This window comes from Polypterus senegalus, chromosome 12 (genome assembly GCF_016835505.1).
Source record: "Polypterus senegalus isolate Bchr_013 chromosome 12, ASM1683550v1, whole genome shotgun sequence".
NCBI lineage: Eukaryota > Metazoa > Chordata > Cladistia > Polypteriformes > Polypteridae > Polypterus > Polypterus senegalus.
In genome coordinates, this window is record NC_053165.1 from 2,197,459 (window position 1) to 2,319,354 (window position 121,896).

The window sequence follows — 121,896 nt, forward strand, 5'->3', positions numbered from 1 at the left end:
GCTGGTCAGTAGTTGATGTTACTGTACACTTTTTGGAATGAACAAAAGTAGAAACTGGCAACAATCACCATTTCAGACAAGAAAAGAATTCTACAAATGCTAATCAGATCACAAAAGAATTTGCATTATGAAATACTTGATTAATGACATTAAAGCTGAACTCGAGAACACTAAGAAAAAGCAAGGGGCATATTCTTGTTGTTTGGTGTCTAATGATGGAGTCCAACAATACATCTAGCCAGAGTTCAGGCCTCATAGGTCTATAAACTGAACTCATTTTTAACGAAGATGACGACTTCTAGAAACTTCTGAATTTTGAAAGTCCATTTTATTTACAGGATTACATGAAAATGATTCACAAAAGGCCCTTCACATCAAACTGAGACAACAGAAAGCAAACAATTGTAAAATACAATGAGCAGGATGGAGAAATTCTGCATCACAGCAGTCCGCATCAACAAAAAACAAAATAAAATAAAGTGCGACTTAACTTTAAGGGGACAACTGAAGCAAAAAACAAGTTAAAATGGAAATGCATATATAAAAATCAGAACTAAAGGCCTGTTGACAACATGCAGTACTAAGTTGAAAAACGAATTACCAGGATGCAATTCATGTGTGAATGTTCCAGGTGGCACAATGGGAATGAGCAGCTCTATGAAGTGCAGGTGTGCACAGCGCTCTAAACATACAACTCCGTCAAGTAAAATCCTTCCCTTAAAACCAAGAGAGCTTCTACTACCTGTGACAGGCGCCAAGGACACCTTTGACATTAAAGTTACATGGCATTATCATTAGTGGTCAAAATGTGGAAATACTGCAGGAAAGGTCAAAGTGCCAAACGTCACAGTTGACTTTAATCAAATTACTAATTTATATTGTGCTCCTCACAAGTGCTATCAGCCAGGAAAGACTCCTGCGGTTCAGCTCTCATGGCCCTGTAAGAAAGAAAATGGCTATAAAAATCAGTTTATTACTACGCAGTCCCATTTTATTAAAGTACTCATTAATAAATGAGCAGAGAACCACTACTCCTCAATCACTAACGTACCAATTGCTTTTCCAAAATGCTCCATTCCTGACTTCAAAGCAGTGCTTACTGTCTCACTGAAGGTTATGATGCTTTAAATAAAAATTTACAATGAAGATTTGAGGAAAACCAAACACTGGAAGCTAAGACCCTTTGAGCAGGTGGCAATACTACTGTCGTCGCAGGACTCTGCCATGCCGCTCTACGCCACCTTGTGGATGGAAAGGGCATTGCAGCGCAAGCTGACAGTAAGAGCTCAAGTGGATGACACTCGGCCCATTGCAAATGCTATCTATTGTAAATACAGACACCGGGGGTTGTTTTCAGTGTTAAGTTTTTAATTTAATAACATTCCTAACAAGCAACAAAAATATATTCATTCACCTCACCTCCAGTAACAAGAGAATATGTGAAAGTTTAAGGGCTATTATTGACACGTACCAACAACAGTGAAATTCTTACATGTGCTAAACAACAAGTATAACTTGAATGCCAGGATGTATAGCCAGTTGTGCTGGGCCTCAGGTGGCATCCTTTCAACGCTTTGCCTGGTTAAGGGGTACTGGCTTACAGTTTTACACTTAGAATTCAAAGCAGATGCCACGAATAACAACAGCATTTAGTAATTTCTTTGCAACCACCCCTGGCAAATAATGAGAAAATTTTCAATCCATCATCATCTGAAACTTAAAGCAACACTGATCCTAAACACAAAGGCAAAGACCTAAAGCAAGTCAATATTTTACGACTAGGGATGGCCAAGTGATGTGTATATAAGACTTCATAGGCGGTGGGTGTGAGGAGTCCCAACGTAAAACCACCCACTGAACACATCTTTTCTGCTTTTGTAGGAAACGGCTCTAGGGTTAGGAAACTACTGCCACACATGCACAGTCTGAAAATTCTAGTCAATTCACGGGACAGAAAAAGAACATTAAATTACAGTTCAGTTGTTCAGCTGCTCACCTACCTTTGCAAGGTTTTAATGACTGGAACTGCTGCTACGTCTGTAGGGTCGTCTCTCTGCATAATGTGGATTTACTTACGCGCTCGGGGAGTTTCAAAGGTTAATAAACAAAAGCTTTCTCCTCATGGTCTAAGTGACTATCAAAAGTGGTCTTACCGTCACATAAACCATTGGGGCCATTACAGGCTGCTGTCTGGCTATGCTGACTACTGTTGCAGGTGGCCGTCTCAACAGGGCCCCGTCTGCAGGGCACGGACTCCGCTGGCTGGAATTTCGACGCTGCCAGTTCCGTTGCCTGGCTGGGTCCTGCAGCCGACTCTGCCGTCTGACTCGAGCTGCTCCGACTGCTGCTACTCCCCGGGTTGAAGGCAGAGGCTTTTACATCACAGCCCATAAATGGTGGTCTTTTCACATAGCGCCTGAAAATGACACAAAAGTTGAGTATTCGGCCATTATTTGGTATAAATACAAGTTTTAAGACAAAAGCACCTAACGGCTGCACAATTTTAAGATAATCAATCAGTACGTTAGACTGGGCAGCCTAGTGTAAGTAAACATGAACTATTAATTTAGATGAAATGCCACATGAAAATAATTCATTCAAATCATTTGCATTTTTCATTGTAAATATAGTGTAACCCTTAATGTTGTTTTTTTTTTTTTAACGTTTACTTTCAATAAGGAAATCATGATTAAAAATCTTGCACATTTATGAGAATTTTACAAATAAAACCAAAACCATTATGCTTCTGTTTGGAAATGCAATTAAGACAAAAAAGATCACTGACAAGAGAAAGGCAAGTCAAGATCTCAAGCGCTGGACACTGCACGGCCTTTTGTGCTCCTTTTATTGTCTGATTTTTTTATTGTTAAATCCTTTCTGTTGGTGTGAAGTTTGTATTAATGTGTTACCAGCAAGTCACTGTGTGTGTCAAACTAGGATGACAAGTGATCTTGTTAAATTATAGATAAAGCAATAATCCATGGCAGCCAAACCATAAACCTAACAGAAATTTGAAGGAAAAAAACAAGAACACCACAGCAGAGTCTCTTTTGAAATGTACTATGCTTGGACGTGCCAGGGTGACATTCATGTTTGGAAAGGAGTGTGCAGTCGGCCAAGGCTCGTTTCTCTGTAGCTACACCCAAATGGGCCACTATTAACAATCTGTGTATACTCGCTCTCGCAACATGTGGCTTACGATCCACCATGGCCACTCAAAGTGAGAATGTGTCTCATCTGTCAAGTGTGTGGAAACATTTCACTCAGTTGTAGAATTGTGTTGCCTTATAGTGTTCATCAATAAAGCGTTAATAATGCAGGTTTCATGTGCAGTGTGGCTGTGTTTGATAGAACGCCTATTTTATTTTAAAGAAGATTTACTCATCTGCAGAGGAATTCCCTCCAACTTGGATGAACTCCACATCGTAAAGTAGGGTGGGATGGTGAGAGTACAGGTAATGAAAGAATGAAGAAATAAGCCAAGTGGAAGAGGAATAGGCGGAGGTGGAATGTAGAGAATCTGAATAAAGAGTACAAAACTTCAAGCAAGAAGGGAAACTGACTTGAATTACATAACAGAATAAATGTTAAATGGAGAAACAAAACCAAAAATGTAAACTAAGAAAACAGTTCTTGTGCGTACCTTTCACTCACAATGCTCTAACAAACACACAAACTCAAGTCACCTCATGCACAGCCTTGTTATTATTTATCAGCAAATGAAAACTCCTTCCAAGTGCTGTAATGCTGAAGAGCTGACATGGACTACCAGAAAGTGATCACGACTGCCCATTCAGAGCAAACAGATGCAAGGTCTGCCCAGTTTCCCACCTTACCTAATCCTTTCCAAAACTCTGTCATAGAGAATATCAACATCCAGGTTCTGCCTGTTGACAGAGATGATAAGTGGCTGTCCATACAAGACTGTTCCAGTTGAAGATCCCGTGTGTTTCAGGCGCCTTTCTCTAAAGTAAATGGGCAAGATGATCCGTTCTCCTTCAGTCTCCTCAAGTTCATAGCTAGAGAAATTACAAGAATATATGAAATATCCACAAAACAAAGTGTTTAAAATACACTCCAAAAAACATCTGTGCAGCCTATCCTCAAAAGAGACGAACGGACGGCTCCTGGGAGTTCTCGTCTGAGCGTTCTGTACGTCTCGTGTCATTAACACACAGTAAATGTGTCTACACATACAAACACACCGTGATCTTTGATCACTTCAGCTTTTCACGTGAGATGCCAATAAGCCACCAAGCAGAGGGGAGTCTGTTGTTCCTTAACTGAAATGGAGGCTCTGTAGAGTTGAGGAGAAAAACGTGTGCCATGAGGCAAGTGTGCACGTCTGATCATGTTTTACAGCTGCTTTTCCTTTGGCAATTTAATTTTTTAACGTGTTACTCATCCATTGACAAACTGACAGATGTGGCACAGCTTCTGCACTTTGCAATAAAGCTTTAAAAATGGATCTAATGACTCCTCCACCATCTCCACTCCCGAGTCACTTTTAGACTTTGCTACATCTGCTGAATAAACCCTAATCAAAGTACATTTTCCATATAAACTGGTTGCAGTAATAGCCATACTCGGTTTGCACTGTTATAAAAGTTACTAAGAGTGCCACATAAACCCACCACTGAACCAAAAATGAACATCGCACACATTCAAGGTGGAGAAAACCAAGGGAATGAATTGCGCACAACTAATAGTAAAACTCCTCTTTCTATCATAAGACACTTTAGAGCCACTGTGGATGATCAGTAGTAACAAACCAAAAGGAATACTCACACAAAGATATCATCCCTGTCCATAATGTGATTTAATCCCTCATCACTGCGATAAATCTTATGGCATCTGTGGTTATACACGTCTGCCACAACCATCTGAAATGAACAAATAGATTAGAGTTTAAAAAAATAAAGTCCGCTTTTCCAAAAAGCTTAAATTATTTAAAGTCAAAGTGAACTTTATTGTCATCTGAAGCATACACAAGTATACAGATAGACGAAATTGTGTAGCTCAGTGTCCACAGTGTAACATGAAGTGCAAATAATAAATTAAAAATAGATTTAAAATATAAAATTAAAACACAAACAAGACAAAGAAGTAGCAGCAATTTTGACATGTAGTTAGCAATATGAACATTGATGCAATGCATGGTATCTGTAATCTAGATACATAATATAATAAATAAATAATACAGAAATTATTCAAGGGTGTGAAGGGGTGAAGATTTAAGACAGACAGCACAAGTAAAAGTGGCACCGTCCAAGGACAAAAGAATCATTTTTTAGGTTTATTAATTGCATGTTTTACTTTTACATTTCAAGCGTAACGGCGCTCTGTGCGCATTTCTTCAGCCACTAGTAAAATAACACAATACAAACTTTACTAATGAGAGCTCGTAACGCTTTAAGTGAGCATGCGGCGGGTGACCAGTGCTGTCAGTTTGTGCCCCACCATGTAGCTCTGTGTTAACATAAGCTTTACAGAGCTCCAATAATTGAAAGTAGCAAACCATCACATGACTTCACAAAACAGTTCACGTTTGAAAAGGAGCAGCTGACCGATCAAAAATCCAAACGAGCTGCTCCTGGAAGTGATGTGCAAATACAAGATGGCCAACAGCTTCATTAAACGCAAATATGTAGAGACGTGCGTAAATAGCCAAGAAACTTGCAAATATGGCACACAATTCATTCTAGTACATTTCAAATATGGTTGACATTAACAGTTTTAATGAATTCCAAAAAAACGATCTTACATTTTCAGCTGAAACACCAGATAGTTTAGCCAAGGCAGAACACAGGTCGGCCACAGAGCCCAGCTTGGGGACTACAACTCTGTACTGAAACAAAAACAGTGAAACAAGAAACTATTAGAAAAGATGTCAGGAAAACACACAGTTCTGATTCAAAGGAAGTAAGGACAAATATGAGCTTTACATGATATGCCCATTCCAGAGTGGTCAGGAACGTACCAGTGCCATTCTCCAAGGCAAACAGCTTAAATATGTGCTTCCACCAAGGCCAAGCCATTCGGAGGCCAAACTGCACTCAACATTTTGTATGCATTGTGCAAGTTGTTATGGCTGAAGTTTGCTACATATTAGAACAATGACATCCCAGGCATTAAAACAAAAGTCTTACAAGTTTTATTCTTGAGACATGACAGTCATCTTCTAGCCAGCTCCCCACTTTGCTCTGATGGATTGCTTTGTTAATTAATTAAGATGAAACAGTAACTAGACATCTAGAAAAAGAAATCTGAACCACTACAATGTTTTCTTCTTAACTCCCAGTAGAGACCAGCACAAGTTACACCCAACAATGACAACTAAAGTAGCCAATGCTGAAGTGATTTGTCCTGCACTGATCTGTTGTTAGGTACCAAACAAGAACACTCGAAGTGCGTTTATATGGACAAGCGATGCAACATTTAAGGTTCGCAATATTCAACCCAATCCTCTTTTTCCTAAACATCGCATTACTATAGAAAAATGTAAATTTTACTGGATAAATGGTAAGGTTACAATGATGTTTTCATACTCACCCGGGGGAAAAAATTAACACCTAGGAAAGATTTTCTTCTATTGAAAATACCGAATTCAATTTGCTTCTGTGTTCTCATTCATTTTTTGTCATATTTTGCAGGTTTGATGAAGCAGCTTCTCTCTCATGCTGTTCTCAGACGGGCCGAGAAATGCTGACTCACTCCGTGAATGTAGTCCGGCAGTGGAACAAACACACACTACGAGGTGCTCCTGAATCCTACGGACATGCCCTCTGTGAAGAGGCAGGGCCAGAATCTGATGGGGGAACGACATTCATTTTCCTGAGGTAGTTAAGCAAATCCAGTGTCAAGGCCCTGTGGGTGGACGAGATTCACCTAGAAATGCTGAAGACTCTGGACACTGTTGGGCTGTCATGGCTGACGCGCCTTTTCAATGCTGCGTGATTGCTGAGAGGACAGCCTCTGGAGTGGCAGATCACAGTGATGGTCTCCTTTTTTAAAATGGGGGATTGGAGGACGTGATCACATTCCTCAGCCTCCCTGGAAAAATGGCTCCGCCCTCTCATAGAATCTCATGTCCAGGAGGAGCGATGTGGATTCCATTCAGGCTGTGGAACAGTGGACCAGCTCTTTACCCTAACAAGAAACCAGGATGGGGGCATCGGAGTACGACCTACCAGTTTACTCTCGAGTCTAGTTCATGAATGAGGGGAAAGGAACAGTGAGATTGAGAGATGTACTGGAGCAGTGAGTGCGGGTTTGAGGTCCCTATACTGATCCATAGTGGTGAAGAAGTAGCTGAGCCAGAAGGCAATCTCTTGATTTACCAAGCAATCTACGTCCCTACCCTTGGCTACGGTCTCAAGTTTTGGATTATGACCGAATGGACGAGATCATAGGTAAAAGCTGCCAAAATGAGCTTTCTTTGCCGTTTGGCTGGGCTGTCCCTTAGACTTAGGGAGAGGGGTGTAGACACCTAGGACAGGCTAGGAATAGAGCCATTGACTGTCTGCATTGAGAGAAGCCAAGAGGTGGTTCAGGTATCTGAGGCAGCGGCATCTTAGACGCCTGCCTGGAGAGTTTATACAGTCATGACCAGCTGGGAGAAGACGCAGGGCTCACTGGGAAGATTATTTATCCTGAGAAATGCCTTGGCACATGTAGCTGGGGAAAGAGACATATGGGCCCCATTGACCCATAGATGGATATGCGGTGGATTATTAATAAGCACGCCTCTCTCTCTCGCTCTCTCCGTCTCCCCCATTTTATCGCTGCAACCCTCAACTGTTGATTTAAATCAATGGAAACAAGTTATATTACACAGACATTTAATAACAGTCTTCCATTCTTACCTGCATAGGCCTTGACAGTGGATCTGTACGAACCAAGAACACCTCCATTGTACGATCCTTCTTCATAGGCAGTGGGAGAGTGAGGTAGCAGAATGGATCAAAAGTTACAGATACTTTCGAACACTCAGGGCACACCAGAGTAGACTTGAAAAGCCCATGGAAAATGTCAACAATAATGGAGTTGTTGCGTAGACGATGGTTTGTCCAAGCTTCTTTTGCCACAATCTGTCAACAGTCAAAATATAAATTAAAAATCCCACTTTAATATTAGAAAATATTCACATATCACCAATACACAAAACCAGTGTGTCAAAAGAAAGAAAAAAGCATTTGTTCATTTTAACATTGAAAACCTCCATACAAAGCAGACCACTGATCTGACAGTATCACGTACATGCTACATCTACAAAACCATTCATCATTCACATGTATGTAAATAATTTACCAAACACACACATTTTAAACATATGTTTCATAATACGGCCTACAGAAAGTGTCACTCTCTCCACAGAAGACCCAAAGTAATGCAAATGCAATAAAAATGTGAAAACCTGTAGTCTTCTCTACCCTAATAACAGTAAACTGCAACAGAATGGCATCTTGAGGCAGCATATTGACAATTATAATACCTCATCTGGCCGACCCTCTGCATCCTTCAAAGCTAGGTAAGGTTTCTTTTTAACCCGGTTAAGATCCTCATGAAGTCCATCTAATAAGAATGCCAGCAGTTCTTGGGAATCCTGCTGTTGGTAACCTGAGAATTGAGGAGCAAAGCGTCCCACTTGGGTCTGATGAAAAGAATGGGGAGGGAAAAAAAAATGACTTTAAATACAATCCTGAAAACGTTTAGCTTTAAAAGCTATGAACAATGTATTAAGTACAGTACATAACATAGAAGGCCATTATGGGTTAGGGAATGGAATTCTGGTTCATGATGGGGCCCATGGACTTTGAAGTTTAGTGCAGTCTACTTAAATAAAAAATACAAATACCAATTAGTTATATTATATCCATCAACTAGAATTGGCACTCCAGCCACCATAAAACACCTCACACTGCTCCATTCCATCTGAACTGGTGTGGTGCTGAGGTGTCACCCACTGCATGGCTGCCCTTGGGTCCTAATCTGGGGATCCCGAGTTGACTTGTCACGTGGTGGGTGCAGCAATGCGCTGTATGCTCCTAACCTCTCTCATCAGCTAATCAGTTTTACAAGTCACCAGAATCCTCTCCAGCTCATCATATGTTCTCTTAAACACATACTTTATACACACTTTTTACAAAAATGTGCAAATGAAACCCACAATAATCAATCAATGTCACCGTAAAAATATCCGTGCATACAATGCACAACTGCACAATTTTTTCTTGGCCCATTTCAAGATTGGCTCAAATTACAAATGGCTAAAATAATCCAGTAAGAAAACGGATTGATTGCACCGATGCTTGCATTTTCATCTCCTTTGGAGGTAACTGTATTAGTTAATAAAGTCTTTACCCAATTAAGCTTGCATTTTTCATAATCTCTTTCATACCTTGAAGGTCTTGGGTGCCACGTAACTGTGGCGCCCTGACCACATCTGCTTAACAAGGTCTGCATAGGCCTCAGCTATTTCTCCACGCATGCCTAAAGGGTTTTCCCGGTTTATTTCTGCCTCATATTTGTCTTCCAAAAAGTACTCAGTCAGCGGAGGCGCATTACTTAGGCACTACAACAGAATAAATAAATAAATACAAATCATTCAAGGTGTTCACCTTAGTGTAAAAATATCTGCAATTAAAGACAGACCAAGAAAGGCAACGAGAAAGTCCAGCAGCAAGATACTCTGATGGTTAACATTCCAGGGTCAAAACAATAAATTAATTTTAGCAAATTTGATTAACCAGCTGAGAGATATATACTAATACATTATGTAAACTATTAATATATTAAAAAAAAAAAAAAAGTATTGTTTCAATTCAAGAACAGAAATCAATAACAACCATCAAGCTATAAAGAGAGACTCCCTCCAGACCTGAAGAGCAGAGTTCATGAAGCAAGTATTGCCAAGGTTGCTGAGTCCACAAAGGCCAGGCTGTGTCTGGGGTTCTCTGTAACTGTAGGAAGAACTATAGCAGCTATACTCTCCCAACCTGAAAAGATTCATAAATGAGTCATTTGATTAAATACTTTCAACAAGTGCATTACAAACACAGAAACAGATTACACATAATTTACACCTTGATAAGTCTTTCACCTGCCAGCCATCATTTATCTCGCCACTTATTACAGATCTTCTCATTCTGTGCAGGAATTGTTTTTTCACAGCTGGGTTTCTGCCTACTGCCTGAGCCTTTACTGGGGCTATACTGGTATTGAAGCTCAAGTTCAGTAATTCAACTTAGCCCATTCTTTCTTAGCACACTACAGAGTGCTGACCCAGGGATTAAATGGCAACTCTGAATGTTATGACCAAAAGCCTGTCCAGCCTTCTTTGTGTGAGAGGGAGACTGCATTTGAACTGTTAGAATAAAAAGCATGTGGTAGCTGGCTTTAGTTTAGCTGACATTTACTGGTCTGCAACAGCTGTGGTCCACAGAGTTAACCTTTTCTCCCAGGCTTCCATAATGCTAGTGCACCTGACCCAGTTGTAAACTACTTGTACATGCTATACAGAGAGATAGAGAGATAGATAGATAGAGATAGAGATAGAGAGATAGATCCCAAGGGGAAGTTCACATAATCTAGCAGCAGTATACTGATACAAAAAACAATATTAAATGAAATAGTAATAAAAATGCATGTAAAAGCAGACAATAACTGAGTAATGTTAGCATTTCCTCCCCCGGGTGGGACTGAAGAGTCGCATAGTGTGGGGTCTCCTCAGTCTGTCAGTGGAGCAGGACGGTGACAAAAGTATTTGTATTTGGCTTAATGTACTGATTGGTGGTCTTATAATTTTGGGGTGCTTACGGCGGGTTCTAATCAGGTATGCAGCCAAGCTGAAAATATATCAGAGTGCATGCTGCAGTAAATCATAAAACGTGGAATATTTCTTAGCAGTACAATATACAGTAAGACCAAATGTCACCATTTAACACTTTCTGATAACCATCTCATATTTGCACATCATTTCTAAACGGCTATTAGCATCATCATTGAAATCAACAGCATTCTGTCTAATGTGAAAGTACAGCCTTGTTCTTTTCAAATTCAAGTTGCTTGGCTGGACACCATTAAGGTTTAACTCAACATCGGTCAGCCAAAGGAGCCCGGCGGCACAATGATCAATAACCTCTAAAGTCTACAATATGGGGAAGGGAGAGCTTGATGGCCGATAGATACTTAATGAAAAGATGAATTTTAGATTCCTGCTATGTGGACCATAAATGGACAGTGGGGATTGAGACACTTAACCCTATGGGTCTCTAAATGTTGCAGAATTGTAGGAATCGGGAACTGAACAAACCCTGGTGAAAACACACGGCAGGACAGAGGGTCCTTATTTAACCAACTGCACTGAAACATGGCCCTACAAGCCCGTGTGTGTGTGTGTGTGTGTGTGTCTCACAAATGGAACAAGGCCAGTGAGTAGTTCATTATCATAATCATTAATTAATATACACACATATATACAGCTTGTCCATAAAGTCTGTGTGCAATCTAAAATACTTGTAACTTTGTAAGTACATGTGATAGAAAGAATTTGTAAAAAGGGTTAGAAAGCTAGATTATTTAGCTTTTTTTGCCTTTAGAAGTTTTATTTTTGCTGTATTTGGGGAACTGGAAATCCATAGGAGTCTGTTGTACATGAAAGAGAGAGAAAATCAGCTTGAAAATGTTTTCCTGAGAACTCCAGACTCGTATTACCCTTTGTATTAGTAATGATGGTGGACATATTGAAAATTAACAAGAACAATAAACAATGTAAGCGTTTCTTCTTTCTAATCCTTTTTACAGATTCTTTCTATCACATATACAATTGCACACGGACTTTATGGACACCCTGTGTGTGTGTGTGTGTGTGTATTAGATAGACAGATAGACAGACAGAGAGAGAGAGAAATGGTAGGAAAGCTCAACTCTTCACTTGATAAAACTCTAAATGTTTTAAGAGTGAATTTTAAGTAATTATGTCTTAGTAGTAAATATGGAGTGAATGATACAGGAAAATAACGCAAGATAAGAGAGAAGCCTCCGTTTAGAACACCAAGTAACAAAGCTACATCTTATTAAATTTCAATACGCTGTGCCAGATAACATGAGACTCCCCACCTGTTACTGGAACTGATGCTGTTATTCAGTGTGTAGCTCGAATTATTGCTTTCCCCATTTGTTACAGTAGATGAAATCGTGGCTGTGGAGTTGGACGACAGCTTCGGGGAGGTAGTAAAATTTCTGGAGCTGGCTGTGCTGCACCTATGAGCACAGACAAAATAAGCAGAACAGCAAAACACTCGTCTGTCCTTTCAAAAAAAAAAACCCAAAATACTTTAAAATGGAAAAATAGTGGAAATGAATTAATAGTTTAGCGCAGCCACTAAATATATTGATACTAAAGAAAGAAAAGACAGATGTAGGAATGCAATATAATAAAAGAAAAGCTGTGAACTTAAAAAAAAAAAACAAAAAAAAGTTTAAATGCTTAAAGTTAAGCAGGCATCACAAATGTCACACGTCTGGGATAAAATCCACACAAAGAAAAAAGGTTCTCTCAAGGTGTTCTAGTTTTTAAAGCTTTTCCAGGATATGCAGTCAAGGAAAATATCAGGATTAACTGCCAAGAACATAAGCACAACATTTATATCAAAACTTCAATGACAGCTACTGACTTTGCATGGCTTGCTTGCCGAGGCCATGTCCCATCATCATTCTTTTGCTCGATTACCAACACCTGAAGAGAAAAGGGACAAAGTCAAGAAGACACCATGGATAATAGTGCACAGATATTACATGTGAAGAAAACCAGCTCACCCAGAATGTTGTTCTACATCAGATTCTCTCTCTAGACACAACATAATGCTTTGCTTTGAAACATTCTAGAGATGCTAATGCGATCACAGATTCCACTTCTAATCTCATTCTCTGGGCTACCCAGAGCTCAAGACCCCTGATGAAGATAGAGAGGTGGACTGACTGTTACACTGACTTGGCTTTACCATCATGGCCTGATGTAAAATTCCTGAAACTGCTGCTGCACTCTGATCCAACAGTCATTCGTGCCACCATTGTCTCTGATAAACAAGCCTTTAATGCTTTAACTGAATAGGATCACCGTACTTTCTCACCAAAAATGAACATCAAAGCAAATGTAGGGAGAGACTTTAGACCACTTTTAGTCATTACATTTTTCACAACAAAAAAGTATGAATAAAACCATCCTGATCAGACTGAACAAGCTTGTCTATTACAGTTGGAAGATTTGCATCCTCAATTTTGACTATCAATTTGACATTGGAGTTAATCAAACAAAGGTCTGTGACTAAAAAGATGTTAGCTCTTTACCAGGTTTAAGGAGCAAGGAGACAACAGCGTAAATTTTGGGGGTGGATTTGGAGGGTTGAGGACTTCAACACTTACAAGGTATTGTTTGACACTTTTCTCATTTGATTGATCCCATTGTTTTTCTATAAAATATTTTTTTTACAACATGCTAGTTGTCTACAACTGCCTGCATGTTCCCTATTAAAGCAACATCAAGAGTTAAATGTCATTCTTTCCTTTAAGATCTGAGAGTGTTTTCTTCTATTGTCCACTTTCGAAGCAGGTGGATTTTTTTGGACTAGCATTACGTTCAAGTTAAATGAACCTGCCTTTCTGTTAGAGTGGGCTTCTGCAAAATTATCTTCTCTTATGCAGAGAACAATAAAAAGACAAACAACAAAACTGGAGGTGAAAATGTGCAATCACCTGTCCCTGAAATAGTCCAGCATCCTGCACTGTGCTGTCAGGCTTGTTTAGTTGTTCATATGTGGTGCTAATGTATTTGTTCCAGAGTCGGGTCTCCTTTTCATCTGGGATTGAGAAGATGGTCCTCATCTCCTTTTCAATAGTACCTGGACATGAAACAAAAAACAAGATTTTAAACACACTAAAAATATACATAATTAAATAAATAAATATCATAAATGTGTAATTTGTAGCACCAAAAATGTTGGGTCAAAAAAAATCCCATAAATGTAGGTCCTAGACATACTGGGGGCAAACAACTAACATCTGTATTCTTAGGGTAGAAAACCAAAGAACTCCAAATGAAACAAAGTAAAGCTCAATTAACAACGCGGACTACTGCAACTCTTTATCCAGTTAAGGACTGGCCAGATCAGGTTCCATCCCAACATGAATCAGTCGTCCGCGGGGCAATCTCAGGGCAAATTCATACACAGTGGGCAGATTCAGAGCCGCCAGCAAATACAGAGGTGGGGTTTGTAAATGGCACACAACAAGTGCCCAGTATGGGGTTTTGAATCTGGAACTCTGGAGCTGTAGTGCCAGTTCAAACTGCTGGTACTTAAGAAAATTAGAAAAGCTGGAAAGAAACATGTGCAAGAGGAAGACTTTCCACAATCCTCCATATTACGAGATTTTGTAAACTGACTTTTTTTCTGCATCTAGAGCAGGGGTGGGCAAAGTCAGTCCTGGAGGGCCGCAGTGGCTGCAGGTTTTTGTTCCAACCCTGTTACTTAATCAGAAGCACTGATTGCTCAAGTAACACTTCTCCATTTTAATAAGATTTTGAACCCTTATTGCCTATTTTAGACTTAAACAGCTGTATTCTTGGTTTTTAGTTGCTCCTTATTAGCAATAAGATGCAAATGACAGAAGAAAGTAGCATTTCTCCATTTAACTTGCTTCCATTTTACACCTGTGTGTATTTAATGTGCACTATTTGGTTTAATGAAATACTTAGAAGGAAAGTGAAGAGAAAAAGTAAAGGGCTAAGAATTATTCCTCAATTTTAGACTACAAATAATTTGAACGATATCCTTAGAAAGGAAAAAAAGTCTAGGGTATGAGAATGACTTGACATGGCAGATTTAAAGCATTAACAAGTCATGAAATTAAATTATTGGCAAGGATTATTTTCTAATTAAGCAACTGGGTTGGAACAAAAACCTGCAGCCACTGCGGCCCCCCAGGACTGACTTTGCCCACTCCTGATCTAGAACAATGTCCGGACAAGCAAATAGGACTACTTTAAAATGATAGTTCTAATTTACTGATGTAAATCACTAAACTAAAGCATAGCTTAAGGTCCAACACTTACAATAATATGTGGCTTCGCACTTTCAGGTGGGAGCATTTGGTGTAGCAAAGCAAAATATATTTATATAGCACATTTCATACCATTGGGCAATTCAAAGTGGTTTACATGATAAAGAGAAAATGCAAAAAAGAAGTAAAATACATCCAAATAATAGTGAGATAGTAAATTGACAGAATGTTAAAACAATTTATAAAATGATGAAAATCAAATGGTGGAACAGGAGCATTCCAGTTCAGTAACAGTTTGTAATGACATTTGCCTTTTCTCCAAATCTGTAAATGAATGAAATATCAAAGCAAAGCAATTCTGACACATTTCAAACCAAATGTATTTTTCTGTTCAGGTTCCCCTCCGTCACAAACAGACCACACCTCACAAAGGATTTTCATGACGTAGACCGCCGTATCTAAAGCTCCTCTACTCACCTATCGTGTCAGCTTTACTGAAGTGTCTTGTAACCACGTACTCCATGTTACTGTTCTCACACAGGCTGAGTTCCAGAAGGTACACTTCAACCTTGCAGTGCTTAACAAACATCCCATGTTCGACAACCTGAGAGGGAGCAAACACAGAACAAGATACAAATGATTACCCCCAAGAGCACACAAAGATGTCATGCACTTCTCATTGTTGGTGCAACACTATATGGTTATGCAGATTTCAAATAAAGCACATTTCAGAAGACACAGTCAAGCACTTAAACAAACAGTACTCAGAAGGTAAATGCATCAGCGAAGATGAAGATCAACCAAGTGTGGGAAAACACAAAATTTAATAAGTAAGCACTTGCCAATGCGACCTCCTCTGGCTCTCTATAAAGCCGAGGTGATGAGGATAAAACGCCTTGCTCAAAATACCAATGAACAGAGGAAAAACAGGCCCAAGAAAACGGAGTAGAATATGTAGAGAACTTGGGACGTTCACATGTCAAGAACCAAAGTCAACTGTCAGGGAACTGGCATTACTCCATTGTGTACACCAAGGCAAAAAGTGACACAAATCCTACTCATTACCATCACTGTGCGAATAAACAAGATGGCTCCCTCATCTCTTCTAACAGACCTGCCCTTTACCTCTCTTAAAGGCAGGATCAACACTTTTCATTCGTTCCTATTCAGTGTATATGACAAACCTGGCCCAACTGGATTCTCTCCTTGGCCCCCCATTTCTTTTCTTACTACCTCTGCTCTTGAAAATCATGGCAGGCCCATCACCAGCACATATTCTGCTCACCCTAACCCTTGACTCTTGCTCTTCTAGTGCTGCTTTGTTCATTTTGCAGCATCAACCTGCCTCATTTCCTCCAGCACTTCAGCTTATACTTTTGCTGAAGAGCTCAAACTACAACAATCAGTTATCTTCTCCTTATTTTTCATCATCAAGCTTCCTCTTCTTTCAAAATCCTTAGGCTCCTAGTTTCAATCATGGCAAATTAATGAGTGTCTGTCTATCAATTCTTTGAATATTTCCAGTGCAGATTTCAGCTCCACGCTCACACCTGGATTAGAGGGGAAGCTGTGGTGATTGGCAGCAGCTTTCTGTTTCTTTGACTCGCCATCGATGTCTGCAGCTAAACATCAGCAAAATCTAGAAGCTACTTTTTGACTCTCTCAGCATCAAAGAGCCTCCTGTCCTAGGCACAATTCAGAGCGCGCAAGTGGAGGTGATGCACTGCGACAAGTTCTTGGGGTTCCACATCACCCACAAGCTGGACTTGTCTAAGCAGCAGTGAGGAACTACATTATATAAGAAACAGCAAATCAGACTTTTATTAGGAGGCTGTGCTCCTTTAAGGTAAGAAGTGACATCCTTTATAAATTCTACAACTCTTCAGTGTGCTGGGCTGGTAACATTAATTCCAGAGAGTCCAACCAAATCAACAAGCCAATTATGACAGCGGGCCGAATTGAGAGATACATTCAGGAACCTGCTGGAGGCAGTAGCAGAGGTGGGGCTAAAGACCAAGCCGTTGGTCATTAAGAACAATGCTGTGCCATTCAGTACTTGTAACAACAGAAGTGTGCCAAGACACAGAACTGGGGCAATTCTAGAACAATATGCCTTAATAGGGCCTAAAAATATTATGAATATAAACAATAATATCGGTGGAGTTTGAAAAAGGAAGACTACAAGGCTGAGTTTAGGGTGAAGATGGGACAGGCACTGGGTGGCAGCGAAGACTTACCAGACTGTTGGGAAACTATAGCACAAGTAGTAAAGATGACAGCAAGAAGAGTGCTTGGCGTGACATCGGGACAGAGGAAGGAGGAAAGGGAAACCGGATGGTGGAATGGGGAGAGCATACAGAGGAAGAGGATGGCAAACAAGAAGTGGGATAGTCAGATAGAGAGATGCAGAAGCTAAGAAGGGAGTTTTTCTTGTCTTTTCTGTAATTCTTGTGTTTCTTTCAGGGGAGATCATTATGTTATATTTCTATAATTCCTGATATTCTACAAAGCTAAATTCTTGGGACAAATAAACTGTCTATCATGACTGACATGAAGTTGGTACCAAGAAAGTTCACCAACACCTTTACTTTCTCACATATCGGAGGAAAGCCCTGATATGCTCTTTTCGCTCACTAACGTCTATTGCCACTATTTGATGAACTTCCTGATAAAGTTCTGGCCAGCCTTGGGACGCAGGGTGCTACCGAGGGAGGCGAATTCAACTCAGAATATGGCTTGCTCCCTCCTCATCAAGGCCACCAACTGTTGTGTTAAAGAAGTCTCACAGTCACCGGACTCCCTCCTCCAGTCAGGACTATTAGCACTCATCCAACTGGATTCAGGGGCAGTTTTACACACTGACTACTCAGCAGCTATGTATAATGACAACCCAATACGTAAACCTGACGTGTGTTCTTCTATATAGTGCCCGATGACACCATTTAAAATCACACAAGAAGTGCCGAAATGACAGCCCCCAGCCTTGACTCTCTAAGACAAGGAAAACTCCCAAAAAAACTCTTGTAGGGAAAAAATGGAAGAAACCTCCGGAAAGGCAGTTCAAAGAGAGCCCTTACCAGGTAGGTTGGGCGTGCAGTGGGTGTCAAAAAGAAGGGGGTCAATACAATACAATCCACAGAACAGAACAAATCCTCAATACAGTATAAAAATAAAAGTTTTATAAGTACGGAGCAGAATTTAAAAGTAGATGATATCACATAATATGATTTATTGTGTTATATTAGGAGACATGCAAGGAAGAATTTCAATGTACTAGACGCATAAGCACCAATAATTTGAAAATAACCTGGAATTCCCCATGAAATGGCTTTTCTGCATAATGAATGACTTCCTCCTAATTGTTGGAAGTTTATATCCTTTCTGAGATTTTCTTTGTGTGTCTGGGTATAAACTACATCACAATGCAGCACTCTAATACGCACTGCCACCAGAGTAAAATATCTGTCAACAGCGTCACTCCCAAAAGGAATTGTAGAAACATATCTGTGAATTTAGCAAAGACTACACAATTCAGCTTACCTTTAAAATGTATAACTTGCTGCCCAGCTCACCAGGGCAGAAACATTAAAAATGCACCATCAAAGCAGTACTCTGTGCCAGTAAACCCGAGACGTCAATATGAAGCAGCATCAGATAAATAAACATGGGGTAAAATCAAAAAACAAAATTCAGGTCCTGCGTCTACAAATCGACTTGAGGGAGATATCTGAATGTTTTTATAAATTCAAACAAAGATCATCAGGGACTGCCCAGTATATACAGTGGCTTGCAAAAGTATTCGCCCCCCTTGAACTTTTCCACATTTTGTCACATTACAGCCACAAACATGAATCAATTTCATTGGAATTCCACGTGAAAGACCAACACAAAGTGGTGTACACTTGAGAAGTGGAATGAAAATCATACATAATTCCAAACACTTTTTACAAATAAATCCCTATCCAAATTATATTTACAAAGTAAAGTATTTTTTGCATGTTTAATTACTATTTTGTTTATCCATACAGTACTTGAAAGACTTTACAAGTTTCAAAGTGCTGCATTTTAAACATCCCCTAACAAATTAATTGTTAATTTTGTAACAAATGAATGACTTGTCATTTTCAAGCATGTTGCTTTACTCTGTATGGTGTCAATAGAAGGAAATGAAATGACTTTTGCTTGTACCAATGTGATCTTGTGTATTAAATGTTCGTGTCGCAAGCCTCCTTGTTCTGCCCTATTATGGCGTTCAGCAGGTTTCACAGACTTACTTCAGCATGCTGTTTATTTTACCTTTCTGACGATCGGTTGCTGGTTCTCCACACATCCATACCAATTCACTAAATTCTGCCAAGCCTCCGTTGGAACAAGGACATAATCCAGCTCATCTATAAGGTGCTCTTTCAGAGTCTGCGTTTCAGGGTCTGTAAGTAACATGAAAACAAAATGGAGGTAAGTCACCATCCTAGAAAACATTAGGCTTTTATGATTGAGGCACCATGTGTGTGTCGGTGTGTATAAATGATCTGGCCCTAAAGTGCACCTTCACAGCAAAGCTACCTTAAAATTCATAAATATGTCATTTAAATTATACTAGAAATGCATGAAAACAGAAAAATAAGCTCAAGCACACACATGGAAGGATAAAGAGGGAGAACACACCGTACAAAAGAAGTAAACCTAAAAGCAAACTCAGCTGCCCACTGCACCTCTCACTCTGTCTATCAGGTGGCGGCAAAACTTCCCACAAGCCCACATCCCAAGTACCAGAAAAAAAACATTCCTTATCACCCCCTCCCCCCAGTCCCCAATTTACTGGCACCCTGAAAGTCCACAGCAGCTGCCCATCTGGATTGGGCACAAGATTCCCACAAATCCCACTTATTACCCATCTGCTGTCTTTCAGTCTCACAGAATCAAGCAACAGCCCTACCACAATGCTTGTGTGATTTCATTTCAAAGTAAAATGACCTCATGGGCATAAAAGTAAACAAGAAAGCAATTTTGAAAAATCTGTTTAATATAAAAAGGAGAAGAATCAATATTTTGTAAATGACCATTAATAGTGTGAACCTGGAAACAAAAGAGAGAACATAAAAAGTTTCAGGGTTAGGCTTAGGGTTCATCATCACTGCTCAGTTAAAGAGTCCGACAAACCGCTGACTCTCTGCAAACCTACGGCCAAATTACTGAACCTGGCGAATCGCTTATTGCAGGAGACTTATGAGGCTAACCTTTATCATGTCTGTACTACTGAAGGCACATGGCATCCACAAAGTGACTAGAGCAGGTACACGTGATGCACACTACTGACAAGAACTGCTCTGGAGACCAAGCACAAGCAACGTTTAGGTGGGACCAAAGCCAGCTCAAGTGTTTTGGTGCAAACCTTAATGTGTTTGTGCTCCGATCACCTCCCCATACTCGGTAACCTCACTGACAACTTTAACGGACACATCTTTGGAAGCAAAAGGAAACGTCCACTGCCTCAACTGACCAGCCTCACAGCAACAGGATGATGAAGCACCTTGTATCACTGCCCGTTTTTTTTCATTTAGTAACGCAGTGTGTTCATATGCACACTAGAACTTACCACAGTCTCAATTAGAAACCCTTACCTAATCATTCAACATTTCTTAGGAGTTCATCATCAACTCCTCCACTACGCCAGATCAAGACAACAACCAACAGCCAAGACAGGAATGGATGGTGATGAATGAAAGAGTGCAGACAAAATGGTCATCGAGCAAAAAGCAGCCACTGGCAAAACCACGCTAGTCCTCCGTAAAGGGAAGCAGTTCTTGGTACCAAACAACGTTGGCCTTCCCAAAAGTACCATGTAAATGTTGCCATATATTTTGGTAAAAAAAAAAAAGCAGACACTTGATTACATTTCATACTGTGAACATGGCTTATCAAGAAGTGTTAAAAAATAATTATAGATTCTTCACTCATGTGTACTGGAACCAGGAGAAAACAGCCGATATACACTTGACTACACCAAAAACTAACATCTGCATCAATTGCGTCCTCTGCCAGGAGACGAGGCCTGGTGAAGTCAGGTGATCTGCCCAATTCCTTATTGGGCTCTATGCCTGACAGTCTGCTGTGCCCTGGCAGCCCCTGCTTACCCCTCTCAGTGTGCCCCTCTCAGTGTGCCCCTCTCATGCTCGCTCGCTCACTCCCTTGAGGTTTCCCATGTGACTTTTCTCCAGGCCACTGCTGCACTATTCACCACCGCATAGCAGAGACGGCAAGCTGCTGCTTTTAATGACATGCAGTTTCTTAATCAGAGAGGATTTACATTTCAAAAGCTTTTTTTTTTTTTTTTTTCAGTACTCAATACAGGAGGAAATGTTTACCTATTTTGCACATTTTCATGCCAAGTAACATACTAAAATAAATCTGCATGATTTTAGCCTTTTTGTAAATCTAAAATGCCTTTTATAAAGGTGTTTCTTTAGACAATTGATCTTTGCCTTCAAGACAGCCTGATCTGCACCAGCACCTGTTCAGCATAATTAAGCCAAACTTTTCATAGGCTTTTGTGAAATTCAGAGTATTCAGCAGGAAAAGGGAAGACTAACAACAAAGTCTTGGAAATAAAAACATCTAACATTCTGGTGAGGGCAATCTCCCTGCCGCAACGTCAATTTAAACTTACCTGCGCCCCAACTCAGAACCAAGAACTACATTAGAGCAGATTGTCAGGAAGGAGACACAGGAAACACGCTCTAACTAAAAACTCCAAACATTCCTCACACAAACCAGCGCTAAGCCACGGCCATTGTCTTGAGGCTTTCTGAGGAAGGTCAGAACTTAAAAATAGTAAAGGCCTTTGCCAATGACTGAGCTCCAAACACCAAATGCACTCCATCCCTTGCACAGTCTTGAGGAGTTGGAGCCTTCCCGTGCAGCTTCAAAGGGCATTAATTAAAACCTGGGTTTAGGTCCAGATTGCGAGGCACATTTTCAGACACAAACTTGGCCAGTTTTATAGTTGACAACCTTGGCTGGACTGAAGGAGGAAGCTTCGATATTTTGAGAAAACAGGAAAAACAAAATATTTACCTGAAAACAGTCCCGAGTTATCTATGGGTCCAGGATACAATCCATGCTCCCCTACGTTGTACATGTCCCAGCTGTCAAACCCCACATACTTCTTCCACTGCTTAAACCAACGGCTGTCAATCAGAAACCTGTGCAGGGCGAAAAAAGGTCTTAAAGGAAAATATAAAGAAGTGGTTTCCTCATTTCAATGACAAATGGAGCCGAGTACTTTATGAAAGTAGGACTTTAATGGTCTCATTTTAATTCAAACATCAGTCAAAGTCAATCACTAAAGGCAATTAGCTTAGAAATGCTGTGTATTACCAGCAGAAAAAAAACTTCATTCAGGTTTACTGCGGAGCACAGAATTGGCACTGCCATCTTGGCAAATTGTCTTCTTTAGAAATGAAGGAGATGACATAACTGAGCAGTCATCTCCCAAATCTAGTGCAGCAGATCACGTCAAGTCACTTCCTAAATAAATGTAAATACACACTGATGATGGGAGATTGTGCCTTTGAAGTCCATTATTACACCTACTTGCCTGTACTTTAGGCTAAATTCCAAAATGTCTGTTGAAGACTTAATTTAAAATTAGTAAATCATTAAATGGCACTGCCAATAATCCCTTCAAAGTACGCATTCTCAAAAGCAGATTCTCCGGTACTGAAAGTTGTTTTTTGGGTTATGATGAAGACCAAAACTGCACACACTGATCCAGATGAGGCCTGAGAAGAGGACTGTTTAATGTAAGAATGGCCTCTCTTGACTTGCACTAAACACGGAGCGCAACACAACCCCACGTCCTATTAAATCCTGTAATTACCTTCAGAAACAGCACTGGGTTTTTAGTTCTATTTTCATAGATCCTCCATTCGGTAATTCTATCCTACATATTGACATTATTTGTGTTACACATTACACTTTATTTAAATTAGCTTCTCGTATGTACACACTGGTGGTGGAAGAGAGAAACATTCTCTGTAATGCAAGAGCGATACTTTGAGCTTGTGTACTTTCACAAAAAGGTGTCCATTTATTTGAGGCCCTCCAATGGACAATGCTCTGGCCATCACATAAACTATTCATAAAACTGCGTTACAATTTGTCAAATACCATAACACAAAAGTCGATGTGTGATTATAATGTGAAGACTACAAAGTAAACTGCATAACCTTGTGTCTGGAAACTTTGTGCCGAATTTTAAGACGACAATTTATGACTTCAAACTAGAAGCGACTGTACACCTATTGAAAGCGGGTACAAATCTCGCTGTACTAAAGTCTGCAAAGCTAAAAACTGCTGTTTGCACCCCCAAGTGCTCGGCTTCATACATTTTACAGCCCTGTTTTCAAAAGTTCATCAAGTTAACTGGGCACCTTACCGTTTCCTTAACTTCAGGATTTTCTCTGTCACATTCAGAAATGGAGTTACTGCTCGTATTGTATTGAACATAAAATTCATTTACAAAAACTAGTCATTTCTATATTTCTTTGTCTTTTTTTAATTCACCTAGATACCACCACCGGTGCTGGGTTAGATCCCAAGGAAACTGAAAGGATGTTTGGCTTACATCAGTGAAGAGCACAGGGATATCGATGACTTATTCCTAGCAGTCTAGAAGCCGACAGCAACAGAGCACTGCAATGTAAACCGGGTGCTCAGATCCACCGCCGAGAAACTCATTTAGGGACTAACAAAAGCAGGGATTTCCTAAACACAGAATGCTTCCCAAAAGTCTCTAACCCTTCTCTTCAGTACTTGACACAGGCAGCCATGTCACAGTCTTCACAACTGCAAGCTACACAACGCAATTTTAGTTACTTTTCAGTGACAGTAAATACTTCTCTCACAGTCCAGTCCCTAAATTAAAAAGGTTTAAAAGGGAGATAAGAAGTAGAACTTGTTTGTGTTCTAAATATTATAAAAGTTAGAACAGATAATTTGCCACGCTGTCTGTTTTGTTCACTGTCAATAGTTACTATTACAATTTAAGTAGGGAAACTCACTAGAAAATTGTGAATTAAGAAGGAAAAGGACAAGAATAAGAAAGTGAAACTATAGAAAAAAAACATCAATTTTTCTAAATTTCTTACAATTTTAAATCTCACAGTACTTCTCTTTAACAACTGAATAAAGACCAGCTAATTAATCAAGGAGACCAATTAGAAGGAAAACAACGACTGCAAAACTATCTGGAACAAAACACTGCAGACACTGGCATGAGAACAGAAAGCACTGCCTTCAAATGACTGTATATATCCAGACACAACACAAAACAGAAAGACCAAGGGTTCGCTTTGCAAACGTTTCCAAAACATTAACTTTAAATCAAAGACGCCTTAATCAATGACATCCCATGAATGAATGTGAACCTCAACTGGATATGAGAACAGACCCCATACTTTAACTGTTTAAACTGAAGCATCAGACTACGACACTTGGTTTCTTGGTGGTGTCCTGACAATTTGAATTACTTTATGAAATAAATAAATCTAAAATATGCACAACAAACGTGCAGCTGTTTACAGTGGACTCCCCACAACCGTGTGATGAGCCGTTAATTGAGCGTTCACGGGACAGCTGAACAGAAAACAATGTCTGAGCCTCTCTGGTGGAAAATGACTACATTTAAGTTCTTTTTTTAAATCCTCTCCCCACATACCCCTAGTATAAAATGAAACATCTACCTAAAGCCGATGATTTTTTTCACCTGGTTAAAATTTCAAATGGCAAAAATGATTTTAGCCAGAAGGCTGTGTGAGTGACACTCCATCTCCTCTCACAGAAAGTTCTGTTGGGCCTTCTCACGGCTACACACGTTGGTTCAGCTCTGAACTCTCTTTAAAATAGTTAGGAAACCAAGAATTGTATCAGTTATTTTCTAGATGCCTTCATTAATTTCTCCAATGGACACACAGTAGTACGTTACTTAGGAATATTTATTATTCCGCATCGTGCAGTCTTAAGGCCGAAAAAGGCTCACAAAAACGATGATAAACGCCATCAATATACGTGCACAGTACCGCTGTTAATATCGGCATTGGATTACAAGGTAGCTTTAACGGATCCTGTTTATTTCACCCTGGAGGTTCACATCGATTTCGAACTGAAGACGTCGTTGCTTTTTAATGGGCCATGTGATGTTCATTGCTGACGCTATATAAAACAAGAATCAACTAATAAAGCAAAAGCACCAAAGTTAGTAAAACATGGATGGCGTGTTAAGTTATGCCACCCTGTCTAGTTTTTGGCAGGCTGACTAACAGGGCGCACCTTTTCCTGCTCGAACTCTTCTTCACTTTTTTTCTCCGTCATGCAGGCTCACGGCCGGCTACATGCCAAAGCTCTACAGGCCGACAGGATTTACTGGAAGTTCCGCGGTAACTTTTACACTGAAGCCTGACTTAACAAAAAAAAAAACCACACCAACTCAACAGACGCGAATGGATAAACAAGGAGTAACAGTCGTTCGGCAGCCGGCCATTTAAGCACACCTGACAGGAGGGAACGCTGCGGCTGGAATTTCCAACTTCATCAGCATGGCTTGGGGAGGGGGGGCCTTCCCAAACCGGTGGATACTGCCGGGTGCACCTTAGTGAGTTGCCGTCAAGCGATCTCTCGCACTCTGTCTACAACTTCTGGACGATATCCAACATTCATGACAAAGCATTGCAAAGTGATTTTAACAGCCTCCGGTCTTCTGCGGTCTCGGCTCCGACACAGCGCCCCTGTGCGCCGGCTGAGGCCTGTCTATCCTCGAACTTTCCTGCTGCCTCATTAGCCGGCAACTGCAGGCCCCCGCCGAATTTTATCTCTGCTCCTGGCCTTAACCATAACCGCACTGCGCTCGCCCCGTCTGTCCCTTTTCCAGGAAAGACGCGGCCGTGTCCGGCTTCGCCCTTTTCCAACTGTTCCAGCAGCCGGGCCGCGCTCCAACCTGCCTTATCACGAGTGGACTCTTTCTCTTTGCCTCCGCGGTCTCTTACCATCTGTCACCCTTTCGTAGAGGAGTCTTCAGCAACGTCACCAGCGTTTGCTTCTGATTCTCTGTCGACGGGATAGACACCTCGACGGCAAGCACCGGCTCCGGTTCGGACTCGGCCCCACCGCCCGGTTCGGTACCGCCTCCTTCCGCCATCGTACTGCGATCTGTGGGTCGGGGCCGCGGGCGCGTGGATCAACTGCTCATGGGAGGCCGGCGTGCACGCACACCCTGGAGTGCGCGCACGCCTGTAGGACACGCCCATTCCGAGCGTGTGAAAACGCGCGGTGTCGCTACCCGATCTGCGTGCCTACCAGATTTGCGCGCGCAGGCGTATTGAAAGCCTAACATGCCGTAAAGTGTTCACGCATGCGTTAAACAGATTGGGCAGCACCGTAAAGTGTGTGATGACGTAGACTTTCACTACGCACGCGCATGCAGATCGGGTCGGCAACGGGAACCAGGTAGTGACACACACCGCATGCGCTTAATGAAAAAAACATTAAAAACAAAAAAAAATCACTTTACGGCACGACTCGATCGGAACTGTGCATACAGCACAATTTGACATTACGGTTTATTCATTTTAGTTCCACATTAGTTGACCATAATGAAAATATTTATCCTGCAAAATAAACGAAGCAGCCTTTGTGGCGTAACATTGATGTCCAATGTTTAATCGCCGTAAGAGGAAGCTTAGGTGTGCACACCTGATGAGCCCCAATTAGGGCGAACTATACACTGTGTACTGTTTGTATTATTTGGCAGGTACGAATATATATATATATATATATATATATATATACAGTATATATATATATATATTGTATATATATATATATATATATGTTATATAAAGCATGTAGTGTTTTTATTTTACCACTCACGTAATAAATTATATAAAGTTTCCTTTCCGTTTTGATCTATTGTTGCAATTTCCCTCTTATGTGCAAATTGTGTTTGTTTAAAAATATCTTTAGACATCAATTATTATTAATAAAATTGCCATTTGTCTTAAGCCATCAGGTTTACAAAACCTAATGTATCCAACCAGTTTTATAGAAATATATGGTCCTTTTTCAAAAAAAGAAAAGAATTAACACTGTGTTGCAGGGCATTGTGCTGACTGTCCCTGTCCTTAGTATTAACTGTGACAGTCCACTTGTTAAATTCTTTAATTCGTTCTCAGTTCTGCAGTCAGGTCAGAGGCTGAAGGAGTCGAGAGTATAAAGCCACCCACCGGTTCAAATCCTCATTTATTCCAATGGCTATTAATCTTACAGAGAAGTTTAACTTTATACCCACAGACTTAAATTAAGGAAGTGAGCTGTTATCATTTGAATCAATCTATTGGATCTATTTTTTTTAACAGTAAGTGCTTGTTGCTCTAGTTCATATTTGTAATTCATTTGTTCTTAATGATGTGTTTTTAATTTTATTTCAAGGCGTCTCTGTAAAACCTGCTGAGAAACCAACTTACCTATTAATATAATAAAACTGAACTGAATTTAACAGCTGTAAAATAAAATATTCTCCACTGATTAGAATTTAAACAGCATGAAGTAGTTCAGTTTATGATGAACAACATGTGGACGGAGGGCAGTGATACTCATTCTTACAAGATTAATTAACACAACGCACCGCTGTTGGTGTGCAGACTCCTCGTCTCATGTCAGTGATTTTATTCACCCATATTGACACAGAGCCAGTTCATTTTTACAACTTAAAAAAAGGAAATACAATACACTTATCATACATTTTATTGAAGGAATAAATGGTACATTTAAAAATAAAAGTGAAAGATCTGTGAACAATGTTTCTCAAAAACAAATTATATACACACCCATATTTATATGTACTGTATATATACTATATACTATACATACTATATATATATAATGAGTAGAAAATTCAGTAATCATAAAGATGTATAAATGGGAAATGCATTTAACTAGAACACAACTACAATGAAAATGTACAAGGAGAGGTGTTAAAAACTATTAGGGAAGGAGAACACAAATATATTTACAGATTTTTACCTTAGTATTTAAAAAATGTTAGTCAAGGTTTTGAACACAATAAAAGTGAATCATTAAATTTGTCAAAAAAGGAAAAATGCTATTTTAGGTTTATGAACAAGATGCTACTCAGAGTCAAAGAGTTGTTATCCAGTAATATTCCATAAAAATTCTGTTCTATTTAAACTGACATCTTTCCTGATCTGTCCTTTAATATTTGTTCACTAATAATATTTCTACATCACCTTTGCTTACAAGTGTAGCTCAAATTGCTCCACAAAAATATACAGTTACAAAGAAAACTGAAGGCATTATAAAAGTAAATGAGAAGCAGACGGAGGGGTCCTTGTCCTTTGTAATAAATACACTGCCTGGTGAAATGGCCGGGGACAAAGACAAACTTGCAGCCTTCAAGGACACTGGAGATAATAAACCTCTGGGGGTCCCAAGCCAAAGCCCACACAGCCCCCTCTGCACATCCCACCATACATGATTGTGGCCGTCTCAGTCCAATCACAATTCCATTTCAGGACATCTTGTGAACTTTTCTTCTATCACACACAGTTGGAGTTGATTTAACAGACGGTGGAGACGCAGGGGGGCACCACTGCAATACACTGGAAAAAAACAGAAAAACCGCAGAGGTTAGTGCCCAGTGCAGAGCTTACAAAGTGTACACAGCGCCATTTCTAATCTATTACTAACCAATGCAAGTAACTAAGAAAAGCCAAATTAGAAAAGTGGGCTTGTTGAAGTTTTTCGAGATGCTTGACATTTGTAGCCTGGCACTTCTCTATTGGCAAAGCACTCCAGATTTTGTTGCACGAGTATAGAAAGCTGCTGGTTTTTATGGTTGATCTTGGAATAAAAAGCAAAGCAACGTTTCAGAGAAGAGATGTTGGGAGAAGACACTCGAAAAAACAGGCAGGGTCTAAAATACTCAAAGCCTTCTAATTATTTAATAGAACCTTGACATCAATTCTATGTGAGACAGGCGGCCAGTGTAATGAGACGGAGACAAAAAGGCCAACACCTCGTGATCACTTGGCAAAGGCACAGCACATCAGAGCAGAGATTGAGATGGAGGATTCTAGAAGTGTCAGGAGGGCCAGCCGCTACTTCAACATGGCACACATCTCTCCGTCCTTCTTCTTCTTCTTTAACTGCTGCCCCATAACACGAGCGGACTCTTCTACTTCACTGTAACTGTTAAAAATATAAACACAGTAGATATTCACTCGTGGAGTTCAAACATTAATAAAGTGTACTCTCACTTCTTCTTCTGCCTCCTTTCTTGGTTCACCTGTAGATCAATTATTACCAAAGTAAACCATCACAATAGATAAAAGGTCTGCTTAGAGTCAAGTCTAACTAATAATATTTTTTTAAATTACTTTGGTTTTTTGTAGGATGTTGAAAGAACCCCAACTTAACTGTCATTGTATGTAACATCATTTTTTTCCTTTTACATCACACATACAGTAGACATTGTGTTACAATCTCTGTATATCTGAACTTCTAATGTGATGTGCTCAGGTGTTCATTACTTACATGAAGACATCTTTGTTTTGCACTCCTGCCTTAGTTTTGTATTAATTTAAAATCTCAGTCTCAGTTCTTTCAAAATCCAACAACAAAGCACAGTAACTTAAGAACATAAATGTTATTTTACAAAACAGAACAACATCCCTGTTTAGTGACTGCTGGTACTGATGCTCCTCAGTCTCTGTGTTTGTGAGGATTCACACTCTGAGGCTTTCTGTCTAAAGTTAAAAAGCCATGTTAGTTACTGGACAGAGTGAGCAGACATACAGTGCAGTATTCAAGGCAGCAAAATATTACAGATCAAGTAATAAATATGGGGAGGCTTTGTAGGAATTGTGCACACATTACTTTTGAAAGTGGAAGCCTCAGTAGTCATACCTGTAGAAATAGAAAATCTAACATGAACTGCACATCACCTTGAACTGGAAATCTTAAAAACAGAAGAAAAGAACATCCAGTTGTGTCTCAGAATTCGGGTACACTGGCATCTGTTCAGCCACATGGAAGGCTGGTTACCACCGGGCATCCTGTAGGGTCAATAAAAAAAAATACAATAAAGGGGCATTGTATTTCTAACTGCAACAATAAGAATTAAGTTACTTCTAAGGAGCAAGTCTCCTCCATTATATTCAGTTAATGTATGTATGTGAACTTCTATAAGATTATAACACATGACAACAGCAGGTGGCCAGCCTGTCACTGTGCCACATCAGACGCACACCACACTTCTCTGATGGCTTTGGATATAAATTTTAAAATTGCCTGTTTTCAAACATGGAATTTTTTTCTACTAAATAAGGTTAAAGTAATCCATTAACAATTTGTAATGCTATTATCCGCATCCTGCTTTCTTGTAATAACTTTGTTGTTGCTACTCTTGTATGTAATTTAGCCTTCATCATTATAATTTGTTAACGTTATTATGGAAAAACTACTGCATTGATGTAATCTGATATCAACATAATAAAAAATACCGACGGCTTTGGAGGGCACACTTTACACCCGTCGAGTGTCAGTCCTGCACTCCTAATTCTATTCCTAATTCGACACATCGATTACATTGTTTTACTTAATTATTAGGATGCCGTTCACTCTTTAAGATAAAAAAAAAATGTGGACAAATGTTAAAAGAAACACACCACCAAATGCTAATAGAATGCTACGAAATAAATGACATACATCTATTAATCCATTAACCCAAACACGGAAAATGCTGTGATTTTTACGATTAAACCACGAGATTACGAAGTGGTTTAACTAAAAGTGATGTACTTACAAAAATCTGTATATGGCCATTATAAAGTTCACAGACACACGTCGCATTTCATTTCGCTCCCTCTTCATTCGACTGGAGTAAAATTTTTCAGGCGACACATCTTCCATGACGTTCTAAAATTCAAAAGTTGCCATCTTCCAGTAACAAGTCCACTTACAGACGGAGTTAAAGGACAACGCAAAAATGACTCGCAACTACAAATCAAACCTGACGAGTGACGTGTGTCGTAAAACATTCGACATGCGCAGAACAAATCGGGCAGCGTCGTGAAATGAATTTTTAATTAAGCACAGAGCGCGTGCGCGAGACAAATCGGATGGGGACTCATGTCGCAAAGTAAAAAAACGCAGATCGGACAGGGTCGTAATAGTAAAGCTCTGCGCATGCGCGCGCAGATCGGGTAGGCACCGCAGATCGGGTAGCGACAAGCGACACGCGGCATCAGGTAGTGAGTGGCGCGCGTCTAAAGCGTCATCTATGGTGACGTTGTCGTGGAGCGCCTTATCTGAGCGTTTTAAAAGATGACTTCGCGTTTCGTGTATTTGATGGAGAATATGCACAGAGGCGCGGGGGCCGGACATCGCAGGGGCCAGCTTTGGAGTCGCCATTAATCCCAAATCACACTGTTTGGAGGTTGTGGGATTCGTGAGACTGTACGCTTTACACCAATCTCACGGTAAAGTGTGGTACTGGAATTAACGTTACGGTAGTACTGCATGATTGTTTTTTAATTGCTCATGTGTTCGGCATTCAGCATTACATACGCCTTATTACTTTTTAATTCGGGTTCATCTGCCTCACACCTTTGGTTAACACTGCACCTTGCAAAAAAATCGAGACGTTATAAATGCATTCAGATGTTAGAGGATTACAAATGACCGGTATTCTTATTGCAAACTCGTATGTCTAGGAAGGAGAAGAACGGTAAAGAAAAATGAGTTATTTATCAACAGAGATCTTCATGCAAACAAAACCTGAACTCCGTGTGTTTTCTACGTTCTCCGATTCCACACATTGCCATTTGCTTGAGACACCTTTTGATGCCGTAACCGCTTTAAGTGTCCTGTCAGTTTTGCATGGTGGTCAGGAGTGATTTTTGCGTGTTTGCTACAATTCCACTTAAAAATGTGCCACAGGTTCTCAGTGGTAACGCTGAAGGTAGTAAATTGTCTTACTGTCGAGTGAAAGGATTTTCAGCAACCTGAACCAAATGCTCTTGCAGTATTTTGAGTGTTCCCAGTAAATGATGAGCACCTCCAAGCTGCCGCCACCGTACTTGAACTGTCGATTGTATAGAAGGCGTTGCTTTTGCAATACAGGATGTTAAGAAAGGACCAACTTAGTGCTCACGTTTTGGCCACAATGTTTAATTGTACTTCTCTGTCCACTGATGCTTTCCGGCAAACACCAGCAGATCCTAACAGGACCCTTATGTCATTGAGTGATATGCCACCGATGGCTGGGGGCTCTTCAGGTGATTGGCAGCCTGTTTACTGCCCTCATTTGTGAGCCAGCGTCTTGTTTGGGCGAATGTCATTTTCTAGGGCATGTCTGAATGGTGTGATGCATCTTTCATGTATTTGTTATTGGGCTATAGTGTTCATGGGGATGCTTTGATCTAATTTTGTAGCCTTTTCTCAATCAATGCAGTTGTAACATTTTCCTCTGAGTTTCTCACCATTTGTGTTAATATTCCCCTCTTTATAGTCCCCTCTTTCCTTTAGATGTCACTGTATCAAAAATGATTCTTTAACTGTAAATGTGACTTCAGTGGCCCAAAGTGAAGGTACTTCAAGTGACCAGAGCATTGGGGGTCTAAATACTTCTGTAAAAAGTGGATCTCAGTGTTCCCACCCGCCAACTGTAACTGTCCTCCCACGTCCACCGTCGCTCTCGAGGCATGTGCCCGCACGCAACAACTCGCCAAACAGCCTCAGACGCTTTCATCTGTGCTACAGGCCACATGCACCTCTGAGCCACGTTGACGTTTCATTGGTCTTTTTGGTGCCGGCTGCTTTTCTATCAAACCCTCCCCATTTGGACAACTGTGTCTCTCAGGAAGTGTTCACCCATCAATAAATGATTAGGCAGCGTATGCTACGCCACGGGTTTAAAATATAATAAAATAATACAATTTAAATACCCTTGAATTTCAAATATTACTGAAGCAAAAGTAAACTTTTAGATGGTCTGAAGGGCTCTGCAAGGCAACGTAGCCAACACTAGTGGCGTTTTAAATGTGCTGCTTTATTTGGGATGTTTGTCTTATGTGTCCTAGCTGGCATCTGCAGGCTTATGTGTCACTGTTGTTTTCTCATCATGATTTTGCACAATTGTAGATGCATTGAGAGATGTCCTGTATCTGACTTTGGGTCTCCTTCCGGAGGATTATGCTCAGCAAGTCCTCCATTCCAGTTGGCCTAGTGACCTCTCTGAGATCTTCCCCATGCAGAAGAGCAGCATCTCTCCGGATTGTCAGATTCTGCACCCCGACATGCTGTAAGGAGTTCTTACTTTAGTGGTTTGTCATTGTCACCAGCCAGGACACATGACTGTCACTGAGGATGTGGGCCTTGATGGACAATAACATGCCCACTGTATTATGCCACTTCAGCAGTTTGGTGGACTGTCCCACTATTATTTCTGAGCAAGACATGGAGGTGGTTATGCACACTGACCTGGAGGAGCTGGGTGAGGAGCACGGTCTGGCCTCACATTTTGGACATGCCAATCTTGTCATTTTAAGGGTTTCACAGCGTGTGATATCTGGAGGTTGGAGTCTGGTGAAGTCATAAGTGCAACATCATCCCCTCACCTCAGGAAGCCAGACGGGTCCATTCCTGTCCTTTTCCCCCAATGGTGTTAGGACATAGACCGTGTTGGGTTAAGGAAGTTTCTGCATTATTTCAAACTGTCAAAGCGTTTTTCCAATATGTCTCATCACCCAAATAACTGCCATAATGCAGTCATTTGTGTTATCCTTGGCATTTCTAAAGTATTGCCATTGATATTCCTTGTTTTTTGTTTATGTAAGCCCCAGTGCTTCAGCATTCGAGAACAAGTGTGCAAATTTACCATCAGTTACTGAATTGAATATGAAGCCATTTATTAAGAGCTGTGCTACAAAAGGGATTTTGGGATTCACACAGCAGGCAGCCCTCCAGGGAGTCTCCACATTCAATAAATGAAGAGAGAAGATAAGACTCTCTTCTGTCTTGAATGACAAGAGCAAGTCTCCTGTGTGATAAACCGTTTGGCGGAGCACCACTTCATGCAGAGTCCCCCTTCTGGGCCCGTTTGTTACGCTCATGCAGAGCACGGGAACTGTTGGCAGTAAAGATGTGCCGCTGTGCGTTACTGCAGAGTATGGAAGGACGTTGAGGTTTTCATGAAGATCGTATACACAGGCCCTACATGCCATGGATTGTGTCAAACGTCAAAGCATCGTTTGGAATTCAAAAATACTCTTACCTCTAAAGCCATTTTTTTCACTATTTCATTCGAGGACAATTGCTGATGTTCTTGGCTTGGAGAAACCACCTTACGCTGCATAGCAGATCTCTTCAAAAGACCCCGTCAACCAAAACTGTCAAATGACTTTCCCTATTTGCAATCCCTTGCTTTAGCTTGACTAAATCTTAGCTTTGCAAGTCAGTGAAAACCAGGTGAGGTAGTCGCCTTTACATTTCTAAACTACAGAGCATGACAAGCGAAGTCATGAGTCGGAGGGGCCTAATGATAAAACAATTCCGTTTCTCTGCTCATTGCAAAGGCGAGGCCTCCTCCATCAAGGATTAAATAAGAGTGGCTCTCAAAACTATGGACCACTTTTTTTTTTTTTTTAACTTAAATGTGACAGAAATACTTTTTAAATCTTTGTAAAGCAAAAACATAAAGTGATGGTAAAATAAAATGAGCCTGTAGAACTCAACATTTGTTATAAAGAAAGTCATGTATTTGTAAAACGAAAAAGGTGACAAACACACAGGGAATAAATAATTAAAAAAATGAAACAATACAACATGGTAAACATTAACAAATTCTACATACGGTAAAAAAATAAAGTGAGCCACTGTGATGCTTTTAAGCTAATAAGTAGAAAAATGAGGCTTTCAAACACATGGAAATGAAATCATTAGGGGAAAAAGTTTTTGTATCTTTTTTTTTTATATAAACAATGTAACCCTAAAATCCGAGCCATCACTTCCACAAGAGTTAAACTGCAGGAAGGCTTAAGATTCAGGTGGTCAGAAGATGCCCGTCGGGAGCTCGCCACTGAACATCCCTTCCAGGTCGAGGTCTTTGCTCATCAGCTCCTCCTCAATGCCGTCCAAGGCCCACTGGTGGTCAGTCAGCTCAAGAGCTTCCCACTCTGCCTGTAAAACACAACGGCACGTCAAACATCATCTTGAGCACATTTTTAAGACACAGTAACAAAGAAATACATTTAAAAGAACTGAACCATAAATGGTCTTTAGATTACACGATGCCAAAGCACTAAGGAACACCGAGGACTCCTGGCACACACACACACACACACACACACACACACACAGAGGGCAGCATGCAGCAAAATGAGGAGAAAAGTGGAAGGAGAAACCCGAGTGCAGAAAGCCAGCGCTAGGAAGGTTCGAGATCCAATCCAAAAAGGACAGGATCATACAGTGAAGACCGCCAAACTGACTGTGCTGGGACGTTAAGGGAAATTCAGAACGTTTTTAAAGATCTTATGCCCGCACTACACAGGGGGTTCAGGAAAGGCTGATTAGCCAGTTAGGGAGTAAAGACCAGCAGTCGACATTCTCTATTTGAAGAAACCAAAAATATCATGCTTAGGGTTCCAACTACCTACAGTAAATGTAATGTATGGCAAGAAACTGATACACCAACAATTTACAATATCTGAACCTTGGTATTCAGGAAACTGGAAGAGAACATGACATAAAACCATCAAATCACATCATTTATAATCAGCACGTCATGTGAAATAACATTACAATCAACTTTACGGAGGTCCACACACCCATAATGTGGTTCCGTACTTGACTTCAGACTGGAAAAGCTCACCTCCCACAAAATACAATACAATACCATTTATTATTGTGTAGCCCAAAATCACACAAGTGCCATAATGGGCTTTAACAGGCCCTGCCTTGACTCTCGAAGAAGACAAAGGAAAACTCACAAAACAACAACCTTTGTAGGGTAAAAATGGAAGAAATCTCAGGAAAGGCAGCTCAGAGAGAGGTAGGTTGGGCGTCAATACAATACACAGAACGCAAGTCCTCCTCAGTACAGTATAACAATGAAATATTTACAGGTATGCAGCAGAATTTAACAGTAGATGATATCACATAATAATATGATTTGTTTAGAGTCCTGGAGACCTCAGCCATCAAGCTACCCCCTCCATTTGGCCAGTGCTGGGACATCCAATCCGATGAAAGGACACAGGCCACACCTGCCCACACAAGGCCAGCTTGGAGATGCCAGTTAACCAAATACCGAGGCCTTTGCCCAGAGGGGACTGGGCGGTCTCATGGTCTGGAATCCCTGCAGATTTTATTTTTTTTTTCTCCAGCCGTCTGGAGTTTTTTTTTTTGTTTTCCTGTCCAGCGGACCTCACTTATTCTATGTTAATTAATGTTGACTTATTTTTATTTTTTATTGTGTCTTCTATTTTTCTATTCTTCATTTTGTAAAGCGCTTTGAGCTACATTTTTTTTTCTTGTATGAAAATGTGATATATAAATAAATGTTGTTGTTTAATGTTCTCACTGGGCTAGGAAGGTATTCTCCGGCTACTCCCCGACTCCCCTCAGATTAGATAGCCAGACAAACATGACATTGTTACTCTCACAACTAAAGAGTAGTTTTTGGGAATTAAAACTGATACAAGTATAATGTTCAATTTACTTGACGTTTTTCAAGGATTTCTATTGTATCCAAGTATCATACACCCAGAATATCCATTTAAAATGCTCAGTTTATTTCTTTAAACCCTTAAAAGCCATCACACATTCTGTGGTCCCTTTATTCCAAGGTGAACACTCCTCATTTTCAGGACAATAGATAACAAAAAGATACAAGACAGGCTTCTTCCACTTTACAAGGCTAACTGTTCTTGGAAACCGCTCAACACTTTCTTCTCCGCCAGTCTCACAATCAAATGGAATGGGCTAACCACGTCTTTTGGGCTTTTTGAACTCTTTCACAACCTTTTTAGAGCCATAACACACTCGCACGCCTTACCTTAAAAGCCTTGTTAGTGTCTGCTGGCATCGCCATAGCCGCCCCACTCATTTGCTCCTGCATAATCCGAGACTGATCGGCTCCTGTGAAATTGCAGCAGACTTCAGTGAACTTTACTATGCACAGCCTTCAGAGATTCACAATCTGAGGGTCAGTTAAGTATTTATTTTTATTCTAAGCAAATGTACTATGTAGATTTTAGAATAAAAATATTTGTTACAGAATATGTATAAAAAAAACAAACAAACAAAAAAAAAAACCCACACAATCCACACGAGTGCTAAATTAAGACTCCCAAGCAAGTATATCAGGGGTTAATAATCGTCAGCAATGTGCTCTCTGTTAGCTTCAGTTATGACAGTTAATCACATGGGAGTACTGATGGTCGTCTTTAACGATGAACAAAGATTTACATTGGACATTACTGGCTCCTCAAAATGTATAAAGCATGGCATTAAAAAAATGCATTCCCTCTGGATCTTGGAGCTTGTTGATATCTGATCCTTTCTGGGAAAAAAGTGAGGTTGGAAGGCCTGAATCACTGCTGGTAGGCAGCAGGAAAGACATGTTGGACTGCATGGAGTTACACAATGAGTACAAGTACCACCAGGTGCCAGGCTTGCAGACTTAATATTTAGGAAGAATGCCTTTAGTTTTATTCACAGAGCCCACTGTTGCTATGTGGCATTCTTATGGCACCGGCTATCCTGAAAACTCTTTGTGCCTCCTATGCAGGACAGGTTGAGGGAACTGGTGACATCTGAAGGATCAAAACAAAACTTTGACAGCGTATAAAACACAGAATGACAAAGTCATGACATGTCCCGTCCTACCAGGAGGCCAGTGGGAGAGATTTAGGCAGACCCACCCCACAAGACTGAGCCTTGGGGTCTTAGATGGCACACATTAAAGGAGGCTGCAGTGCTCCACCAACACGCACTAGGGAGAGCTTGTTCAACGTGCCAACTTCACCACAGTGCAGCACTTTCACTAGCAATGGAAGTGCAGGACTACCGGTGAATGACCGACTCGGAGGTCGAGACCATATTGGATTGCGTTGGCCTCTCATTTCATTACTTTGCACACTACGCAAGACTCCGTGGAGCATCCATGCCATAAATACCCCTTTAGTAGCATATAAGTGAGCAAATGTAAAGCACAAGACAAAGTCTAATACCTTAACACATTTACAGACATCTACATGAAACACTAAGATCTAAAAAAGACAAATTTACCATTATCCTGTCCTAGGATGAGAGAGTACATGCTGCGAAGGCCAAACACGTTCAGAAAGTACCAAGATGCCGAACTGACCCTAAAGAGAACATTAAAAATAAAGGATTGTCCCAAAAGGTGATAATGCCAAAACAGACGTGCAGGATAATCACGGACAGTTTACTTGGATTAAGTATAACCTTACAGTTGAAACTTTATGGACATAAAAATAGATCCAAACATAACAAGTATACAAAGATAAGAACATCATGGCTCCTTCGAAAGTCCCGCAGTATCAAATTGAGAAAAGCAGTGCAGAAATGTTAGAAGTTAACAGTGTAGCGGAGTGCCGGCATACTGACCATGAGGCGTCAAGGGACAGCAGCTCAATCCCCTGTTGAAGCATGGGCTTGAAGCGCAGTGTGAGTGGGAATGGCACCTTAGCTGAAGAAGACAAGGGTTACAAAAGTTACATGCAGGTTTCTTGCATGATGTTCTGCAGGTCACTCATTTCACGTACTTCCATTTCTGTATTTAAATAGGAAAGACCTGCATGCACTGAACATGTGAATTTGTATCGGTCAAATCCGCACTTTGTCTACTAAATATGAAGGGTGCAGAGAACTTTTAGACGATCCCCACGGATATAAGGAGAAGGTGCTGGAGCCCAACACTCATAAGGTTTGAGGAGGCAATGCCAATGACTGTGCCACTCTAACATTTATTGCACATTACACTAACCAACAGCCTACCACTTTTGCCACCCACTACCACCAAAACCATATACAAAAAGACTGGTAAAATAGGTTCACCAATACCACCTCCATTATATACCCCACTGTGGAGTGGGCCACCTTTAGGGGCTCTCGGTGAAGAATGAGCACAGAGCAGCCATAGAACTCACTGGTGACAAATCCTGAGAAGGTCCAGTTGATCCAGCCGCCAATGAGAATCATAGGTAAGACATTTGTGACGTTGCCTTTCATCATGTCTGTCAGCATGCTTGGATCTGTTGGGGGAACAAAAAACAAAACTTTCCTTAGAACTTAGTTATGTGCAGGTGACGTAGGCTGACAGAAACTGGATTGGAAGCTGGGGTTTCTACACAGGAATGGTCAACCAAGTTATTTTATGATGCTTAAGGTCATGCAGGACAATGCAGGGCAGAGCCAGTCGCTCATCATGTGGTCTACTACAACTCAGTGATGGCCCACTGTCAGCACCAGGCAGAGGCAACTGTTGTAGAGACACAAAGAAAAGGCCAAGAAACTATTGCCATTTTGATTGCAACAGTCATAAAAGTCATGGCGTCGAGTTTTAAAAGAAGAGCAATCTATCAAAATAGCAGCAAAACATTAATTAGCCACAACGCTAAGCTATTTCACACACCTGAAACTACACCGTCCAAGGGAAACCGGTGAAAAGAACACAAGAAGAAGAAAAATCAAGTGGTCACTCAAGCCAACGTTCACCTGGCTTTCCTCCACCGCCAAGTAAGCCAGTCTCGTTTGCTATCGTGCTCTGCTGGCACTGCCCGCTGTAGTTCATGTTCACCAGTAAAGGAAAAGCAAATGCATAACCATTCATTTGAAGTGATAACAGCCATCCTAGCATGGTGGACTATACCTTCCTGATGGTAGTAGAATCTTATCACAACAATGACAGGTCAGCATATGGTGTGTAGACCCGGGACTTGGTGAAGCACAAGCAGTATGCCACGTTAGTGACCACATAATAATTAATAATAATACATTTTATTTATATTGCGCTTTATCAATCCCGAGTCAGCTCAAAATGATGGGATTTACCTGGAAACACGGCCTTGCATACCACCAGTAGATTCCCAGATACTTTTACCAAGGTGAACCAAAAGTGCTGACAGCACCTGGAGGCCCAACACCACATTTACTTTATTAGTTACCGTCTTGTTTTTAGCTTCTCCAAATCAATCTGCAATTACAAACATCTGAAAGCTTGAAGGATAGCACTTCAGCTGCACAAATGGTTGTGCTCGAAGGCCTCAAAGGCAAATGAGTTCTGGTCACACAGTGAAAGCAACACCTCTGTGCGTTTACACAAGTCCTGCTCAGCACCTTTACCTGTCATAGGAGATGGAGGAACTACTTTCCTCTTCGTTTTCTTAAAAAAACCATCTTCTTGGTTATTGAAGAAAAACTTTCGCATTAAGAAGGACTGCAAATAAGAGAGAAAAAAAGTACATCACAGATTGGCTTCCAAAAAATGTTTACATCCAATTTTTGGGTTACTACACACATACCCTATCAAACAGCCCAAACCCAAAGCTGAACAGTTGTGCGAGTCACAGCTCACGTCAAGTAAAACCTCACATCAGCCTCCAGGCAGAGGCACACGTCATTCAAAGTGGACAGACTCTCATGATACTCCGTACCTGCTTAGGGATGTACTTTCCATTCTCTCGGAGGATCCGGCTTCTGATGAGTACCTGGCTGAATGTAAAAATAAAAGCACAATCAATCAGATTTGCGGCTCCTGCCCTGCTTGAAACGATGGTTGGTAACGTGTGGGGTTATCCCAAATGTATTCCATTTGCTAACTGATTAAGTCACCATAAAGGTTACTGTTTGTCTCAGTGCACAGCCCCTTTGAATGATGACCACCACCTTAACAAGGCCAGATACCTTTTACAATCATTCATGGGTCTTACTTATTACGGCCGGAGCACACCAATGTCACGTGCCGTGCAGAGTGTCACACAGGTGCTCAGTGGCCTAAGGCGTTATATACAGCTTCTTACCCATAACACGCCACCGCCTGCCTCAATATAATGTGCAGCAAACCCCAATTAGCAGTAATAATCTCAGAGTTTACAAGCACAGGTCAATCCTGGCCCGGGCTCCTGACCCCTGACGCAGCAGCTTTAAGAAATGTATTCAAAACGGGACTCTGCAGGGGTTAGGGGTTATGGATGGAACAGCGAGCAGAAAGAACAAGACAACTTACAAACAAACTCACCTATCCGAGACCTGCTCAAGGGTCAGCTTCTTGTCACTCTGAAGCAGAATGGAGACATAGTGGCGGATCACTCCCACGAAAAACGTGATGAAAACAATCGGCAGGACGACCCATAATCGGATGTTTGAGTCCAAGAGCAGCTCCGGCTCCGCCATGAAGATGCAGTACAAAAAGTGGGTTGGGGCTCAAAAAATAAATGGACTTAGAACAAAAAAGGCCTGGGAAAAAAAAAAAAAAAAAAGAGTTTTATATTATGGCAGACAGAAAACAATACGTACACAAACGCGTCTACTACGGAATATGTAATGAAGCTGCACATCAGTCAATTACAGAAGAGCGGCTCCAAATTACACGATATTAACGGGTCAGAAATGGGATGAATTAATGGCCGTTTTCAAACGAATCCTATTCAGAGGACAATAAGTAACATGACTCAGCACCAACTTAAAAGCGGACAACACGGAGTCGAAGTGGAACTTGCTTTAAAAAGCAAACACCAGCAACTTTTCGGACGCACGACGTCATCCCCGTTCATTACCGGCACAACGAACGCTACACACGGCCATAAAGAGCCGTAGCGCCACTCGGGATTTGCTTCATATGTAACACCCACAACGCTCCAGAAGAGAGCGCCATCTAACGGTACGCAGCGGTTAGCAACGAGTGAATAATCGGCTCAAATAAAACGTTCGCACCGGCATAGGAAACGACGACGATGGCACAGCGGGGATAATAAAGCCTAAAGGACCCAAAAGAGCTTAAGATCAACCTTCGAGCCACAGCATCACGACCCGAGAGGCGACAAGGCGTTAAAGTGCGGACTATACATTCATTAGCAGAAACAGCCAAAAGGCCAACGACCGTCCAAATTAAGGAATGAATTCCCTCCTCGGTGAATACCAAGTACATTAAACCACTCTTAGGCACGGGCCGCTGGACCAAAAAAAAAAAGAACGAGCATTGAGCTCCCTGTCGCCGCCAACGGATGATGAAAAGGCCACGCAATTTCCCGGCAGTAGGAGGACCTGCCAATGACGGCGCGCAGACCAGGGTGGGGCCCCGCTGCCAGTCGGGCATACGCCGAAATGTAACCCTCCCTGTGCGGCCCTGCGCTCATCTACATTCTGGCTTCACAGTTACCTTTTGCAGTCCGCAGTTTGTCACACAACTACGTCGCCATGCCGACTCATAGCAAATCAGCCGCGCGTGTGGCGTCGGAGCTCGCTGAACAACAGCCGGACGCGCTATGGCGCTACACCCCTTCCTGCTTCTCCGCCAATCAGCGATCCCAGAAGGGATGTCGTCATTTCCGATCTGTTTCCGCGTCTCTTTCTCTCTCTCTTTTTGCTTTATTTAACAAAGCTGTTCTGCCAACCACAAAAAATCGGAGCAGAAGAAGAAGAAGACAGGCTCATAGGTGCTGAGCTTCTGCAACTTCCTTGTTGAATTTTACGGCTCTGTTTAGACGTTTAAAACTCGATCGCATTTCTGTCACACTCAGCTGCTAAAGGTTGGGCTTAGTGTTGTGGCTCCGTGCCTGAGGGCTAGTTGGATAGTTCGGAGGGTCCCAAAATGTGGGTGTCACAGTAGAGTAGCGGGCACGGACCTAGTGTCGAGTGCGCGTGTCTCAAGGACGAAAAGTGAGGTGTGAGCAGGCGGCATGTCGAGAGTTGTTCGGCACAGACCCGCTCATCCTGAACCCGAGAGGTGGGTGGGAACGGTCGGGAACACGCGTTCTGATACTTGTGAATGCTAAATTCGCCGTTCCTTAGCTTCTTTTGCCATTCCTTGACTTTCTGACCCTCGATGGTACGCTGAGAGCTGGTCATACATCTTTCTGTTTAAAATTAGCAGCAGCTTATTTCTTATTTCTCAGATTCATGGAGGATACGACTGGCAGATTTCGATAAGGTGTGACATGGAGGAGTTCAGACTTGGTAAATGAAAATGTCCGGAAGTGATCAGTATAAACAAACAGATTTTTTTTGGCTCAAGGCTGGAGTTTAGCTTTTTGTAGAAGCTCGGGAAATATTCAAACAACACATACCCCCCTTAAATATGCAAAAAATAATAAGATGAAAACTTCTGACTTGGCTAAAAGATAAGAGAGCAGTACCAAAGAGGTGCTATAATGGCGAATGTCCATAGGTGTGAAGGTGCACCTGTGTCGACTAAAAGCTCTCAATGGTGGATTGTCAGGGAGAATGTGTCACGTTGTTCATAATGGCTGTCTGTCTGGTCTTCATTCTCACACTGGCCGTGAGTGTGGCGGGGTCAACTGTGAACTTCTGCATATGGACATGAGTTTGTACTGTATGATGAAAAAATAAAGAGGCTGGAAGTAGCAGAGCCAAGCTCCAGTGTCACTACATTCACTTTTTACAGAGGTTTGCTTCTAAACTAGGTGGCACCCATCTTGTCACCACCCAATGCATAAACAATGATGATGTTGTAATGGAGGTGTCCCCAGGCACAAAACGTGACATGTAAATAAGGGTGTGAAAGCATTACATCAATAAATACAATTCATTTTCAAAGAATGCAAACATGAAACAAAATGGTTGAAAAGACCACAATATACAGATAAAAACATACCACTCCTTGTTGGCCATGACCATGGAGAGTTGGGCCAGTCCTGCTTGAACCCAAGGTGCTAATGGGCCTCTTGACTCCATCTTTGTCAATGTCACCCATTACTGATGACCTTGCCAGCCATTGCCTGGCACAGGGTATCATCTCTGGATGTTGGGCATCCCAAAGGTGCTGTATTGGGTTCAGGCCAGGGGAGAAGGCAGTTGTGAAATGCAAAGAAGTGCCAACTAATTGGCTTCATACAACATGCTTGTTTTATGTTGATTAAAAATGGAATGCAAAAAGTTTTAAGGTCTCCAGTCCAGAAAGTAACAGTCTATACTTGATCTTCACATCGTTCTGTATGCCCAAGAACTGGACGGACCAAGGCTGTAGGCAGGTTGTCTATGCTGGCATAGCGGTGACAACTTAATGGTGCGTTGTGTCTTCATGCAGATCTTACCTCTGAGTGTGTTATGCATCATCTGACATCCCAGCGCTGAGACATTCAGCTTCATTAGCATCTGTTAGGGACAAATCCAGACTACTTGACCTGGCAGACCCCCAGAATGGTGGTCATTGCTGCAGGGTCCAGGCTTGAAAGGCAGCCTAAGCACTTGCCGTGCAGTCTGCCTGTCTATAAACTGTCATGACCTGTGTGGTGTGCAGTGCATCGTCCACAGCTGCTTTCTGCCTTGAGGCTGATGTCGCTGGGAAAGACTGGACCACCCGCCAGTATCCGAGTTAAAGAGCTGCAGGCAACAGAGGAACAAATCAAGTGGCAGCAGCCTCAACTAATGGTGACAGGGTGCCCCTTTTGACACCACTCTGTGCTGCCCTACATGACAGGCTGGCCATGGAGCTGCGCACGTTCACTGGGATGAGGTCAGCTGTTGGACCGTCCGCAATGTAGGAGTCCATCAAATCCTTTGTAAATGACACCGTACTTTTAATTTCGTTTTGGGACAATAAAACAAAACAGGAAACGAGCGCACATTCATAGAATTCTGTTCTCTAGTGGGTGTCATCGGCCCAATAAGCGCCATACTCCTTCGCGGCTTCTTTTTGTAACCCTTTTAATTTAATTGAAAAGCCCTTTTCAATTCATGTTGAAATTTTTTTTTTAATTTTGTGTCGGGATGAGCTCCTCCTGGACACATTTATGACAATATTCCCCTGGCATTATGTTATTCTTTGAAGATTTTGTATTATATATACTGCAATAATATAATGTATAAATAGTAATAAAAAATCCTGCACTCCTTGCCTGCCAGCCCTAAGCCGCCTCATGTCCTCTGCTCACAAACGGCCTGATTTATACGTTAATATCAGACTTCGTCTCCTGGCGCGGGCGACCCCGACCCCCTGCACTCCGCACTATTTCAAACCCCGATGAGTCTGCGTGCACACTGTAGCGAGGTCACTCGAATTACAGTCATTTCCGCGCAGAAGCCCGAAATGCATTGACGCTCCCTAAGCCTGCGTCTTCGCTGACGTCATATCTGAAATTTGTCCGACGATCCCCGAGGATTTTGCGGGAACTTCGTGTTACAAACCAAACGAAGGCGCGCTTCTTGTCGGGCTCGTTTTGTTTCTGTGGACGTCTAGACGGAGGAGCCAAGTAACAGTGAACTTCTGTCCGAAGGTGAGTTGACCGGCGAGGAGGAGGAGGAGCAGCAGCACCGCCACCACCAGCACCAGCACCAGCATAGTGCGCGGAGCTGCGCCCAAGCTGCCTGACTCGCGGGCCTATTCTTGCAAAGGAGCCGAGCGGGTCGGTGTGGAGCCCCACTGGGTCTCTGGGGGACGAGACGTACCCTTTAGGATAACGAGGAGACGCTGCCTGTGGTGTTCTTTTGATTCGTTCATTAGAATGTCGTTCACTTTGTCAAGTACTAGAAAAAAACGAGCACGGAAGCTGACCTGAAGCCGACTGCGTGCTACCTTTATAGCGACTCCACAGAATACCGAGACCCGTGTGTCCTATTAGGCCTGTCAGTCAGTTGTAGAATACGAAAAGCACAGCAGCCCCGTAGTACCTACCGAGGGTGAACACCTCGGAGTATAGCAAAGTAAAGTGGGGCTGGGGGCGCGCTGGGTAGGTGTGATACCTCACTGAGCTCCGAATCCTGTGTCGGGGTCTCGCTGTGTGGCGACTTCAGATTGGCAGCACCCCGACCTGTTCTCTTTAGGACCCCCAGCCCTGAATAATGGCACCTTAGTCGTAGCTCCCTATTCTGCCGGCGGCGGTGTTCAGTTTGGGGTTTGGCAAAGAGTGGACATAAAGACCAGTAAACGTCTTCGAAAGCCTCCACCCGTCAAGCGGACAGAACCATTTGATTGTGTAAAATAATTCAGTTGGGGGGTTTAGCTCGCCCAAGTAATGGTAGTAATCAGTTCATCCATTTTCGGGTCTCCTCCGGTCATTGCAGGATTGCAGTTACCCAATGCTAGCCTTGGTCGGAAAGGAACATGATAGGCGGAGACGGTTGGCTTCATTTCTTACTTTTTCTTTTCATGAGGGAACCTGATAAGCATATAAGTAAATGTTTGAAGTGTTGCAACTTTATATACATAGAAAAATACTTGAAAGTTAATTCCATGTTGAAAATAAAGAGGATATTAAAAATCGTTTCCTTTTTATTTTGCAGGATGGGATTAACTTTAGTTTATTTCTTCATTTACAGCTAGCTACACAGTGAAACAACTCCATTGTCCTTTCTGCATGCTCCTTAATGTGGTTGTCAGCAAATTCCTCTGTCGGAGGTTGAGTCTGCCCTGTCAAGACTGGGCACCTGTACCAGTGCATCACATTCACCAGTTGACAGCCCAACTGTTTGGGAGGTGAACCTGAAGAGACAGGTGAAGAAAACTGAGAATCTCCGGTGACGTTGTGCCACCCGAGACTCAAATCCCGTGTCCTGGAGCTGGTATGCCACAGCGCTGATGTGGCCTATTCATTTTTTTAATAACTTTGTCAGACCCCCTTAATCCAATTCATAGTTGCCGGAGCTGATGATTCTGGTATTTATTTTTTTATTTTCGTTATGAGGCTTACTTCACCCACTGCCTTTTAGGCTGGTATTTCAAGGCTGTAGGCAGGTTGTTTATGCTGGCATAGCGGTGACAACTTAATGGTGCATTGTGTCTTCATGCAGATCTTACCTTAGAGTGTGTTATGCATCATCTGACATCCCAGCGCTGAGACATTCAGCTTCATTAGCATCTGTTAGGGACAAATCCAGACTACTTGACCTTTTGGCTTCTTATTGTGAATCTTGTTCGCGCAATTCATTCCTATGATTGGTTTGGTTTGACTGTCTTGAAATTTTCACTCTGGATTGTCTCTTGATTTAGCTACTGACTTGACCCTGGAAACGAGGGAGGAAGGAGGTCTGGGTGGGACATCAGTCGTTCACAGGGCCCACTCATCCACACTCCCAATTCGGAGTCCCTTACAACACACACACCTTTGAGAATGTGGAAGCAAACTGAGTGCAAAATTGTAAAATGAACATTTATATGCATGGCCAGTATAAATATGCATATCTGTTTTCTCCTGTAATCTATGAATTTTTTCCTGGCGTAATATTGTCAGAGTTGAATGAAGTGCATTTAATTTTTCTTTCTCGTTTCTATAGGGATTCAGAGGGCACTTTGTTGTGAAGAGGATGAAGAAGAAAAGAAGCTCTCTTACTGAGAATCAGGATGATAGCAGGCTTTCTGAATCTTCTAGTATGACCATTAACTTTTAAAACTTGACATTTAATGCAGGTTCATGTTAGAAAATCTCAACGGGCACATTTCCATATTATATTTTGAGAATTTCTTTGGTAAACTCAATTTTTTTCTTAATTTTTTTTAGTATGAAGAACTTAAAATACACATTGAAAGCCAGCGGATGCTATTCCTTTATGTTAAAGAGATGATTGGGCTTGTCCAAGTAACTCCAGTAAAACACTCTATAAATGTAAAGAATTATTATAGACCGGTCAGCTTACCTGCATAACTGGTAAATTAATGGAAGTTGTTATTAGGTGAAGTTGAACCTTGCATGGCAAGAACGGGCATGTTAGGGAGAAGCCAGCATGGCTTTAGATGGGGAGATCGTGTTTCACTAATAGACTAAAATTCTGTGAGCAAGCATCAAAAGCAGAGAATCAGAGAGGTGCACATGATATTATTTATCTTGATTTTCAGAAGGCTTTTGATAAAAGATGGTTGTCATACTAAAAGATGTGGGAGTTCAAGGTCTAGTGTGTAATTGGCTGCATAAATTGGCCTAAACATCAGTAACAAAGAGTTATGGAACTTTATCAGAAATAGGTAATGTTAAAAGTGGCGTTCCTCAGGATTCAATGCCGGGGCTGCTGCTTTTTCTAATTTATATGCAGTAAATGAACTTAATAAAAATGTACAATCTGGTTAAGTATGCAGATGATACTAAACTAAGTGGACTTGGCAGGCTACTTCGTATTCCTGAAAGCATTAAGAATGGACGTAGATAGAATAGAGGCTTGAGCGGATGAAGTTTAATATAAATAAATGAAAAACAAACAGGGAGTGAAAATGTCAAGTTTGAATACACAATGGAGGCCCTAAAAATGACACCTTATGAGAAGGAGCTACAAAAGGAAGCTTGGTGAACTCCTTTCTTTCAACATTTAGACAGTGGACAGAAGCAGCTAAGAAGCCTGTCAGAGTGTCGTGTCGTGTACAAGTCAAGAAAGCCGGGGTTTAAGACATTGCAGCACCAGAGAGAGTGTGGAGGAGCACAGTTGGGTTAAATACGGGTCTTTGGGGAGTGAGCTATGAGGAAAGATTGAAGGGGCTGAATCTTTTCTGAGATAATGTGATTAAAATGTTTAAGATTGAGAAGTACGATGGTGGATCCAAGCTGTCATTCTGAAATGAGTTTTTCAAAAAGAATTAAGAGCCTGTATGGAAACCTCTTCAGAGTAAATGTCACATGGATTGTGTTACTCCGTAATGTCCTAACTAGTAGTACTTTGGGGACCTTTAAAACGTAACTTGATCTTATTCTAGAAGAGTCATGTGAAAGGAGATTGAGGAGATCTTTTGAGCTGAATGGCTTGTTCTCATCATAACTGTTCTTATATGTAAATTGACTTGACTTTTTTGCATCCTTCTCAACTTTAGGATATCTATTCAATACTAACCTTTAGAAAGTTACCTGTAAGTCTGATTAGTGCTCTCCAGAAGGTATATACAGTACTGTATTTGTACTCTACCTGCCAAGACATTTAGGAATGAATGTTTTTTCAACTCCAGTACCCAATATCCTTACTTCCATCCTCTCACCTGTTCCCTCACACCATCAGAACCATGCTTTTCACAAAGTAACCTAACACCTGCACAGACTCTGGGAGAAGACAGAAGACACACAAGTGGTTAGTAGTGTTTGTGCAAGGATCCGGCGTTCCGGGTTTGATTCCTGGTGTTTGGTGTCAGAACTGAACCAGCCCAACTTTTGGGATGGCTCGTTACTTTTTGTGGCATGTCTGTCACATCGGACATGTACATGTGCCATTTTCTAAGCTTGTTAGTCTTTGCAAGAAATAACTAAGATACATCTGACAGAATAATTTAGAAAGTTAGTGAGCACATGTATGGTGTGAGTGTGTGTGATTTATTTACAAAGATTTAGAAACCTCCTCTGTATTACAAATTGCTTTTAGGACCGAAAAAGAGCCGCATTGGTGGCCGGAAATCAAAGTCTTTTGTGCAAGAGGCGGCAGATGACTCGGTGTTCGGACAGATGCTCCGATCGGCTGGGGTTATCTTACAGCAGGCAGGTGCTCCTGTGGAGATTGGTAAGATAAGAAGCACACAACTTGTTTTTATTGAACTTCGTTCCTGATGTGTAAATTTGTTTGAACAATTTAAGTGAAAATATTGGTTATTTGAAGACTACTGTATTTTAGAGCTTTTCTATTCTGCTAATGAGAGATTACCAGGGTGTCTTTTCGTTATTAGCGTTAACGTTATTCCATTACTTCTTGGCTAGTTGCTCTTTTTTATTTGTTAACCTTTTCTTCTATTTTGCATAGTACCTTCAAAAACATTAGACATTTTGTGTGGTTAACAGTGTTTAAAAACAAGATTGCATATACAGGAAAAAAAACATTCCTAAAACTTTGTAGACATACCTGCCATGTCCATTCAACACTATTTATGTATCTTGAAACCAGATGCTTACAAATACGGTATTTGTCACCGTCAAGTATGTTTTAAAATGTTTGCTCTCTTGGGTCGCAGAGTTTTAATTTACTGAAATGAATGTATATATCACACACTTTTTGTGAAATCTGAAATGAAAAGCTTTAGAAGCAGAAGAATAGTGGGAATGTTTTATTTATTATGCGAGGGAGTTAAACCCAGGGGTTGTGGATTACATTTGGGTAAAAGAGGTAAGAGAGAGTGGCGTTTATTTTGGCAGCTCAATACTGACAAGCCACAAGAAGATGGTTGAAACTGCTGAAATTGGGTCTTGGCTGCTTTGTCATATCTCTCATGGTTTAGCATGTAATGCATCATGTCCAAGGCTTCAGCAACAGTAACTAGAACATTTGTTTTTGTAGAATCACCACACGAATGCTTAAGATTTATGCTCTTGGATATACATTTATCATTTTGTCAAGAATTAGTTAATAATCTTTACCAGTTTTAAAGCAGCTTCTCCTCTTGTTAGCATCAGACCAAGCCGTGTTCCAGAAGAAAATTTACCAGTGTTTGAGAAAGCATCCACGTTACCCAAGTGTGAGTTGTGTATCATGAATGTATCGTATGTGTGTGTTAACTTATGTTTTAGTCCATCCTGTTTTGTAAAGTCTTGCTTTATTTTGGTTTGTTTTGCAGGTTGTACAGGAGTTCATAACAGGGCTAGAATCTCATATGGAGGACAAAGAGAACCTGAGGTCCTGTCTTCTTCCATGTGTCCTCAGAGTTTTGGATGGAGAGTCCAGGTGATTTACAAACATGCTCTATCACACAGTATGCTTAAAACCGCATTGTAGTGAATTTCCCATATAGCGTGTATTTCTAGCAATGTCATGTTTAGCAAACCTTGATGGGCTATAAAAGGAAATTTTGATTTCTGTCTGTCGGATTGTAAGCAAATGTCGACTGTGTCAAAATGGTTTGCTTTTCTAAAGTAGATAATGTGTACTTTTGTTTCAGCAATGTAAAATAGATTTTCTAGTTTTAAAATGTATTTTTTTTTTTTTTTAAATAAAAGATTTGGATATTTTGTAACCCACTTTATAAATACAAGAGCTGTATTTTGTACCGGAGGTATGTTGCTCTTAACTGGTGCTTTTTTGTAGTTTTTTGTTTTTACAATACCACAAAACATATTGGTACTTAATGGAGGTAAATGGAGAATGCTTGTTTTATATGGAATAACCACTGACTTACAGTGCAGTATAAAAATATGTCAGAAATGATTCAAAAGATTACTTCGGAATTTTATCCTACCAACTGTACAAATTGGTTATGATGCTCTCCATCCATTTATTAATTGGAAACATGAATGTCATAGGCACAACTTTGCATTTCGCAGTTTTTATTTTTGTTTGTCCATGTGTGTGTTTTTATAATCAAAGCCAAGGCTGTATGATCGATTAATGTATTTATGATGCATATGTTATAGAATAATCATCTCTTATTTTTATTTAAATTTGCACAGTGCTAATAATTCATACCATGAGAGCCTCCTAAAGCTGCTGCTTGGAATTGACATCCTACAGGTATGATAAGAGTACTGAATTGGAAGAGTTGGTCATAAAGTGTGTTAGTCAATTTCAGGGTCATAAACTCTTATCACTTTGAGGACGTCGGCCACTGAGCATTGATGAAGACTTGCTTAAGTTATCCCCAGTTTTGTCCCTTTAGAACTTTAAAACCTATAACATGGGAAACGTATAATATAAAAAACAAAATATTTAAAGTTCCAATTTTATGGGGTGGATTTAAGATTAATTGTTCACTTACTTATCACATTTGAATTGTATCTTTAGCAAAACTTTGTGCATTATAATGCTGAGGTGTGCACCAATGTCTATATTCTAGAAATGACTGCCTTGGGGGAAGAAAACATCTCATCTCAGTTTTGGGATAGAAATCCTACATAATTCTTTAATGGAAAACCTTCCACTTGTAAGAAATACCATCTAGAGTTGAAGATTGATTATTGTCTGTCCTACACTATAACCCATGAAGCTTTCAGATATGCTTTTATGATTTACAGCCATTGTGGTATGTTTGGATATCTAGAGTTGAAGTACAGAATTAAATGCAAGAACACCAAGATTTACCTGTGTTTTTGAAGTGGTACAAATAACATCTAAATGTCCATTTTCTTGTTTACTTCGTCAAAATTGGACTTGTACAGTATCAAGTCTAAGAAGTAATGCTTTGTTTTTACACCCCAATTGTGATTTTTTATCTACTTAAGTGTGATCTATGTACTTTCAAATGTGACTCTGCAAGAGAAATTGTTTTTGGGTGGATGAGGAATGGTTGTAACTGCTTGATTAATTTTTTATTCCATGTCAGCCAAAAGTGATCAATACACTGTTTGAGAAGCTGCCTGAGTTCATGTTTGATGGGTGAGTAGCACATTCTGTAGCTTTAATCTTCTACTGTGTTGTGTATTCTATATATTTAGTTTCTTATTACCTTTTGAGATATACTTCCTGATTAAAATAATGCATAGAATGTGTGTAACAGGTTTTTTTGATGAATATCACACTTTTATTACATACTTTGGTTGCCTGCTCTTTTTAGGTGTGTCTTTATATAATGTGAAAAGCATTTAGTGTGGTTACCAAATCTCAATCTGAAAATCCACGTGAAATAACAGAGGACCAGTTTTGTTGAAATTTGTACACACAGTGTTGAAATTTCAAAATCTCCAATTGAAAACCATTGGTAAATTTGTAAACCAGTTTTTCTTAAAATAGAAATAAAGTTTGTGCAGCTTCAATCCCAGAATTGTTTACAGTTTCAAACTGACCTGAGAGAAGTCACTAGAACCTTTTATATTTTGTAGGTCTTCCTCTTTTTACTCATCTGATAGCTGGTTGTGTTGTTTAAATAGTTCCCTGAGAAAAGGCGCACACTCCCAAGCTGCACCTCTGCTTCACCAGTTCATGAATTGCTCATTATTAATATTGTGATGCACTTTGGGCTACTTTTACTTATAAAGCACATTTTTATACATGAATGTTGTTGCCTCTTGCTACTTGAGGTAAAAATAAAATACTTCATTTATCTAGAAATATTGTTAAATGCATTATAATGATTTTTCTCTGTAGGCATAAAATGGACAAATATGTCCTTATTATTTATAATACATTGCACTAAAAACGGCATCACCACTGCATTATCTGCACGTTGTAGTGATTCAGGATTTCTCTGACACTAAGTTATCACCAAAGCTGCACATCTGCTCTCCATCATGGGCCGAAGCAGCTTCAATGCAGGTATTCATTTTCAATCTGGTTTGTCTTTCAAAAAAGTTTTGTTTGAGAAATTTGCATAGAATTAGTTACAGCCTCCCCAAAAACTAAATGAACATAAAATAATACAGCATCACATCAAATGGACGCTGCTGTGTATGGCCATTATTGAGCCAACACAAGCCTGTTTGGGCTCCGATTTTAACTACGATATTAAGAAGTGCTGTTAATAATGAGTATTTAATTTAGTCTATAAATGCACATTCTGTCATCACTGTTACTTTTGAATACGACTCATTACTAATCAAAGTATCTAAAAAAAAAAAAAGTTGAAATCCTCCAACTTTCATATCAATTAAGTCATAAGTCACATTTGAATGTTGTTCCATTTTGACGATTTCTAACTTCTTTGATAATGCTGAGTCTAATGTTGTAGAAATAAATCCACAAGGTTTACATTTAAGTATTTGGCTGGCACCAAGATGACTTACAACATTTATGATACAGTTGGTTACATTTCTTTCTGTTGGTTTTTCCAGTTGGAACACAAACAGGTCAAGTGATGTGCACGTGATCACGCGGTATCATTAGTGGGATTTGAACCCGCAACCTCAGGGTTTGAAATCCACAGCCTTGGCCCCCACTACACCACCCTGCCTTAGTTTGACTATATTATTTTTGAAAAGTAATAAAGTGTAGGATATAATCCAAAGTGAATCAAAAATGTGTAAATAGAAAGGGAAAAAAGCAATGGTAATTATTAAATGAAATTAATTACAAAGTAATAGCCTTGCTGTGTTTCTGTTGGTTGTATTTTAATAGGAAGAATTAGATTAACTTGGACTAGTTTGTCAATGGTTAATAGGCCATTTAGTGACCTCCTGAATTGTGTGTCTTTCTAACTTTGTCATTTTTCTGTAATATTTCATAATTCTTCAGCGTTGGAGAAGATGGCCTGAACATGCCACGACTCATAATCAACCAGTTCAAATGGCTAGATAGGGTTGTGGACTGCAAGGTAACTGTCAAATACTTTTTCAATAATTTGTTCTCTCGTAGTTGTTAGTTCTTTTCCTCTAATGAGCTTGTTAATGTTGTTGTCTATTAAATAAGTGTATGTTTATTTCCATTCTAATGTCCGTGTTCACTGATGTGAAAGTCATTGTAAAATACAGTCAATTGCCAAGATACTCCTTCAAGTGATTTCATTAATTTGTGACGAGTTGGAAAGTGGCACTTGATTCCTGCCCTGGTACATCAACGGAGCTGAAGCCACCTGTGTTTCCATTGTTTCTACCAGCCCCTCCAGACATGAGTTAAATGTCTATCCCCATACACCTTAAAAGTGTTTAAAAAGAAAAACAACAAAAATATGACTGCCCATTTTATACTGCTCAGATGCCATAGTACCAGAATATCGTAGGTATCTACCTTCAGAATAGTAGACGGGTAATATTGCATTTGAAATTCAAAAATGTATATTTATTTCACACCAGGCTCACCACTTACAATAAACCACATTCATCTAGTCTTGGCATCTTTAATCAGGGCCTAGTTCTCATTCAGTAGAGTCTTCTTGTGTGCGAGTATCTATACATGTTTGAGGCTTGATCTTCTTGTCTTAAACAAGCTGCTGGTCTGCTGTAAAATCTCATATTTTGTATGCTGTATTGGAATGTGGAAAATTCTACTTGTTGCCTTCAACCATGACAGGTTTGAGGAGCATTTGTTGTCAGTGTACATTCTTTGGGACCTCTTCACACATTTATGTTAAACCAAGAATGTTCTTTAGAAGCAGATAATGATATCAATCAGTGGTAACACGTGTCTGCTTTTAGTGTTTGTCATTTCAGTCTTACGATGTTTTACAGGATCTGGCTAGTAAACTTATGCAGCTTGTAGCTGTTGCACCAGTAGAGATTCAGCGGGACATTATCACTAGCTTGCCTGAGATCCTGGAGGACACACAGCATGATGATATCTCAAAAGAACTTAAGTGAGTACTGAACCATCTGGAGAGTAATCATGTTGTAACCTTTAGGATCAATTCACGAAGAAAGTGATTTTACGTTTTAAAATCCGTACAAGTAATTTACACGTGAGATACGGACATGAGTGGGAAAAACAGGTTCAAGTTCATGTCTACTTTAGTTGCGTTGTTATGGTCTTTATATCTTCACTCACTCTCGCTTACTTTTCATGTCATTTTCCTGGTGAGGGCTGCAGTAACAACTGGCCAAGTGGAACAGGGCAGACTTTCTTAACTCTAGAAGTAACCCTAAGTGCCTTGAGCATGGGAAAGGCGCTATATAAATAAAATGTTGTATTATTATTGTTAGAAGTAGTCTTCACACCCTGCAAGGGATTCTTGAGCTCTTACAAGAAAAACTCACCTTTAAGAGGGAATTTCCTGTATTCTCAATGGGTAACTGCTTCAATTGGGTTTTCTTCTAGAAGAACAGTGGCATCTACAGTATTTAAGTTCCTCTGGACAGCTGAGGGCTTTACCCCTTCCAATGTAGCGTGAATAAGAAACTTGTTTTAAGTGTTTGCAGTTGCATCATAATTTTTGGTTGCAGCCAAAGTGAGAGATGGGAATGCAGAATTACTTCACCTTGTAAAAATCGTGATGCAAGATGAGGTCACATTCGCTCTCGCTCTTGGTTTAAATGGATTTAATTTAACACCAACAAAGAGAGCACGTGGTTTTCTCCATGTTTGCAATACTTAAAAAACACTGGCACCAGAACCTTGCAATATCTTTTGCAATGTACCACAGTGGACACAGTCATAATGCCTCCTTCATGTCCCCTAAATTTGTAGGCAAAATTTTTAAACTCTAGGCAAGATGAAGAGATTTTTCCTCATGCTATATTTAAGAGACATTAACCAAGAGACTCCAACAAAAATCTGTAACTCTGAGAATTTTGAGCTACCTTTAGAGTTGCTTCTCTTATGTAGCTTGGATCTGAGGTTCTCCATCATTAATTTGTGCTTAACTGTTAAAATGGTCTCTGTCCCTACATATGAATATGTGCACATCGGAATGTGCTTCCGTTATGTTAGAAGTTGCCTTCAGATTACTGTAAAACTGTGTGCTGGGGCAGAGGCAGCTAAAAAGAGAATTCCCATAGCTGAAAAAACTCTAAATGTTATTTTAAAATCCATTAAAGTGGGCAAACAGATGCTCAAGCACATAACTGAGAAATTGAAGTAGCTACCACGCACAGGCATAGCATGGTAATGTGTATCCTTTTGACCGAACAAAGTGATAGTGCTTATGTAGAGAGAACGTATGCATGGAAGTTTGGTTCATAACTTGGTGCGTTCTTGTTAAATGCTGTCTCTAATACTGCAATTCTTTGGCAGCTGTCTTCTTCAAACAAATCCCCCGCTTACTGTCCCCATCCTGGATGCTCTTTCAAGTCTCCGCTTAAGCGTCACCCTACTCACTGAGGTATTGGGTTTGGATTCGTTGTACTTCTTTAAAGTTAGACACAAGCTTTAATTGTTTTAAAACTCCTGTACATTGTATATGCACATTTTGAGGGGTGTTCTGACCCTTATTAAATTTGATCATAGAAAGTTTTATTGCTAAATAAAATAAATCCTTAAATAACATATATACTGAAATGTGTGTATGTGTGTGTATATATGTATATATATATTTCTTTATAAATCTCTACAGGTTCGTCAGGCTGTCATGATGAGACTTTCTGCAATGTCATTGGAGGATTTGCCGGTGGTCGTTAAATTTATTTTACACTCCATCACAGGATCAGAAGCTGTTGAGGTATAATGCAAAACAAAGGCACAAATTCTAGTGTTTCAGTGTCTAATATAAATGTCCACTAAATTCTGTCTTTTTATTTCCTGTGGTTCTGTAAACGTTGTAGCAATATCTTAAGAGCCCATGTAGAATAATCTATATAGTACAGTACGTCATAAAATGAAAATAGAAAAGGGCAATCCGATTAATAATGTGATGGCCTGCCCAATGTTGTCCTCATTAATGTCTCACTAATGGAAATGTAGGGGAGAAGTGCCTTTTGGGCTGAAGTCTTTCATATAGTAACCAAATAGTACTTCAGTTTTTGGGGCCAAAAATGACACATTGTTTTGTTTTTTGTTTTTTTTGTTTTTTACCAATGACAGTTCTCCTTCGGTCAAAATAAAATGGTGAAAAGCTGCCAAAATTGACAAAAATTATGCAACAATCAAAAATGATTTGACTGTTTTTGTAATAGATTTAACAATGATCCATTGAATGTAATTATACAATAAAATAAAAGGTTTAATTTTGTCTGTGTGTTTTATAATTTGCCTTGGTAAGTCAGCTAATACGAGTTTGAATTTTTATAGTTACAAATTTGCTTGATATGTTACCACACATTTCATTATAAAACTGTAGTTTGTAAATTTGTCTAGCAAAAATTAAGTAAAATATACCCTATATGTAATATTTTATATGTCAAGGTTTCTGCTTTATACATTAGATCACTTGTAAAAGATACACGGCCCATAATCCTTTGAGCAGCTTTGGTAACCTTTTGGGCTGGACTGTGTCCCATGTCCTTTCCAGTAAATATTTCAAAGGAGGTAATTATTAGTTATGGATTATTATTGTAATTATTATTTTTTTTTTTTATAACAAAAAACAGGTTATCTCAGATCTTCGAAAAAAGTTGGATCTTGAATCATGTATTTTACCGTCACAACTTCAGACATCACAGGGCCGGGAAAACCGTAAAGGACCAGTGAGGTTTGTTAGAACCTGGTGCATTTTTAAAATCATATTTAATAAATCGCAAGAAATACAGGATGTTTATTTACTTGATTTGCTTTATTTGGTGAGAAACCTGTTTTATTTTCTCTTATCACTGTGGATTCTTGGATTTAATGCTTGCTTACAACAATATACATTCTAAAAAACAAAATAGTGCCATTTTATTTAGAAACACAACCTTCGAAAAACAGGATAATTGCTTTTGCAAATGTAGATCTAATAAATGCGCCATAAATGCATACATGAGACACGGAGATAAGAAATACTGTTTGTAGTTCTTGGCGTTTTCCCTGGATTTCAGTTTATAGATTTTAGGGTTAGGGTTTTCGCCTGGCACTACAGTCACAAGGCTGATGCTCCAATGTACACCTTTGCTGTCTCTTTAGGTAGTTTCAGTTGAAAGGCTTGTAAAAGCTAAAACTTGACCTGAGCGATTATCTTGATGAACAGGAGTAAGCAATTCTGTTTGCCTATTAGTTATTGATAATTCTAATCTAACTTGACACCGTTACAGTCGCTTAACAGTACACAGACTTCCTGTGAGAGATCCTTTGTTTTATGGGCTCATATTGTACTGTTATGAGTAGTAAGGTGATAAAACAGAAGCACCTCTTCATTTCCACTGTTATTTGTTTGTATGCATTTATTTTTCTTTATTAAAATTTTTAAACTGTGCTCTATCCACTGAACTCCTATGTAAACTGTCTAGTTGTTAATTTAATTGGAGAATCTTTAAATGCAAATAGAGCACTCTGTGCAGCTTTACAGTAAGTTACTGTAATAGCTTACATTTATTGTCCTGTTCTGCTGTTTAGAACATAAGAAATTTCACAAACGAGAGGAGATCATTTCGACCATTTGTCGCTTGTGTGTTTAGCCAATAGAAAAGCTCTCCCAATATCTCCTCCAGATTCTTCTTTAAAGTTGTTTCAGTTTCAACTACATGTGTCTGCGGTCCCACAACTCTCTTTGTAAAGAAGTTCTCGCTAGCTTCAGGTTTAAATGCACGCACTTATTTGCACTGATGTCGTCATTGAGCACGTGATTCACCCTTAAGTGGATCAACTTTTATCAATAATTTTGAGAATTTGTAATTCCTGGGTGAGGTCCCCACTCGGGCTCCTCTGCTTGAGGCTGAACAAGTTTATTTCTCTGAGTTTGTCACAGTAGGACATGTCCTTAAGTCCTGGGAGATACCTGGTTGCTGTCCTCTGCATAGCTTCAAGTGCTGCTGTGTCTGTCTTGTACTGTGGTGACCAGGGCTGCACACAATACTCTAGATGTGGTTATATCATAAAACCTCATGAATTTAACATTTTACATGTCTTTTTAATTGCTTCTGTAGATGAAAAATGAAAATTGCTTAGTCAATGAAATTGTGTCAAAATATACTCCTAATTCCTTCTCAGAGGTTGCTTCCTGTATGACAGTGTCTCCCATCTTTTATTTATAATTTATATTCCTTTTGCACATGTGGATCACTTTGCCCTTTTCTACATTGAGCTGCATTTTTCAAGTGTTTTCCCAGTTCTGAAGCTTTTCTAAGATCTTCATGAATTCTTTTTGCTGCCTCCTCCGTCTCTGACATTCCCCCAATTTTAGTGGCATCTTCAGATTTCACAAGTTTACTTGTGTTGCCTGCATTTGTTGTTCCCTTTCTTTTCCTACGCATACCAGCTTTGTACTCTTTCTCAGTCTCCATTATATCTGCTCCTTGTTTTTTCTGTTCAGCTGTCCCTCCGGTATTCTTGGGAGCTTCTTTTAAATCCCTGCAACATCATCACAGTGTTGCCAAATCCCTGGAAAAGACCATTCCAGAAGACTAACACATTCTTTTGGAATCCTCACTCCAGAAGCTCACTGCAGCTGCAGGTACACAAGTGTCTTCCTGCACAAATGTTCTTATTTTGCTTGCATTCCATTATTTAACCTGTGGTTCACTTCGGCTGCTCCCGTTAGGGGTCACCACCAGTATTCCTTCTAAGGAGTAGCATATAGTGAGCAAGAAACATTGTTTATGAGCGACATTTTGTTTAAGCCAAAAATTTATGAGCACCAATTTTCGCGATAAGTACGAGCAACGGCGTCGGAATGAGCAATCGTGCGGGAAGTATGAGTGACGCTCTGAATTCATATGAGCTTAGAAGGAACATTGGTCATGACAGCGGATCATCATCTTCCACATCTTTCTGTCCTCATTATCTCGCTCTGTCACATCCATCACCTGCATGTCCTCTCTCACCACATCCATGAACCTTCGTTTAGGCCTTCCTCTTTTCCTCTTCCCTGGCAGCTCTATCCTTAGCATCCTTCTCGCAATATAGCCAGCATCTCTTCTCTGCACATGTCCAAACCAACGCAATCACGCCTCTCTGACTTTGTCTTCCAGCCGTCCAACTTGAGCTGACCCTCTAATGTACTCCTCACCACTCATTTCTAACCTGTGCTTCACTGAAGAACTTTACATTTGTTGTAGTGCACTTATTGGAGCGTCTTTCCATGTGGTCCTTTGTCTAGACTGGTATGTCTTCCTCATGCTGCTTTGGTTGGTGGTCTAGTGACTCTTCAGTGACCCTCTGATTGTCATATAGTACCTCCGTCAGTCTCCAGTGCGCTAGTTTAATTGGGCACTCCCGTTGGAGTTTTAGATTGGTGAATCCAGATGCTTTACAGAGCAGATTGCACTCTTCTTTGTTTTTTGGTTCTTTTCAGTTACCTCTTTGTTTTTTTCATTTGTTCGGAAATTTCAGTTCTGTTTTGAACATTTAGTTGTTACTGAATATGTATATTTTAAATTTGTGCAACTACACAGTTTCAAGAAAAACAATTCAGGGTGCCATTTGGTATTGATTGTTCTATTGCAGATGATCATACAGTACATACAGTACCTTGTTACCTAATACTGGCTTATATGTAATTTGTATTTTCATTTTGTGTGTAGTTTTGATGCAAAGCACAGCTAATGGCAGTGTTAAAGTATGTCCGCTGTGTTCCAAACATTGCGATAACCTTGAATTTAATTTTATTATTTATTTATTTTAGGTCTTCCCTAAAATCGCTCTCAAGTAATAATGGGGACTGTGTGACACTTGTTTTAGATGTCATTAAATCTTCGATTCGTTTCCAGAAAACTATTTCTGATGCCTGGATAAAGGTATGTTGATATCTTTGTATCATTTTTGGTAATCTCTTTCCCTTTAGGAAGTGTAGAAGAGCATAGTATTAATCCCTAGTCCTATAACATATGCAGTATACACTATGAACCTTTTTTCATTTTAGGTATCCCAAAGACCTTGATAGGTAGTAAGACTTGAGTAGAATGTCCAGGCTGTGTTTCAGCTCTACAGGTGAATCGTGAGCCCAGAATGCTGTCTCTTCCATGACCTTTACGTTTTTTTCCCCATAGGCCATTGAGAATGTTGACTCTGCTGCTGAACATAAGGTGTGTGCTTATTCAACTTTTTTTGACCTGCTTTTTGATGTGTTAATACTTCCCACTCTGATTCCTATTTATCTGACACAGATACAATTTTGGCATAAATACCTAAAACCACAATGTGTGTATTTTTCGTTTTTATTTTGAGACTGGATTCAAACCAATTTCAATTTTGATTCAGTTCTAATTGGACACATCAGATCAGAGTTTAAACATTCACACTGACTTTTTGCTAGAATGTAGTTTTGCGTATAATGTGACATGTTAATACAATCATGGCAGACAAAGCAAATGATATGTGATGCAAAAAGGAAACAACTTTTATACATAATTGTGCTGCGTTGACTCGCCATATTTAGAATATGACCTCTTCTCAAATTAAGAAAACTGACCGCATTAATAGAAAAACCTGCTGGGATTCTTATTGGCTCCTTTCTCTTTGATATGTTACAACGTATGGTGTAAGCTGAATGTGTGTGTAAACACGTAGGTCACAAGTTAAGCCGTGTAATGTAAACGCCACACATGTCGGATTGGATTTCTTCACCAATTCTGATGTGGGCATTGAGACCTGGCAGTGTTAATGCAGCTTGTGTTGTGTATGAAGTAGTATATCTAAAGTTGGGCATTACGTTTTTGGACAGTTAGGCACTCTGAATTGTTTTTTAAGTATACATGTTTTGATGATGTATCGATGATTATCCATATCTTTCAAATAATGTAAGCTGGGCTTTGTTTGCGATGCTAAAACGTACAGAACTGAATTAGCAAGTAGTCTTTATGAGCGTGAACTCCTCCCAAACCATTGTGGCCAGTACAGTACAGAGGTGTGTGCTCCTGATAACCCTACAGTTGCCTTTGTCAATTCTTATTTCCGTTATTTATGCCTGTACAGTATATTCACAGCTTATCAGTTTTGTGTGACAAATTGTACTCTTTTTGAATGTATTAAGTTTTAATCTTGAAACAAGCGCTTGTCCTAATTTTCTTTAACAATCCTATAGATAATTTAAAATGTTAATTTGTTTAGAAAATTCAACTTTCACATTAATTGTAAAAGTACTGTAACTTATTGTTTCCATATAGTTGGGAGAAAGCAGTGCTGAAATGAAAGACTCATTCAGATTAATGGTAGCCTGGTATGAGTTTAATTTTTGAATTCTCTGCTCCCAGGTGATTGATCTCTTAGTACTCCTCATCTTACATGTGGTAAATGCCAATAACAGTCGTCGGGGGGCAGAAAAGGTTCTCCGAAACAAAGTGAGAGGAGGACAAATTCGAGAATCTTTACTCCGAGCTGCTGTCAGGGACCATGCTGTGGTGAGTCAAGTCGTGGGACTGGAATACATTTGCTTTGTGTCATTTTTTGGACCCACTTTATGAGCATTAATAGCAGTCTGGTAAAGACCAGACATTTTTTCCAATATGAAAGGTGCATAATTTAAAAATGATATTTTTAATCTGGGTGTCACATGGGTGCATTTGTTAAAATTGAACTTTATTGTCTGCTCGGTCACCGTCTGTGTGGAGTTTCTCCTGTTTTCTTTCAAATTCCAGATGCGTGCTCTTTTAGGTTGATTGGAAAGCTTGAGTTAGCTCTGTGTGACAGATTAGCTGATGTCCCATCCAGGATTAGATCCTGCTTTGTTTCTCCTTCTGCCAAGCGCTCCAGGGCTTCGCAGGCAAACAAACATGTGAATGATGTGATCTGAGTAAGAAACAAGTGGAGTCCATAACTGGAAAAAATAGAAGATCAACATTTTTACCATAAAATATCCTTTTTACTGCAAAACATGTTTAGAGATTCTTGATTTGTGCATTGTGCTCGTTGTGATTTCACAGGTCGTCCGAGCCTACTTCCCTTCCATTCTTTCTCTTGCTCAGTCTCTGCTGTGCTCAGCTGACCCCAGCACAGTCACTTTTGGAAGTTTAATGTACCGGGAAGCATTTAACTACTTTGACTCCTACTGCCAACAGGTTAGTGCGTCTTTTTAATCACCCGGTAGGTGCTTATCCAAAGCTGTATGTGTCACTTTCAGTCTTGTATTTGAAACATTCCCTTCTGAGGTTCATATGACTTTTAATTTGAATTATTTTTTCCTCTCTTTTTCTTGTCATGTCATACCCTGTGAGATATTGCAAAGGTGTATTGGTGTTTAGTTTATTGGCACATGTGCCACTGTGCTGTTTTATCAGCATCGTTGTAATTGGTCAGGGTTGTAGGGGAGATGTTGATGTTCATATTAGCAGCAAATACAATATTATTAAAATAATATAAAATAAAAATGTCCTGTGAACGCAGAGGCTTTTTAAAAATCTTGTCTTTATTCTTATTTCACTGCCACTAAGCTGATTCTGTTTGTTTAGTTTAACAAGTTTCAGTAACAATATCCAGACAAACATATTTATTATAACTTTGAAATGGTATCTCTTAGTGTGTTGGAGTGAACAGATGCTGTGCTCGTGTACGATGTTTTAGTCAGCTTGTCATAAGGGTTGTTCCCTTGTCGTCTTGTATTATCTTCAAAGTTTAAACACCCAGTATTTCACTGGAAATATGACTTTGTCCCTGAAATTTGTAAAAGCTAAGAAAACAAAAAGGCCACCTACACTTGGCCACTGTCCCCTGTCCTGAAATCACCACCTCTTGTTTTGATTGACAGAAGCAGAGCGGTATGGAAGGTGAAAAGCCGTGGCCGTTTTCAAACTTAAATTCATGTTCACTTTCTTGTTAATGTTTTGAATCATTGTGAATGAACATGCTGTCCGTGCAGATTCCTCTGTTCTCCACAAATACGAAACCAAAGGTGTGCTTGCCTTCTGTTGTTGAGGGTCTCGGACGCTGCCGTTAGGGTATGAGTAACATTACTTAGCTGTCAGAAATACAGGGTGAGAGATGGCGTTTGTTTTACCTGAACCTGTCCGGTTTGCTTCTTGTGTGCCACTGACATGCACTTGTTACTCAAGAAGCTCCTGACCACATTCAGTGAATCGACTTTGGATAGAAAGAGACGATTCTCTGAGTTGAGTCAGTGCAGTAGGCTCTTGGGTGTTTACGACTATTTGTTTCACAGTCCCAGTATATATTATGATAGTTATTAAAAGTGAAAGTGGTCTCATTTTGATGTGTTCTGCTTACAGGAGGTGGTGGGCTCTCTTGTCACTCATGTGTGCAGTGGATATGAGAATGAAGTCGATGTCTCTTTGGAGATCCTCTCTGAACTAATAGCCCAGCGGCCAGCTGACATGGCTCTCTATGCTGTGTTTGTCAAGGTGAGCGTCGTTCCTTTTAAAGAAGAGCTTGTCTGTGGTTTTGACAGCAGAGAAGAGCTTTCCTTTATTATTTGGGGGGGCGTTTCCTTTATTCCTGACTAGGTAACTTTGTGTTGTAAAGTTATAAATTACTGACTACTTAAATCGGGACACAAAGAAAATGATTGGCTTACTTGATAATCATGCATGTTAAGTAGTGTTGCTTTTCATTTTCTTTTTCTTTAATCTAATAGATGCTCTTTTTATTCAAAAATATTAGGGAAAGAAGCGGGTGTTGTGATTAGATGTAATCTTTAGTGGACGTTATCTAAGAATGTCTGTTCCATGTGCTTGCAGTTGAAAATCGTGGTTCGGAACGGGAGGTGTTTGTATGTTGGTACACATCATCGGCTGCTGCTCGCATTTGTAGTCGTTGTGTTCATGCAGCAGCAACAGCTTTTCATTGTGAATTTCAGTTTAAGAAAATATTCATAATAAAATAATAAGACAAACCATTTAATATCAATTAGAATATACTGTATCTGTCTCTTTTGTTGCATGTTAAAATGTCTGATCACATATCTTTGTCCTTTCTAATGGACAAATTACTCCGCAATCCCCACTTCAGTACCATCCGCTTATCTTTTTGACCATAAAATTGTGTACAAGTTGAGTGGTGCCAGAGCCCAAATAACCAGTGTGTGTGACTTTATGCTCTTGTAGTGGCCCAGCTTCCCAGTGTCGTATTACATAAAACCAGCTTTGGTGACGAGCACAGGGTAAACACAAAGTGGCTTTTAAAACATGGTTTAACTTTGGCTGTGTGGCCAGTGAACTGAAACCTCCTCTGGTGCCCCCGGACCGTGAGCATCAGTTACCCACCGAAGGTCACATGTCCAGTGCACTTCTCCTGCCGTCCAGCCTGTCAAGTGGGTGTCCCAGCCTACGACTGCCTTCCAGTTTTAGTCAGAAAGCTGATTATCCTCTCCAGACCATTTGGAGGGCTCATTTTCTCTTTCTGTAAACCGTTGTTCAGAATTGAAACTGTTCTTTCTTAAGGAAAGCTTCTAATGTTTTTGTATTCTAATATACCCGTAAAACAGTATTGATATCTCAGAAAGCAGAAGTCGTTGTCTTTAGATATTGGTAATAAATCTGTTTTATAAAATTGTTTTCAGCATTTACATTCTCAAGCTCCCAGGCACATCCAGTTATTTTGCTTTGTCAGTTATTGTGAAATATCCATTTACTGTTAAACTGGCATAATTTTGCAATACAACTTTGATTCAACAAAAGAATTTATTGCATGCTTTAAATTAGGATCATTGCTGTTCCATTTTGCAGGGCATACTGGATTACATGGAAAACCTCAGCCCTTCACAGATCCGCAAGCTCTTCTGTATCCTGAGCACCTTGGTATTCAGCCGAGGCACTGATAGTTGCCACATTCAGGTTAGTGTCATCTGATTTACTTCTTTATTTATTGCTCGGTTGCAATACGTGCAAATCGTTTTAATACTTCTCTTTTGTGGTGTTGCTGTAGGATGACATGCACATTGTAATTCGAAAGCAGCTCTCCAGTACTGTGGCAAAATACAAAAGAATTGGCATCATTGGTGCTGTGATGGTAGTTGGAAGTATGGCTGCAGTCAGGTAACCCAATTAGAATCTCAGCAGGCTTTTTATTTTTTATTTCTTTTATTATTATTATTCCTTTTATTGTTCACGTGATATATTTGGTGAATGCTTTAATTCAAGAAACCTTACAAAATGAGGGTATATTACAGAAAATCTGTTATAATGGTTTTGGTAGGTTAGGCATCCCTGAGCATGATGCGATTGTTTCCAGTGTAATGTCTTACGATGTATGTATTGTGTTTGGTAGACAGACAGACAGACAGACAGAACGTGTTCCCAGGGGGTTAGGGTTAAGTAAATGTGTGTGTGTGTGATATAAAAGATACAGAAAAAGATAATAAAACAATATAAAGGAGCCCCAGTAGCGTTTCTTGACGCACTTCTGCTGAGCAATTCCTTGGCTGAAAGTATTATGGTATGCTTAACTTGTGAAGGAATCAAGCAGTTAGTTAGGTATGGCAGTTTTACAATGCTGAAATAGCAGAATCAAAATGAACAAAATCAATTGATGGGAGTGTTCATTTTCCTTAGTACAGTTCACTGTTTTTAATTTTGCATTTGTTCACAATTATAAAACTTTTCATTTGGAGCAAATGTTTTAAATAAACACTAATCACTATTGCAATTTTGTACAGTATATGGCATTTTTTTTCCATCCTTCCAACCATTCTTAATTTTACTTAAATTTTAATTGGCACTCCCTTTCTTTTTCAGAAAATGTTTAATTCACAATCACTTTCATTTCAAATATATTTACAGTGTTTACATGAAACATTTTCTTTCCAAGTCCTAACTGATTCTGAGTAGTAGAAGACAACAGACAAGAGCACATGCCACATGCCCTCAACAAGACGCCATTGGTTTTGCCTTTCGTACACATAATGGACTTTCAGATGAGCACTGACATCAGTTTTGTTATTCATAAAGATCAGAGCAGGGAGGGAAGTGACTGTGCGCTACGAAGGCCAGTGTCCAGCCCACTACATTTGATTTAGTTTCTTTGAGGATTTTGGGGTACGTGTCAAAAGAGTTTGACTTCTTTCAATATGTGGATGGATCCCTCATGTACAGAATCAGTAATATAAAACTGAATACAACCACTGTTACCATATTGTCTCTCTTTTTGCAGAACAATGACGGACAATCCGGATTGTGATCAAATGCTCATATCTAAGGAATGCTGTAGGCAGGTGAGGGATGTGTTTGACTAATGTGCATAGACGAAGAAGAGTTTATAACAGCGAGTGTATTGTTAGGGTCCTAGGGTGACCCTCTTAATCATATGGCCCTTAGAAGAATTCCTCATACTCTTACCACACTGTCAAGGAATGTAGTTTAGGACGGCTCTCTTCCCTTTCATATTTGTAATACCAGGCAATTACAAAGACTACCAGAATTGGCAATTTGCACATTTATATATAGATTACATATAACGTTTCAATCTTCAAATATTATAACTAGTGCCGTAAGCAAATAGAATGTAGCTTTGCAAACCATCCATCCTGACAGTCCTAGATGTGTAGTTTCAGACGGTACATAAACTTTTATATTCACACTTGGTTCTCATTTTAGCCAGCACATTATCTGGATAAGGCCTGGTCAAAATGTGGCCTCCAGGGGAGACTTGGTCTTCTCCTCCGTGGATGGAGAAATGGCAGAGAGAGAGCGTGCCACTGCAAGCCTCCCTCTTCGTGCCACTCTGTAGCTCCTGACACAGCACCTGGACACTTCCGTGCCATTCACCGTACGAACAGCGTGGGCACAATCCAGCCCACAGTTCAACTGCATTGTTCAGTTGCAGCCTGTTCATGTCCTAGCCACATGTATTCCCCATGCTAGATGGCCTAGAGTTTTGGAGATTTTATAGAAGCTAGTTTTAATCTGCAGTAACTACGGTTGGTTTTTATTTCTTTCTTAGTATACATTTTTATCAAAATATTACACCATTCTCTTAGCAAAAGAGAGCAAATTTAGGCTGTTGAAGGAACTAACATTTACCATCTTGCTTATTTCCTTCAGCAAGATGTATCCTTTTCAGCTCTTGAGCACAGTAGTTATTTGTTAAATTTAATTATTTCTGTAAGAACTCAATCTTTAGAGAATACAGAAAAATTGTAAATTGCATTGATTTACCAAGAGAAGCGCTAACTTGTTTGAAATACGCTACTTTAGTGGCAGGTAGCAGCATCACAGCATTTAAATCACTGGTTTGAGTTCAAGCTGGGACTCCATCTGTGTGAAGGCTGTGTGTGCTCTAGTGCTGTCAGATTAAAGCTAACTATTTGAATATAATTTGCAGGTCTCATTCGAAGGCAAAAGCAGACATATGAGAGAGACGGCACTTTTTGAGAGTGTAGATACAGCAGGCTGAGTGAACTGGTGCTCTTGTGTCCGGCAGGCTGAGTGGTTTATGACTTTGTCACCCAGTCATCAGTACTGTACGAGACTTAACACCAGACGACGCTGCAGATTCTTCACTTTTATTGTTACCACAATAATACAGTATTAGAAAATAAAAAAAGCATGTACATCCACAATGGCCGGAATCATTAACCTACCTAACTTTGAATATATTAATAATCTATTTGCTTATTTTTGGTTTGAATATTCAGACCTTATTTTTGGCTAATTTGACAGCCCTGCTGTGCTCCAGGTTTCCTGTCGGGTAGGCATGGTGAAAGATTTGAATTATAAATAAAAACTGACTGATTGCATAAGCATTCAACACCCTTGAGTCCAGGTGTCTTCTAGATATATTGTGTATATGTATGTTTTTAAATATGTAATCTATATCATTTTAAATATATATGAAATCCCTTTTGACGGGACACACGCTGCAGTGGGATGTGCCTGCCTCCTCCATACTTGACTCTGTGGGCCAGTGCAGTTTGCAAGGTGACTTCTGCCTTCTCGGTGGCTTTACTCACAAGCCTCCTCCTTTTTTGGAGTTTTTCTGTCATTTTTAACGAGAAGTCCTTGAGCAGTGTATTGAAGTTAGAGGTTAGGCTTTCAGATTTTATATGTGGTCCATATTTTCTAAAGGGAAGCACATTTCTAAAGACACAAGCTTGTAAGAGATGCAGGTATAGATCTTTTACTACACTTTTACTGATAGGAGAAAAATACTGTAATCTTGCAATACATATGCAATATTCTTCTCTCACATAGGCAATTTCTCTGTTGGAGCTGGTGCGTTCATGTAGCGAGTCTTCTCCTGAGGCATCGGCCCTTTATTATGATGAGCTGGCTAACCTGGTGCAAACTGGCAAACTAGACCCTCAAGTGCAGGTGAGTTGTGCTTGTGATTGCTTCTGTATTGGGCAATTTATTGTAAAGCCCGTGTCCAATTTAAAAATAAGTAAATAATAATCAGAAATGTGTAAACTTGGATTAGGAAGGGAAAGAGTGCAGTGTCCCCAAGAGAAGAGTTTAAATAACCTGGAGAACTTTTAAAGGGTGTGGTGATTTATGAGGGTCCTTGTTTGGTCGAGTGGCTGCAGTACTCCAGTCATACCCCTGAACAGTGGTGCTAAAGTGAGAGTTTTACATTTACCTTCAGTCCACCTCCCCTGTGGCTCATAGGCTGTGGCTACTGACCATAGGAATAATGAAGTACAGTAACTGGCACTTGTGAGTGAAATGAGGCTCCTGGGCTTGGTTGCCCGTATACCCTCTGTGAGTGGTTAGGCTCAAAAGTGCAGGAGGACCTCTGAGTAGAGCTGCTGTTTCTCCATACCCGCTGAAGCTGAGGTGGTTTTGGCATCCAGTGTGAATGTCCCCAAAGTGCCTTCCATGGGAGATAAAGCCCCGTTAAGAGACACTCGGGCGGATGTCTCAGCAAGGGCATGCTTGAAGAGTTAAAGTGCAAGAATCAGAATATCTGTTTAGATGATCAACTCGGCCTGTAACTGCTGGAGTCTTCACTTAGAAATGTGAATTGAAGATGATGATGATTTTAATGAGAACTGATAAGGAGTTTACAGCCATGCCAAGCTGATTCATTGTGCCTTAATCAGATGAGAAGGAGCTTTGTTTTTGACTACGCCTAAACTTGGTGTAAAGTTAATTAAGAGGGTACTTTTAAGAACTTGAATGCAAATTTATTCTTTTACTTGGGACTGTGCAGTCTCTACAGGTATGCATCACTTAACATCCACAGTACGATCTCTGAAATATGATTTGGATGTTGTGTGAAGACCGTATGACAGTCTTTTGCTTTTTCCTTAAGTCTCTTCGTGCCCTAGCAGTGATCGCCAGCGTCTTGAGAGGGGTGTTTGGTTCTCATTCTGCAGCATTAGAAGCTTCTTCATATCTGATAAAGGTCCCACTTACATTTTCATTGGCCTTGTAGCGTTCAGTGGAGCTTTTTCTTTAATAGCTTGGAGATTTTTTTTCTGTGTGCTTTCAGGATTGTCGTGTGACATGCCTAAATCGCAAGGAACAGCATTAGTTCATTTTTACCAATCGTCAATATTTCTCTCCTGCTTCTTGCTGCAGCTATCACTAACGCTGGTTTTGCTGCATTTGGAAGCCATAATGCACTTCACTGTAATATTTTTAGGAAGTGAAACGGAGATAATGCTACAGCACTCTCAAGATGTGATGCTGCCAACAAGGACATGTATGCGGTCAGATGTTGCTCGAGTGAACATTATGTGGCGCATTTCTGCATTCAAATCATTTTTTATTCGTTTAAATATCAGCTTTTTGGAATTGTGATAAATCAAAATAAAATATTTATTCATGTGAAGGTCAGTGAGGAATTTGTTTTTTGTGTGATAGAGCATGTCTATATATGTAAAAAGGAAGAGTTTGTTTTTTTTTTTTTTGCAGGAATGGATCGGAAAAACTGTGCTTGAAGATTTCCAAGAAGATTTTATTGTAGACCAGGGACCTGAACTGAAAGGGTAAGGGCTAAACACTTGATTGGCCTTCTTTAGTGCCTGTAAAGGTGTGGCGTCTAATCAATATATAAAATAAATGGGGATGTTCTCCATAATTTTTTACCAGATTAATCAAGTTGGGTCATTTGGGAAATACTGGACGCCTTTACCCAAGTGATGATAAAATGGTTTCAGAGAATCTATAGATGCAGGGGTCTGATGGCTTAGCAGAAAAGTCACGTCATCAAAGGGGCCGTTTTTATTGTTTAGTAATGTGAATGAGAAATGGCAGATACTATTCGGTCAATTTGGGGAAAAGTAATAATGGGGAAAAAAGAATTCTTATAACCTGCTTGCATTGCAGGACATTTCCTTTCCCTCCATTGTTAATGTATAATTTGGATGAGGATGATAATGAAGAAGGAATTGCAGTCAATCTTCTGCCTTTACTTGCTGAAGACATTCTTCAAAAAAGCCATCAATGGAATCCTCCTGGGCAAAGCACCAAGAAGTGGGTAACGCTAAACTGTATAAAAAGCCCTTTGTGTTTTCTGTACCCCATCTCTCAATACCGCCAGTGCTTATTTTTTCTAGTTTTGTAATTATGATGATTCCTTACGCTTTATAATCTACAATGAGCATAAATTACACCTGACTCAGTTACTGATACATTTCAGAATTCTGAAATCTGCCATGATTTATACACAAGTTACTTTGACCCTGCTCTCCACTGGGTAGTGTACAATATCTGGTATTTTTATAGGCACTTGTGTGACTTTTCATTTGAGGTTTTATTAAATTGAGATTGTTGGTGCTTTTATTTACAGGAGGGTTTCGCCTTTGTGCTTGGCTTCCTTCTTCCGTCTTTTACGCTTTTGTGAAGAGAGGCAGTATGAAGGAGATCTGGAGGAGATTGATGCATTGCTGGGTAGAGGATACTTTTCATTTTAAGTTGTTACTAAAGAATTCTACTGTTGTTTCTAAAGTGATACCGATGAGACTCCTCTATCTGACGTCCAAGACCAGAACACCATATCTACAAGACGTAAACTTCATAAATGGGTGAAGGCTTAAAAATATACATTCTCTTTCTCCGTTTATGGTTCGTACTTGGTGAGAAACTAGAGTAATTATTAAACAAAGTCTTCAAAACATTCTTAATGTAATAAACAGAATAATAAGGTTTATTTATAACAAAGATTGATCTCTATGACTACTGATGCAGAACAACAAACAGCAGAAAACATAAATCTTAGTTGGCTTAATTTTCATTCACTCTTTTTCTTAATAAATGAGCACAAACTAATGAATTGCTTCTCCACTTTTTACTTCTTGTCTAAGTAATTGCTCAAGGAAGCATTACTCACATGGGACTGACTTTTAAATGTTTGTGGTCTTTCAGTTCTTGAATGAACGAAACCTTAATGTGATTCATAAGTTACTAAGACCTGTTGATCCTCTTCAGGGTCGTCGTCACTCTTTGTTTCAGTCTTTTGTCGTTGCCCTCAGTTGTTGCACATTAGGACTTAGAAAAGCTAAAGATTAGGCCTCGTGTGTTTTATTAATTTCAGTTCAACTAACGCAAACTCCCAGAACTTCACATGCTAATACGTTCTTTCTTTGGCTTTACCTCACTAAAAGGTTAGAATCGGTTTTAATCTCGGCAACAAAAATATGATGCACTGATACTTCTGAATTCTTCAACCTTCTGTGCCCACAGACAGTTTGGGCAGAAATGGAAGGAAAAAGATTAGTAACAAGGAAATGAAAGAAGTGCTAAAGTGTAGGAAGAGTAAAGAGATGTGGGTACCCTGGTGTCTCATTCACAAAGGTGGGCAAGTGAGGGACTGCTGATGCTGCAAGTGAACGCGGTGCTAAATCAGTTTCTAAACTGAGTGTGCAGCTTGGCTTTGGGAGACTTGCACAGGCTGCATAAATTCACAGTTGGGGGTCTGTGGTGTTCACTCATGGGGCCATAAGTTACACTTTTTTATTCAGGTGTGCAGTTTACTATAGGGAGCAAGTAACTTACCAGACCCTGAGAAGAAATGCCAAAGTGGCACTGGCACAGTTTGCCTTTTCTAGCAGAGGGCCTGATCCTAAGTCAGGTTTTTTTTTTGCCTCTAGTAGTAGTTTGCTTCTTCCTCTGCTCATGACTTTCCCTCTTCTGTCCTGCTACAGTAGGCCTCTGTCTAACGGTGACCTTTTATATGTGTCTGTTTTCTCCACACTACTAAAACTCTGTGTTAGATGCAAGATCTCATAAACCCCTACAGAGAAACGGAGTAAAACATTTTAACACACTGAAAACTGCCATCTTATATGTTTCAATAAAGCAATGTAGTTTAAAGCACAAAAATTGGTTTAAATTTCAGCTTGCTGTATGTCACCAAGTACATTTTTTTGTTCGGTTCTTACTGATTTTTGCTTGTTATGCAGTAATAGAGTAATATATTAGTGATATTTTAAGAAGCTTTTTGACGTAAGTGGCCTTTTTCTCTTACAGGCTGTCCTTTAATTTTAACTGATGTTGGAGTGGTTGATAAGATGGAAAGTCTTTCAAAACTGGAGAAGGACTTCCTGTGCACGTTACTATTTTACACTATCAACTGGTTTAGAGAGGTCAGTAGATGATATTTACAAGTTGGCCATTTTTACTGAATGGTGCATTCTTGTGGCATTTAATCTCTTGAAAAGCATAAAGTCCAGAAATCTTTTTTTTTTTTTTGACAGGTGGTAAATGCATTTTGTAGGCAGAAGGACCCAGAAATGAAGGGCAAGGTGATGATAAGGTTGCAGAACATTACATACCTGCAGACGGTTCTGGAAAGGTGCTTAGCAGGTTAGCATCAGCAACCTGGAGGCCTTGAATGTGACATACAAATTGGTAATATTTCAGAAAGGATTCATGTAGCGGTTAATTCATAAACATTGAGTACATCAGAGTTTTATTAAGTGCATTAGAATGTGACAGCAACACATACTCCTCCTCATCGCTTGCATAAAGGTAGTAGTGATCTGTTGTAAAATTCTTTGTTTTAAGGTTAATAAATTGTAAGCGCCTTACTGTCTTCTGTGTTTATCTCAGCCACTTCATCTTTCATTCCTCCTCTCGCCCATTTTGATTCGGAGACTCTAGAAGCAGCAAGCATTCCTCCTTGCATTGCACTTCCTACAAAGAAGGGAAGCAAAGGTACCAATCTGCTTTGCTTATTTTAAAAGGTAGAGTCTTCATCCGTTATGTTTTTGAACCTGAATTTTAAATAATCGGAGGCTTTGACTGTAGGTTTCTATTTTATTGCAGTAATACAGATTGCCTGTTTGTTACAACTTTTTGATGTGATATCCTAGCTCCTCCACTATTAAGACTAAGCTTGTTTGGGTTATTAGAGTCTCTGATTATGCAACTAAGTGATTTGACGCTCTCTTAAGACAGTACTAGCCAAAAGAAAAAAGCAAAGAACCGAAAGAACTCGTCGGGAGACAGCACTCAGTTTGAAGATGGAGGAGAAGCGGAAGAGACACCGCAGGATAAGGTAAAGGTTTGCATTGTGCACACTGAAGCCAACATAGTTTGCCTTTTTTGCTGCAGTTCTGTTGTCTACCTAATCTTGAAACCTGCAAATGTGTTTTAAATGCGCTGTCGTATGCCTTTGTCTGGCTATGTGGCCTGGTTCATGTTCATTTTGTACATCTGTCTTGTTCAAAAAAGATCTAACGCATCCTATATGTCAGTAAAATCTCATCTTCTTTAGTACTTGATAGGCTTCTTTGAAAAATGATAGTTATTTTTATTGTATAATTATGTGGCTGGATTAATATGTATGCAGCATACACCTCTCCTGGCTGGAATTCAGCCACACATTTGTTTTGCTCGGGCAGAATCTGCGGAGCTTTTACAAACAGTTGCAGCCATCCTAGTGTTTGCTGTAGACTGAGTTGCACAAAAGTTTGAATTGGTGAGAAAAAATGAACTGTTTGAATTGATCAGGCATAAGTTTTCACTTTTAAAATCTGCGTATCTGTAATGCTCCCAGTTTATGATAAGATTGTAATAGTAGTCATCGTTTGCAGGATCTCAAGGAGAAAGAAGATGTAAAGTCAGATTTGGGTCTGGATTCTTACAGGGCTTACTTCCGAGAGCTTGATATTGAGGTCCTGAATGTCCTGAAAAGTGGCCTTCTCACAAGATCCCTCCTTGACAGTGAAGAGCACACCAAGGTTAAATTAAATGAATCTATGAATTGTCTTTACTCTCTTTAAAATAAAAATATGGTTGAATTTATTAGCATTTGCTAACTATGTAAAGAAACCCTTTCAGTTTATTTTGATACTAATTGGTAGCAACTGTTATGCTGGGAAGGTATTCTCTTCTTTCTAAGTCTTCCCCAAGATAAAAAATTAATTTTGTCATGTGTTAATTACAAAAAGCAATGTAACATCCTTAAATATGTGCGCAGTATCAAGGTCTCCGCAGTAAGTTTCTGTTCCTAAACTGTTACTAAAGCAAGAAAGTAAATTAAGAGAGAAGCTCTCAAGGAGTATAAATGAACCCAAGACTGATGGAAATCGCTGTTAATTAGTATGCAAATTCATCACATACAGCAACACCAAAGTACGCCTTAACTTGTCAATTATCAGTCCTGTACCTTGATGTTTAAAAGACCTCAGAGGCCAGTAATGATCTCATACTTGGATACGACATGAACGGTTACTTAACTCGAGCTCTCCATTAGCTCTTTATTCCAGAACAGATTCTAGGAGCTTCGGCCTTAAGTGCTAGCAGGATGGCCCAAAGTGGCTGCCTTTTCCAGCAGGAGAGACTAACCTGTAAAGGCCACAAGGGACACTAAGCGAATTGTTTCAAACAGGTGCTAACTGAAATAGATGGTTTGGATTAAAAACAAAAAAGGCTAACCAAGGAAACAACACTTGCATTATTTTTACCACTGGCTTAACGGCCATTTTCCAGTTTTATTCCGGTTAGTTCATTGTCATCTAAATCTTTTACACCTTCAGCCCTTTGCAGCCCTGGAAGGACACTATAGTCTCTAATAAAGTAGCAGGAACTGCAAAAAAAGAGCAAATCGCATAAAACGGGGGTTGGGGGGGGGGGCTGCCAGCCACAGTGCTTGAGCATCACCTAATTACAAAGTAACTGAGACGGTCAAAGTGCATTCTATAAAGCATAAACACCAAAAAAGGTCGGGCCATGGACAGAGCGCAGGCATAAACAGGACTTGGACCATCTAGAACTTCACATCAGGCAATAACAGGTCATCAAGGCAAAGTGCGTCTCACAAGTGTCACTTCCTTGGTGCGTGGTGTTCAATGGCCACAGTGACTGAAGTCATTACTTAAGTACACAAGTTTTTTTCAGAAAAGCCAATTGTGTTGTGTTTTTGTGTTTTACGGACTGAAAGTGTTAAGAAGACCTTACTTCAGCAGTGCTTTTATACAGAGATGCATTTAGTGTTTAGGGCTGTTAACGCCACTGGCATAAAACAAAAGTAACGTTGTCCATGGATACAAAGTAATCTCAATTAGCCTCTTAGAAGCACATTGGAGGGGTACATGGCAGGGAGAACTTTGCTTGGCCAAGGGTTCTACCACAATAGCACAGTACATAGGAAAGTCTTTTCGACGCCTCTGAGGGAGACGGGCAAAAAGGGAACTTCATTGTATGCCACTGTAAAAAGGAGGTCAGCATACCCCTATTGGGCATGTGAAACAATGGCAGAGATAGAAATGGAGTTCAGAAAGCAGTCTGAGTAGAAGTAGGGAGACCCAGGAGTGCTTCATGATCTGTCACGAGAGAGAGGCCATGAAGAACTGGCCAGAGGTCACACAAGTTCCTGCTGACAGACCACACCACAGTGTCCCTTGCTGGGGAAGCTTATGTCTGGGTGGTCAGAAGGAAACCAGCAAAAGATGATGGTGTGATAATGTGACAAATGAAAGGATGTTTTAAAAAAAACACCATAAGAAATGTATCATAAAAAAGAACTAAAAGGAGAAAAAAGTCCGATCCATGGCACCTGAAATTAAGCTTAGTGTTTGGAGGAAGAAGTCAGAGTTGTGTGTGAATGAAAGAGAGAGAGCAGGGACTGAACAAAAGGGTACCCTATATGACCACATTTCACCAATCCTCTGGTCACTTCATTGGCTCCCTATTCACCTCCGTATCGAATACAAACTTTGTATCCATGGAAATGCTCCACAATATCTGAAGGAACTCCTTGTATTACAATCCACTACAAGAAACCTCCGGTTTGCAAATACCCACCACCTTCGCCCCCCTAGGACCAAACGTCATACATTGGGTGACCGAGCCTCTGCACTGGCTGCTCCCTACCGGAGAGCCTGAGAACACCGCAGATTGTGGGCCGTTTGAAAAAACGGCTAAAGACTTTTCTATTTAGGAAAGCTTATTAACAAGAATGCTACTAATTATTGTTGTTTTATCTCTGTTTTTAACTTTTTATGTAGCACTTTGAGATTTACTTCAAATGTAAAGTGGCCTATTATTATTATATTATTATGTACTTCATGTTCTGTTCTCTTCCCTGCCTTAAATGCTTAATGTTATAATAAGCACAACTGTTTTGGTACATTTCATCTCTGGCGTCACTTCAGGTATGGAGAAATGGCACAAGGCTGCTGTGTCTCATTACAGCTTCTGAATCTTCTTTTTGCAGGTTACAGAGGTTCTGCAGCTGGGACCAGTGGAGCTTGCTTTTTTGTTGGAAGACTTGTCCCGAAAACTCGAGTACAGTCTCAGCATCTCGTCTGCCAAGAGGGCGCCTTTCCTTAAAGTACGTTCAGTTTGCTTCACCCCAGAGTATTTTCACTGGATTTTTAAGATCTTGCAGGCATTTTAAAAACGTGTCCATTGGCAGCGTCTTCACATATTTATTTCAAACGGGGTATTTTTTTGTGCAATAAATGTTTATAAAATACAGAAAGGATTCACATTTTTGAACATTACTAAATATTCTTTTGTTCCTACATTGAGCTAATTAATTTCACTGCATTTATCTAACATACTTGGTAGAAACATTTTTCGTTTGAGTGCTTTTTGTTTTTTGTATGATGGATCAAGGCAGGTTTTTGGTCGTTTCACACCGAGACGAGTACCTTCAGCGTCCGTGATGAGTTTCATTCGGTCTGACCCAAGCTTTGTAATGCATTTAGGCCCAGGAGTTTCATTTTTGTTTAGTCAGCTTAATTTGTCACTGTCTGCAAACTTCGAAAATGCTGTTGTGTGTCCATTTCCCAGTAGTGGCTCCTGGCTAGGCCCTCTTCCACTGAGGCAATGTCTGGTTAATGAACAATTCTCTGCATCATCTTCTTAATGCTTACTTGCTCGGTTTACGTGGTTGACTTCATTGTGCTTTGAGGACATTAGTGAAAGTGTTAATACCCTGCCTCACATGTCCGTCACCTCGCAGTCTGACAACGCACTGGACAGACAGCTCCTTGTACTCAGGACAGCATTTTTGCTATGACATTTATTTGCCCACTGTAATCCTCTTGTGTATCTTCTGAACTAATATCTGCCAGGTGAAGTGACAGCAGTGTCCCTTGTCAGTACAGTGTTTCAGTCAGGCTTTGTTTCAACAGAACTTCAAAAAGTCAGTCGGTTTGGATTCTGTCTCACCTGCAATAATCAGACCCTGAGCCAGGCGGCTCGCTCATCTCTTTACAGACCTCTTTAAACAGTCTTTTGCACAATGTGCCATACCAGATTACTTTAAATCTTCTGTTATTGTTCCTGAAAGTGATAAAATAGGTGGCCTCAGTGATTTACAGGCCTTTCATTAGTGCTAACCCATGTGAAGTCTGTTACTGATCTCAACCCTCTTTTGTTTGCATATCGAGCAAATAGCTCTGTGGACAATGCCACCAACATGGGCCTTCACTTTGTGCTGGAGCGTCTGGACTGTAAAGGAGTGTTTGGTGTTAAAAGCTGAACTAAACGTCTACAGACTCAACTGAATCCTTCCATCTGTAAATTGATTTACAGTTTTTTTTTGTGGGCTCCCACCTCTCTGATGGTCTCCATATTAGCACAGCTGCCCCTCAAGGCTGTGTACTTTCCCCTACTTTATTCACAGTACACCAATGACAGCGGGTCCGCTGATCGCTTCAGTAAAAATCATTAAGTTTGCTGATGACGCCACCATTGTTGGTCTAATTCCTAATGGTAATTAATGGTTGTGCACTTAGTATGGTGGAAATGTTTAGGCACAGCTATCACAAACACTTTCAGCCCGGACATTAACACCACTTCCATCACTAAAAGGGCTCAGCAGTGGTTGTACTTTTTATGCCAACTAAAGAAATCAAATATTTCCCATCCAATCCTTGTTCAGTTTTACAAAGCTATAATTGAAAGTGTAATCACATTCTCCAGTGTTGTCTGGTTTGGGTCAGCAACGGCACACTCCAAAAATAAATTGCAGTGTGCTGTGAGGTCTGCTGAGAGAATGATTGGCTGTGCTCTTCCATCTATTGCAGACCTGCAGACATCTCGTGTCACTAACCGTGTCAAACGGATCACCACGGACTCGAGTCGCCCTGCTCAACCCTTTAATCCAAAAAACTCCCCTCTGGTCAACACTTCAGGTCCTAGCAAACACCTCAGTAGCTCCTCTTCCAGAGCCACAGCCCCCTCAGACCAGTAACGTCTTTGTATATTGTGTCACATGCTGTGTGAGAAGAGCGTTTGTACATGTGTGCACATTCGTACACACTACACGCTCCCTCTTTCACGTGGACATCTGCTTTATAATTGTACTATTCTGCAGCTTTGTATGAAGGTTTTCTTTTTATCTTCTACTATTTTTAATGTTGACGTTGTGTTCAATTATAAGTAGCTCAAAATCTAGCAAGTCAAATTACTGTACATTAAGTACTGACAAATAAGTCATTCTCATTTTATATTGCTTCCTTTCACATAGCACATCATCACACAATACCAAAAAACAAGGTCTGAAGTCCTTGTACAATGAAAGAATGCTAATTATTTTTATTTAAAATTCCACATTTGTCAAATCAGTGCCATAGTTTATCTTATGCAAGCAGGTGTCACCAAATCTCCTACATTTGCTACATGTAATCCATGATTTCAGTGTCCGTAGAGGCCTCTGTGCTGTGTATGCACTCATGCCATGCGTGGTGACCAGGTGGTACTAAAAATCCCAATTCCTGGGACCTCCGCCTGTCGGAAGTGAAATGATCAGTCGTTAGACCATCTTGTTCATTTTGTGTCCCTTTCAATGAACAGCTTTGTAAGCACTGTTCACAAGTTGCTTGTCTGGCACTTTTCCTGCCTCCAGTCATCCTCCTTTAATAATCTTTGCATTCTGTTTGTTCTCATTGAAGTGGAAAAATAAATTCTACACTTGTTGTGACCTTTTTATGCTGTGAAGTTTCAAATTCAGGAATCTAAATCACCTGCACTATTGTCTGGGGTTTTTGTATTTGGCAGATCGGCCGCCTCTGTTGGTATACTGAATGTGTTTTAATGTGTTTGCTTTTTTTTTAGGCAAAAGTTGATAAACATGTGGGGTTTTCCCACATAAAGCAGAGAAGCCCCTCAGAAATTGTGGCATTTTGCATCCATCTGCTTCCTGCGCTGTGTAGCCATTTGGAGAGTACACATAACTACTTCCAGGTCAGCAGTTTAAGTCTTCTGCATACGATACTCTTGATGCTCTGCCTGTATGGTGGAGGTCAAAGGAAGGAAGGCAGTGCTGACTGCAGAAAAACCCTGGCTAAGTTTCTTTTCTTACACAACATGGATCTCACCTACTGTAAATTTACACTCTGAAACTGTAATTATTAAATATTTTTTACATTAGGAAATGTGACTTACACTGAGCATATTTCGAACACTGTTAATGTTGTATTTCTGTCAAATGGCAGTTGACTAACAATATTGAGTAAATAAAAAGCTCTTCCATTCAGAGTTCCAAATGGTTTGCTCTAAATAGTATTTCTATTAAAATAGATAGATGATATGCCCGTAAAAAATGCATATTTAATGATGCCAACTTTATAACAGATATGTATTCACAGGTAATAAAAGTTGCTCTACTTGTTTGGCTTTAATTCAGTTGTGCAGCTCTGGCAAGTGGTTACTTTTAAATGGCAGCTCTGATGTGACATTAATGACTTCAAATATTTCATATAGTGTAACTATGAATATCACTATGCTAGTTGCACTTTACTTCAATGAATGTATTCCGAATTATGTTTTACAGGAACTGGCAACAGAAAATCAGGGAGTTGTTGATGCTCCAGGGCTTGATGTGAAGGAGCAGCAGCTCAAGTCTGTCTGTTACCACTCCCTACTTCAGACCCTGCACACTTTGTTCTCCTGGTGAGTCTGTGGGCAGTGCCTGGACGGCTCAATAGGCACCAATCACTTGAGTGGCATTAAAATGGCATTCATTAGTCAAGTGTTTAAGAACTGGTTTTCAGACTTTACATTTTTGGAGAATGAATTTCTTGCTTTCATATCTATCTACCCTTTTATTTTAGTAAATTAAGCAAATTACATTAACCTTTTTATATTCCATTCATAGTTCATACAAACTTTTGTTTGCCGAACCAGGGATGGTATGTGTAGTGGGGCGTTCTGTTCATTCTGGTATTTCTATCCTCTGGCAGGAATGGTAATCTGGAAATGAAATGAATAATTCTACTTGAAATGATAATAGAACTGATTGCTTAACTTACTTAATGCTGGAATATTGAGTTACAAGTTTATATTGTAAATACAAGAAGAGGTAGACAAGATGAAATGTTGGAGCACCAATTGTGACCCTTGTATAAATGGCAAGGGTTTAAGGGAGCCATTTAATCATTCTTGCTTTGCAGGTATAATTGTTGATTAAGTGAACAAATTATAAGGGCACTTCCTAAAAATCTTTGTGCTCCCAGCAAAGCACAATATACACATACAAACTCCCTGAAAATGCTTCTTTTATGTTGCAGTCTGTGCTGATTGTCCAGTCGTGTAACAGAACATCTCATAAAAGGTGCTAGATGGGCAAAATAGTCAAACTTTAAAGAAAAATAGGCATTGTGTGACACAAATTGTGCTTAAGGACCATCAACAGAATTGGAGCAAGAGTTTACAGAAAGTAAAATTAAAATTATGAGCAACCTTTTTGTCTGCTAGTGGATTTGTGGCAAGCAGCAAGTAGCAGGTTGTGTATCCGCTGTTCTTTTTATAGTCCCTTTTTCCTGATAAATATTTAAAAAAAAAAAAGGTCAAATAAAAGAGCGTGTTGCTCTTGATGTTCCTTCTAAGTCCTTTATTTTAACCAGCACATATTTCTAAGTTTTTAGTTATTCAGAAGGTCCAGTGCCAGGCCTACAGAGTTATCTGTTAGGATGCCTTATTTTACTACTCGTATAGCACATCATATTTTTGAAAGCTGAGTACTGTCATGGTTGTGTATAAGTAAAAGTTAAATCTATGTGAAAAAGATATGATAGGTCATTTATGTCTGCCCAGCCGCCATTAAACTTCAATCAGAGCAATGTACCTGTACAGGTAGTGGGTACTGATAAATAATATATTAGATTTTACAGGTATAAGACACTAGCGAATGGCCTTCTTGTTGTGGTGTTTCCAAAATCACTTTTTACATTGCACATGATATTGTTTGTTTGTTTATTTATTTATTTATTTTTTTTACTTTGCTCCATTTATAGCAGTATGATGGCTTAAAAGTATAAGTACACTTAAAATAAAAAAAAAAAAATTCAATTGAAAATTTTCCATTTTTTAAGAGGACTCGGCGCCTGATATGGGGATGATATACACATCAAGAGATATAAAATTCTGTCCTCTTGTCGTTGTCTCCTTTAAAATATTTTTAATAATAGTACTAAAATATAATTAAATACATTTACAGATAATATACTTAAAGTAAACCAAGTCTTTCATTACAGAACAGAGAAGTAAAGCTGAGTAAAATAAACCTGTCTCTAAAAAAGATCAATGGAAGTCACGTGGCCTGTAATCTTCTTACTTATTATGCATGCATTGGGCCCGCACCTCCTTCTCTTATGTTGACGTGGAACTCGAAGATCGACCTGCACATTTGGCTACAAGCACAGATAACTCGTCCCACAGAGTCTGTAATGCAGATGAGCAGCGTTCTACTGTATACCCGGGCTGCGGTCCCATCACCGTTGGCTGTTACAGCGCCAGAGGACGTCACGCTGGCCTCGCAAAGCAGTATGGAGTGCTGGTATTTAAATCAAAAAAAAAAATTCTCCTAAACTGGCTGAATTATGCTGCGGTGGGTTGGCGCCCTGCCCGGGATTGGTTCCTGCCTTGCGCCCTGTGTTGGCTGAGATTGGCGTCAGCAGACTCCCGTGACCCTGTGTTTGGATTCAATGGGTTGGACGATGGATGGCTGAATTATCAGTAAATAATTTGACGAACAAGGGCAAATGCAACAAATTCACAGCGCATAACACTTTGGCAAAATTTGCTGAACAACACTACATTTGAATAATAAAAAGTAGGAGGTATTTGGAATATCTGCTGAAGTGCATTATGTACAAGATCTTTTCTAATTTTTTATTTGTGTATTGATTGACTTGGTAGGTTTTGGTTAGCCTAAATTTGCAGTGGATGTTTCTTTGGGTTTAGTCATCTCGTATCATTTTTGTGAATGTTTGTTTGTTTGCAGATTCATTGAGCAGCACCCCCCTTATTTTCAGTTCTTTTGAGATCTCATTTTCTAGAGATTTCCAGAGCTGCACTGCTGAGTTTTACAATGAGGTGTCATGTAGAGAAGTGTTTGTGTTACAGATCTTTGTACTAAATGTAAAGTATTTCATTTGCTTATTGGTTTCATCTTCAATATTGATGGGATCCTTTTTACTTTTTTTTTGTTGTAAATAAAGGTTATGTAAAATTTCATGTACACGGTGTATTGTATTCTAAACTTGTTTCGTTAGATTTAGTCATCTGTTCTTGGTGTTTTTTTTTTTGTTTTTTTTAAACAGGAGTGAATTTACTCAACATGAGAATCGCAAACTTTTGAAATCGGCTTTGGGAGTTTTGGCTCAGCGTCTGAAAGAGGATGAAATTAAATTGGGTCTGGAAGAGCTTGTAAAGTAAGTTACTCAGGCAGGTCTCGGAGGTCTAGAGTGTCTGTTCCTTGTGCTTCTAACTAATTGCTCTGCATCATTTCTGCTGGTGAAAGGGCATCAAATGAGACTCTTGAGTCTTGTTGAAGTAATTTTGTTGTAATATGAATAAAATAAAGAAATAACCCATTAAGTATTATTTTGTAGTCCCATATGCAAGTGTTCAATGTAAGAGAAATGCCAATTGCATCTTCTAAGACACTTGTTTTCTTAATGGCTTTGGATGAAGTGGAGACGTGGGCTCAATCACACCTGCCACTTGGAGCTCATCCATAGATGGGGTAATAAAATGTGTAGTGTGCCGTCGTAATGCCGCCTTCTGTACAAGCCAAAGGTGTGCCAAGTGCTCTCCGATTATATCACTAATAACTAGCATCTCTAAAGTCAAATAGTTTACGCTGTTCCAAAGAGCATGTTGCAATCAAACAAACGTTCTCCAGTGTGAATATCCTGTTAAATGCTGGGGGTTCACTGTGTACCTTGACTTCAGTTTGTGAAGCTGAGCACCATTGGGAATTATAATGAGGGATGTTTGTAATCACACCTGTGCTTTTTATAAGACTTACAAATACCTCTAAACTGCAAATTAGCTTAACTAGAAATCATTTTAGAGAAATAAATAACTTTTTTTTTTCTTCCTAGGAATAGTTTCAGATATCTGATAAATTTCCGGAGCACCCTGCCCAGCATTAGTCTTGGTCTGACTCTCTCTCATCTCCTGATTGTTGTGTCAGAGTTTGGACCCAGCACGCATTACCAACAGCAGATAGGTACCTACACTGGCATGAAGTCATGAAATGTCAGCACTAATGGAAAATTGTGTGCAATTATTAAGCATAATACAACAACATTTATTTCTATAGCACATTTTCATACAAACAGTAGCTCAAAGTGTTTTACGTAATAAAGAATAGAAAAATAAAATAAATCAACAATAATTAACATCGAATAAGAGTAAGGTCCAATGGCCAGGGGGGACAGAAAAAACAAAAAAAAAAAGACGGCTGGAGAAAAAAATAAATGTGCAACACAGAGGAGCTGGAAGTAGTTTTTATCTTCAAACATTTCTCATCCATGTTATGAATTTCTTTTGTTTTTCTGCCCTTTTTTGTTATCTGCACTTGGGAATAATAATAATGTGAATAGGAACCTTCATAATAAATTAAAGGCCAGGTAAGGACTTAACATCACTGTGAGGATGTCCTGTTCACACACTGTTTTAAGAATGTGAAAGGTCAGGCCATTCACCCCACTTGCAGAGGCGGCAGGTATGGTGCCCAGTATAATTCACTTTTCAGGGCCATTCCCATTGTCTGCGGGTACAACTCGATGACAGCCAAGATAAGCCAAAGTCACAGCTTAGTCTACTTGATCAATTCAATTAAGACTTGTGTTTTGTTTTTTTTGTTTTTTTGGTGTTAATGCTAATAAACCACACTTGTATCTGCTTGTCTTCCTCTGAAGCTTCTCTGACCAGAGGATTTCTCTGCCAAGAATGGGTTTTGCCAAATGGTGAGAAGGAAAAGGGGAACAAATATAATGAGACGCTACAGAATCTGCTGAGGTAAACCATAACATTGGTTTGTTTTTGAGATTTTATTTCCATCTTTGTTCCTAGTTAACATGATTTTTTATATCTAATATTCAAAATAATACACCTATAGGGGGCCATTTAATGAGATTTCAGCTCAGGGGTTCTCGACGTCGGACCTGGGGGCCCACTGTGGCTGCAGGTCTTTGTTCCAACCAGCTGTTTTTTTTAATTGGACTCCTTAAGTGAACTGTTTTGTCAGATTCTGTGTTTTGGGAAAAAAATGGAGAAATTCAAAAACCAAGTTCGGCAAAAAAGTGAAAATGTACCAAGCAGTTATAGGGGAATAATGTATTTTTTTCTTTTTAACAATATTTTCATCTTGATTTTCATTCTGTTTTTTGCCAGGTGTTCTAATTGTTTAATTAATGCATTATTTTCTAATTAGTGGGTCTTAACGCTAAAGTAGTTGGAGCCTTTGATTATTCTGTGTTTTTTGCCTGGCTGTCTGCTCTGCTGGTTGTCATCATTAAGGTACAATGAAGGGCGCAAACTGCACAGGGAAAAGGCAAAATAGGATGAAATCACCAGAAGAGAGTTAAGCATTTAAATCTCGACCAAAAATGGAAATGTTCCTAAATGTCTTATAAATGTAAAAATCATGCTGTGGTGCTTTCTTAATGAAGAATAACAGAAAAGAAAAAAGAATCCCAGCTTAATTAATTGAGATCCGTGTTATCAGGTGGTGTCACCGATTAGAAATCTGGATGGAACAAAAACCTGCAGCCACAGTGGGCCACCCGGACCTGAAAAGCTGAAACCGGGGATCTCAAAGTGGCTTACTTAGAGTTGTTCTTGTCACTGCTCTATGCCGCCTTCCATAGATTCTTACGATCTTAACCACACGCCTGCTTCATATCACTGGCTCTCTAACTGTGTGCATTGCAGGTCTTCAGCTGCGTCAGACTCACATATCGCCTGTATATTTTGGCTTTGGGGAAAACTGGAGGTACAAGTAATAGTTACTTTTGTTCTGATTGTTTGACCCCGTGTTTTCCACTGCCACAGTATTTACTTTACACACACTGAAGACGTGCTGAAAGCCATTGAGGAGATTGCTGGGGTGGGAGTACCTGAACTCATCAACGCTTCCAAGGACGGCTGCTCAAAAACCTTCCCAACAATGAACAGGTAAGCTGCTCTATCTGGGTGAGAGTTATTGACGAGTTTTGTATCTCGGTTTATTAAAATACATGGCATGGCTTACTTTATTTCATATTTGAACATATTTCTTTATGTAAAGGAGTTTATAATTTCCTAAAATCCAGGTAGGGTTTCTGGTGTCATTTTAACATTTTGTGCCACGCACAATTCTAACGTACTGTTGAAGGAGTGTAATAATAACCACAGTAGTTTGGAAAGCAGACTTCTTATGCTGTTAGATGTGTGCTACGGGGCAGCAACACTAAATGCTTTCGCACAATTCTGACAAATGTTCATCTCATTTTTACTCCTGGCATTCATTTCATATACAGTATATTATATGGACTCGCAATACATGAAGAATTTGTGTGCTCAGATATTTTGCTTATGTTATAAATTGAAAGTCTTATGTTGTAATGGACTAAAGAAGAAAGAAATAATTAAAAATCTCACTCATCGGTATCTGATGATCAGACAAGCATTTTCTGGATGGATGCACACAATAGAATCGACTCCTTTTAAATCTAAAATGTGACTATAGGTAGTGTGATTGATTGTGTTTTCTCCATCTTACGTGTTGATATTTAAATCCAGGCAAACATTTGTAGTTTTCTACCGTGCAATGATGATGGTGCTGGAGAAAACTGTGAGGAAGATTCCAGTGGGAAAACAAGATGACTCCAGTGAGGTAAGACATGAAAAGTCTCCTTGCCTTCTGCTGTCCTTTACTTAAGTCAATTCCTCATTAGGGTCAAACACAAAATGTATTGGAAGGCAAATGCAAGCTCGGTATTGCTTATATTTTTAAATAATTCTGAGGATAATCTGTTAACTGGCTTCTAAAACAGAGTATGACTGGTGTAATAAGCCGAGTTTTCTAGTAATAGGATTGTTGTTTTTTTAGGGCCGCTATTTGGACATTTTACAAAGTATGTGTTTAAGATATTGGTTTTAAATTATTGATTTCGAATTTTAAATCTGGGCATATATGTAAAACATTTTGCTTTGCGCCCTCCCCACCATAACCGGTCATCTATGGGGAGGAGCACAAGCATTCGTCAAAAAATCTGCTAAACTGCATGATAAGTTAGTGTGGTTAACAAGTGACAGACAACCAGCAGTTTCTTCTGCCTTCAGGGGTCCAACGAGATGCCCATCCCTGCGCTTCTATGCTTCCTCATTTTTATTTCATTGTCTTTCCTCTGACAGTTAAAAGCTGAGAAGCTGTGTACTTGGACTCTCGCCATGAGGGATTTCCACATCTTGGTAAACTTGGTGAAGGTGAGGAGTTCGATTTGCTTTGCAGAAACTGTCCTGCTGTTTAAATGTGTGCCAGGCCTCGGTCGGATATCAAAGGTGTACTGTGCTGTGTGAACCCTAGAAACTTAAATGAACTCTTTTAAAAAGTCATGAAACCTTACCTGGCGTGTTTCAGCCCTTCATGTCCTGCTGGCGCACTACACAGCATGCTTATTCCACGTTTATCACAGTGCAGTTTTCTTTCCCATTCTAGATTTTTGACAGCAGAGTGGTGCTTGGTGTTGGATTGAAGGTCAGTGGCATTAAATCTAAAATAAAATGCTTACACTTTTTAGTTTTTTCTTATTTAGATTTACAAAGCCAGAAAAGATGCCTTAGACCCTTTACTCTCACCCTAGGGGTCTTTGCCTTGTCCTTGTGCATTATATGGCCAGATTTAGCATCTCTGATCTTTGTAAGACGTTCACTCCACCCGTACTAAAATGTGTGTGTGGTCTGCCGGATTGGACATCGATGAAGGTCCCGAGCTTTACCAGAGCTTTTAAAAGCCTTTGCAGCTACGTGGGTTTCAAGGGATTTTCTAAGGTTGCATGAAATCTCTTTTGATGCTGAGGATATCAGCTGTGAGGAACATGAAACTGGAATTAGTGGTCCCTAAAGCAGCCAAATCCATATTCCATCATCCCAAAGGCTGTTCACATACATTCCAGTCCTTGACCTTTAATTTTAAACAGTATATCCAGTAAGGTGAGACGATCATTAACCTTGGGCGCTATCTGTCTTCATCTCTTTTAATGGTTTGGATGAAGATCAGAGTACACTTAGGAGACATTCACCCCAAACACATTTTTTCATAAATGTTCTTGTGAAATGTCATTTTATGTTGCTTAAAATATTTTGACTTCATTTATAAAAAGTACACTTTGGTTGCTGAGTGCTTAGTTCAGCTTTGTGAAATCAATGGTTGCCCATCTTTTTATTAATCCATAAATGGGTTTGGAGAAATGAACATTGGTCGCAGCGGTGTGGTTTGTGATGATAGAAGTACGTCTGCCAGCCAGCTAGATGGCATTTGAGTCATCGTCTTATGTCGTTCTTCTCTTTTCTTAGTATGGCCGTCTCTTTGTAGAAGCCTTTTTAAAACAGGGGATGCCTCTGCTGGACTACAGCTTCAAGAAACACAAGGTATGGTCCTCTTCTTCTCTTTTCATTCAAATTCTTATTTTTTTAATTGTTTGTTTTTCTAAAGAGCGACTCCTCTTAATAGAAATTACAAGACATAAAGGTTGATGTGCGGTGCATTTCAGGCTTGTTTTTGTTCAAATTACACTTTAAAACACAAGAAAGGAGAGGCAGCCAAGTGGTTTGGGATATTTCGAGTTTCGAGAGAAGGGCCACAGGGGCTTTGAGATGAGTTGATTTGTTCTTTAGGCGACGCTGGGTTTGTATTGCTAAACGAATTGATCCTTATTCTTTAAAGGGTGTACTAAAGGTGATCTCTCATGTTTTCTAGCATTTTGAGTTATCGAGCTGTGCCTGCATATCTCGGTCTGTCTAAAGCGAATGTTGATGTTGAGTGTGCCAATGTGGCAACAGAAGTCACTTTGTTTTATCTGTGGCACATTAACTACACGTTTAAACTGTGGTCAATACAGGTAATAATAATAAATACAACCGTGTATTGCCATAGCTTGTTCACTGCTGAAATAGAATAAAAAAGACATTTAGATTAGTATGAGACAAGAACTCGACACAGTTTAAAAGATCAGCTGTATTGTAGGCCAGCAGCCATCACTCACCTGTGGGACTGAGCCTGTTGATGCCCAGCATAGACTCAGAAAGTGAATATTGATGCCTTATTTGAACAAAGGCAATGGTTATTTTGAATGATTGACAGAGACATTAACTTTTGCAGTGGTCTACGCAATGCATATGTGTCTGTTATATGCCATTTGGTATGGGATTTGTGGTGCACCATTGTTTTGGAATGACAAAGGCAATGTGTTTTATTACTAAAAATGTTTCTGATGTGCCATCGTTGGGAATGACAGGGACACATCAAACATACTGGCACATATCCTTTTATTAAGGGAGATTTTCCATATAAAATAATACCAAGAGACCCCGATTCCAGCTGATGCCTGGTTACTGCATCTGTGCATATGTCCGCATTACCTTTTTATCAAATAATTTAACATGCAGTACATTTTTAGCAAAGTACTACAGAGTATTACCACGTCTATGTAAAGCTTCAAAAAAACCAAAAATCAGTTGCTGCGGTTAATTTATTGGGGGGGAACGACACAGACAGGGAAGACACCAAAATGGCATGGTTTGGGCATGTCGTGTGCAGCAGATTGGAGGGCATCGTGATTTGAAAAGCATGCGGGCTGGCGGTGGGAGAGGAAGGCAGAAGTGTTGGTGGGGAGACCTGGTAACTTTGAAGACTGAAGGTCTTGCTGCGGACCAAGAGGTTGGCTTGTTGACCCCTAAAAGTTATGAAGCCGTTTTTAAATAAAGGAAGAATTTTTACAAGGCTGTTTGAAATTCACGATGGACTGTGTGGCTTGTGTGACTTTTGTCAGAATCGTCCCTTTTGACTCGATAAGTGGCTTCAGAACGAATAGAAAAGAAATTGTGAAAGGCAGGCATTCTGCTGACTAAACATTTTCTGTTTCTTTCAGGAAGACGTTCAGAGTTTGCTAAAAACATTCCAGCTGAGTACACGACAACTTCATCACATGTGTGGCCACTCGAAGGTATGTGTGACGGCCATTAAACGGCACAGTGCGTGCATCTAAAGGGTTAGGGTGATAATGTGGCCACAAGGGTCAACGTTTTAATGGCATTCTGCATGTGCCTCATGTTAAAGAGCAGTCCGGTCAAGAAGAGCGTCGTATACATCAAAGCACACACTTAGACGAAATAACGTCCTCCAGGATCACAAGAGGGGAATAAATCAATAATATCTATACATACACATAGCTAAATATAAAAAAGGACTTTGGGAAGGCGGCACCACAGAGAGGGTGTAACAAACGCAGGTAAGCGGTGTAGACGTGTATCAAGTGCAGCTACACTGTGCAATATATGAACAAGTGTGCATCGAGTTCACTGATTATCTTTTAATCTTTATGCCCAGTTATTTTCAAAATGTGTCTACTGAGGTAGACTGTGGGCATCACCAAGTCCTTAGAAAACTTTAAAAAAGCACAAATCCAGATGTCCCACCTCATGCGCTGGCGGAGTTACGTTTGAGCTGCCATCGCCACGCCACATGGATGAATTCACACACTGGCATCAATGCCCACAAATGGCACTTGTTTGCCAAGTCCATTTGTTTTCAGAGCCTCCTTCTGGCGACAGGCATAAACTGTGGCGCTGATGTGTTTCAGATTCGACAAGACACCGGGCTCACAAATCACGTTCCGCTGCTGAAGAAGAGTCTGGAGCAGTTCGTGTACCGGGTCAAGGCGATGCTTGCGCTCAACAACTGCCAAGAGGCCTTCTGGTTAGGAAACCTTAAAAACCGAGACCTGCAGGTACGCAGCCAACTCTTCTCCGGTCACCTGTGTTTTTAACTTGTCAACATATAAATATTTCATTTAAAAATCAAGTGGCCTTTTTGTGGTTTAGTGTTTGTAGAAAAAAAAAACAGAAATATGCTTTCATAAAAATATTTTTGAGAATGTATTAGGAAGCCATCTCATTGGGGGTCTGAAGCCATTCGATTCTTTCGTAGGGTGAAGAAATTCTGTCTCAGAATGCAAACGAAAGTGAAAGTGAGGAGGACGAGGCTCCTTCAAACAGCGGTGCTGGAGAGGTAGGTACAGTTTAATTCTCACTTGCATCACCTTTCAGATTTAGAATTTACACTCGAGTCATTTGAAGCAACTGTGCGCTGTTTTCTGCATAAGAGTCTCCCAGTGGCGACATGCTGAATTGGACAGACTTGGGCCCCCCGAGAGCCCCTACACCAGTCAGGGCACAACTCCACACCGTCCTGCCCTACAGAAGGGGTGGCCTGGGCGTGCTGGCTGACGTGTGTGCCAGTCATCTTGTGGTCACCGCTACATTCACTCGGGACCAGGACTTCCTCGTGTGGCATTGTAAGCTCCTGTGCTGAGCTGGCGCCCCTTCGAGGCTTGCTGCCCGGATAGTTTAGATTAAGTGAAATGGGTGTGATGTCGAGGGTGGATTGGCGATCCGATGTTGGGCACCAAGCAAGATGCCAGCACGCGGCATTTTCTGATCTTTTCATTTGGCTTCATGGCGTTTTGAGCGCTGCTTTCCATGAACTTGGCTTTAGTGTCTCAAAAGACTCAGTTTGTCATTTTTGATTCCCAACTCTTAGGATGAAGATAAAGAAAATAAGCAGGATTCCGAAAAAAGACAGGAGGAGGACGAGGATGATGAAGAAGAAGAAGAAGCTGATTCTGATTAGTCCTCTTGATTCATAAAATAGATGTTGGCATTTCAAAATGTTGCACGTTGCTGTTGGTGTAGCTTCTCTTTGTAAATAACTTCCGATTTTTCTTTTATGATTCACAGATTGCCACGGTTTGTAAATCAAAGATCATAAATATTGAGTCTGCACGACTGGCCACTTTGCACTCTCATCTCCCCCTTTGCCACTTTTAATTAAACGCTCGTGTCGTGATGCGGACAAATTTAAGATGTGCTCATCTGTCCACCGCTCCATCTGATTTTAGACCTGCACAGTGTGCCAGTCCATCACAGGGCACCCAGCAGGGTTAATGCCATGTCCTTCAATAAGCTGGCAAAGTCATGGAGAGAACGAACAAAATAAAAACGAAGTGTACTGTGGGGGGTGAGGACCGATTTACTGCTATGCAGGAAGCAGAATTTGTCTCCGCCATGGCACTCAAGTTGCATTTGGGTTGGGTTGGCGTGTCTCTTATCTGTTTGTTCATTCATTAGTTGAGTGATGATGGGAGTGTTTTGGTCCAAGGCGTTCTTCAAAGGCTCCTTCCTGCCTGAGGACATTTCTCAAACCTACCTTTGACTTTACTGGAGATCGGCCACCGGGTCAAAATGTCGAGTGTCTGTCTTTAAAAAGCATGAAAATATCTGAATGTGTACAGGACACGACACACAAAGCCTGGACTGTCCAGTCAAACGCCTTGCAGAGCAGGGACTGAGCGGCGATGAAGCCAACGTCTGTGGCCCACCCCAGCATCCTCCAGTAGAACGCAGCCGTCCTCCCGGGACTGAGGAGGTGCAGCTGCTGTGACGTTGGTCTCTTTAAAGACCTCAAAGGTTACGCACGGTTACTTGTCACACTTGTTTAAGTGCTTTATGGTGGGCACATCCTGTCTGGACTGAAATGTGAGTCCCCCAGAACAAACTCGTTCAATATGCCATCAGAAGAGCTCGCTCTCTGGCTGCGGTGGTCCTGTGCCCGGCTTTGACCTTTTCAGACCAGTCGGGGCGTCAGCCCTTCACTCCTCATAAATCCACGTGGACTCGGACGGACAGACAGACAGACAGACACACCAGAGACCGACACATAAAGCGCTTCTTTCTGTGAGACACACGGAGGCAAGCAACTGGTGATTTGTGGGCACCGTGTTTTGTTTTTCTGCTCCATTGTTCATCCCCAATCTTTAGCGTTTTTGCCTTCATCAACCGCCATTTTGGATCTCTGACTTTCTGCTTATTTGAATCGATTTGCCTTACGGTTTGAAGGACTTCGAGTGATGAGCCAAAGTGACTCAACAGCCTGGTGCATGGAAAAGGAGGGACAAACAAGGACAGACAGATGGACTGCACAGGACCCACACAGACAGTTGGAAAGGCAGAGGGAGAACCAAAAGATCACAAAGTACAAAAAAAAAACGAAATTGCCACACCGGTGAGGTTCTTGAAACACCAACGCCAACCCGCCAGTCCACAGAGACTCTCCGTGCCTGCTCCCACGTCTGGCACTGGGGTATTTTACCAAAGGGCACACTGACACTGGGCAACAGCTGCTCACGATGGGCACAATAGGAGTGTGTCCCCCACCAGCCCAGCCATCTCGGGTGCGAGCACTGGGTGATGCCCCAGTGGTTCTGCGGCCGCGGGCACACGTTTGACCAGATGGGTGCCTGCCGGCTTGGGTGGGCATCCTAGCACTGCTGCGCAGCGGAACCCAAGATAAAGAGCGGGGGGCGGGGGACGGGGGGTGGAGACCGACAGTCACCTTCGCAAGCGCCCGCCCACACGCACAGGTGACGCCGGCGAAGGCACGCAGCAGCCGACGCGACAGGCGCCGCCCCCTTCAGCTGACAGCCCGGCAACGCAGCACGCCGGACGGCACCACGTGTCGAGCGTGGAGGGAGAGCTCGAGCGCGGGACGAACAAACCGCAGGCTCGGCGGCCAACACCGCAGACTGCCGCCGAAGCTCTCCGGAGCCCACGAAGCCCCTGTGCCAGCGGCGGCAGAACGAACGAACGAGCGGGTCGGGCGCGGCGTGGGAGGCCGTCCTTGGCTAACAACCCCCCCCTTACCGGCACCGCCCGGCTCGCTCCGCCGCGCCCGAGCAGACAGGAAGCCGCGCGGCGTGTGGCGGTGTTTGGGGAAGTAAGTGGCGGACTCTCGAAGACGAGCGGAGGGACATCCTGCGGTCGGCGCGTCTTCAGCGGCCCTCCCCGGCTCGCAGCATGTCGGACCTGCTCCTGCTGGCGCTCATCTCCCTGCTGCTGGCGGCTCTGCTGGCGTCGGTCCTGGGACTCGCCGTCTACTCCGGGCTGGGCGCCGAGGTCGCCATCCGGACGGGGTCGCCGCCCGTCAAGAGCATCACCGTGGCCTACAAGTTCCGCCGGGGGCCCTACAAGGAGTGCGGAGCGCTGTTCACGGAGAGCTGCAGCATCGGCCCGCGACTCCGCTCCATCGGTGTCTTCTATGACGACCCCAAACAGGTAGGCACCCGGGGGCTGGCTAGCAGATGCCATTGTCAAGTTGGTCAAAACACAACACCGGTGTCGTCAAGGGGGGGCGCGCTAACGGGACGACAAACGGGCACAGAGCCCCCAAGGAGAACACGCTGCACCCAGGAGGCCTGCGGGGCGTGTGGTTTGAGCTGAGATTATGCCAGGCAGTGGACCCGCTGGCCCTCCTTGGCACTGGGCACATGTTTGGCCAGGGGCCTCAGAGAAACCTGCCAGACTTGAAATGGACCTGGCATGGGCATTCACTGATGAGCTGGCACCCTGTGCGCAGGCCAGAAAGGGGTTGAATGAATGGATGGGTGGGCTGGCGTTGGCACAGGTGTTTTGAGGCGGGTGTATGGACAACACTGAAGTGCCACACTGTGTGGAGATGCCCGTGCTAAGCCACAGAGGGTCATGGCTGTGGCCATCCTGTGGGGTCAACATCTCCAAAAGTGCCATTGTGTGCAGGGAATTAACTGGCAGAAAAGCCCCTGCTGGCCGTCCACTTTGAGGTCAACACCCCCCAATAAGCAAAGCCAGTGAGACCCCCCTGAGCAACTGTGGCTCAGGACCATTGAGTGGCGGTGCCAGTCGGTCATAAAGTGCGGAAAGTAGAGAGATCTCGGGGCACAAGTCCGCCTGATATGTCGAGTGGCAGTGCTGGGTGGCATCACTTGCAGTAGTGCCAGTGAAGAGTGAAGCACACGTGAAAGGCATTGAGGGGAATGCCAAGGCATGTGGCCACTCGGGGACTCCGTCTGCAGCTTGTTGGGCCACCTGATGGCTGACCTGGCCTGCCCACTTCAGAAGTGACATGGCTCCCTATTTCGGCTCTGCCAGGGTGGGCTGCAGTGGCCTTGAATTCTGTCCGACGATGTCCTGCTTTGTTTTGGACCGTTAACAGAACTCCTCGAGCAGGGGGCCTAAATAGGACACACGGTCTCACTAACGTAACTGAGTGTGGCTTAGGCATGTGGCCCAGCACGTTGGTGACCCGCATCAGCTTGATGAGAGCAGGCGGTACCAGCCATGCCACGTGAACCCTGCCAGGCTCGTCCGAGCACGCTGGTGTTGTCGGTGCCATGAAAGCGTGACGTGTGCGGCCCATCTCGGGTTAGGGGTAGCCTCGTGGGGGTCTCTAAGCTGCACACGTGTGGGATGGAGTTTTTGTGCCCCTGCCATAGATTCACATGCCACCTGGGGCAAAACACCTACGCATTGGAATTGTCTTGAAATGACCGAAGGGGGCTTTTACGTGGCACCCACCAACAATACAATTTCAAGCAAACAAACCTGGAAGAGCCGCGACATCCTCACCGATGTGTGCCAATATTTGTACAGACAGATTGGCTCTGGAGTGGGCACTGCCCTGCTGGCAGTTTTGGCACAGAGGAGCCCCGCCTTGAAGCTCTGGGTGAGTCAGGATTGTCATCTGACCGCGTGACACTGGGGGCCGAGGAGGGCCCCTTGGAGGTCTGCTGGGACTCTGAGTCACTTGGGTGGCCCGTCTGCTGGCCTTTGTGACGCTGCTGTCGTCCCCACACCGATAGGGCCGTTTCTTTTTGAGTTGGACCACCGTAACTGAGTGCTTGAGCCGAGCCCATGCCAGTCCCGCTGACTGCCAAAGGGGGCTTTGCTACTCACACTCATTCAATGCCAATGCCCGTAGTCCAGAATGTGCTGTGGTGGCCAAGATCATGAGCTTCAGTCCCCACCTGTGGCTCAGAACAGACGGTGGCACTTGGGTTCTCATCTTGTAAGTCACCTTGGATAAAGTCACCAGCCAAATGGGGGCAAATATGTGGGGGCTTAACCTGAGCTGGCACCCTGGCATGACACCGCCTCTGGACTAGTGTGGGAGTTGGGCAGCTAGGGGGGCATCAAATGGGGACCCGACTAATGTTTTATGAATTTGACGCAGTCCCTCCTGCCCTTCAGATGCCCGTCCCCTCCTTTGTTCTCCTCAGAGTCCCCGGTATGTCAGCAGGCTGGGTGGTCCATATGCCATCATTTATACCCAGAATGCCATGTCTGGTTCCTGCCAGCCTGCTGCTCATTTGCAGCCCGTGACACGGTGGCCCCTTTCTGGTGTGCTTACCATTCGGCTCTTCCAGTAGCCTGGCACAGCCACGGGCACAGTCGTGACAGGTTCTGGGTTGTGGCATCATTGCCTCTTGTGAAGTTCAGGTGGGTTTGTTGCTTATTATTGTACCCCCAGAGCGAGTTTACGAATGCCCCCATTATTGTTGCTTGGCCAGCGGGTGGACGTTTCTCAGTCGGCCGTCTTGAACTTTATTGTGTCGTGTGCCCGATTGCTCCTCTTCTTTTTACTCGGTGGCAGCCTTCACCCGAGGGGGCTTGTTAAAAGTCAGCCACCCGATGGGAGTTAAGCGTTTGTGGTGGCCAAACCCACCCAGTAGTGCCATCGGCACGGAGAGGGCAGAAGTGAGAGGCCTTGGGCATGCGTCGGCCCGGTGGGGTGGCAGGTGTCCCATGGTGGGTTTTTAATTTCTGGTATTGTTGTTTATTGTGTGTGTGAGTTACGGGGTCCCAGCGGCATTCTGATTCTCATGGGTGCCACCGTCTTTGTTGCTCGTGTGGTTGTCCCCACGAGATGACTCGAGGTCGCGACCTGTGACGTCACTGAGACCCACGCAGCTGCCAAATCCTCCCTTCATACCAACCTCCTCTCAGAGGAAACCGCCAGGGGGGCAAGGTGGGCTCTGATGGGCAGCCCTCCCGACTCTGAGGCCCAGGACGAGTGGTCAGACCTTGCAGAAGACTGTGACTGTGGCCCAAATGTAGCATCGGTGACAAAAGGTGTGACAAAGGACATTTTTTACGTTCCAGCACAAGGAGTGGCAGCAGATGACTTGAGGAGGTGTCACTACTTAGGGGGCAGTACCTGTGTGGCATCATGTAAGGTGGCGCTACTCCCGTCTTAAACCTGCGTCACGGGGTCTCACCGATTTTGTAGCCGTCTTTTAGATAATGGTGGACTGTCACAGTGTCCCCTGTGGCCATTAATCATGCAGTGAGCCACGACAGCCCAGGAGCCTGGCATGGTCTCCATCACGGCAGGACGTTGCTGGTAAAACGCAGTGCCACTCGTGCACTTGGATGGCGCTGTCTTGTGTCTTTTGAGGTTGTACGCTCATCTTGGGCCCGTTTGTTTGTTCTCGGACCCCCTCAGCTGCCTGGCCCACTGAGCAGCGCCATTACAATTCAGCCCCGTGCCAGGACGTCACTGGGTCATGGTGCCCTCGGCCGCCAGTCCAAAGGGGGTCCGCTTGCCTGATGTCTCGTGTGTGTTGTACGGTGACACGATGGAAAAGACGGATGAGCCTGCGGTTGAACCCGGCAAAGCTAGGAGCCGCCCGTAGAGTTCCCGGTGACTCGGGCCGCACGTCACTTCACGAGACTTTAGATGTTTGAAACTGTGCTGAGGAGATGTGACACGAGTCGTGGCCGCCATCGGCCGAAGGTCACGTGACAGGACGCCGGTCCAACCCCCTCGTTTTGGCTCTCGCTCATTCCGTCCAATCAGGATGCGACGTTTGTCCGCGATTCTGCTCGGTGCTTTGGTTCTCATTCAGCTCTCCTTGATGTGCCAGGCAAGTCATGCAGTTGACGCAGACGCCATGCCAACCTTTAAGAAGATGTGGGGACCAAACAGCGGGCGCCAGCGGACTGCGTGACCTCCTTCTTTGCCCTTCACCTCCCACGGCATTCATTTATCACAGTACGAGTGGCAAAGTCGGCCGCCTGATCACGTGGGCCATCGTGTCGGCCATCGTGTCTGCCACCTGCTGACTGACCTCTCCCGTCTCCTCTGCTAGAGCCACAAAAAGAGCAGTTGCCAGTCGTGTCCACTGGGGGGCAATCTTACTCCATTAGTGGACCCCTTGGTGTGTTTTGTGTTGCGTTTCTTTGGGGCTCGATGCCATTTAGAAAACCTGGGTGGTGATTAACTTGAAAGAATGCATGGCATTTCAGGCAAGTTGCCACGTCTGCCACCGAACCTCTGTCAGCCTCCCAGTGGCCTCCTCCTCCTCCATTCAGTGCCCACTGGGGGCTGTTTACCCCCACTGGCACTTTGATGTTGGCTTCATTTAAAGTCATGCCAGTCATCTGTCTTTTGTGCCCTGGCTAACTTTTTATTGTTTGTTTGTTTACTCTTTTGTTGGCATTTTACAGCAAAGTCCGGAGTGTCTGGGCACATGTGGCACGGCCTTTCTGGCTAACATCTGCAGTACCTGAGTTAGTCACCGGGTGGCAGCAGAGCCCCAGAGGTCTGTGTAAAATTGAAAAGCCGAGCAGGTGGCACTTGAGGGAGACCATGGGGGTCTCGACCTGTGAGTCTGCACCTGGGCATCTGTCAGGAGAAGCCATCCTAGAAGGCGACATATGTGAGCCAGGTGGATGTGGGCGATTTGGGACTCGGCACCCCGTCGGGCACCGTGGGCATTTAGTGGAGGCATCCCAAAGCTCAGGCCAGACAATGGACAGGTGTGTTTGATCAGACATCAGGACCCCCCACAGCCCCCAGAAGTGTCTGCCAGGCTTCTGAGGGTTAGGGCATAGGATGGTGGTAATGCCAGGGACCTGCCAGCACTTGACCAGCTGAAAGCATCAAGCGCAAGTGCAGTGTGTCGCCTTGTGAGTGTCCTGGTGGTCTGACAGCCCCGTTAAAGTCCACCTCTGCGGAGAACCTCACCTGTCACCTGCTCAAACATTCGACCGAGAAGAGGACGCTGGCACCGTTACAGGACACCTGAGCCTTCTGGTTTCTTCTTTTCAGCCCCACTTGAGATGGGTGATGCCAATCTAGCAGGCACCGCCATTATTGGCTGTATGTCCAGGCTCCCTCAGATTGTGATGAAGTTTCCCAGAGCAGATGGCCCTTGCATCATGAGTACAGCCCATGTGGGCAGGTGCCCAGCTGCAGATAGTGCCCACTGCTTGGGTCTCGTGGATGTTCTCTGCCACAGGAGGAGCTCTGGGTGGGGAAAGTCCTTGGGTGCCTCACCCCGGAAGATCAGGCCTGTTGGGGCTGGGAACTGGTGTGGTGCTGAGGGGGTCGCCTGCTGCCTGGCACTCCTCGGGTCCCACTTTGAGGCCAGCCATCCGGGTGGGCACGTGGAATGTCTCATCTCTGTGGCATGATGATCGTCTTCCTCTGCTGTCGGGGGAGCTGCATCAACTTGGCATTTCCAGGGCTGGCCAGGTCTCTGTAGGTGGGCACACCTTTGTTTGGTCTGGTCGCCCTGACGGGGAGTAGCTGTTGCTGTGGCGGACTGGCATGCACGCTGGTACTGTGAGTGCTGTGCGGAGTGGTGGCGTTTTTCCCAGTTTATTGCGGGGTCCTACTCTGGTCAGTGCTTACATGGACTGGGTGGTGGGCAGAGTCATGGGGTCCAGCGGCTGGGGGGCATCTGTTGGTGATCTTCATGGACGCTCTGATGGGGGCTTGCGAGGGTCCTGATAAACACCAAGAGCCAGGCCTTTAGTGACCTCTTGGGCACGGCCATCAGCAGGGGGTCTGCCATTCATGTGACATTCATGTGACTCAGTTGACAGATTGGGAGAGCACGGGGGGGTCATGAGGTCACTGGTGAGGGGGTGTGTGGCACAAAAGGCTCTTCAGAGTCCTGGTGCCCCCTGTTTGCCAGACGTGGACACTATGCAGTGACCCGCGCTGAAGACCGTGTGACTTTGCACTGTGAAGGTGAGGGGGCATCGGTTACAGCCACGTGGCGCGACTCCCTGAGGGTGGTCTGAGTGGCTGGACCAGGCCAGTGGGCAGATAGAGGGCCGGTGTGACTGGACTGCGTGTCTGCCAAGCAGGGTCCCGATTGGTGGGTGCGTCAACACGCTGTGCCAGTGCGGGCTCCCCAACCTGACCTGAGCCTCCCAACAGGAAGCTGGTGTCACAATCAAGAAGAAGACTGGACTGGCATCCTGTCCCTGATATCGGCGGGCACAGGGTGATGTGAGGCCTAGAGTTGGACACGGAGTTGATTCCGAAGCCCAAAGTGGTGGCCGGTTGAGTACAGGTGTCTTGTGTGCCCGCAGCTAGTGGCAAGGGAGTGGGGTGGGGCTTGAAGGGAAGCTTAATGGAGCGGTGCCACGTGGTTGAGACAGATGCCCACCGTCAGAGTCCTGGGTTCAAATTCTTTTTTTGTTGTCCTTCCTTTTGCTTGATAGGTTGACTGGTGCCCCACAGTGGACTGGCATCCAGACTGGACTGACCCACTCCTGCCTCCTTTATGTATTTCTTTGCTGCCCTTGGTGTTCATGGCAGCAGCTGCCCGTGGGCTGCTCAGGTTGAGACATCGAGAGATGCCAGAGAAGAGCAAAACGACGGTGGTGAGTCACCCAGTTCATTCAAGGCCGCTGGCACTGAATGGACGGAGACGGACCACCGGAGCGCTTGGCATTTGTAGTACAGCTGTGCGGTGCCCTGTTGGGGGGCAGGGGGGGTTCTTCTCCCATAATTCACTGCATTTTATTTAAACTTGTAGGCACAAATTGTCACCCGGCCTCGTGCGGACCACCATTTCGCAGACCCCTTAGTCCAAGTGCCCCCACTGGTGAAGTGGGTGGAGCGGAGTTCTTTTTTGGATTTCTCAGTTGTGTTTTGCTGCTGGTGCCCTTTTGTCGTGCGGGCTTGTCGTGGCATTTTGTTCTCTGAAATGCTGGAGCCGCTTATTAGCTGTGAAATGAACCGAAATTGGGCTGCGCCCGCCTGGCATAACTGGTTTGTTCCCTAGAGGGTCGTTTGAGATGGCAGATCGAGAGGAAGGGGAAAGCAATTAGAGTGCCAGAGTCGAGAGGGTAGTGCCAGCGTGGTGGAGAGCCATCTGCCGGCAGCTTGTCGTGTGATGACAGTGGCACGTTCCTTTAGAATTCCGCTTGTTTTTAATGGGCTTCCAAACTCGGAGACGCGCCAGCTGTCCACAAATGCGTGCCGAGCGTCGTGCCACTCGTCTGGTTTGATTGAGATTTCACTTTTTAATGTTTGATGCAATCCGAAGGGCTTTGAAAGCGAGTCCCCGTACGCGCAGGCCTCGGGCTCTCCCGGTGGCACTGGCATGGGCACCAGAGGTAGCCAGCTCTGGATTGACTGCTTTCAGATCACCATGGAGGGTAGGGGGCGATCTTGAGCTGTCCCCATTGTTAAAAGCAATAAGGGAACAATAAAACAATGGAGTGACGCAGAGCTGTGCCCACTGGCCTCCAAGTGCTAAAGGGGCACCAGGCTAGAGCTCTGCCTAATGGTACCCGAGCCCTCTGGTGTCACAGGGCCGGACGGGGGACAACTCAAAGTGTGCTGCTGAAAGAGGCTCCGCCCACAGGGTTTCCTCTTAAAGTGTTGCCCCCACCAGTTCTGCCACATCGGGGGTCCCGTCGTTTCTGCTCCTTTATTACAACAACACATAAAATACTGAACTGGGCAGGCCTGGCAGAGACGAGACGAGATGAGAAAGTAAAACGAAGCAACGCGTGGCATCATCGTGGGCTCCGCAGCACAAGGTAGTGATTGGTGGGTAGATTGTGACGGGCACAGCTCCACGTGGGGGTTCCGTCTGCTCTGATGTCTTGTGGAGACCCTTGGGCACCGGTCATTGGCACGTCCCTCCGTGACGGATGCTATGCTGCCTCGTCGATGTCACTGGGCGTGTTCACCGAGTCGCTGACGGCAGCCCTCGCAGGATTGTCAAGTGTAGCCTCGTAGAGGGCACGTGTGGCACCTGCGCCATTGGTTCGTTGTTCCCTTTTCCTGCTGGTCCACCATGTGTCCCTTCTGAGGTTTCCAGGCCCCACTTGGCATCACGTGGGTTGAGGCTGAAAACTGTGCTCTTGTGTTTTTGACAGGTGCCCGCGGAGAAATGCCGCTACATTGTGGGCAGCATATTAAGCGAAGGAGAGGAGATGCCCTCTGACGAGTTGGTGCGGCTCTACGAGAAGTTTGGCTTCAAGATGTTCTCCTTCCCCGAGGTCACCCACGTCGTCATGACGGCCTTCCCCTTCCGGACGTTCCTGTCGCTCTACCTGGCCATTCGCCGAGTGTATCCCGCTCTGGAGGGCTACATCAAGGTAAGCAGTGTCTCACGGTGGGTGAGCGGGACGGCCTGTGCCATGGCGGTGCCCCTGCTGGGCCTCTGGTTTGTGGTGGATGAGCCTCTGCGGCTCCTGTGCTCAGTTCAAAGGGGGCAGCTGAGTGGCATCAAGCGCCCGCTCCTCTTCGAATGCGAGGACCTCGTAGCAAGCGTGAGATATGCCCAGCTTACAGCAGACTGGCAGAGACGCGATGGCACGCCCTTCCTTTATTCACTTTGCTGACGTTCACCCGCAGCCATTTGGTTTCGTCTCCATCTCCACCACGTCATCGCTGATCATGTGACAGGGCATTGCCTCATCAGTGTGCCACGTCCCTGCAGCGCCCAGGACCCGGTGGTACTGCCCACATACTGATGAGGACAGACCGTCTTTGACGGTGACTCTCTACCACGTCTGTGCCCTGTGACTGGCCCTCGGCTCCGTTCGCCAGCCTCAATGTTTGCCGCGCTGTTTTGTGACCGTTTGTTTGTCACAGCGGTACTCGTGGGCAGGCTGTGATTCTGAGGGGACGTCAGCGTCACTTGGTGCAGCACCCTCACACTGGGGCAGCCACTTTGCTTTGGCACCAGTCAAGGTGGCAGAGTGGGCCGCTGGCATTGAGCTTTTGTTCATTGAGGTTCGCCAGTAAAGTGCAGATGCCCCTCGTTGTGCCTTCAGTCTGTCTTCATGGCTTCAGTGGCCATCAGGCCAGCGTCCCGTGGTGACGTTTACCGAAGCCCACCAGTCTTTTGTGTCATTTGATGCGAGGGTCCAGCAATGGCGCTCTGCGACTCCAGAGACGAGATGCCACTTCATGGCACAGGTGCACCACTCCCAGCGAGCGCTTGTGCCCTAGGAGGCGGTCCCAGGAAGGCCTTCTGGCGCAGCAGAGTGACACTCTAATTGTCACTGCACTTTAATTATGGCCTTGTTCCTCTCGGGTGGCAGCCCTGCTGGAGATGATCTTTCCAAATGACGCGTTGCTTTAGTCTGGCTGTGCCATCTGTGCTGGATTTGAGAAGCTGCGGCGTGGCATTGATTTCTTGAGAGTAAACAGGTTAAGTGCCAGGCTGGCCTCCCCTGCACCGCGAGCTCTGAAGGCAGGATGGCCAGTCTGCTGTAGGAGAGCTGCCAGGGCGGGCTCCCAGTTGTACGGCACCTGTGTAGCCTGTGCCAAGCAAAAGAAACACGCTGGCATCCGAACTGGAGACTTTGTGAGTGGAATGACTGGCAGCTCCAGCTGATCGCAGCCATTCCTGAGCCAGTGTTGTGCCCGTGCAGAGCGCCGTAAGTCAAACGCCACCTCAGCGGACCCCGTGCTCATCTGAGGCTGGCTAGAGCTGTGCCAGCCAGCCAGCGCCCCTCTAAGAACTGCGTCCTGTCGATTTTAATATGCAGCCGGAGCGCCCACTTCTTGATGAATTCTGCACCTGCCCGGCCCAACGTGCCGCTGAATTAATGAGACCCTCGTTGGCTTGTGCCCAGAATGTCAATGTGGCGACCTTTGCGAGTCACCCGAGAGACGCGCTTTGACGCTGCAGGATCAGAGTGGCCATTGTCCTCTTTGCGCCATCCTCTCCGTCTCGTCTGGCGGGTTGCTCAGCACTGAACGATGAAGGTGATGCCAGCTGTCTAACCCAAATAACCCTTCAAGTGCCACGGTCTGATGTTCCTGACTGGTACCGTCCGTCAACCCCACACTGCTCTGTGACCACTGAACGTGCTGCGGCTCAATGCCAGTCTCCGTGAAAACTGACATGATGCACACGTTTGGTGCCATGCGAGGTGCCCGGCCAGGTTCTGGCGCGCCATCTGGGTTTGGTTCTGGTACCCAGTCTTACTCAGATAGGCTCTGCCCTATTTGAGACTGAATTAAATGAAGCAGGGTGGTAGATAGGAGTGATGCCACCCTGTCATTTCGTATTTGACCAGTCGATAAGCATTGCACAGCGTGGCATGCATGGGTGACGCCGAGAGCGTAATGGATGCCAGGGCGGGTCCAGATGAGGGCGTCACACTTATGCCAGGCCACATTACGGCATGGATCAGCTCCGGAGCTGGAGCGTCTTTTGGCCACCATCTGCAGGGCGGCACAAGATGGCAGCCCATGTCTTTGGGAAGTCTGAGGTGGCAGGACAGCTTGGCATCTGCGGGACACAGAGTCCTGGGCTGTCACCGTGCCATATACACTTGACCCGATTATCAGGCGTTTTTAATGGGCGAGCCTTCTGTGTTGGTGTGCCACCCTTTGCCTTTTCACTCATGCTGTGTGTTCGCCGACAGCTTTTATTAAAATGCCACTTGAAGCGACTGCTGCCACCTCACCGTCTGTGCATTAATGTGAACTCCTTTAAAATTGAAATCCATCTGCGAAGGATCCCGAGAGGTGCCACACTGAGCCACGCAAATGGCGTCTTGACCCAGGGTCTCCTGGCGGCCGCCAACTCATTAAAAGGGACGAATCTGTTTGATGCGCCAGGGAAGAGAGCGATGGCATCCTCGCTGCTTGCGTGTGGTGGCTCTGAGTGGGCGGAATTGCGATTTCTCATTTTATTTCTGTCACTGCTGGCTAATGAATGACAGACTTGCCAGGACCTGGCACTGCCTGATGACACGGGGATGTCTCGTGAGAGGTGAGACTCGAGTGGCACGGCGACGTGTGGAGGTCACCGTGTCGGCGAAGGCAGCAAGTCAGTCTCGGTCGTTAAAAAATAATTACAGCAATTAGGGAGCGAAACGGCGGATGTGCAGTCGGGCCACCGCCACGCCAACCGATAAAATGAGAGACGAGTCACTGCTGACAGAGTGACGGGTGGCACCGCAAAGCTTCACGCTGGCAAAAGGTGGTGGACAAACCGGGCATCTTTAGGACCCCAAGTGCTTGGCACCTTGAAGGAATTTGAAGTCATGCTGCTCTTGAGCCCGAGTCTCCAGTCAGTCCGTGTGTATCCTAGCCGTGGCGCGGTGGGCACGCTCGCTGTGTCTGCCAATCACCCGTCGCTGTGTATTTACCGAGCCGCGCCGTAGCATTAGAGCTGTGGACACAGCAAAGGGCATTAAAGGTCGGCGGCATTAACAAACACGCTTCGCAAATCTGTGCCTACGCCGTGACCTTTCCTTCTGCCCGCCCCTCCCGTCGCGGGCTGCCTGCTAATTGGCCGGCCCGTCACGTTCACCCTCTCCCCCGGCTAATGAGGCCTGCTGGGACAGCTAGGGGCCCGGAACGGAGCGGAGACCCTCAGGCCTTTGCTTCTCATTACTGAGTGGTCCCGACGCGGCAGGGTTAATGGCCGCCCAGGCGTGCCCGGGCACCTTGGACCGTCTCGTGACCTTGAGCCCCCCCGTCGGTGTGTTCGGCCCACTCTTGCAGGGTCCATGAATAATAAAAGCAGAGCTTATCAATATTGCATTGGAGCAGCGGAGCGTCTGCCACAACCTTATTAACCCGCGGATGCGGCGCCCGGCGTGTTTGTACAGCGTTTTGATTCATGGCATGAATTATGAATATGGGAGGTGAGGCTGGCGAGGTGCCAATGCGGACAAGGGGGCTTCCTCTTGTCACTTTGGCGTGTGGGCATACAGTAGGTAGCGGAATGGATGGCGAGCCTTCTGCTCCGTGCCAGCTTATACTCGTGTTGGCAGCCAAATGCAAGTGTGATTCACAACTCGAGGAGACAGTGGGGTGCTGGACCCCCTGATTAGCTCCATCTTTGGGGTCCCAGAACATAAGTTTGAAAAGCCTGTTGAGGTGCCCCTTGCTGGTTTGTGACACAAAGAGCCCCCTTAGCCGCCCCACTTAGCTGACTGGAGTGGCAGGTGGCACTGGCGAGGTTCTCTGCCAATGAAAAAGTCCGATGTGACAAAATGTCAACCCAGGGATTCGCCACCGTTGACGCGTTGGCAGTGCTGTGGCGAGGGGCTTGGCTGACGTCTGGCTGTGCGTCATTAAAAGGGGGTGACGTTGTGTCATGTGATCAGTCAGTGCCCCCCCGATTGGCACAGGGCTCCTCTGTCAAATAGTATGAAATAAACGATAGTCCAAGTAAAGAAATCTAGATTGGCACATTTGCCTCAGGCCTGTTGTCAGGGGGTCCTGTTGACAGTGCCCACGCTCGGGTGGGTCACCATGTGCTTGGCTTTTAGGATATTTACTACTATTGTTTTATTGGACCCCCAACGCCAGCACGCACAGGTCATGCCTCCTTCAGAGTTGGCTGGGTGGTGAAGCCCCCCAGTGGTCAGGTGGGTCGACTTGTGTGGCTACTCAGAGGGGCTCACTTGAGCTCGCCACAGACTCTGATTGGCCGCTCGGCACTGACCCAGAGAGTGGGCCCGTAGTCATGTGTGGTAGTTGGCAGGGGGCACTCATACCATCTCCCGGAGACCCTCGGGGCCATTAGAGGGAGCCATCTGAGGTCGCGGTTGTGTCCCTTCTGGTTAGGTTTTGGGTTTGGCGGTCCGACGAGGGTTCAACCAGCTGGTCCTCGACCCGCACGTCAGACGAGCCCCCCGCACTCCGATTGTGGGAGGTGAGCAGGGTGTGCCATGAGGTGTGGCAGTAGAGGGCGTGACCTGCTCCTTTTGGGGTTTCAGCTGCCTTCGCCGTGCCCTTTCTGTTTCGGTGGTCTTCGCTTTATCCCCCGCTGTTACTCGCTCGCTCGTTTGCCCCTGTCGTCCCTGCTCGGCCAGCTTTTCACAGACTGGGATGGCATTTCATGTCACAGGATGTCCTGGCATGTGCAGCCCCTGAAGATGAAGTGGACGCTGGGCCCCAGACGAGCTCTCGAAGTCGGTGACGCCAGCCGGACCCTCGAGCAGGTTGTTGAGTTCTGGTGGGCCTTGGTTAGCAGTGCCCGCTGCCGTGCCCCGAGGACAGCGAGACCCTGCAGTGCCACGACAGACAGAGCCGATGGGGGACTTGTGTTTCATGAACTGGCGTAGTCAGCGGGAGGAGCACAGGGAGAGTTTGACAGGTTGGTGGTCCCAGTGCCGCCCCTCCTCTCCGCTGTAACTCATCAGAATTTCTGTCACACACTTGAAATCGATGGGCGAATCGCTCGGGGGGTCTCGTAATTGATGCGCGCCTGGCACTTGGCTGTCGAAGTGTAAATATGGCTTTTGAGACGCGGTAAATGTTACATTTGAATAGGAAATAGAATGGCAAGGAGGTGCCTCCAGCTGGCACACAGGCCGTGCCAGGCCAGTCTGGGGCCACTAGCCTGAGAGGCACTTCCTTGGGGACGTTAATCTGCCATAATCGCTTGGTGACACCGCTGTGTCATCCCAGGAGCCCCGGGGCTGCGGACCACCATTGACGAGATTCACTCCTGAGGTGGGCCCAGACGCAGCCCGCCAGAGAGGATGGCACAGAGTCGAGGGCCACGTCTGTCGCGTGGCGCCGTGCTCTGGCCGTGTGTGTGTGTGTGTGCGTGTGTGTCGAGAGCGAGTCGGGTACACGGCAGGCTGGGAAGTGTTTGAGAGGCGGCGCCGAGGTGTAAATTGTATCGAACGCCACGAGAGACGAGGTGCCAATGAAGCGGCTTCACATCTGCCGTTGCCAAGCGATGATTTTTCTCCTTTTCTCGAATATCGACTTGGCCTGCTGTTGGTTTACCGCTATGGCCGGCAGAGGCTTCTGGGATTGCGTGTCATGGCGTCAGAATCGTCACTTATGCTGCCATCAGTTAACATCTGGAAATTGGGTAGGGGCCAAGTGACGGGCACCGTCTTGTTACAAGAACAGCCAGCCAACATGACGGTCCTGAAGCCTCGCCAAGGCAATTTGAGTTGCCACTCGCCAGCCAGTCATGTGCAGTGTAGGGAATGCCACCTCGAGTGTCACAGCCACACACTGTCCTCACACACGTCCTCCTGCTGCTCTGCTGGTTGCATGTACATAAACTGGCACGGCATGCCCAAGGGCACTTCAGCTTCATCCTTTGGTTTTTCAAGTGCTATGCCATGGTGCCACCCTAGCCAGTTTTAGTGCCAAAGCTTGGCTTTTAAGTTCCAGCTAAAGCCCTCAATTGCAGTGGCATCGTGTCGAGTGCCACGTGGCTCCAAGTGAACGTCATCAGGTTCTGTTTTGTTGGCCAACTTATGCCTACCCGGCTTGTCCAGGTAACGTCACCCCTGTGCAATCTGAGTGGCTCTGTGGCACATGATAACCCCTTGACTGTCCATATACTGTATAAGGGTGAGCGGGTCCTCATGCCAGCGCTCCATGTCTGTAGATGTCTCCCTGGTGCCAGTGATGCCACCATAGCGACTCGTAAACCAAGTGGCTCCTTAAGACATCAGGTTGGCACCCGTAGGGCTGATCAGGGTGGCCAAAACGTTTTGACAAAACTTCAGCTCCCTGCCCGGGGTAGCCTGCAGCTCAGCTTCTTACGGGGAGCGCAAGCCCTGCGGTGGCCTGGCAAGCCCTCCAGGATCGGTGCCTAGCCAGGGTAAGCAGTGGGTGGCACAAATCTGAACGGGAGGAGTGAAAGGCTACCGGGTGGGGGCAGCAAGACATGGGGTGGCGATTAGCAATGGAGGGTGAAGGCAGGCAGACAGACAGTAGGGGGCATTGACGGGCACCGTACATAGAGAGCCAGCTGTGACTTCAAGTGCCCCCAGCGACTATCCTGGCATGTTTGGTGGTTTTTGCATTGCTCGGTGCCCATCATGGCAGTTCAGCCCCCTCCTGCCCGCCAGTCGTGACGTCTTTCTGTTGGTGGGTTGTCACCGAGCCGAGAGTTGGACACGAGTGCCATGTCTGAACTTGTCTGGGCGAGGGGACCTTTGGCTAAAATCGCCCGTCTAAATTTACGATTTGCAATTTGCACTTCTCAAGGTGCCAATTAGAGTAAAGCAATTAAAAAAGGCTCAAGTCTCGGCTTGTCGGACCACAATGCACTGCGGTGACGCGGCGGTTTGTCACCCGCCGTCACTCATCTGGTCATCGGCCACCGACGTGCGCCGCAGCCATCGCAGGCTTTGAGTTTGCTTTGCCCACTCGAGATGGGCCTGTTCGGGCACCACACTCTGACCGGACGCACAGATGGTCATCAAATCCCGCCCATGCCAAGGAGGCTTACATCATAAAAAGGTGGGCTTACTGTCACCCACAGAGGTGGACCCACTCCACGGCGGTCCGAGTGAACTGAACTGTTCTGGAAGATGCTGGGCATCGGTAGCGTTTGTGGAATCTGTCCAGCAAGTCACAGATGGCACACTCGAGTGACGGTGGACTCAGCAGGGCACAGGCCACTGAAGCGGACTGGGAAATGCCATGCAGACGGAAAGGCAAGGCAGTGCGTTAAGGAGGGTGGGCGGCATTTCGAGTAAATCTTGCTTGGCACGGCTGGAGCCCGCTGGCAGCTTGACAGCACAAGCATCTGTGCCAGTCTGAGTCAGGAAGCGGGAAGAATGTTATGATGCAAAGAGGAAGTCAGTGTGCCATGTGATGGGGTGCTGCTGTGCCACCCATTTGGAGTCCTGGCTGTCGGCTCAGTCAGGGAGCAGTTGTGCCCATTGCTTTGGCCAGTGCCACCAGTCAAGGGCACAAAGTTACTTAGAAAAGAAAGCAGCTGAATGGCAGCAAGTGCAGTGTGCCACACCAAGATGAGCTTCATGTGGGCGACTGTGGGGCAGGGCCTGGTGCCACTCTGTCTTCTGGTTTGGACTTGTGAGGTGGCATCTGTGCCCACCACGTCACCTTGTTGACAGTCCTGCTTGGTTCCAGGTGTACGTCGTGAGTGTCTTGTCTTTGCTCCTCCGAGGGCCATCGCCGAGTGCTGTGCTTGTTGGCCGTGGTGGGCACACACCCTTGTCTGTTTTGCATTCACACGACAGTTCAGGCGCCCATGGGGGTCACAGTCTGCCCAGTAAAGTGTGCGGGTGTCGACGCCGCAGGGGCATCAGTTTGGTAGCAGACAGTCTGGCGTCAGGTGTGGCACGCAAAGGGCAGACTGGTGCCGCCCCGGGACTTTTGTGGAGGGTGGAGATGGCGAGGCACTTGGCAGAGCCCTGGAATGAGCAGCGTTGGCCCTTCGTCTCGCCTGCCAGACCTCCCAGTGGTGCCACGACAGGACACAGCCAAGATGGTGGGACGTGAAGACCACTTATGTGACAGGTGCGAGGTGACGGTGGCTTGTTGCACGCTGAGGGCGCACAGTGCAGGGGTCTGCGGGGGGCTGTTGTGCTGCCCACAGTGCTTGTAACTGGCCAGAATTCATCCTCTAAAATCCAGGTGATGGGCATTGTGCCCGCTCCCATTGTGGCCACCGCTGCACTAAGTGGAGGTCATTTGGCGCTGGCATGTGCCCACATGTACCCACCCCCTTCTCTTTGGACCCCATCTCCATCCTCCTCTTCATCTTTTGTGTGTTCTGGTGGCTCTCATTGGGCATCCATCTGCGAAAGGAACGGTCTCCTAAAGGGCACAGGACCCAAGAATAAGAAAATGAGCCCACGGGCATGAGTGGCAGAGATGGCGGCGTCTGAAGTGAGGAGTCTTCAGCCACTCCATGGCTCTGTTGACCTCCATGGTGTCACACGCCGACGTGGCCTTGTGCCCACAGTGTGACATCCCAGGGTGGACCGACTGACAGTCAAGCAAAATGTAAAGAGGACACAAATGGCTACGAAGACCAACTCTGCCATTGTGTGATGGTGACAAAGGTGACAAAGGCTTAGGTGGCTCAACTTGGCAAGGGGGAGCTGTGCCAGTTAGGCGCCCTGGCGTTGGCCTGCACGCCATTGCTTTCTGAGCAGACATCTGCGCGAGTTTGATTTGTTCTCAAGTTTTTAATTAATTTGGCCACCCTGGAGGGCAGCCTGCTGCTGGGCATTGTGGGACTTGTGCCTATTTGTGGACACGCCATGCATCTCCCAGTGCCGCTCTTTTGGAGTTTGCTGCCAAGTGTAAAAGACCAAGGTGGGCTCACTTAGTTGACCCAAATGCTGCTGTGGGTTCAAGTGTAGAGGTGGTCTGCTGTGCCCACTGATGCCCGCTGCCCTCATTTTAAGGGCTGCCTTTGCTCATCTCCACTGCTAATCACACAAAGGCCTCCATCCCTTACATCAGTTTGGACCTGAATAAGGTGAAGACCCTTCTGGGGAGGCTCCAGCTTCATACCCGCTGCCACTGGGAATGGTCCCTGTGCCCGTTCGGACTCTTCATGTCTTTCTGAAACCGAAGCTGCCCAGCCTTTGCAGGTGGCACTGTCTGCCCAGAGAAGCTCATTTTAATGTCTGTGTGGCCCTCGTGCAGAATGCAGAATGTGACAACAGACTGGCGTTTGGAGAGCCAGGTGGCACTGACTGGCATACAACACCTCAAAGGTGGTTGTGTGATCGTTATGGAGGGTGGTCCCGTGTCCCACCCTCCCCTGAATGGCCACATGTGCCTGTCGCTCAGACACCTGAGCCCAGCTGTCAGTTGGCTTTTCTCAGGGACCCAAATTAGTTTTCCAAGTGGCACCCGAAGGGAGATCTCAGAATTGAACACCTCAGAAGGTGTGAAACGAAGTCTGAGCCGGGGGGCGCTGGGGGGCCGCCGGGCGCCTGGCCTCATTACTGGCTGGACGTGTCAAACTGAGCGTGTGCCTTGGTGACGCAGATGTTGTCACGTGCCTTCGGTCAGTTCTCAAGCTGGCTGAGGCTCCCCCTGGCACTACCACGCCACCCTTACACCCACTAAAATGTCACAATCCGTCCCTCTGAAGCCACTGGATCCAGCAGGGTTTTGCCAGCCCATCGGTGGGCTTTAGTGAAGGGCACACTGCTGCTGCCATTTTTTTTGTCCTCTGCCAGATGTACATGTAGTAGCGCTGCGGTTTGATGCCTTCTGATGCCACTCCGGCTCTGACATGTGAAGTCCCAGGGTGCCACAGCTGGACACTTTTATGTGCCAATCTGTCCTTTGTTTTTTCAGGGGCTCATTAGAGTCGCTGCTGCTCTTATTATCTCTCTTGATGAAGACGTCAAAGTGTCTGCCTGGCAGCGGTGCCAGCCCTGTTCTTCGCCACTCTGTGCCATGACTCAGGGGGTTGTGTTTGCACACACACACTGGCACTGGACAATGCACTGATGATATCCACTCTCCCTTACTGTGAGATCAGGTTGGCGTCGCCAGTTGGACATAGAGGCAGATCAGGACTTGAACCCGTGTCTGGCCAAGGGGCACCAAAGTCGAGATATTTTTTTTTTTTTTTTTAAGGACATCGTTCTCTGCAGACCACCAAACCTCCTCATGGAATGGGCACCATGATCCTTGTTGGATGGTCTCATTGAACCACATGCCCGTGGGCCACCAATGCCATGCTCTTTGGGCTCACACGGTCCTCTCATGTCTGCTGGGCATCTCTCCTGCCATCAGATTCTGCCAGCTGGGTTTACTCTGTTAAGCAGAGTGGAATGCCCCCCCCAGTCTATTGGCTGTCACCCTGGCAGCGCCCATGCTCAGGTAACTCTGCTCCACACCCTCCCTGGATGGACTGGCACTTGGCAGGTTTGATTCTCCAAACTGGACGCCACCTTAGTTAGGCCAAGGGGGTTGAAAGGGGGGCTACACGGAAAGTCCAAAGTAAAATGACTAGGCTGCCACGCATGCTTTGAACCCCTTTCTCCCTAATGCCCACCAGGCCACCCGCCTCTCTCTCATGGTGCCCATCTTTCCCCACTGCCCATGAACTGTCACCCTCTGCTGTCCTCCCTGCCCTGACTTGGGTGTGGACCTTATTGGGTGGTCCTTCACCTGTGTCCCACAGTCAAGGACACCTGTACCTATGCTGCCAGGCGCAATGCCAGGGCTGTCTCTGATCTCGTCTGGTGAGTCAGTGCCTCTGGAATGGTGCCATCTCTCAGGCCACCCGCATGCCCATTCCCTTAAAGGGGCAACCCCATGCTGCCCTCCAGCGGACGGACCAGGGAGTCTGCGCCACTTAAGAGCCCCCCTGTGCCCCAGTTGTTCCTGTGGTGGGTCACAGAGGGTCATCTTGCCATCCTGTTGGCCCCTTTGCCCCTAGAGTTGCTCCACTGGGACAAAGGACGACCCTTGACTTCAGTATGGGGACTTGTGTTAAGATGTCCCGCGCCATTCAAGGATGAGAAGTGACCACCGGGCACGTGCCCCTTTGGAGAGCCTGGCACACAAAGGGTGTTTGGAGATGAGCGCCGCACAGCAGTTGGTCACTCGTGAAAGCTCAGTGTGTGCCCGCCCCCTTACCTGGTCCGGCTCGATGAGGGCACAACGGGCTGATGTTCCGATAGACCCCTGGCAGGGTGGGTGTAACCCTCCAGTATCACTGGCAGCCGCGTGGGCGTCAATGGAAATGTGGCAGGGTCTTAGGCTGCGGTGGAACTCTGCCCCGTTGGCAGCCCACGCCCACACAGCTGCTTTTTTTGCTACAGTGTGACGTGTCCCAAACTGTCCCTTTTGTCACTGAAGCAAAGTGGCTGCCAGTTGCTGCTCTTCAGATCAACTGACTCAATGGTCTGTGGGGTTGGGGATGCAGAGGTGGTCTCGTGGTCCATGTGATTGGCACACAATGTCGTCTCACTTTTACAGCACAACCCCACCACATGGGCAGTGCCAGCCAAGGGGTTCAGTGTCCACCATGATGCACATCTTTGGTCTGCTGGAGCTTTGACCAGGCCCCTTGAGCCTGCCTTCATATCGCTGTTGGCACATGGTGCCCACTGAGCTTGCTTGGGACAGGTGCTCAGTGTGTGATGTGTGTGGCGATGACCAGTTGATGGTGCCACTGCCATACGGGCTGCCCCCTTGGCACCATTATGTTATTTATATTTAAGAAGCACCGGTCTGTGGCCTTAACCTTTTTAAGGGGGCACCCCTTCCACCTGCTGCTGCCATCCTGCACTCCTTCCTTGCTTCCTTTTTGTTTTTACTCGGACTTGAGTGTCTGTGCCACAGTGGCACGGGTGACTTGGCGTGCGCCTCATCGGTGTCCGTGCCGCTCATCTCTGTCACTCTCGTGCCCCTTTCAGGGTTGTTTTGTCACTTTTGGAGCAAAATTGGTTGAAATGAAAGCCCCCAGAGATGGTGACCAGCGACATGTGGGTGGGACGTGTGGGAGGCGCCATCTTCCTAACACTTTTTTTGTTATGTTGTTTTTTTTTTTAAGGAGCGGAAGTTATGTGCCCATCCCTTCCTTGAAATATACCAAGGGGAGCTCATCTATTACGTGTGCCCGCTGGCCAGGCAGGACGACTTTTATGTGCCCGAGGTGAGAGAAGCGGAGAAGCAACTGAAGGACAGCGTGGACGACGACCGACACACTGACATCACAGGTAACGAGTGCCCAGGTTGTCAAGGTAAGCCAGAGGCACTGGTGGTGGTTGCCCATCTTGACCAGCACAGTTACGGGCGTAGACGATGCATTTGCTGATGGTGGCCCCGGACATTGAGGGGTAAGCGGGCGGTCGGGAAGCCGTGAAGAGCGAGAGCAGTTTGTGACTGGCGGCCAAGTGAGGCCCCCTGCTGTTGAAGTGCCAGCAGCACAAGCCTCCGCTGATTTACCAAAGGCGGTGAGAAAGTCGGGCACAGACCTCCACACGGCCTGGGCAGCCTTGCTGTGGACCCCCGGCTCCTCTTAAAGTCTGCCAGTTGGCCTTGACCAACTGTACCAGTTTGGTGGGACTTCCTCCTCATCCCCATGTACTCCATGGTTGGCAGACCCCAAACTTGCCTGGGCACATCTGACTGTGCCATGTGGACGAGGGGCTCTCCTTGCCCTTGCCAGAAGGCTCAGAAAGTTCTTCACGGGCCCTGGAAGGCAAAATGACAAACTGGGCAGCTGCCATCTGCTGCTGGCCTTCATTCGAGGTGCCTGGCGGGGCATTCTGGGTAGCCGATTGCAGCAGACGGACTGGCACGGGCCGAGGCTGCCACGTCTCATTCCCTCGTCAGAGATGACCGGGCTGTGACTTTGAACCCCACCGATTCAGGAGGTCACTTAGCCATCTCCTGGTTTCTCTACAGTTGGCACACAGGGTGACCACCGGTGCCAGGCTGTATTCACGTTGCGATGTGGCGCGCAGCGCAGGGCTTCATGAATAAACACGAGGCCCGGGGTTGGCGTCTGTCTCAGGATGTCGCCTCCAGTTTTGTATCCGTGTCAGGAAGAATCAAGCGAAGCGGCGCCCGCCTTGGGTTCCGCCATTTCTCTGCTTTGGCCACCACGATGGCCTCATTCAATAACACACGGGGTCTCGGGCTATTAAGTGTCACTTTGTTTCAAGTCACTGACTGGTGGTCTGCGCATTTCATTATCCTTGGATTTCCCCTGAGCCCCCTCGTCCTGTCACGTTTGGGTTCCATTTTGTTTACTCTATATAACGGCTGGCAGGTAACGTGAATGACACCGATTACCTCGTCACAGTGCCACCTGTCAGGGGTGGCATATTTTAGGCAGCAGGTGAACAGCCAATTCTGGAGGGGGACAAACTGGGATGGCTGGATGACTGGCCTTGTGCTGTGGGCAGTATCCACTAACAAGGGACAAAGGAAAGACCAGTCAGCAACAGGGTCGTGGGCACACTGGCACCCGCTTGGTTTGACCCCACAGAAGCTGCTGAGAAGGGGGTCCGAACACACCATCAAAAGTGCCAACAGTGGGCCATGGAGCAAAGAAAGAAGGTGGGGTGGGCTGGGCTGGTCTGGGAAATCGTCTGGATGGCCGAGTTCACCCTGGGTGGGCTTCGTGTGCATAACATGAGCAGTGGCCCAGTCTGGGGGTCTTTAGAGCAAAAACAAATTAAGAAGAAAGTGCCAAGGAACCCGCGGAAGGGACTTGCCACGTTTGTGTTTTTGTCCCGCTGCCCGGTGAATTCTAACGATCAGTCGGGGTCTTCCCTGATCTCTTGATGGGTTTAACGCTGCCATACTGGGAGGGGGGAGCAATGCCCCCGTGGTCAGCTCAGCCAGGCAGCATTTCCTGAGTTTATAACTGGAGAGATAGAGGGGGTCTTAGCCAGACCGCCAGCATGGCCAGCTCAGTGCATCCGAGTACTTACGGTGTCACTTGGTCTGATGGACGAGTGACGTCCCAGAATGACGATTGCCAGCGGGACCCCCACGCTAGTCCAAATCCCACAGTATGGCATGATGCCCATAGCAGGACCCAGCGGCGTGGGGTGGGCCCTGGTGGGCGTGTGACTTTGCGAAGCGCGGAGAGATGCCAGGCTTCACGTGCCGCGGCGCCAGGGTGCTTTGCAGCTCCGCGCTTTTCTCTCCGTTTGCTCCAAGACGGAGTTCTTAATGAGGAGCGGACGAAACGGGGGTCATTGGGGCAAGTTACAGCTCCTGCCCGAAACTGGCCCCCCGTGACGTTCAGTGGCACTTGTGGGGTCTGACCAGGAGTGGCGCTTCAGCACGTGGGTACCAGAAGGCTGCTGTGCTCGGGAGACCCTCTGGATTGATGGTTTGGACCAAAGCCCCCCATCACCAAAAAATGAACCCTCGGAAACCCCCCATCAGTGACTGCTGGAAGAAGGGGTCCGCTGTGGCCCCCACCCCTCATCACCAGAACACGCGAGGTCAGATTTGGCACCAGCGCCCCCAGGACTCCATGACGGCACCCTGGATGGAAGCCCCCGATTGCTGATTGAGGTTCTGCTGACCCCAGAAGAATCGGCGTGAAATGAGAGAAAGGGGGCTTATGGGCAACACGTCCCACTCAAGGCACCCAAAAGTGGCAAGCCGACCCTGGATTGCCCACAGCACATTGCAACAGGAGGTCACAGAGCCACATGTGGGCAAGAAGAAGTGGCACAGTGCCGGTGGTGGTGGGCCGGGACCCCAGGGTGTTGGCTGACCTGCTCGTTCCAGGCCTGGCAGTGGGCTTGTGGACCCCCGTAGAACACTGATGGCTTAGTTTGCCTGCTGCCATAGCTGGCTCCTGCCTCCCAAGAGCGCCCCCTTTACCCCAGGTGCACTTGTGAGGTTTCTGTGAACCCCCCCGTAATCGATGGTCGGCCCACCTCTCGTCTGATTTGTTCACCGCATGTTCTTGGCAGGCTGTCGTTGGCACGTCTGAAGTTCACGCCGTCTGTTAAGATGGAACCGAGTTTGAAATCGAAGTTGGCGCCTCTGGCACTCTGCTACGCAGTGGAGGGGAAATCGTAATGACGAGCTTGTGGGGCACTGCTGCTCATCTCGTCCTTCTGGTGCCCCTTGGAGGGAGCGGTGGGTTGGGTGAACACAAATGATGTTCAAGTTGGTGTGCGTGGCAGTTTTGTGGCACCTTTTCAGTTTCCTTCAAGAATGCAAAACACAGAAGAGGAGCCCCCTGGGTCCCTCTGGAATGAAGACCCCAAGTGCTGCCAGTCTGCACAGCCCTCTTTATCAGGCCAGGCCCAAGTTTGGCATGCTAATGGCACCCAGCTTGAACATGCAGGGCAAGGACGGCCGTTAGATGGCATAGCACAAAATGCCAATCCGTGTCGATTTATGAACAGCAGTGGTGGAATACGTGGTGCCCATTTGGCTCCTTGGCCCGCTGATGGCACTCCTGACAGTCGCCTCAGGTTCTCTTTGGGCCTTGATGTGTGTTTAGGCACATCGTCCTGCAGCCCCTCGGCTTGAGCTTACCAATGGTGGGCCGCTCCGAGATTTTAGAGAATAACGCAAAAAGAGACGAAGCGGTGTGCCCTTGGCATGGGTTTGTGCCACTTGCTTTGTCTGCCTCGTGGAGGTTAGAGGCTTCTGTCGGCTGCCTTTTGATGACTGTTTGGGACTCGGTCTACCATGATAGCCAGGCCTGGCAGCACTGACTGTGTGCCCACTAAAGTGGTGTGGAGAGGAATTCAGGGAGCACACAGTTGGCGCCTGTCTATGGAGGGTAACCAACTACTGTGCCCATCGAGTGAAGAACTCAGCCCTACACCCTCCACCCCATCACGTGTTTGGTTTGGCAGGTTGGCACTACACACGGCCCAGACCAACCAGCCTACACACACCCACCACAGGGGGCGCCACACGTGCCTTTGAGAGAGAAACCTCTGTTTGATCTGCTTGACGGGGGGTCCCATGGTCTTCATTTTGACCTTGACCAGCTGGCTGGTTGAGGACCGGGTGCCAAGCAAAGCCTGAGATGGGTCAGCAGGTGGCACAATGTGTACCCGTTACTACTGTAAACCCGTAATGCGCCTCCCAAGCCACTAGAGGGCAGAGAACACCTCAGCTGCCAGAGGCCACAGTGGGCTGTTAAGAAGCAGAATACCAATGGGGGGGCAGCACATGGCGCTGTGCCCCTTCAAAGGCAAGTCTGCACTAAGCCTCCAGCTTATTAGAGGGCACTGTGCCACTGACGCTTCCCGGCTAGGGGGGCTCTTTAAGGTTCTTGAAGGTTTAAAGGACACCTGAAGCCACAAGGGTCCACAAAGGAGAAGGACCTCCGATCCTGGAAGACATGCAAGTCTAAGGGGGTAGCAGATGGGCAGAGCCTGCCCACTGATAGACAAGGGTCAGGGGGCAGGCAGCAGGTGTGCATTTTGACCCCATTTTCTGTAGCCATTGACGCAGTAGATGCTCCAGGGGGACTCATGTGGAGTCGAGGGGCCGCATGTGGAGGCATTTGACAAATGTGTTAATAAGCCACCGTGCCGGATGAGTCGAGAGGGCGCGTGTGGAGGCGGGCAGCGGGCGGGCAGGCGCTTGCTCTTTTGTTCCTTCAGGCCTTTCAGATGCGAGTCGTGTCCAAGTGGGCAACTCCTCCAAGATAATCACATATCATTTAGACATCAGCGCCAGCTGAGCAAGATGGCAGACTGTGCAGCAGGGCATCTCAGATGGCACTTAGCCCGGCCCTACTAGGCTTCTACTGCTCTTTGGGTTTGGTCGCATGGCAGAGGCCGCAAACAGGGCAGTCAACTATGAGGGCATTTGGATTAGAAGGCAATGCCAGTCCAGCTCTCGGTTTTACATGTGGGGGCAGCAGTGCACATTCCAGCTGCCCACCTCGTGGCCCCATGAAGCTCAGGCTGGTCGGGTGTCTCCGGCCCCCCACTAGTGCTGTCCCTACATTGAATGGAAAGGCCTACAGTGGACATGCCAAGCCCAAAAGGAGAGATGGCAACCTATGCCAGTCCACTCCCCTCTGTGTTCATCACGCTAACTTCATGCAGCGGGCAGGGATTTGAAGGTGGCGCTGTCAGACGCTGGCCCCCTTCACCTCAACGATATTAACGACGTAACTAAAGAATAAAAACAGCGGCGTCCACAAATCGTCGCACCGTGTGCCAGTAACGAGCGATGTCCCCAGGGTGGGTGACGAGGAATGAGCGTGGCCGAGGGCGCCTGCTGCTGGTCACAGGGTGACATGAGGGTTTTGCGCCCAACTCCATTTTTTCTTCTTCTTCTCTCTTTGTCTCCCGAAGGTGGCGATTCGGCGAGTGACACGAGTTCCTTTGACCGAGATGCTGCTTCCGACAGCCGGGGGTCCTCGCTGGCGACATCGGTGGCCTCTTCCATGACACCTCTGGTGAGTTACCGGGAGCAGGAGGATGGAGACAACTTCAGTGACAAGAGTGACAAGGGCTCGAGTGACTCGGCGGCCAGCGGCTCCTCTTTCGAAGAGCTGGACCTCGAGGGAGTCGACGATGGGAAGGACGTCGTGCCATCTGACCGAGAGTTGGTGAAGCACAAGGACGGCCCGCTGGAGTTGAAAGAGTCAAGTGCTGCCACCGGCGAGGAGTAGAGTAGCAGGGTGGCATCGGGCACAAAGGGACCACCGATGACAGGAGTTTCAGTAGTCTTAGCGTGTTGTGGTCTCCGGACCGCAGGAGTGGCGCAGCGTTGGCATTCTGTGTCCGCGTTTGTCCTTTTTGTCATTTTCCCTCGTCACTGAATGTTTGATGGTGTCGCCGTCGTCCACATCCCCCTCATTTGATCTCTGGTTCTCAATTAAAAGTGGTTTGCTGTTGCCCTGGTGGTCTTCTGATTTGGGTGGGGGGCTTCTTCTGTCAGTCCACAGGTCACCAGTCCAAAGCCAAGTGAAGCCAAGCCTGGAGAGCATTCAACATGCCTGGACAAGTAAGTGGCACAACTCGGCTGTACCCCTCACTCTTGGTGCCCACCCTGATGGGCATTTACCGCCATGTGTGACCCTCAGTGCTGCAGCTCCACTAAACATCCCCCACTACTGCATTCAAAAGTGACAACCCCTCATCATGAATGGAGGGGGTGCCCGGGTCACTAGAGGGCCAGTGGCCTGGCATTGGTGTG

At 43.9% G+C, this 121,896-nt stretch overlaps 4 protein-coding genes and 1 long non-coding RNA gene across 6 annotated transcripts in view; 3 read left to right on the plus strand and 2 right to left on the minus strand.

Moving 5' to 3' along the window:
- The window catches only part of usp4 (ubiquitin specific peptidase 4 (proto-oncogene)), a 45,556-nt gene extending 19,226 nt beyond the window's left edge, over positions 1-26,330 (minus strand). The window contains exons 1-15 of the mRNA XM_039770933.1: positions 26,103-26,330; positions 22,135-22,262; positions 19,357-19,487; positions 15,538-15,664; positions 13,756-13,901; positions 12,678-12,739; positions 12,121-12,264; positions 9,881-9,998; positions 9,401-9,574; positions 8,495-8,653; positions 7,866-8,090; positions 5,765-5,848; positions 4,789-4,883; positions 3,837-4,019; positions 2,154-2,416 (exon numbers count right to left, since the gene is read on the minus strand). Of these exons, the coding sequence (XP_039626867.1) occupies positions 2,154-2,416; positions 3,837-4,019; positions 4,789-4,883; positions 5,765-5,848; positions 7,866-8,090; positions 8,495-8,653; positions 9,401-9,574; positions 9,881-9,998; positions 12,121-12,264; positions 12,678-12,739; positions 13,756-13,901; positions 15,538-15,664; positions 19,357-19,487; positions 22,135-22,262; positions 26,103-26,254 (2,191 nt within the window). The 5' untranslated portion in view covers positions 26,255-26,330. The remainder of the gene's footprint in view (positions 1-2,153; positions 2,417-3,836; positions 4,020-4,788; positions 4,884-5,764; positions 5,849-7,865; positions 8,091-8,494; positions 8,654-9,400; positions 9,575-9,880; positions 9,999-12,120; positions 12,265-12,677; positions 12,740-13,755; positions 13,902-15,537; positions 15,665-19,356; positions 19,488-22,134; positions 22,263-26,102) is intronic.
- A 5,018-nt stretch (positions 26,331-31,348) lies between these two features.
- On the plus strand, positions 31,349-34,729 carry LOC120540212. The gene is made up of 2 exons (XR_005635776.1): positions 31,349-31,613; positions 33,277-34,729. It is a non-coding gene; the product is annotated as an uncharacterized LOC120540212 (long non-coding RNA).
- A 203-nt stretch (positions 34,730-34,932) lies between these two features.
- Positions 34,933-42,697, minus strand: emc3 (ER membrane protein complex subunit 3). The gene is made up of 9 exons (XM_039770775.1): positions 42,539-42,697; positions 41,399-41,616; positions 40,815-40,872; positions 40,504-40,597; positions 39,309-39,413; positions 38,767-38,848; positions 38,425-38,504; positions 37,190-37,272; positions 34,933-35,313 (listed from the first exon to the last, which is right to left on the minus strand). Exons 2-9 carry the CDS (start codon positions 41,551-41,553, stop codon positions 35,185-35,187), a joined length of 786 nt encoding a protein of 261 aa, XP_039626709.1. The 5' UTR covers positions 41,554-41,616; positions 42,539-42,697; the 3' UTR covers positions 34,933-35,184.
- A 2,723-nt stretch (positions 42,698-45,420) lies between these two features.
- fancd2 (FA complementation group D2) lies at positions 45,421-93,297 on the plus strand. Its single transcript, XM_039773449.1, has 44 exons — positions 45,421-45,614; positions 47,611-47,704; positions 49,669-49,803; positions 50,682-50,749; positions 50,849-50,955; positions 51,678-51,738; positions 52,547-52,599; positions 54,391-54,469; positions 55,323-55,447; positions 56,821-56,908; positions 57,140-57,244; positions 58,113-58,213; positions 61,280-61,391; positions 61,644-61,679; positions 62,847-62,993; positions 63,516-63,650; positions 64,815-64,946; positions 66,270-66,377; positions 66,469-66,578; positions 67,693-67,753; positions 69,732-69,851; positions 71,397-71,470; positions 71,811-71,957; positions 72,274-72,374; positions 73,953-74,068; positions 74,180-74,288; positions 74,535-74,639; positions 74,879-74,982; positions 75,521-75,667; positions 78,145-78,261; positions 80,997-81,125; positions 81,715-81,833; positions 84,485-84,595; positions 85,271-85,398; positions 86,093-86,192; positions 87,228-87,350; positions 87,957-88,050; positions 88,572-88,643; positions 88,876-88,914; positions 89,733-89,807; positions 91,307-91,381; positions 92,018-92,164; positions 92,365-92,445; positions 92,977-93,297. Exons 2-44 carry the CDS (start codon positions 47,641-47,643, stop codon positions 93,064-93,066), a joined length of 4,350 nt encoding a protein of 1,449 aa, XP_039629383.1. The 5' UTR covers positions 45,421-45,614; positions 47,611-47,640; the 3' UTR covers positions 93,067-93,297.
- A 1,589-nt stretch (positions 93,298-94,886) lies between these two features.
- LOC120541638 (testis-expressed protein 264-like) lies at positions 94,887-121,595 on the plus strand. Of its 2 annotated transcripts, none has more exons than XM_039773450.1 (4): positions 94,887-95,546; positions 103,437-103,658; positions 115,796-115,985; positions 121,050-121,595. In XM_039773450.1, exons 1-4 carry the CDS (start codon positions 95,289-95,291, stop codon positions 121,367-121,369), a joined length of 990 nt encoding a protein of 329 aa, XP_039629384.1. In that variant the 5' UTR covers positions 94,887-95,288; the 3' UTR covers positions 121,370-121,595. The 2 variants fall into 2 exon arrangements, with proteins under 2 accessions (XP_039629384.1, XP_039629385.1); XM_039773451.1 differs by having other exon boundaries at positions 94,889-95,546; positions 115,796-115,961.
- The last annotated feature ends 301 nt before the right edge of the window (positions 121,596-121,896 follow it).

Excerpts from the sequence above, each read along its gene's own strand:
- emc3 (XM_039770775.1), bottom strand. The coding sequence starts at position 41,553 with ATGGCGGAGCCGGAGCTGCTCTTGGACTCAAACATCCGATTATGGGTC. Across the intron at positions 40,598-40,814 it reads GAAAGTACATCCCTAAGCAG|TCCTTCTTAATGCGAAAGTT; the intron begins GTACGGAGTATC and ends TCTTATTTGCAG. Across the intron at positions 39,414-40,503 it reads TCCTCCATCTCCTATGACAG|ATCCAAGCATGCTGACAGAC; the intron begins GTAAAGGTGCTG and ends TTCCCCCAACAG.
- fancd2 (XM_039773449.1), top strand. The coding sequence starts at position 47,641 with ATGAAGAAGAAAAGAAGCTCTCTTACTGAGAATCAGGATGATAGCAGG. Across the intron at positions 52,600-54,390 it reads CCTGAGTTCATGTTTGATGG|CGTTGGAGAAGATGGCCTGA; the intron begins GTGAGTAGCACA and ends ATAATTCTTCAG. Across the intron at positions 63,651-64,814 it reads TTGACTCCTACTGCCAACAG|GAGGTGGTGGGCTCTCTTGT; the intron begins GTTAGTGCGTCT and ends TTCTGCTTACAG.
- LOC120541638 (XM_039773450.1), top strand. The coding sequence starts at position 95,289 with ATGTCGGACCTGCTCCTGCTGGCGCTCATCTCCCTGCTGCTGGCGGCT. Across the intron at positions 103,659-115,795 it reads CTCTGGAGGGCTACATCAAG|GAGCGGAAGTTATGTGCCCA; the intron begins GTAAGCAGTGTC and ends TTTTTTTTTAAG. Across the intron at positions 115,986-121,049 it reads CGAGTGCCCAGGTTGTCAAG|GTGGCGATTCGGCGAGTGAC; the intron begins GTAAGCCAGAGG and ends TGTCTCCCGAAG.